The sequence below is a fragment of the Dama dama genome, chromosome 11 (genome assembly GCF_033118175.1).
Source record: "Dama dama isolate Ldn47 chromosome 11, ASM3311817v1, whole genome shotgun sequence".
NCBI lineage: Eukaryota > Metazoa > Chordata > Mammalia > Artiodactyla > Cervidae > Dama > Dama dama.
The window spans coordinates 77,373,069-77,490,549 of NC_083691.1; the positions used below are offsets into that span (position 1 = coordinate 77,373,069).

General features: G+C 36.6%; 1 protein-coding gene across 1 annotated transcript; it reads left to right on the top strand.

The window, feature by feature from the left end:
- The first annotated feature begins 12,542 nt into the window (after positions 1-12,542).
- LRPPRC (leucine rich pentatricopeptide repeat containing) lies at positions 12,543-112,122 on the top strand. The gene is made up of 38 exons (XM_061155503.1): positions 12,543-12,735; positions 23,813-24,012; positions 25,379-25,501; positions 29,352-29,473; positions 29,579-29,637; positions 30,324-30,410; positions 31,076-31,202; positions 31,731-31,875; positions 32,192-32,337; positions 32,613-32,718; positions 32,801-32,908; positions 39,067-39,185; positions 40,642-40,735; positions 43,886-43,952; positions 51,245-51,272; positions 53,773-53,830; positions 54,982-55,088; positions 55,306-55,383; positions 55,714-55,758; positions 56,109-56,213; positions 57,197-57,327; positions 58,034-58,119; positions 59,542-59,749; positions 66,930-67,054; positions 67,561-67,667; positions 78,516-78,584; positions 79,380-79,470; positions 85,473-85,615; positions 85,751-85,856; positions 90,527-90,653; positions 96,307-96,395; positions 100,036-100,240; positions 101,995-102,134; positions 102,269-102,384; positions 104,803-104,877; positions 106,026-106,110; positions 108,378-108,520; positions 111,964-112,122. Exons 1-38 carry the CDS (start codon positions 12,587-12,589, stop codon positions 112,018-112,020), a joined length of 4,176 nt encoding a protein of 1,391 aa, XP_061011486.1. The 5' UTR covers positions 12,543-12,586; the 3' UTR covers positions 112,021-112,122.
- The last annotated feature ends 5,359 nt before the right edge of the window (positions 112,123-117,481 follow it).

A 117,481-nucleotide genomic window follows, 5' to 3' on the forward strand; every position in this document is an offset into this window, starting at 1 on the left:
AGGAGCAACTGGAAAATGTCCTGGGACTGAAACACAGATAGATTAACATCACCCCAGTGGACACTAATGACTTGCACTTTGAAAGGCCAGAGGCTCATACTGCCAGTTAAGACAAGGGAAAAACACATTTCTGGTCTCCAAAGACCTTAGATCTTTCCAAACTCTGCAGGCAAATGCAGCCGTCATGAATTTCTGCAGCTGGGCAGCCCCATCGTGCCGCTAGGGGAATCATTGCCAGAGTTGCTATGGGCAGGGTAGTCAGCAAAGCTGAATAAAACAATCACTGAAAACCTCTCAGAGGTGAAGTTTAGTAATGATTCAATTTATAATTCAGTGCAATCAAGCCCGCAGCATTTCCAAATACCACGCTTATTTTAGTGGTCCCAGGTAAAACATGATTTCCTCTGAAGATTCAGAGGCTTGACAAAAGGGTTTCCAAACAAGTTTTATGATTTACCATCGGCAGATAATTAGAATGTCTTTTCAATCACTGGCATCTGGATAAAGTAATTTTGTCCCAGCATGGGCATTTCTAGGAAGCAAACAAAAGTCAAAAACGAAAGAGCTTGCTGGAAGCTTTCTTAAAAAGAAAATCTTTCAAGAACTGCTCTCAGCTGCAGGAAAGGAACGTTCCCACACCAATGTGATTAGCAAAATAAATGGGAGCTTTGAACAGTGTGGATCAACAAAAGAATATCTGGTGTGACTCAAGGAAGGAAATTTCTGGTTAAACATCTAAAACTGCAAATGGGTAGGGACCAATAAAATGAAATGTCAGTCTCATGAATTCAGTCCTAAGTGAGTCTAAAATTCACAGGTTTCTAAAGTTAATTTAGCATTTCCAAATCTGGCAACAAATAACTTTCTGATGCCCTATACTAGGTGCCACAAGCAAGGGGAGATGAAAAACTAGACCTGAGATCTAAATTTCTCATCCAGTTGAGAAGGCCAGACTAACAGAATGAAAGGGGCATGATTAAATGCCAAATTGTGCGATACTGATTTTAAGTTGAATATAAGTTCAGAAATGAGAGAAATCAGTGTTGGCTGGGGTGGAAGAGTTCCCGAGGGGCAGAGTAGCAAAAGACCCCAAAGGAACCCAGACATAGTCTTCTTCTGCCTGCCTGCCATTGTCGCGACTGCTGCTGTGTCTCTGCATTGTGATTATTGTTTTAAAACAGTGCAGGCTGTTGGTGGGAATGCAGACAAGTACAGCCACTATGGAGAACAGTGTGGAGACTCCTTAAAAAACTGGAAATAGAACTGCCATATGACCCAGCAATCCCACTTCTGGGCATACACACCGAGGAAACCAGATCTGAAAGAGACACGTGCACCCCAATGTTCATCGCAGCACTGTTTATAATAGCCAGGACATGGAAGCAACCTAGATGCCCATCAGTAGATGAATGGATAAGGAAGCTGTGGTACATATACACCATGGAATATTACTCAGCCGTTAAAAAGAATTCATTTGAACCAGTCCTAATGAGATGGATGAAACCGGAGCCCATTATACACAGTGAAGTAAGCCAGAAAGATAAACACTAATACAGTATACTAACGCATATATATGGAATTTAGAAAGATGGTAACGATAACCCTATATGCAAGACAGAAAAAGAGACACAGATGTACAGAACAGACTTTTGGACTCTATGGGAGAAGGTGAGGGTGGGATGATCTGAGAGAATAGCATTGAAACATGTATATTATCAAGTGTGAAACAGATCGCCAGTCCAAGTTGGATGCATGAGACAAGTGCTCGGGGCTGGTGCACTGGGAAGACCCAGAGGGATGGGATGGGGAGGGAGGTGGGAGGGGGGTTCAGGATGGGGAACACGTGTACATCCATGGCTGCTTCATGTCAATGTATGGCAAAAACCACTACAATATTGTAAAGTAATTAGCCTCCAACTAATAAAAAATAAAGGAAAAAGAAAATAAAAACCACTAAAGATTTTGTACCATAGGGGGGTAAAAAAAAAAAACAGTGTAGGGTAGTGGTTAGATACACACTGGCTTTGGAATCCAGTTGCCTGAATTTCAAATTGGACTCAGCCACTTACTATTAATAGCTCTGTGAGTGAGTGACAGATAGTCACTCAGTCGTGAGATAGTCACTCAGTCGTGTCCGACTCTTTGCAACCTCATGGACTGTAGCCTGTCAGGCTCCTCTGTCCATGGGATTCTCCAGGCAAGAATACTGGAGTGGGTGGCCATTTCCTTCTCTAAACAGCTGTGTGATCTTGGGCAAATTATCTTTTCTATGCCTCAGTTTCTCATTTATAAAATGGAGTTACTAATATTACAGAACCATTAAGAATGTCGAATGAGTTAAAGTATGTATTTCACACAATGAATTTAAAATTTGTGAGCATCAGAATTACCTGGGGAGTTTATGTAAAATATGGAGTCTGTAGAAGTTAAAGAAACTAAGCTCCCTAGTGCAGTTAACTATATTTGGGGAGATATGTAGTATGGAGAAGTGTAGTATGGAGATTTCTCTTCTTTGAGTGTCTTAGGTACAAGCCACTTGATCAGCAGACCATTTCACCTTTGTTCTAGGGTGTTTCTCATCAACTTCTTACACTGTTTTGCTGTGGAATATTTTTGGTGTGTTAGTTTTGATTTGGATTATATCCGATTTTTTTTTTAATTCATTTTTTGACTTCTTCCTTCTTGTTGAAACTTTGGAGTATAGCTTGGTTATGTTTTAATCTCAGGGCATTATCTTTAATTTCAGTGCATTATCTTTTTTTAAATGTAATGAAATTATAATCAACAAAATGAAAAATGAGAACACAGAGAATGAATTAAAACATTAAAAATAATTTAAAAAGTCAACTTATTGATGCTTAGAGGAAGCGTGCTATTAAAGAATTAAACCTAAAACTATGGGGGATAATGATCCCATCCAAACTCAGTATGTATTAAGTGGGCCTTTCTCCAGTGCAACAGCAAAAACCTCTTTGAAACCAGCTTAAGGACAAAGGTGATTTACTGGCTCATGTACCCGGGAAATACAGGGATAAATGTGGCTTCAAGCACAACTGGATACAGAAACACCAGTGAGGTCTTCAGATTTCTCTCCAGACCTTGGCTCTGCTTCTCCATGTTGTTCTCATTCTCTCCCACATACAGGTGGCTTTGTGGGGCGGGGAGAACGACCACCAGCAATTACTGCTTCCCAGTTTTATGGCTGATAACTCTAGGATAAGATGTCTTTCCTACCATTTGCACTTAGTAAATTCAATGAATTATGCCACCTGCCTTAGTTTGGGTCCCTGTTGCTATAGCCCAAAGGATGGGATTCTCTCATATTCTAGGCCTGGCTCATGTGCAGATCCGTTTACCACTAGCGGGGGTGATACTGGAAATCAGAAGTTTGAATGTAGGGGAAACACTGTGAAACAACAACTACAAAAAATGCTGACAATCACTTCCTTCTAAACAAGCAGTGATACGCAAGTATCTTTCTTCCCACATATAGTTTTAAAAAGTACTTTAATTTAATTTAACATCATTCAACTGTTCCACACTCAACTGAAAACACACCACTCACTCTCTAGTGGGAGACAACCCCAGGACACACATTATTTCTACATCTTGCTTGCTGTACCACATTCCCAGGCGATCTGCATTCTTCCTGGTCAGGCCTGGAAAGCAAAATGGGTAGCCAAGAACAACCACCATATCAATTTCTTTGCACCTTAATGCAATGAAGCATCCATAAATTCTCTACTAAGCACACGTTAACTCTAGTAGTTTCCCTCTCCAAATTAAGCTGAAGTTATTAGAAGGTTGGTTGCATAAAAGTGTCCAACTTGCAAAAGAAATTATTTTCCAACCTTTAGACACATGCTAAAACAAAATTTCTCAGTACCTCTTGGTCTTAGAAATTAAATATATTTTCTAGTTCCTTAAAAACAAACAAAAACAGTTATACAGGAAATTTAAGAGACCCATGTTACATTTTAGGAATTAACAATGACTGTTAATAAAGACTTCCTAAAGTTCATGTTCAGCTAATACAAGGATGACAACTATTTTCTGTCTTGAAGGGACTCAGTTGTAGAGTACATTGAAATGACAATTATGTTTGACCACTATGCTATATTGATTTATCCAGACACTATCCGCCCTATGGGAAACACATAAACTTTCAGCCATCACACATGGTAACACTGGGAAAATACCAGCAATAACCCCTTGTTGCCAGTGGTGGTTACTTTCTTACAGTAAATGATCCTGCATCTGTCTTCCTGGTTTATGTGCTTATGAAAGAACTATTGTTTGACAGAACTGTTGCTGAAGGGTGTAACAATGACAAATTGGACCTACACTTATAATGAGAATCTTGGGCTGTGCGCAAATAAAGGTCTGAGCAGAATATTTTTTGAATAATTGGGAATTACATAAATGAATAAATTTGGATATGAAGAATGTAGTCACAGATGGATTTAGCCCTTGATTCATCAGACAATTTGGCTTAAGAGAAAATACAATAACTAAACATTAAATCTGCTGCTTAAAATATGTCAAGGCTTTTAACCAAAACAGTCTTTTAAACTCAAGGCAATCACTTGTTTCTTTGCTCAGGCTAGTTTGGATGTATTTGTGTGAAAATTGAAGGAGTCTCCAAAAAGGCCAACAAACAATTATGAGTGATCAGTTCCATTTTTTGATTCTTTGTGATTCCTCATAAATTATATGAGGCCAAGTAAAGGTTAATTTGACCTAAGTGAAAGGAGATTAATGTCCACTGCCTTGTAAATTTTCCATTCAAGGAATTGAGTACCATACTTTCAGCTCAGAATTTTGAAGATACTTTTTTTTTTAAACTTTGGACTTAAATGAAAATCTTTGTCTTAGATTGTATCAGTGACAATCTCAGATATTTCATATTTTATGTAAAATGACTTAACAACAACAGGCAGTTTTGATGTGGGAGCAACTATTTGTTGGAGAAGTCAATCAACTGTTGTTCCTGTGAACAAATCTCCAGCTCAAGAGGTACGGCCTGATACATTTGTCTGTCTCCTGCTGTTTACCTTGCATTTATATTGACATGATTGAGTACAGTGTTTTTCAAACTCCAATTCATGATACAGGTGAATAATGAAATAAAAATATAACCAGAATTTAAGATCTTTTTCTTTATGAACACAATACCATCTACAAAGTAGAGAGAATAGTAAAATGAACTCTCATACACCCATCACCCAGATTTAACAATAGCGAGATGTTCACACCTGCTTCTTATGTCCTGTTGTTTCAACTTTTACTCCTTGGGAGGTATTTTCGAGAAAATTCCAAACAGAAGCCAGCATGTGGCTTCCCAGGTGGTGCTAGTGGTAAAGAAGCTGCCTGCCAGTGTAGGAGACGAAAGAGACATGGGTTCAGTCCTGGGTTGGGAAGATCCCCTGGAGGAGGGCATGGCAACCCACTCCAGTATCCTTGCCTGGAGAGTCCTGTGGATAGAGGAGCCTGTGGGCTACAGTCCATGGGGTGGCAAAGAGTCAGACACGACTGAAGCGACTTACCATGCACGCACGCCATGCCAGCATGTTATCTTTAAAAAATATATAAATATTTTCTTACATAAAAAGAGTCCATTACTACACTAAAAAAGCAACAATTCTTGAATTACACACTCTACCTCAAGTGTCTGAAAAATGTCTTCTTATAGCTAGTTTGAATTCGGATCAATCAGCTTAAAAAGATAAAATAGAGGGATTCCCTGGTGGTCCAGTGGTTGACTTTGCCTTCGAATGCAGGAGGGGTGGGCTGATCCCTCCTCGAGGAGCTAAGATTCCATATGCCTCATGGCCAAAAAACCAAACCATAAAACAGAAGCAACACAGAAACAGATTCAATAAAGACTTTAAATGTTTTTTGATGGCCCACATCAAAAAACAACAAAATTTTAAAAATGAAACACAAAAAAATAGATTAGTAGATATCTAACAGCATCACATGTAGCAAGGTTAGTTAATATTTTATGAAATTTTTTGGTCATGTATATATTCGGGTCATTTACAAAATGAATTTTCATATCATTGGTCACAGCCACAGAAGCATAAACACTGTTGGTTTAATGATCCTCTCCTTTATTCAGCAGGCTCTGGGCAGACCTCTGTGTCCAAAAACCTTCTCTGCAGTTTAAGGAGGGATGTATGTACAGAAAGGAGAGCTCTTTATTTTTGCTGTTTCCACTGCCTAGAAGTCCTCTTGCTACCAGGTCTAGTACTTCACATCCTCCCCAGGCTCCAAGGGCGGAAATGTCATTCCCACTACGAATCCTTCTTCTCTTCTCCTGCCTGGCTGGCATTTGGCTTGCCTCTTCTTCATTCTACTCACCACACTGCCTAATGTGGTGGTTATCTATATACAGTATGTGTTTTATCATCTCCTATAAATTAAGCTCATCAAGTGTAGGACAGATAATTTCTTTGCCCTGAGATGTAAATTGCCCGGTGATCTGCTTACACTAAGCATTTAACAACTGAATAAACTGAGATAGGAATTTGGGACAATGGCTATAGATTATTAGGCAGTAAAGATATTGGTGTCAAAAACTGGACCCCAAGGAGAGACTAGAGAAGAACCCAAATTCATGAGGTTTAGACTTGATTATGAAAAGCAACAATAATTTTTCACAGTTTTCTATGCAAGTTCTAATATTCCCAAAAAATCCTGGGAGGAATGTTTTACACTATTTTTTTTCTTTTCCACACACAAAAAACAAACAGTTAAGTAATTTTTCAAACTGTTAAGATTCTGTTCTGAGGCAATTCTATTAACTGGGGATGGGGACCCATAATTTTCTTTTTTCCTTACATTTTATTTTTAATTAGAGGATAATTACAATACTGCGATGATTTCTGCCATATGTCAACATGAATCGGCTGGTCATAGGTATACATATGTGCCCCCCCTTTGGGACCTCCCTCCCATCTCCCACCGCATCCCACCCCTCTAGGTTATCACAAAGCACTGGAGGCTTTGGGTCTGCTGCATCATACGGCAAATTTCCACTGGCCATCTATTTTCTATATGGTAATGTATATGTTTCAATGCTACTCTCTCAAATCATCTCCTCCTCTAACTAACAGTCCAATGCATTTCATGGTTCAGAATAAGCTAAGGGAGAAAACAAGGATGATTCACCTGGATTTCTCTTCCACAGCTTCTAGAGACTAAAGAAATCTGAGAACAACTTGGGAAGTCTGAACTGGTAAACAAGGAAAAATCACTCATTCTCATTTACACACACAACATGTGTGCACATATCTTAGATGCATTAACAACTATTCATGCTTCAGATCTCCACTTAAAGATCCTTTTTAAAGGAAACTTTTAAAACTCCTAAATGAGGCATATTCTCTCAAAGAAACAAGTCTCTTTCTTCAGAACCCGTTTAAGTGTGTAACTCCTTGAGTGTGATTATTTGATTACTACCTGTCTTGCCTCTTAGAATGTAACCTCCATAACTGTAGGGACCATGCCTGCTTTGGCCCATCCTCTATATTCTAGCACTTAACTTGCTGCCTCACAGAACTTAGGTATTTATTAAACAGTGGATACATTGATGATTGAATAAGTGAATGCCTAGACAAATTTCATCAGTATTGCCTCACACTTCAAGAGGATCACCCACACAAGAATAGAGAGAATGCTGGTTGGGGACTCAGGGTTTTAGAGCTAAAAGCAAGTAGAAGAGAATATCCATTCATTTTCACAACTACGTCTACCAGCCTCCCTGATTCTGCAGTCATATGCCTTGTCTTTCCTTCTGTGACAATGGCTGGAGTGTCTGGACTGTCTGGACTCTTACCTAAAGTCGATCCCTTCATTTTTGTATTGGATTCCATCTCATCTTATATATTCAATGTACTCTTTCTCCCTCTCATACATTATCAATTTTTCACACCTTACTGGAGCACTGTCCAGTAGAATTTTCTATGATGATGAAAATGATAGCTAATGTGTGACTATTGAGTACTTGAATGTGGTTAATTACTATGAAACTTAACTTTAAGATTTTTAATTTAAAATCTTTAAATTCTTAATTTAAAATTTAATTTAAATCTTCACTTCCTCATCCTTCATGTATCCTATCCTTCATGTATCCTTAAACTCACTTCATACAATCGTTTGACTCAACATGTTACAAAAACAGCTCTTCTAAACATTACTATGGACCTCTGAATTGAGAAATCCTATGGTCAATGATGAGTGCTCATTTTACCAGAACAGCCACATTTTACATGGCTGAAAATTCCCATGGTTGGAAGACTTCTCTCTGTTATTTGTGAACTCATCACTCAGTACTTGTACTTCTCGCTATTCTCTCTCAGTCTTCTGTGCTGGATTTTCATCTTTGCATTCTCTAAATACTGAAATGTCACAAGTCTCAGACCTTTGACTGCATCTTTCATCTATCCATATTTTCTTCCTAGGTGCTTTCATCCATTTCTATGGATGAAATAAATAGAATATTAGATACAGACTTTAGATATTAGATACAGACTTTAGACTCCAAGTGTATCTGTAGCTCTGAACTCCAGACTTGTATGTCAAACAGTCAAACCCCTACTCAAACTTGACATTTAGATGTCTAACAGGTACCTCAAGAAGATTACTTTTGATTTTAATATTAAAAAAATTAATTTTATTGGAGAATAATTCCTTTACAATATTGTGACGTTTTTGCCATACATCAACATGAATTGGCCACAGGTATACACATGTGTTCCCCCCCATCCTGAACGCCCCTCCCATCTCCCTCCCCACCCTATCCCTCTGGGTTGTCCCAGAGGATGGCTTTGGGTACCCTGCTTCATGCATCAAACTTGCACTGGTCACCTGTTTTACATATGGTAATGTACATGTTTCAGTGTTGTTCTCTCAAATCATCCCACCCCCACCTTCTCCCGCTGAGTTCAGAAGTCTGTTCTTTCCATATCTGTCTCCTTTGCGGCCCTGCAGGTAGGATCATTGGTAGTCTTTCCAAATTCCATATATATGTGTTAATATACAGTATTTGTCTTTCTCTTTCTGACTTACTTCAACTCTGATTTCAGCTTTTAAATCTGCTTTTCCCTCAGTCCTCTCTTTCTTAACCAGTGTCATCTCCATCTTTCTAATTACTCAGGCCAAAAATATTGGGGTCATTTTTGACTTACATCACAGTCAATCCATCAGTAAACCCTCTTGGTTTCATTATTTGAATAAAGTGAGAATTTGATTCTTATTATCTCACCTGCCAACCCCCTAGTCCAAGCCACTACCATCTCTACTCTGTATTATTGCAAGAGGCTCCTCACTGGCCTCCCTACTTTCATTTATCCTTATTGCCTTAAAATCACCTTGTCAAATGGCAATGTGTGTGATCCTTTAAAAATGCAAATGGATTCATATCACAACAACATACTAAAAACTTTCCAGTGGTTTCCCACCTCATTCTGAATAAAAACCAAAGTCCTTATAGCCACTTACAACAGTCTGCATGATCAGGGCCCCAGCTTGCCTCTCAGATCCTCAAGCCCACCATCCCCTCCACTACCTCTTCGCTCTTTCTTCTCACCATCCTCACTGTTCTCTGAGGGGGTTAAGCATACCACCCTCAATTCCTTTACCCATATTTATTTCACATCACAGTTTTCCTCTGGCTTCCAAAATTAAACTTTGGAGTGAATCAAATCAAAGTCCAAACATGGTCTCTTTTGTTCTCTGCTATATCCATATCTCAAATAGTGCCTGGCACTGAACATGTGTTCAATGAGTGAGTAAATAAATCATATGCTAATGCCTAGTAGTATCAGTTCAGTTCAGTAGCTCAGTCGTGTCTGACTCTTTGCGACCCCATGGACTGCAGCATGCCAGACCTCCCGGTCCATCACCAACATCTGGAGTTTACCCAAACTCATGTCCATTGAGTTGGTGATGCCATCCAACCATCTCATCCTCTGTTGGCCCCTTCTCCTCCTGCCCTCGATCTTTTCCAGCACGAGGGTCTTTTCAAATGTGTCAGCTCTTCGCATCAGGTGGCCAAATTATTGGAGTTTCAGCTTCAACATCAGTCCTACCAATGAACACCCAGGACTGATCTCCTCTTGGATGGACTGATTAGATCTCCTAGCAGTCCAAGGGACTCTCAAGAGTCTTCTCCAACACCACAGTTCAAAAGCATCAATTCTTTGGCGCTCAGCTTTCTTTACAGTCCAACTCTCACATCCATACATGACTACTGGAAAAGCCATAGCCTTGACTAGACGGACCTTTGTTGGCAAAGTAACGTCTCTGTTTTTTAATATGCTGTCTAGGTTGGTCATAACTTTCCTTCCAAGGAGTAAGCATCTTTTAATTTCATGGCTGCAGTCACCATCTGCAGTGATTTTGGAGCCCCCCAAAATTAAGTCAGCCACTGTTTCCCCATCTATTTGCCATGAAGTGATGGGACCGGATGCCATGATCTTAGTTTTCTGAATGCTGAGCTTTAAGCCAACTTTTTCACTCTCCTCTTTCACTTTCATCAGGAGGCTGTTTAGTTCCTCTTCACTTTCTGCCATAAGGGTGGTGTCATCTGCATATCTGAGGTTATTGATATTTCTCCCAGCAATCTTGATTCCAGCTTGTGCTTATTCCAGCCCAGCGTTTCTCATGATGTACTCTGCATATAAGTTAAATAAGCAAGGTGACAATATACAGCCTTGATGTACTCCTTTTCCTATTTGGAACCAGTCTGTTGTTCCATGTCCAGTTCTAACTGTTGCTTCCTGACCTGCGTACAGATTTCTCAAGAAGCAGGTCAGGTGGTCTGGTATTCCCATCTCTTTCAGAATTTTCCACAGTTTATTGTGGTCTACACAGTCAAAGGCTTTGGCATAGTCAATAAAGCAGAAATAGATGTTTTTCTGGAGCCCTCTTGCTTTTTCCATGATCCAGCAGATGTTGGCAATTTGATCTCTGGTTCCTCTGCCTTTTCTAAAACCGGCTTGAAAATCTGGAAGTTCACAGTTCACATATTGCTGAAGCCTGGCTTGGAGAATTTTGAGTATTACTTTGCTAGCGTGTGAGATGAGTGCAATCGTGCGGTAGTTTGAGCATTCTTTGGCATTGCCTTTCTTTGGGATTGAAAACTGACCTTGTCCAGTCCCATGGCCACTGTTGAGTTTTCCAGATTTGTTGGTATACGGAGTGCTGCACACCCACAGCATCATCTTTTAGGATCTGAAATAGCTCAACTGGTATTCCATCACCTCCACTAGCTTTGTTCCTAGTGACGCTTCCTAAGGCCCACTTGACTTCACATTTCAGGATGTAGGATAACCTGGAGTAAATCATTTAACTTTTTCTGTTTTGGCTCTTCTTGTTCTCACCTCTCAAAGGAGAAATGAGCTAGAAAACCTCCAAACACATTCATTCAGTGATTAATGCTTCACACTCGGTAGGCGCTTCCGCTAGTGAAAAAGGTCACACAGTTCCGTCTTTCAAGGAGCTCGTGCACTGATGGGAAACGACCCTGGAGGGCTTCCGCAGAAAATTTCTGAGGTTTCATTTGGGGATGCTTAGAATGCAGCTAGGTGAAGAGGGCGTTGAGAGCTTGGTTACACCTGAAGCTAGTTCTTGGTTTCCCAAATACTATTTCCCCAACAGATACTGAAAAGGGCAAAATTTGCTGAGAAAGTTATTCCGAATTGTGTTGGAAATACATGACTATCACCTAAGTGTTTTCGCAAACTGAGATGGCAGGATAGCATAGTACTGTTTTTTGGGTAACTTAGAAACTTGTAACCAAAATTTACATTATACAATACGCAAAATATCTTTCAGTTGATTTATGTGCGCAGGGTACCCTTCAAGGTCCTAAGGCTGGGGGACTCTTCTATCCCTAGATTTGGCCCAGGACTCTTTTTTTTTTTTTTTCCTTCCAAGACTCAATTATACTGTGACCTTACCTCCGATGCTAGTGCATTTACTGAAGGAAGGGGCGGGGTGGGTGTTGGGGAATATAATGCGTTCACTTTCAGCACAGTGCAAAGGTCCTTAACGTTTTCCTGTTCCACACTTTGGGAGTATAGAACGTTCCTTTCGGTAGGCGCGGCAACCTGTGCTTGGAGCCGTAACAGATGGCCGCAAAGTCCGCAGCGTGCGGAGAATTGTCCCACACTCCTGGATCTTCATAATCGGCCCTTCTGGAGAATTCCCGGGGTTTCTGGCTAGTTGGCCCAGCCGCAAGCCCTTGCGCTAACCTGGGAGGAGTCGACCTTTTCTGACTCTACCAACTGAAAAGTGTAGGGGTGGAAGGACTGAACACGCCGACATGAAGGAAAGAAGACCGAAAGATACGCCCATAAAATTATAAAATCAAGCTATTTTATTATGTAAATATCTCATGAGGATTCGTATGTCCTGGGAGAAGCACGGGTTTCCATCTCCTGATTTATAACAACAGATGACTCCCCCTACGTCTAGCGCGCCCAGTCGTTGGTCTCTTCCGCGCCGGGCCACCTAGCGGTCACGTGCCCCTCCTGTCCTTCTCGCTCAGCGTGCATCCTGCTTTGGGGACGACCGAGCCATGGCAGCTTTGCTGAGACCGGCCCGCTGGCTCCTCCGCGCCGCAGCGGCCCCGTACCTGCCGCTCTCCCTGCGCCTCTTCGCGGGCGGCCCGGGCCGGCCGCACGCCGCTCTCTGTCTACGTGCCGCTGGAGCCAGGCCTGTTGCCGGGTGAGTCCTCGGCCGCTTCCCCCAGCCTGCCTGCATGCAGCTCGGCCCCGGGGTCATGTACCGGGGCGAGGGCCGGGTCCTGCTTGTACTGTCTCCACACTTTTGTCCCCGGGCTCCCTACCAAACTCCCAGAGGGGCGGGGTTTGGGTGGCGGGCTTGGTCGCCTTCAGAAGGTCACGGGCATGGCATGCTTCCGGCATGGATCCTAACCTTCGCCGCCTCGGACTCGGTCCGTTTGCTCTCGGGCTACGGACAGCCTAGGAAGCTGAGGAGGGCTTTGAAGGCTGCTGCCGGGGGTCAGGTTCAGTTCAGCCGTGTCCGACTCTTTGTGACCCCATGAACCGCAGGACGCTAGGCCTCCTTGTCCATCACCAACTCCCGGAGTCCACCCAAACCCATGTCCATCGAGTCGGTGATGCCATCCAACCCTCTGTCGTCCCCGTCTTCTGCCCTCAATCTTTCCCAGCATCAGGGGGTCAGGTGTTACTACTTAATTATTGATTAGGTTGATTGCTGTCTCACTTGCAAGCCGTATTGATGTTCGCTCAGTAACCAGCTAGGATTTAGGTTACGAAAGCTTTGTTTTTGGGAGGGAGGCTAGGCTGGGAATTCTGGATGAGCTAGGGATAGCTTAAAGGTGGAGGTTTAATTATGACCCCTTAGGGGTTTTGCCTGCGTTTTGACTGGTGTTTACCTCAGTGTCTACGAGGATGTGAGGTGGGTTGGGAGTTTTCATGGTAGGCTCCGTGTTAGTGAATGAATGAGCGGACACGTTCTAGACACTCCGTGGAACTGGGAGTGCAAAGGCAAGTAGAGTTCTCAGTGGATGTCAAATTTGTGCATAAATACTCTCATGGATTGAGGTTTATCTGAAGGTTAGTTTGGTGTAGACTTTGCCAAGGAGAGGATATGGAAGCTTGATGGAAGTGTTCATATAAGTACTATTCTAATCACCTCAGAAGGGTAGATGGGCACTGAGGTGTTCTAATTGAAGCAAAACTGAATTTGAAAGACTAGTGTTCATATAAATAAAGGTACTTTGGGAGACAGCATACGAACTAAGAGCTAAGGATCTGGAATAGGCTAGGGCTGGACTGCAGGCTCCTCTGTTTATTTCTATTATTCCACTTTGACAAGTTAACATTTACAGGCCTCAGTTTCCTGTGATTGCATGGATCTTTGTTAATCAGGTTGGAAACCAAGTTTATGTGTAGAATTGTATGGAGGAAATGCTCTACGATTTCTTACACATCTTTGAAATATAGTCCACTTCTAACTTGGAGCCTACCTGGATTTTCTCATTAGGCCTGAACAGTTAACCTTTAAAAGTTGTGCCTGCATTCGCAGAATTGCATCTCTTGGCTTTCAACGAGGTACTTTTGAGAAAGTTATGACCATTATTTACATTTCTCTAGTCCTTAACATCCTCTTGAGACCAGAGGGTTGTGGATATTGCAGTTCTTGACTGTTGTAGTTGAGGAAAACAATACAGAGAACACAATCAGGTAGCAAGGGTGTTGGTCTGGGCCTTTGTCAGACCTGGGTTCCATTTCCTTGCTGCATTACCTTACCTTTAAAAAAAAAAAAAATCCAGAATCCAGACTCTGTCAGTGTAAGTGGGAGATCAACCACTGAACCATTAGGGAATTCCTTTACCAACCTTTTTTGATCCTCAGTTCATTGTTTGTAGAGGTAACAAGGCCTTTTCCCCCTTCTTTGTAAAACTTATTTCTTGCCATTCAGGACTCAACTTTAAGAGAAGACTCAACACTCAGTCTAAAAAATGACGCTAGTTTAGTTTATCACAGCGCGTCTCACTTGTCTGATCTCATCTGCTTGCTGTTTATTTCCTTAGTAGGAAGTGAGCTGCATAAGAGCAGAACTCGGTCTTGTTCACCGCTTTGTGCTCAGCTCATAGCAAGCCAGTAAAGAAGTGTTCTTGTTCTCTTGGACTTAGAATACTTCTATACAGTTTCCTACCCACAGCCTGTAAGCATGCCCACCTTTTTTCCTACCTGAAAAACAAAACCTTTCCCGAAACTAGACTTAACCTCGCGTGCTTCCCAGCTTCTCCTTCCTTTCTGTACTCCTGTCTCTTTCATTTGCTAACTTTGAATTCACTCTTGGACTCACTGTAGCCGCACCACTAGGAAAAGCTATCATTGCTTTATTTAACTTTATTATGTGTTTTTAAATTTTAGGATTTATGTGCCTTGAGGAACAGTTGCCAAATATAGGGTAGGGGGAGGCAGTAAATTAAATATTACCCTTAATTCTATCACCCACAAAGAGCCATTGAGATATGTGGGTGTATATATCTTTTGAAATTAGATATATGTGAGATGTAAGGTTATTTCATCTAATTTTTCAAAGGGACTTCTTAATAACCAAATCCTCTCTAAGGCCTCAACCTCTGGCATTAGTCTCCCATTTTCCCCTTAATGAAACCCCCCCCCCCTTTTTTTTTTCGATAAAACTCCATGACACCTCTCTCTCTTGATCGTTTTTTCTCTTTAAATTTTTTTTCACTTGCTTTGCTGCATCCTTTTTCCTCTGTTCATCTCTTAAATGCTGATGGCTTGTGGGGGGTGTGGGGGACTTTGGGGGATGGCGGGATTTGTCCTTAGTCCTTTGGTTTTCTCATTTTTTTTTTCATTCCCTTGGGTGACTTCTACTTTCAGGGCATCAGGCCAGACTTCCCTATCTGATGATGGTAACAATTCCTCTCCTGGGTATGGACTGCTACTAGGTACCTCTACCGGTTGAACTATAGGTACTTCAAACCCATACATCTCAAACTGGATTCATCACTTTACTGTACACCAGAAACTAATACACTCTTGTAAGTCAACTATACTTCAATTTAGAAAATTTAAAAAAAAAGAAAATCTAACTGGATTCATCTTTCCTATTGTATCTGTTTCTCTTGTTTCCTGTTTTAGTGAACTTTGCTATTTCTATCAGTTTTCTAGAAGATTTTTCATTTACATTTCCTTGACACCTCCCTGCCCCCACCTCTACCCCTGTGTATTGATTGCAGAAATGATGATCTGTTAGATCTGCTTCATTTGGAATAATTCCCCGCTTTCTGCCCACATTATTCTGTAGCACCCCTGATAACTGGATCATGTCATTGTCCTGCTTAGAATAGGACCTGGCGTTGGCTCCCAGGCTCCAGGGTGAGGTGCTTCGTGATCTGGAGATGCCTGTGGAGCTGCCCTTCTTGTGAGTTCATTCCCGTGGCCTCCGGACTCTGCTTCAGAGTCCTTGACAGCAGGGCTTCGGAAACTGTAATGAGCGCTGGAATTCTCTGGGGGTCTTGTGAAAATGTGGATTTGGGTTTTGTAGGTATAGATAGGCAAGAGACTGAGATTCCACATTTTTTAACAAGCCCCCGGATGATAAAGGTGCTGCTGGCCTGAGAACCAGCAAGGCTTTGATGGCCTTGTTGCACCTCTCCTTGTCTCAGGTGATGATTTCACTCTTGAAATATGTCTCCTCCTTTAAATCTCTGTTGCTGGCTTCTCGCTATTGACCACTCCCTTGTGCGGAATTACTAAAGCATCAGTTAACACTATTTGAGTTTGTACCCACCAGCATTGCAGACTTCATTGTAAGCTCCTTGAAGGCAGGGGCTGTGTCTTTTTTTTTGTCTTACTCTTTTTGTTTCCCTGGGTGTCTTTAACTTAGTAGCATATAGTAGATGTCAAATGATTGCTGAGCAAATGAATGAAAATCTTAGACATTGAGGAAGGAATATTTGTGAGAGGCAGAGGAGTTTGAAGGGGTACTCCTATTCATGTAATCCATTGGATTGCCACAAATTCACCCTGATCTTGATTTCCAGGAATGTCTGAGAAGGACAGATGAGTATTATTGAGTGAAATTATAGATTTTATTCATCAGTCCTTATGTGCTTATCAGAGGAAGCGTAAGCTTTGAGCTAAATTAGTTTGGGTGGCAGGTCTGGATTGAGCATTGTCTTAAAGGTGAAGAGCACATATTGCCTTATGACAGACTGTTGTGATTTCTAAAATCGAAAGGATGGAAAAGTTTTCCTTGTTTACCTCTCATTGAAAAAAACTTTTTCAGCAAATGTCAAAAGTCTGTCTCCGTCCCTTGGAGTTGTGATTCAGCCTCTACTCCTTTTATCAATTACAGAGGACAATGATAGGCATGTGTGTGGCTTATTATATTGATATATGTGCTCTCCATAAGAGAGGAATATAATAATGTGGCATTTCAGAGACAGGAGAGTCATGTTTGTTTGGCGATGGGGTATTGCTCGTGTTTAAGAGGACTACTTGGTAATGAGTAGTCAGTGTTAACAGGGGAAGAAATTGGGAGGTTGTACTTTTATCCTACGTGTCTCTGTGGTGTGGGATGTAGTGGAAGCTGAGACTGCAAAGGCCAGTCAGTTGATTAGAAAGTTGGTTGAAAGCCATTGGAGGGTTTTGAGAGGTACAGGTCTGGACAGTTTACATAGACTCTGGGAGAGAGAGGGACTGGGAATGGATAGACCAGTGAGGGACAACGTTTATGCTGCAGATCAGGGTTAATGGGGCCTCAACTAGGTGGTGCAGAACTAAAGAGAAGGTAGATTTCTTTTCTGAGAGAACAGGAGCTTGGCAAGGATGTTAAAGTTAGGAAGAATCGAGTTGGAGATGAGGGTAAAGCATAGTACCTTTGGTGTAGATCTTTACCATTGTCAGATTATGTGTGTGTGACTATATCACATATAGTCATCTTCTGTGCATTGTTTTATTACAAATTAGGAAACTGAGGCTTAGGGTGAAGTAATTTATCTAGGATCTCCACAGCTGGGATTCATCCCCAGATGCTGTGATTCTCAGTTCCCAAATGTTCTGAATATGTTGTGTTTTAGGTACTGAAGGGATTACTTATGGACGTAAAAAGATTTTTTAAGAGAATGCCTAATACATTATAAATTGAGGAATTAAAGGTGATCACAAGTAAGTAAGCACATGATAAGATCTCAGAATGTAAACTTTGGAGGAAATAGGGAGAATAATCTAATCTATCCCATTCTTTTATAGACTCTGCAGAGTATCTTGCTCCACATCACATCATAGGTCCGGCCTGCTTAATTGATTTATCACTTCCTATCAAAGCCGAGACAAAGGAGACCTCCCTCTGGACTGGAGGAGCCAGAGATGGAGGGGACCTCTGGGTAGGTGGATAGGAATGGCATTGACATTTCAGGCCTGGAGACTGTTATCAAGTGTAGAAGGGCTGCAAATGACTTTTTTATTCTAAAATTCTGTGACTTACCGTAAAACATAAAGCAGTGTTTGGGGGGGACAGCTTAACTGGGCAAGACTTTCTGGAGAAATGAGGTCTTGCAAAATTCAGGGAGACTCTCCAGGGAGAAAATAGTGCAGGGAGAAAGTTCATTGTGACAGCTTTACAAAAGATTTTTTAAAAGATCAATCAGAAAAATTGAGTTGTTGTTCAGTCACTAAATTGTGTCTGACTCTTTGACCCCATGAACTGCAGCACGCCAGGCTTCCCTGTCCTTCATTATCATCTGGAGTTTGCTCAAACTCATGTCCATTGAGTCAGATGCCATCAAACCATCTCCTCCTATGTTGTTCTCTTCTTCTCCTGCCCTCAATCTTTCCCAGCATCAACGTCTTTTCCAATAAGTCGACTCCTCACATCAGGTGGTCAAAGTATTGGAGCTTCACTTCAGCATCAGTCCTTCCAGTGACTATTCAGGGATGATTTCCTTTAGGATTGACTGGTTTGATCTCCTTGCTATAACTTAATTTTGTTTTCAGCAAGAATGTTAGAAAAATAAAGAGCTTGATGCAATAGTTATTTCAGAATATTCACTTCAGTAAATAAAGCTGCAGAAATAGGTCTTTGGCTACTTGGTATCCAAAAATATTTTCCTAAAAGAAGTGCAATATTTTGGAAAACATTGCGTTATCTCCGTCTTTTTACATCAATTTCTGTTTGGTAAATACTGTTATCTCTGAGATTTTACAGGCTTAGAGTTGCGATAACTTGGCCAAAGTTACACATCTTATAAATGGCAGAGCCTGAATTCAGGTCAGTCTGCAGGACTCAAGCCCATGCTCTTAAAGCTGGTGTTTCCACTATGCCATGAAGGCTTCTATTTTTGTCTCTAAAATTGATACATAATAGGCAGAGGGTAAATTAAGTCTCTCTGGGGTACTTTTATTAATACCTGAAGTTTTCTCTCTTACCTGGGAGTGAGAATTAACAAACTGTACTGGCTGCCTGGAATATGTAGTGAAATTAGGTGGGGGTATCAGTGGTATGTGCTTCTTTCCCATCTCCACTGCCCACCCTAAATTTCTGTCAGTCGCTCACCTGGGCTCCTGTAACAGCATCCTAAAATGGTATCTGTTTATTCTTACTGCCCTCTGATTTATTCTCCACCCTGCAGCTAGACTGATCTTTTCAAAACAGATGTAGATCATACCACAACCCCTGGGTTCTGATAGAGTTTTGTACTTGGGATGACATCTGAACCTAGAATAAAATCCAGGCTCCTTACTTTCACAATCCTCCATGTCTAGTCCAGCCTGCCTCTCCAGTATCATTCCGTCTGTTGTTCACTTGCTTGGTCTGCCGACTGTTCTTTGCTGAGAATACTCCTCTGCTGTCTGTATGGCTGCTGCTTTCATCCGTAGTTTAGAAGTTTGAGTGTCATCTTCTTGGTACGTTTAATCCAGAGTAGAAGTGTGCTGTTACTCTTTCATAAAAGTCCCTTGTTTATTTCCTTACTTAGCAGAACTTAACACGAATGGTGAGTTTCTTTCTTTCTTTTTTTTTAAGTTTAATTGATTATCAGGTTTATTAATACTTATTTGGCTTCCCTAGTGACTCAGAGGGTAAAGAATCCGTCTGCAATCAGGAGACCGGGGTTCGATCCCTGTCCACACAAAACCTGCACACAAATGTTTACAGTAGCTTTGTTTGTGAAAGTGAAAGTCATGCCCAACTCTGGGACCCCATGGACTATAGCTGGCCAGGGTTCTCTGTCCTTGGGATTTTCCAGGCAAGAATACTGGAGTTGGGTAGCCATTCCCTTCTCGAGGGGATCTTCCTGACCCAGGTCAGGAAGATCAAATCCTGGTCTCCTGCATTGCAGGCAGATTGTTTACTGTCTGAACCAGCAGGGAAGCCCAGTGTCGTGGCCCCATATTGAAAGCAACTTAATATGTCCTTCTGTAGGTGAACTGATAAACAAATGGTGGTATAGCTATACAAGGGAATGTTATTCAGCGCTAAAAAGAAATGAACTATCAAGCCATGAAAACACACAGAGGAACCTTAAATGTATATTGCTAGGTGAGAGAAGCCAATTTGAAAAAGACTATATACTGTATGACATTTCAGAAAAGGCAAAACAGGACAAATGAAAAGTGGTTGCTTGTTCAGGAGGAGAGGGAGAGAATGAACAGGTTAAACACAGGGCATTTTTAGTGCAGTGAAACTATTTTGTGGTTCTGTAATGCATATCATGTATTTGTCAAAACCCCTAGCATGGATATGTGCACACACAGAGTGAACCCTGTTGTAAACTATTGGTCATCGTTTGTAACAAGTGTATCACACTAATACAGAATGCTAATAGAGGAAATTGGGTCGAGGGGAAAGAGGATATAATATATGGTAACTGTACTTTCTGAACAGTTTTTCTGTAAACTTAAAAATGCTGTGAAAAAGTAAGATATTTTTAAAAGTGACAGGCCTAATAGAAGAGTCCAATGGAAGCCTATTTATAATAGTCTAATAGTAATCAGTCGAATAATAATGTAGCCCTTGTATGTTTTTGAAATATGGTTGCTCAACTATAAAACCATTATGTTCTTGCACTAAAGGGTCAAAAATCACTAGCAGCAATTATTAAAAAACAAAGGCAAAAAAAAAAAAAAACCTGAGAAAAATTACTTTCTAAGTGCCAGATTTTGTCAGAAAATTCAGGAGTAACCTGAATGTTAGTAGTGAGTGCTGGAATCTCTGGAGGGAACCTGAAAAGTTTAACTTAAGAAATATAAAGGAGCCGTATATGACATGAGTGAAGTGATGAAATACTCTTCCCTTATGTGTTTATGTCACTGGGTCATCAGGATTTGGGAGCAGTGCATTTCAGCTTGTGCAGGTCTGATGTGTAGGTTCCTGCCTTGCCGTGGATCCACCTTAACCCCTGCACGTGTTCTTTCCTTTTTATTACAACATACCTGTTGTTCTAGGCTGCATGCGTGCCCAGTTCACAGTCATGTATGACTCCTTGCGACCCCATAATGGACTGCCAGGCTTCTCTGTCCATGGGATTTTCCAGGCAAGAATACTGGAGTGGGTTGCCACTTCCTCCTCCAGGGGATCTTCCCAGCCCAGGGATCGAACCCTTGTCTCTTGCGTCTTCTGCATTGCATGCAGGTTCTTTACCACTGCACCACCTGGAAGCCCTAGCTACAAAATTCTTTTTCTTTCAGGGTGTGTTCAAGTGAATTTAAAAATAAATTGTGACTAGTGAAAAAAGGTAGAAAACACAGCCCTGTGAGGAAACACTGGAGAATCCTTTTGAAGAATGAAGAATCCTTCTGTTTAAATATGTAACCCTTCTCCCCAGTTTATTTTATAGTAGAGTCATATTTTGACTTAACTAAATAAAGCCAAACACACTTACATGTGAAAGAGATTTGACAGCATTAAACATTTGTGAGAAAAAAATTAGCTTTAGAATGTTCGGTCTGCTGTGCTGGTTTATTAGCATCTCTGTTTTCTGCCTGGATTTTGTTTGTTCGTTCGATGTCACATGTTAAAACTGCATTTTGAGTAGAGGTTTTATTTTTATGCTCCTCCATGGTTTATCAGATTTGGGTTGTGTAAAAAAACATCGACAAATACTACACTGCACTACAATTTTTAAAAACTATTTTTATTTATTTGACTGTTCCAGGTCTTAGTTGCAGTGGGATCTAGTTCCCTGACCAGGCATTGAACCCAGGCCCCCTGCATGGGGAGCGCAGAGTCTTAGCCACTGGACCACCAGGGAAATCCCCAATTTTTTAAATATTTATTTTTATTTATTTGTTTGCCTACTTAGGGCACACAGACCAGGGTCTTCGATCTTAGTTGCAGCATGTGGGATCTAGTTCCTGACCAGGGAATGAACCCCAGGTTCCCTGCTTTGGGAACACAGAGTCTTAGCCACTGAGCCACCAAGAAAGTCCCTTCACTATGATTTTGAAATCTCTTTTATTTAGCTTTCATTGGTGAGCAGTATTTTACACTCACCTGAACCTGACACATTGTTCTGGGTGATTTAAAATATTTTGTGTTTGCCTGACTAACGTGGGGATAGGTTATTAATAACTGATCTCGTAGATAAAACAGCCAGATAAAACTTTTGAAAGTAAGGGATAAATATATGTAGCAATATATAGCAGTGTATCTTCTGTGGTTCATAGGTAAAAATCTAGTATTTAATTAATTCAGTTCATTTAACTAACTTTAATTAGTTAGCCATCTACAAGTGCTGATCATTAGATTTCCTAATTGAACAAGATGACATTGTTTTTAGTTAGTATTCTGATTTTTTCCGTTGTTTTCCAGTCTGCTGTTTTACATTGGTGGAATCATTGATGGCCAGAGTGGTTGTATTTTGTCCCAGGTCCCGGTGGTAGAATTTCTACTCGGGTATCAATTACTGCCTCTGTGTTTTGCATAATCTTGTGAAACTACTGGTGTTACTTTCTTTAATGTAACATTATGTAAATAATCATTAAGTTTTGTGATTGGTTTTTCAGGTTACTAGCTTAAGAAGTCAGCAGTTTTATTTTTAAACTCATGAGTATGTATTTACTTTGGTAATTGACTGTTCAGTTCAGTTGCTCAGTTGTGTCTGACTCTTTGCAACCCCATGGACTGCAGCACGCTAGGCTTCCCTGTCCATCACCAACTCCCAGAGCTTGCTGAAACTCATGTCCATTGAGTTGGTGATGCCATCCAACCATCTCATCCTCTAATCGACTGTGGTTTAAAAAAAAAAAAAAAAAAGTGGCATGTTTAAAAAATGTGATTGTCATTGTAAGGGCTTTCTTGAATTAATAATAAGTAGTGTTTTTACATTATTACTTAGTTAATATATACTTAGTGTGTATTCTTTAGTTATACTTACTGGCTACTTCTGAAAAATCTAAGATATTTGGGGGTAAATGTGTAAATATCTGCAAATTAGATGATTTTATGTGAGGTTTGAATGTATAGAAAGTTAAAGATATATGACAGGGCTTCCTTCACACATAAGGATTATTTCTGTTTCATGTTTGTAAATCAGGTACAGCCTGTATTTCTACAGTGTGAAATACCTCTGATTTCGTGTTTTGGAGCATTTGGCCTGCATGTTAGACTTGCTTTATTAAAATGAATGGTTTAAGGGTTGTTTGCTTTTTGTAAACACATATGCTAGTCTGACCTTAATTTATTAAATTTTTTTTTTTACTTAAATGTTTCAGATTTATTTAGAAAGATGGGGAATGCTTTTGTCATTAATGATCCTTTAAAAAACTGCATACTTTTAACTTGGAAATGGGTCTTCTTAATAATTCATAATCTACACCTAGAAAGTGTTCGAAGAGTGCTTTAGAATTCTTCAGAATTTTAGGTATATTTTAGATCTCTTGTTCATTTGTAGAGGTTAAAAGAGCTTTGTACATAATCTTCATTTTTCTTCATTAACTTGGTTTTGTATAAGGGAGATTTAAAAGCACTTAAAACATACCATATTATTGTCTTAGTTTGAGATGATTCTGTGTGGGAGGTTATCAAGAGACATTGTCAGACAGTTATTCAAGAGGTTACTTTGTGTACAATTTATGTGCTTGTGATTTTATTTAAAGCAAAGGTCAAAACTTTCTTCCCTACCAATTTATACTTCCGGACATTTTTGCTATTATGCTATGAATTTAGGTATTTGGTAACTAATAAAAAAGCTTTGTATAAATTTTACTCACAAAGATGACCTATGTGGATAGTAGTTGACATAGTTTATTACTAATTGTGTTTCATTTTGTAGAGGTCTACTGAGCCAAGCCAGGCTACATTCCATTGCTGCTGAAAAAAAGAATTATCTTCAGGAGGAGCCCACCTCTTCTCATAGAAGGAATGCCAACCAATTTGATTGGGCTTTAATGAGGCTAGATAATTCTGTCCGAAGAACTGGCCGCATCCCTAAGACTCTTCTACAAAAAGTCTTTGATAACACCTGTCATTCAGGTATTTCAAGATTTTCTATTCAAAAAGTTGAACTTAAATTCTGGTTTGATGGTAAGCTCATTACAGAGCACATTATTTGGTCCTTTAAATTTTGTCATTTCTGTTTTTGATTTTATGTTATGGTTGTGATTTTTTTTGTTTTTTTCCAACTCAACAGAGCAAAGTTTTGAGCGAAACATTTTGTTTTGCATGTTTATTTCAAAATCAAATAAAAATTGTCTTTTCCCACAGTTTTCACTTTCAGTGGTAAATTTTCTTGGAAGATACTAGTTTTTATCTCCTCTTGCATAGTGTCTGCTTTCCCTAAGATGGTCACATATGAAAATTTCCAGAAAGACTGACAATCATTATTTCACTTTCATTTTCACTTAGCTGTTAACATTTGAGTCACTTCTGCAACTTTGATAATCTGATAGAAACTTACAGGCCTTCAAGTCCTATCCGACCCCCACCCCACCCCCACCCCCCACCCCCCCCGCCCCCCGCCAAAAAAAAAATATCCCTGACCACACAGGCTCACACAAAATCCCACATGCAAGCCACACATACAATTTTGTGTATAGTTTGAGACCGTTCACTAGCTTCCCAAAGCTCATCCATGATTTCAGTCTCATTAAGAAGCTGTAGAATCTAATGATGAGGAATACCAAAGAAGTATCAGTAATAACTGGCATTTAAAGACAGTTTTTATCATTTTCTGCCTTTGATTTATTGAGTTACATGGCTATCACAGCAGTCGATTTTAGAACATTTCTATCACCCCCAAAAGAAACCTCCACACCCCTAAACATCAGCCCTCAAACCTGCATCCCTTCCAGCCCTAGACAACCGCTAGTGTACTTTCTTAAAGGTTTGCTTAATCTGGATACTTTATATAAACAGAATCTTGGCAATAAGTGGTTTATTTTTGTTTTGAAATCAGCTTTCAGGGACATGTGGCTTAAGGGAGAAGGAAGTTAGTGTTTGTAACTGGATTGTAAACCTAAATTGAATATTCATGGATTTTAATTGGACTGCTTTGTACTATTTGCATAAGATACTGAGAACCATACCCTTTCGGTTGCAAGAAGTAGTGCATATAAGTTAGCTCCTTTGTATTTATGTACTGTGTAGTCTTGCAGATTGTATAGATCTCTAACCTTAGCTTCCCTAAGAAAGCAGACCAATTTTTAAAACTTTCACTAACATTTTCAATGATACCTGATAATTGGGATAGGATTTTTCTGATTTATTAGGACCCTTTTAGTATTATCTTTAGTGAGGCAGGAAATTTTTAAGTATTTACAGATTTCAGTTTAGGTTTTGATGTTTGTCTGTATGATATTGGGTACTAGGTTAAATACTAACCATTAACCTGTTTTCATAGGTAGCCCAGGTGGTAATCAGGCCTTGCTTCTACTGCGCAGCTGTGGGTCTCTCTTGCCTGAACTGAAGCTCTCTGAGAGAACAGAATTTGCTCATAAGATATGGGATGAACTTCAGAAATTGGGTATGATTGTTTGAATATATGATGTGTATGCTGCTAAGTCCGACTCTGTGCGACCCCATAGACGGCAGCCCACCAGGCTCCGCCTTCCCCGGGATTCTCCAGGCAGGAACACTGGACTGGGTTGCCACTTCCTTCTCCAATGCAGGAAAGGGAAAAGTGAAAGTGAAGTCGCTCAGTCGTGTCCAACTCTTAGCGACCCCATGGACTGCAGCCTACCAGGCTCCTCTGTCCATGGGATTTTCCAGGCGAGAGTACTAGAGTGGGGTGCCATTGCCTTCTCCGATGATGTGTATAAAGGGTGTGGATTTTTTTTTCTTGTAGTAAAAAAGAATTTCTTTGCATAAATGCTGTCGTTCAGTTTTATGGAGGGGTTTACTTGATTCATTTTTTTTGTGTGTGATACGACTTATTTGGTGAGTTATAGTGACATCTAGGGGCATTAAGAATAAAGTAATTTTTCATAACAAGTAATGCTTTACAGGTAAGTTAAAAAGAACAAAACAGAAAGACATTTGGTCTGTCCAAGTTACAAATGCACATACTGTTTGACCAAGTACTTCTGTTTGTTAAAATTTATTGACATATCAAGCATTTCAGTGTTTTAATATGTTTTATTTTTTAAAAATGTCTTTTGAGGTATACTTGATTTACAAATTATTTTAACTTCAGGTATACAACATAGACCATTTGTTAGAATTTAGATAGATATACTCACATGTGCAAAAGGATATTCTTCACTGTAGCTTGTTTGCAATGGTAAGAAACTGGAACCAACTCTAATGTCCCTCACTAGGGCCATTGGTTAAATAAATTAGAGTGTCCATAAAATGGAATATGGTGCAACCATTTAAAAAAAAATTGAGTTCTTCATATACTAATGTGGGGTGTTCTCCAAAATATAGTTAAAAATTAAGATGCAGAATAGGGTGTATAGTTGGCTACCATTCTGAAGAAAAATGTTTATATGTGTCTGTGCATATAATAAAATGTTTTTGGAAGGGTAATATGCACTAGCTCTAATTTTTACTCTACTTTTTTCTTTTAAAATTAAACTATAGTTGATTACTGTGGCTTCCCAGGTGGCTCAGTGGTAAAGAGTCCGCCTGCCAAGGTAGGAGACGTGGATTCGATCCCTGGGTGGGGATGATCCCCTGGAGGAGGAAATGGCAACCTACTCCAGTATTACCTTGCCTGGGAATCCCAATATATTTTTATACTTTTCAATTTGGGACTGTGAACATAGTACCTATTCAAAAAACAGTGTAAGAGATGATTTGATAAAATTCAGTGTTCATTCCTGATTTAAGAAAATCTTCACAAACTATATATGTATATATGTCAGTCACATAATTTAAAGACTCATGTTGAACTAGGAGAAGTATTTGTGAGAATGAGTTATATTCTAAAATGGAAAAGAGCCCTTACATAGTAGTCACAACATTTAATACCTCAATAGAAAGACATGTGGTATTTTCTAATTTAACTTTTCACAAATACCTTTCCTCTACACTATATATCCTTTGTGAGAGTAAAATTCATAGCATCTTTTTCTCTTTGCCAGTAGACCAGTGCTTTGAACTTAACTACACTTGTTAAATAGTTACTGAATTAATATTGTTAAAAGCCTGGTAGGTGCATCTGTGACTTGTTCGCAGACTTTTAAAGCTGTTAGGAGATTTTTTTTTTTGCCTTGTCACACAGCATGTGGCATCTTAGTTCCTCCACCAGGGACAGGGCCTATGCCTGTTGCCTTGAAGTGCGGCGTATTAATCACTACATCACCAGGGAAGTCCCAAGCTATAAGAGACTTTTTTAGCTTAGATGACATGTCCAAAGTTGCAAAATGAGCTGTGAAAGAGCTGAGACTGGAACTGAGTTTTCCAGACTAAAGGGGATTCTGGAGGAAACACTGAAAATGGTAGGCTCTCATTTCAGCGTGGCCACATGTTAAATTTTTTAAAACAGAATTACTTCTGGTGTATTCTTGGCCCCATTTTGTTAATATATGTCTCCTTAAGTTTTTTTTGTTCAAATTGTTTAGTCTCTTTTGGAGTGTTCTTTGTTTCTTACTCTTTTGAAAGCAGTCCATTTTTCAAGCTATAATTTAAATCCTTCCAATCTAGAGTTTTACTTGCAGTCCCAATTTGTGTCTCATCGGTTGCCTGCATTAGAGTTGTCAATTTGTCTTTTTAATATTAATAGATATTCTTCTCTTGGCGACTGATGACCTACTCATATTTGAATCTTTGTCGTGAACCTTCCAGTTTTTTGTATATGTTGGGTACTAAAGTAGTAATAATTGAAATTGTAGAAAATGTTTAAGCAAATTTAACTTCAAAAAAATTTAAATTCTACTTCATTAAATAGTGAGACTTTAACATGGTTCAATTTTGAAAGGCTCGGTAAAGTTTATAGTGAAAGGCTTGGACTGATGTTCCCCAGACACCCAGGTCCACTTTGTCAGTCAGTTAAATCTTAACTTAAAAAAAATTATCTAAGATAATAATCACATTTTGGAAAAGGACAGATGTAATATTTTTTAATAAAACTATTTTCTTACAAAGGCTACTAAATTAGTTTATTTGAAACTGCAAAAAATTTCAATTACTAGAGCTCTGATTTAGAGACAAAGGTAGAGATAAAAACCACCCTGCACAAAAAGGCACAAACATGTTTTTAAGTATTAGTATTCGGGCAGGTCCACATTTAATACAATTACATAGTCTTGATGAAGGGAACTATATAATGACATCTTCAAGTCTCTACGTTTTTCTTGGACAGTAGAATGCCAAGCTAATAAACATAACTGCACATAAAAGCCCTGTGAGATGACAGAAAAGTGTCAGACCTTTACTGTGGGCAAGCACAAGGTAATACATGGAGAAGAAAATAATTGCCCAGATTACACCAATGGATGAGTGAGTGCTAATCTAAGAAGAAACCTGGCTTCTCTCTAAAATAGTAATGTTTTAGAATATTCTTTTGAGTTTGAACAAAGTAAGTTGGTGATAATTTGTAAAATTATTACGTAATGAGATTGAACAAGAACTTGATATTGTAACATTAAAGGTAATGGACAGTACAGCCAGAGCCATGAGATATATTAAAGGTATACGGGTATATGGTAAGATATATAAGGACAAGCTGTTTTATAGCTTTTTATTATTAAAGTAGGATGCTTTACGATGATGTCCCTAAACTTTGAGTTTTTAATGTAAATTATAGATAGTTAAAGACTTTCTCAATTCACTCTATGAAAGATACAGTATTTATTTTTTTTAAAAATTCTCTTCGAGAAATGACCCATGAAATTAACTAGACATAATAGTAAATATCGGGATAAAATTTTTAATGAAATTCACAGAAATATTTTTGTCATCTGCAGTTATTGTGGCAGAAATAAAGAAATGAAACCTAATAAAGTTATGTTAACTTTTGACCATAAAATCTTCCTGAAAAACCACAGTAGATGTCACTTACCTGGATTTTGAGCAGTATTCTCAGCTTTTCCAACATACTAGAGGAAATATTTTTTCTAGAGGAATATTAGAGGAAAATGCACACTAGAGGAAGCAATTTCTGACCGGAAGGGAATACTATGCTTCATAAGTAAGAGACCTTTTAATACTTGAACAGATGGTTGCATGTAACTGTCCATTAATTCAGTAGTTACTCTTGTATACTTGGTTTGCTCTCTTCTGACAGGATTTCTACATGGATGGGTCTAAATATGGGGTAAAATTCTGAATTGATCATTTTACCCTTTTTGTTACATTTAACTGCACATATTTTAGTTGTGATAAAGGGTATGACTACTCTTCTAAAAATTTTATATAAATTTCACTTGTAGGTACTGTGTATGATGTAAGTCACTATAATGCTTTGCTTAAAGTCTACCTTCAAAATGAACATAAATTTTCACCAACTGACTTCTTGGCAAAAATGGAAAAAGCAAACATTCAACCAAATCGAGTAAGTAGTTGCTGTTACAGGTGTGTTTATTGGTCATGGCAACTTCTGTTTATAACCAAGAAAAAAAATTATTAAAAAGTATTTACTGGCCCATTTCTTTGACAGGTGACATACCAAAGGTTGATTGCTGCTTATTGTAATATGGGAGACATTGAAGGTGCCAGGTATGTAGTTTTATAAATGTATGTTTAAGCAAACAAATACATAAGTCTTATAGACCTAGAATATAGTCACTTTTTAAAAAAAAAATTTTTACTTAGTAAGAAAATTATTTCAGAAGGATTTTATCCCAGCGAATTTAGTCATATGACTTAGAGAAAATATTAAATTGTGTAAAAGGGGAAAGATAAGTGAAAGTTACCATTTAATTAAAAGTATAATTTACTGGAGCAGAAGTTTAAAATTACTGGGTTAAAAGTTGGTTTTACTTTTTTTGTACATTAAATAGCTGTTTCCAAAAACAAATGTTGGTAACCATTTACACTATATTCATTTATAAAACTGGTAATATTCTCTTTATTTCACAAATGTTTTATATAAAATTAGTTGTGACATTGTTCATGTGTAGTTTATTCCTACTTTTGGATGGAGGGTTTAGGAAGTAAGGAGTAATTTGAAATGTACAATCTCATTTTTAATGAAATGAATCTTGTTAAACTTTATGCTTTTTGAAGGTTAATTAGTAGTACAGAAGAAGCAATCAGATTTTTAAAATTTACCCTCTATCTTTAACAAGTGTACTTGAAAACTATTAATACAACTTCCGGGAGTGGGGTTTTTGTGTGCACATATTGTAAAAAGTGTTTTTAATGTATTTCCAAGAAGTATTTTTATTTCTCTTTTGTTGCAGCACGATTCTTGGATTTATGAAAACTAAGGATCTTCCAGTCACAGAGGCAGTATTCAGTGCTCTTGTCACAGGGCATGCAAGATCTGGGTAATGCTCAGCCTAGGGTTTTACTCTCAAGTGAGGTTTAATTTATAGGAAGCTATTGTAGAAAATTCTTAAAACTATGTTTAACACTCAAAAAACTCTTCAGAGTCTATGTGGTAGAATATGCACATCTTAATATAAATTATTCTTAAATTATCTGTTTCATTAAATTTTTATTTGAAAGTTTTCAGTTGTAAAAACTGAACTTGAACCAAAGTAACTGACTTTGTAAAGTGTATTAACTGCTTTGCTAGTGCCCTAGAAAATATTTGTATTTTTGAAGAATATTTTACTAAATGTTATTCTTTCCTAAAAAGATAAATTTGAGTCACAACATACCCAGTGGAAGAGGTCATATTATTTAATGTCTGTAATTATTGTATAATTTGGTTTCTCTTTTGGAAAAGTTACCTATAAAAGTTTGAGATGTTTAGGATCTTTATTATTTTGGAAACCTATTACTAGTTTAATGTGTATTTTTAATACATGTTAATACATACACATTTTTGATGTATATATCAATTAAGTATTTTTCCTTTTCTGATGTTATGATTGTAAATGTACTTAATAATTTTTAATAAGCAGAGGTAATATATTCTAGATTAAATGATAATGACGTTTGGCAGTATTATAGTAATCTGTTTTATTTTCCATGAATTAATGTACAGAGATATGGAGAATGCAGAAAATATTCTCACAGTAATGAAAGAGGCTGGAATTGAGCCTGGTCCAGACACATACCTGGCACTATTGAATGCATATGCCGAGAAGGGTGATATTGACCATGTTAAACAGGTATGACTTACATAAATAAACATACTTTTAAATCATTTGTATAAACTCTTAAATTTTGCATGACATGGAAAAGTGTAGTGTATATCTGTTTTTAATGATATCTCTTATGGACAGTCTTGAAGGAGAATTCTCATATAGTTCAGCACTTTGCTGCGGATGTAACAATTAGTGCTGAAACAGAATATTATCTGTTTTACAAAAGAAGTCTTAAACCTTTAGATGGGGTGTGTCCTCAGTCTCTCAGTCGTTTCTGACTCTTTGTAACCCCATGGACCATAGCCTCGTAGGCTCCTCTGTCCATGGGATTTTCCAGGTAAGAATGCTAGAGCGAGTTGCCATTTCCTACTCCAGGGGATCTTCCCGACCCAGGGATTGAACCCTTGTCTCTTTGAATCTCCTGCATTGGCAGGCAGGTTCTTTACCACTGCACCATATATATAAATTTTTTAAATCTTGGTATTTTATTTAGATTTAATTAAAAAAAATTTACCTCTCACTTGTTCTTTTAATTTCTGGACCTTTCTTTAGACCCTGGAGAAAGTGGAGAAGTCTGATCTTTATCTTATGGATCGTGATTTATTGCAAATTATCTTGAGCTTCAGTAAAGCTGGGTATCCTCAATATGTCCCAGAAATTTTGGAAAAAATTACATATGAAAGAAGATATATTCCAGGTAGTTTTAACATTTTTATTTTCATAATTTTTCTAAAAATAAGAATTACTATTTTTACATGATGGAATGGACATTCTCTAGCAATAGGGTATTGTGGTAGATGAACATAGGATTCTTTTAAAGCTTTAATAAACGGAAAAAATTGAGTTAATGAATACATGGGAATATTTTGATTTGGAAGTATTTATTATTTAGGCAGATAAATCCTTTTTGGTATTTGTAGTTCATAAGTTTGTCTTTCATGTTGATATCAGTAGGAAATCAGTAACAGATTTGTTTAAATCAGTAACAAAAGATGTCTTTGTTTTCTTTCCAGATACAATGAACCTCATTTTGCTTTTAGTCACTGAAAAATTGGAAGATACAGCATTGCAGATTTTATTAGCATGTCCTATATCAAGGGAAGGCAGTCTGAATGACTTTGGCAGTTTCTTTTTACGACACTGTGTGACTATGGATACGGTATTCAAATAGTCCATTTTTACTTTGTAGATAGTGTAATTGGCAGTGAAATAAGAATGTTTAAAATAGAAGAACATATTATGAGACTAGATCAACTATTAATATAAATATTAAGAAAGCTTTGTTTTTGTGTTGGAAGGGTATTGGGCAGAAAGAGGATGAGGGGTTCACTTTTTTTTTTTTTTTTTTGGTCTCAAAGCAGTAGAATATTTGCAGAAGGTCAAATGGTAGGATATTTGCAGATTCAGCTGATGTGTGGTGCCTTTCTTTTCTAGCCTGCAGAGAAGCTTAAAGACTACTGTAAGAAGTTAAAGGAAGCCCAGCTGCACACGTCGCCTTTGCAGTTCACACTCCAGTGTGCTTTAGTGGCTCAAAAATTAGGTACTATATTTTCATAATTAGAACTCACATAAGTAAGTTTTGCTGTGGTAACTTTGATATATTTTATGATATCTCTTTTCAGATTTGGCAAAAGTTCTGATGAAGGCTTTGAAGGAAGAAGGTTTTCCTATCAGAACTCATTATTTTTGGCCGTTGCTAGTGGGACATCAGAAGGAGAAAAATGTTCAAGGTTTGGTTTTACGTTTTATAGATACAGTGGTTCAGATATCCAGTTTAACAGTTTCTGTACACATCTAATTGAATTATTTGAGGAAACATACTTATTAAACCTTATGAGGAAATAGAATTGGTATAAGTCATGGTAAAGTATTAGGTAAAAGCTTAAAAGACAAACACAATGGATTTCTTTCATCTTAATTTCATTTCTTATTTCATCTCTGATCTTGGTATTCAAACTTGTGATTATGGCTTTAAATAGTTGATCATTTTTAAGTTCTTCAAAAAACTCTTTAGTCCTTGATTTTACATACATATAGTGTTTGAAATTAGTTTATCTAGCCTTATTAAAATCAAAGTTATATACCATACAACCAGACCATTTTCTTTCTGGACCAGTCTATTTGTCCTTTACTGAGCTGTTGGAATAATAGGATAGGCAGGAAAACTTTTATTGCAAAATAAGTGCTCATGGCCTGACAGCGTACTGATTGAAGGACAGAAATGTTCAGTCTTTCAGGTTCTTAAGTACGTTTAAGCATTTAGCATACTTTTCCCTGTACACATGGGATGTCTATAGGATATGAATAAGAATTGAACAAATATTAAATTTTAGAGTACAGTATCTAATTCCTTGGTTTGCATTATTGGTAATTCAGAAAGAGTAGTCTCGTAAAAAGATGCTTTTAACAGAAGTACTTCCCCCTTGGGGAAACAAAAAATGGTCTTTTTCATTTTATCTTGCTGTATAATGTGCTTTAGAATGAGATGCAGGGTTGTTAGTATGACACTGGGTGACAAACAGAATGCACAAACAACAAAAAAGTGCTTTTAGCAGACTTTCATATTGCAATTTTGTTTTAAATATGTAGCTGTCTTCTGGTTTAAAGGAAATAGTGAAACAAGTATTCCCTAATTGTTTCTGGCTCTAAAAGTATCTAAATCCTTTTTAGAAAAATCTTTGGGAAAACAGTATGCTGGTTGATTAACTCTTTGCATATCCTCCAGTTCTGAAAGCTCCACAAGGTAACCTTTAACCTAGTATTTTTGAACCACCGAAAATCTACATCATTCCATGAAAATCCTTGGGCATATTAGTATTGTCCACTGTACACAGTTATGAAAATACTTTGAGCACTCCTGCTGAAACCTTTGTTCATCAGGTCAATTTTCCTTTCCTCAACCTATCATAGTATCTAGACTTGAATTGTTTACTACATTTTACTACTTAGTAAACATGACAGAACTCAGATAATTTTTTTTCATAGTTGTATCTCAGACTAGCAGAAAAGTGGACTCTTCTCTCCAGGCCCTCTTTTCAGAGACTCTTAGGATCAAAGGTACCACATTATATTAATGACGGCACTGAGAGCCCAGAGAGATTCAGTGACTGGTCTTAGGTTCTATATGTAGTTGTCAGTAGTGCTTGGATTGGAACACAGTTTCTGTCCTCCTATTTTAAATACACATTGTTAATACCTTAACAACTCCATATTTAGACATTGGTAAATATATTGTATTTGTTTTCTAAAAATTCTTAGTTATTGGTTAAAAATTAGGTATTGACTTTTGAATTAAGGACATTTTTAAAAAGTGGTACCAAGTTACTTTAATCAATGAAGATTTTTAACTGGAAAAATAGGAAAACTGAGTAAGTTAGCCTGAGAGTACAAGAGATTGTCAGCTGGTTTATAGTTTTTAAAAACTCATTTCTCCCTTGCAGGTAGTCCTGTAACAGGGAAATAACTGTATGTATTTTATATAGTTTCGTTCAATTCAGTCGCTTAGTCTGGTCCAACTCTTTGCGACCCCATGGACTACAGCATGCCAGGCTTCCCTGTCTGTCACCAACTCCTGGATCTTGCTCAAACTCATGTCCATCGAGTCCTGATGCCATCCAACCATCTCATCCTCCGTTGTCCCCTTCTCCTCCTGCCCTCAATCTTTCCCAACATGGGGGTCTTTCCAGTGAGTCAGTTCTTTGCATCAGGTGGCCAAAGTATTGGAGCTTTAGTTCTTCCAATGAATATTTAGGACTGATTTCTTTTAGGATTGACTAGTTTGATCTTCTTGCGGTCCGAGGGACGCTGAAGAGCCTTCTCCAGCACCACAGTTGAAAAGCATCAATTCTCCAGCACCCTGTAAGATGAAGAAGTAACATTCTTACTAGTGCAGTGCCTTTGTCTTTTGGGGAATGTCATATATAAACTGGTAGAAATAAATAGAAGAAAGTAATGACTGCAGAGATGGAGGATGTAGGGGAGTATTTTTCATAAGGAAAAAATAAAACTATTCAGGAAATCAAAGGAATTCAGAGCTCAGATCAGACTGAACCAAGTTTTCAACTGTAGCATGATCAAACATTTATTGAATAGAATTTTCCTGACTGCAGATTTGGCTATCACCAAGCCCTAAAAAAGATTCTTATAAGGACTTCCTCATGGCTTATCTTGCTGGTGTTTCTCTGGCGCAAATGGAAAAATCCTCTCTCAGAATTTTAGTGGACTAGTCCCAGTGAGAGGAAATGATGCAGAATGATAAAGGATCTACATGCCTTGGTATATTTTTAGAAACCTGAAAATAAGAATATAAAAGAGGTAAAATATGAATGGTAAGGCTGGTATGAAAGCCTAAATATCAGTTGAGTAAAATGGTTGAGTAGGAGGTACTTTTTATTTTTCTTAGTAAAATGCTTTTTATTGAAAATCTAAACAAACAAATGGAAATACATCTATGTCTGGTTTCATTGGAAGCAGTTTACTTTTTTCCCCCAAATGGCTTACAATAAGTTTTTTTTTTTTAATTTGAACAAAATCTGAACTTTAGTTAATAGTACACATTAATTTCCTGTTTTTTTTTCTTTTTTTTTTAAACATAGTATTTTCTTTATATTCTCAGAATTGGATTAGAAGTTTCAAGCCTCATTCAGTTTTTTTGTTTTTAAAGATCACTAAGGTAATAAATTTTCTAGACTTTTAGGAGTAATACTAGATGCCAAAATACATGGAAAATACAGTTTTGAGTGAATATAAATTAGAAATCAAGCATTCTGTTTATACTAAATCAAACAAGTAGAATAAAAAAGATTCCTTATTTTAGGAGGTACTTTTTAAAAAATAAGAAATTCCCTGCTTGTAAAGTGAGTTTTCTGGGTAGAGTCTAAAATCATGTGGCATAAACAGCCCTAGTCGGTGGAATTTGTTCAGAAAACCCATGTATCTTTCCCAGTAGTTTGAAGTACTTTAATTCCTTTAAAACTTTTTGAATGGAGACTTTCCTTTCAATTCATAAACTTTATTGTGCTTACATTTTAAATGTTTTTTACTAGATCGTTTAGATTTTCTAAGTTCACAAAGGTTTGAGATCATGTTTATCTAAGTTAATATATGAATATTTTTTAAAATGTGGATTGTATTTTTGAGGAAGATATATGTAGGTATGTCAGATCAGTCACCTTTCTTTCTTCTTATTGAGAAGTGTTTGCATCTTCCTATCCGACTATAGTACTGAAGTGAATATCCTTGACTGAACTCACCTGAGCAATGATGGGAATCCAGGTTTTCATAACACTGCTTTAGTTTCAGTTGGAAAGATACATACATTAAAAATGCTACCAGTGCAGGTCATCTAATCAGGCAGAATGCACTCTTCCTGACCTGAAAAGCCTTATTAAAAGATTGAAGAAGTAAGAGGTTAAAAGGTATTTGAAGCACTGATGATGAGAAGTGTTTGTATAGGAATCTGTCTGTAGTCAGTTTGTTGGCCTGTTTGCAAGAAAACGAAATAGTTATTTTATGCTATTAGAGTATTAAGACAGCTAAAAAAATATCAGTTGTTACTATTAACGTTTGTTTAGTATTTTTAGGGTTTCACACAGATTTTAGTTTTAGTGACCACCCTGAGAAGTAAATACGGAGCTTTATCATCATTCCTGAGTCGAAAAGGACTTGATCCTAGGTTCTTCTGATTGGAGGGGAAAGTGTAGGTTTTTCCTTTTCTGTAGTGTTTCAAGCACCTGCCTGCAGTTAGGAAACAGTGTTTCTATTTTAGGACATGTCTTTGACCTTGAAGAAATGCTTACTTTAACACTTTTGTTAAAATAAAGATTATTGGACTTCTAGAAGCATTTCCAACTTTATTTAAGTGGAGAAATATATACTCTTCCCCGAGTAGGCTGAGATGAAAGCCTTCTTAATATATAGCTTTATATACTGATCAATTTAAACTGAGTTGCAATACTGGGATTCTTTTTGTTCAGTATGTTGTTTTTTCAGTTGTCCTCCATCTTCCCGTAGGCCTAGACCATAAGAATTTCTTCCATACCTGTGGGTAATATTTGCAGTTTTGATACTTTGCTTCCATCCATTTAATAGGCATGGACTCTTATAGCTCAGAAAATTGTTCTGTTTATTGAATGCCTTGATGTATTGCCTTTCTTATTACATGGATGGTGGGTAGAGGGATCAAGTCAAATGTTGCGTGTTAAATTGTTGTTATGTGTTAAAATGTCTAGAAGGCACAATTTGGGCATATTGCCATCTCTAGTGTGTAAGCTAAGAAAATTAATGGCCCTACTAGTAAAGTGGAGTTACAGTTACTCTGCCACTAAGTGCCAGAACCAGAGTTGCAAGCGAAGTCTCTTTAAACTGCAAACCTTGCTTTTGTTTTGTCACTTCACTGTAATGTTTTACCTGAAATTTAGAAATTTACTTTAAACCGTGGTCATGAAAGCAGTCTTTACTGGCCAGAAGATACATTGAGGACATGAGGTTAGCCCAGGTCTATTACTAGTGATTGAAAAGCGGTATGTACTGTGCTAAGTGCTTAGTAATTTTTGCATATGAAGAAGAGCCCAGTGTGACTTGCCATTTTTATGGTAGATATAAAGGTTATTAGTACTCATTTCCAGGTTTGATGGAGGAATAGCTTCAGATTTTTCTTGCAATTATTATTTAGGCTTGTGTGTGCTGTATGGACCAACTCAACATACATTTCCCTTTATATGTAAGCACATGCTTTGTCTTGGGGTTTTTTCCCTGTGTTTTCACATCTTGAAAAATACATCTAATTAACTAAGGTTTTGAAAATATTGGGTACTTTTAAATATAATGAACTGTTTAAATTTAAACAAAACCTTTTAAGGTTTTGATTCATAATCTGAATTTTATCTAAAAAATGTGCAATATTCATAATGTAGTCACAGTTGTCTGTATATGAAATTCTGTATTCAGTGAGAATTTATAGTCAAGTTTTTGTACTAGAATGTATTACATAAGAAACCGAAAGAAAGTTTTTATGTAGATAATACCATAGATCAAAAACAGGGATTTTTTTTTTTTAGTGGACGTTTTAATAATGTGAAAGTAATAAAGCTAAAGAAGTAAGTTCTAAAGGGAAAAACAAATGAGGTCTTTCTTAAACAGTTGGGTTCTGTCAAAGTAGGTAGTACCTGAGTAGTTTGACAATATTCTAGAATTAATTGGTCTAATTTAAAGAAATTAGTTTGTACTATTTGAAGCTAACCATAGCTTTGGAAAACATGAACTGTCCTTGTTGAGAAGTTAATAAAAGATGTTTTTATGAATGGGGGAAATGAAAGAATGAACAATTTACTAGACTTTTACAGTGTAAAATACAATGAGACTAGCTGATTAGAATCAGTTATTTTTTCTTGTGTTATTAAATAAGAATTCACAAGGTAGTTGTTAATACAGTAAGGGAATTCTTTACATAAGTGATTAACTTAAAAACTTTTGTCTTGAACAGATCTCCTCTCACCCCACTCTAATCCCTTGTCTCTGTGGTATTTATTCATGTCAAGTTTTATTTTGTAGATCCATCAATGCTGTGTGATAGCAATGATGTTTCATGATCTCTGTTCAGTTGGGGTACTGGAAATTATTAAGCATCTGGCTTAATTGTTTTCATTTTTCTTATAAATTCTGGCGTATTTCCTTACTGTTTACTCCTGAATTAATAGGGAGAGATGAAGGAAGGAGTAGTTTAGTTTTTTTCATTTAGCATCTTAACACCCAGTTTTGTTCTTTCTCTTTCAGACAAACAAAATGCCGAGTACTTTTCCTACATTACAATTCAAATAAATGAACTTTTGATCTTTTGTTAATGTATTCTAAGTTCTTCATCTCTGTGCTCTTAAATTTGATCTTACAGGTATAGTGGAAGTCCTCAAAGGAATGCATGAAATAGGAGTAACTCCTGATCAGGAGACATACATTAATTACGTGTTTCCGTGCTTTGATAGTATAAAGTCAGTTCGTGCTGTTTTGCAGGTGAGCACAGTGTGGCTTTAATTTCATAATTGAGGAGAGAGCATCTTCCCTCCCTAGTGTTTTGTGGTGACCAAGGAAAAAAGCCACTGAGCTGAGGACTAAAATGGTTATGTTGGTATATAACTTTCTAAAGCTTTGTAAAAATATTGGTGAGTGTAACACCTGTAAAGTTGTTAAACTTTAGAAAAACTTTAAAAGGTAAAGTAACGTTTGTCTTGTGTTGAGAACATGCCAATATCACAAAATTTAAATGAAACATTTTCACTCTAACCCCACTCTACAATGCAACTGTACCTATGTTTTGAGTAGTACTTTTCACTTCTTTTGAATTTTCAGAATAAACTCTTAATAAATTTACTATTCTGGTTTTTTTTTTTTTAATAATTTTTTGTTTGACCCCAAAGCTTTATTTTCCTACCAGATAGTTCCTGTCCCCACCAGAATAAGCAAGACATTTATAAAGGGAGCTATGAAAAATTGACTTGGATAGGGCACTGGCTCAGCAAATGGCTGCACTTTGATTTTCAGAATAAAGTGCTAGGCAGTTAGGAGCAACTCTGTAGAGTACCACATACAAAGAAATATTTTGTTCAGAAGACCTGTTTCTTAGGTGGTTATTCACATAATGCCTTTATTTTTCTATATTGTTAGAGTGTCTTTTCTTTAAATAATTTCATAATTACATTCATCTTAAAGATATAATTTATGTCTTGAGTGTCTTTACTTTTCTTCCCTGAGTCCTTAACAGTGTATTTTGAGACTATGCTATCCATATTTAACTGTTAAAAAATGCATTTAAAAAAGTAATTTCCCCACATATTCTTATTTCCCCAAAGCCTACTCTTCTCACTTGGCACCTTTACATTATAGTATGTAATTCCACAAATTATTTTTTATGATTGAATATCTTATTGTATAGATGTACCATAATTTATCTTTATTTATTATTGATTAGTTTATTTTTAATATTGTGCTGTTATTATAAAGTGGGTCAGTAAATACATTCAGCTGAATTTCAGCTCATTTACTTAAATTATTAAATATGATTTTGAGACAAGTAATTACCCATTTGGAGTTAAATAAAAATAAATTTGACCTGTACCTCATTATATACCTTAAAATATCATTTTGGATCAATACATTCTTCATTTTGGATCAGTACATTGTTGTAAATGAGAGAGTAGTTCTAATGTCTTTAGTAGTAAACTCTCCCTAGAAGGAAGGCATTCTAATAGTAATAGATTATATGAATTTGAAGATAAACATTTAATTTAGGATGTTGAAACTCCATCTCATAGCTTTTGCTAAAGTTTGTTATTCAGTTTATTTGTATATTAGAAAATGATCTTTTAAAATGAAAGATGATTAGAGTTTCTGATATAAGGAAATGGGAAAATAGGAAGTTTGAATATTTTTAACTGAGGTATATTATCATTGAAATATGCTTTATCCCTAGGAAAATGGATGTCCACATGATGATAATGTATTTTCTCAAGCTGAATTGAGAAGTGAAGCAGTAAATGGAAACTTAGATTATATTTTATCATTTTGTAAGTATGCAACATAAGTAGTAAACTTGGCTGGTGTTAATTTCTGTGACTTTTGAGAACATACAGGGTATTCCATGCCCTCACTCCCTGCCTCAGGTAGTTGAGAGTAATTTCCGTGAAAGGAAGTTTTTAAAAAAATTATCCTGATAAGACAGTTTATGAATTGAAATTTATAAATAATTTGGAAGTAGTTTTAAAATTTAAAGAACCTTGGAAGTAACATGGTGTTTAGGTTGGAATGGGGACCTGGAAGGCTTGGATCTTATTTATGATAAACTGCTGATTATGGGATCAGAAACAAATCTGTCTACCATTCTTTTGTTTCAATTTCAGGAAATGGGATTGTATTGCTTCTCTCTCTACCTTGTGGGAGTTGTGAAAATCCTATGAGATGTGGTTTCTGAAAGTGTTTTCTAAACTGATGCCTATTATGGCCCTAAGTTACGTGAAGCCAGCTCCCAGTCCTCATTAATGAAACACAGCAGATGTTTACTAAACAGTTATAAATGATAGGGTGCTTTACAGTGTTCATCACATATTAATAAAATTCACCCACTGATAGATGAAGAGAGGCTTAGAGAGGTTAAATGATTTGGCCAAAGTTGGTGACTGAGTCAGACCAAGATCATCTAACTTTAACCTTATTTTATTTTTTTTTACTATCAGACATTTTAATTTTAATAAATTAGACATTTTTTAATTAAAAAATTTTAACATTATCTATGGCATTAACTTGACAGTGTTTCAGGTCTTGTGAAAAAGACACCATTTAAAAACAAACATACAAACATCAATATCTAGCCCACTAAAATGTTAAAAGCTAAGCTTTGATTAACATGTATTCAGATTGTTTAAATGGAAGCTTTGTAAAAACCAGATTGTTGGTACATATTACCTCTGTCTACATTATTTAAAAGAGAGCCTTTAATTCAAAATATGCATTAATTGGGTTTATTTTATTGTATTATGGTAAAGGGAATGGTGAAATGTCAGTAGGAAAAATGGTGATTGTTAGAGGGGTAGTTATTTGAGTATAAGGTTGGGTATTAATGCAGGCTGCTATCTTGAGTGTATTGATTTTGCCTTCCACTCTGTATAATATATAGATTTTTCATACTGACAAGTTGAAAACAGAGAAGCATTAACAGGAATCTGGGCACATAAGGTGAATACAAGAGAGATGCCTTTCCCTTTATCATACCATCCATTCCACTTCATTGTCAACCTCTTGATTTTTTTCAGACTTGTTTGTTGCTACGGAAACTAGATGCTTTCTGTCAGCAGCCTTCCAGCTGGCTGAAATGTTTCTGGTGACCTTTTTAATGAATAAAAGCTTGATAATATTCTGTAAAATACTAATTTGAATAGTTTAGAAATAAGTTCCCAAGAGGTTGTTTATTAAATGTGAAAAAGAAAAATGCCATGAACTTAAAGACTACAGAAGATTTCAGCTCACTCACATCAGTGCCCTCCCTTTCCCTTGAATTACAAGTCTTTGAAGAGCAGTTAGTTCTGTAATTGCTGGTATTCGCTGTAGGCTGCTTAGAGAGAGGCACTTTTGGTTACTACAAGAAATGGCAAGTAGTAGTGAAAAGTCAATGGATTGTCTTTTTTTTTTTAATTGAGGTGTAATTGACATAAAATATTAGTTTCAGATATAAAATACAGTAAATCAGTATTTGTATGTATTGGAAAGGGATCACCAGAGTGAGTCTAGTTAACGTCCATCCCCATACATGGTTACAAATTTTCTTTTTTCTTGTGATGAGGACTTAAGATCTACTCTTAGCAACTTTCACATATGAAATATAGTATTACCAACTTTAGTCACCATGCTGTATATTCCAACCCCCTGACTTATGAAATAGCTAATCTTGATCAAGTTTGTGGAATAATAAGAACCATTTCTCCATTTGAGTTTGTAGGCATGGAAATTAATGTGATCAAGCAAAATTCAAGGTTACCAAAAAGCATGTGGTGCATCCACTTTAAAATTCCTACAGTGACTAAATTCAGGTTATTTCAGAGACAGTTTTTAGAGTTAATGTCACATGAAACCACTGAGAAACTTAGGCTTCTTGTTCAAGGGATCTGACAGTTGGTCTTAAGTAATTCTCCTTATGTCTGTAGGTTAAATTTTTTTTCATATTTAGGGAGATGAACAAATTATATTAAAATGGTGACTTTTCCCATGAATTTTTAAAAAAACTTAACCAGGTATCTAAACTGTATTTATTAATTCTGTCTTCAGAATTTGCCTCCACAGTGGGTTCCTACCTACTATAATTCTGTCCCTCTTGAATCTTTTAGTAGCCACTTTACATATGTACTGAAAAGAAGAAAACAATTACTTATAACATGGCACCATTTTATATATTTATTTTCTATAAAATAAATTCAAGAGATGCTCACCATGATTCTGTCCCATGCTTGTTATGACAGGGGTTATGTGGGGCGTCAGGTCTTATGTGTTAAAGCCTGATTGTTACACCAAGGCAAATCAGGCTTAGACTGTCAGCATTGAAACATGACTGTTAAATGCCAAAATGAATAGTAGAGGAAATAAAATCATCAGAAAAGTGAAAGATCAATATAAATCAGTTATTTAACAGAGATCGAGGTTATTATGACTTTAGGTTGTCACTCTTGCGTGAAAGCAGATTATAGATGATAGTGAAAAGTAGGATGAAGACTTGTGAATTGTTCAACGTAATCCGACACAACTCTCAGGAAAGAGCTTACCCCCCCCCCCCCCCCCCCCCCCCCGCATCTTCTGTTTTTAAAAGGTAGTTTCATTCTCTCCCTTCGTAGTGCCATGTTGTCCAGTAACATGCAGCCTTGGTATATGTACCAGGCTGACTTTGAGTATGCTCTTAGATTAGTTAATGTATTTATACAGAAGAATATTTATAAATTCATTAGTTGTATAGATTTATGTAAATGAAGTAAAATGTTTTAAAAGGATAGTTTATATTGCCAATATGTATTATTGCAATTTCTAATTAACTTTGTATCAAAATTTTTCCATTTTTAAAATAATACTTCCCAAATGAAAACTGAAGGATATTGGTATAATTGTGTTTCCAAATACGTTGTTATGCAAGTTTTGGTTTTGGTCTGGAATTTTATGGTGATAATTTTCTTTTTCAGTGGAATCAAATACATTGCCTTTCTCATTTGCTTCATTGAGAGGCAGCCTCATTCTAGGCTTTAGGAGGTAAGATGATCACCTTATATGATCTTTGTCTAAATATGGACTGATTTCTTCTGTCTTTTTGACCTACTATTAGAGGAAAGAAGCAGATACTCTTATCTTGCAATACATTAGTTACCTGAAATAACCTTATCTGTTGTTTGTTTGTTTGTTTGTATCTGTTTTATTCTTACTAAGTAGTTGAATTGAGTTTAGGCTGCCTTTTATATCAAACATTTCCAAGAAATGCATACTGATTTGGTAAAGGTCTAGTTTCAAAAAAGAAAGCCTTCTGAAAATGGCGAGTAGACGGTATCGACAGATTTGCATGTATATTTGATTTATGCTTTGAGCATTTAAATACAGGATGACTTTTTTTCTTTTACTCTGTAGGTCTTTGTTGGTTATCTATTTTAAATATAGCGGTTTGTACATATCATTCTCAAACTCCCAATCTATCTCTCCCTCCCCTCTCCCCTGCTGGTAACCAACCATAAATTCATCCTCTAAGTCTGTGAGTCTGTTTCTGTTTTGTAAAGAAGTTCATTTGTATCTTTTTTTTTTATATTTCACATATAAGCAAGATCATATGATACTTATTTTTCTCTCTCTGACTTACTTCACTTAGTATGATAATCTCCAGGTCCATCCATGTTGCCACAAATGGCAATGTTTCATTCTGTTTAGTGGCTAAGTAATATTTCAGTGTGTGTATGTGTGTGTATAGATGCGTACCACATCTTTATCCATTCATTTGTTGATGGACATGTAGGTTGCTTCTGGTTTATGGTGGGCTGGGAAGTTAGATAATCAAAGTCATTGTAGTTTGGAAAAATAAAAGCCTCTAAATAAGGGCATGCCATATCTTTTAAATTTTTCTTTTGCTCTTATTTTCTGACAAAGATTTTGTGATAGCTGTTTTGATTATTAGAACATAAGCTCCATGTTTGGTTTATTGCCCTATGTTCAGCACATAGATATTAATACCTGGCATATAATCAACACTGTTGAATTAATTACTGAGGCCTTATTTATTCTGTGTTTCTGCCTCTGTTTTTGAGCATTCCCTTTTATTCAACAAGTATTTATTGTTGAGATTGGAGACATTGATTAGGATCAGATTGTAAAATATTTTAGAAAACAAGAAGGAACTTGTCTTTTATTCTGAAGAAAGTAGACTAACTTGTACCGTGCAGAGGTTTGGCTAAGGCAGAGATACATCTAGAATGTATTTGAATCTCAGACATTATATTTTTCATTTTGGGTTTTTTATTTTTTAAATATATGCCTTGTCTCCTTAATATGTTCATGCTTCTTTCTTCCTTCTTCTCTGTATGGAGATATTAATGACAGATGTTCTGATGTCCTTGCCTACTAACTTTGTTAAATAATTTTTTTTCTTACTATGCATCATACATTTGTGCTTGTTTGCAATTTCTGACTGGATGCCAGTTGTGTACTGGGGAATGTGGATTTTTTTTTTTGTTTGTTTTTAATTCCTCTAAATATTTTTGAGCTTTTGTTCTCAGATGATCTTTGTGAAGTTTGCTCAGCATTCAATTGTTCTTTTGATGAATTTGTAGGGGAGAAAGTGGTCTCCCCGTCCTACTCCTCTGCCATCTTGGTTCCTCCTCCTAAGACGATCTTGAATTAAGTTACTGGGAACAGTTTTCTTACTGCATGCTTCTATGCTTTGTGTGTGTGTGTCCTCAGTCATGTCATACTCTTGTCAACCCCACAGATTGTAGCCTGTTAGGCTGCTCTGTTCATGGCATTTTCCAGGCAAAAATACTGGAGTGGGTTGCTATTTCTTCCTCCTGAGGATCTTCCTAACCCAAGGATCCAACCCACGTCTCCTGCATTCTGTGCTTCGTAGGTAGGACTTGAGCAGCTTTTAGTCTAGGATTACTCCCACTAGATTATTTGAGTCCTGCTCTTATGGTAGTATCTCCCTCCCTGATCCTGATACTTTATCTGCTAGCCCATGTATTTTGAGATTATTGGAAATGTGAACTATTCCAGTCCATGTGTGAGTTCTAAGAATCTAGCAACTTTAGAATTGACTAAGTGACTGAAAGCTGTTCTGAAAACAGAACTGATGGATATGGCCAGTAGAGCCCTGCAGCTCCTATAAGGATAAGCATGTAAGAGATTCACTTAAAGTTACTTAAGAGTTACTCTTTACTGGAAATAATTATTCATACTTAACAGAAATGTAGTACATTACAGAACATTAAGTGAGACATCCTAGTCATTTTAGCTAGTCCTAAGGGAAACTTGGATGTGCATTTCCATATTGGAATGCAGTTTTTTAAACAGTTATCTACCTTTAATATTACCTGCCCTGATAGTGGTAAATCCCATGGTCCAAGAGGCAGTAGTTCCTTCCATGTGTTCTGTAACTTGTTTGGGTGCAGATTGATTTTTTGATGCCATCCCACAGTATTTCTGGAAGACCAACACTTTTCTACATATATTCTTAGAGTGGTGTTTAAGTGGCAAGCTAGTATTTCTGTAAGTTGATAAGCTCAGGAGATGGTCATTGAATACCAGTGAAGTGTAATGCATTCCCAAAGTTTCCCAATAGATAAACTAAATTGTCTGTTAACTTACGAAGGTGAAGTCACCTATATAAAAATGTTTAAAATTCAATATTGCTTATTAGTTAGGGATTATTCAAGGTTATTAGGGAATTTTTACTATTAAGTTGTTTTCTTTTTAACTATTTTTAAAGTATTTTAAAGGGTATTTACTTCTGACTGATAAAGTTAGTGAATTCTTCTGTCAAATCCAAGGCAAGAGGATGTTTAGTATAAGACTTTGTTTCCTCTTAATGGTACCCCTAACTGAACAAAGTTCAAATGAGAAACATGGCTGTGTACATTATATTACTGAAAACTCTACCACCAAAAATATTGAATTACTTCTGAGAGACAAAATGTCATTGAAGATAGTTCAAACTTTGGTTGACGATGCAACATACTGAAAACAAATGTTTCAGAGCATTGAAATGTGTGTATTACCATATGTAAAATAGATGACCAGTGCAAGTTCAATGCATGAAGCTGGGCACTCAAAGCTAGTGCTCTGGGACAACCCAGAGGGATGGGGTGGGGAGGGAGGAGAGTGAGGGGGTTCAGGATGGGGGGGACACATGTGCACCCATGGCTGAAAAACCACCAGAATATTATAATTACCCTCCAATTAAAATAAATTAATTTTTTTAAAAAAGAATTGCCTTGGAGGCATTTAAGGCTTTGTAGTCCGTAGATAAAGAGTTCTGTGATATAAGGAGAGATTTTCTGACCCAGTGGCAACAGTTTGAGCTTGAGAAGTGGGAATCTGCACCACTGAACGGTGAGGCCTTTCACATGTTGAAAAAAATCAAGTCTCTGACACTAGCCCTGTTGAAATCAACCAAGTTAAGTGCCAGATGTTAAGTTCCTCTTTTCAGTCAGCCAGTGAGGCTTCCCCTCATGGTGTTTTTACAAGGAGAAGGAAAATACTCCATGAACTACAGTTTGTGAGTACTCAGGAAATATAACTCTTTAGTGTGCACTTAGGCCTAGACTGCAAGATAACAGGTAATTCAAGGATGAACAGAAATCTTCTTGCCTTCAACTTGTTAATTAGTTAGAGACCAGAAATTAAGAAAGCAACTGCAAACAAGTCTTGATAATTATGAATGTGTAGAGGAGAAGATGCAATCTCTGAATGGATAAAGAAGATGTAGTGTGTACACACACATACACACACACACATGAATGCTACTCAGCCATAAAAAAGAATGAAACTGTGTCATTTGCAGCAACATGGATAGACCTAGAGATTATCATGCTACGTGAAGTAAGTTAGACAATATTACTTATATGTGGAATCCAAAATATGTTACAAATGAACTTATTTACAAAACAGAAACAGACTTAAAGACACAGAAAACAGAATTTATCATTCAGTTCAGTTCAGTCACTCAGTCGTGTCCGACTCTTTGCGACCCCCATGGACTGCAGCACACCAGGCCTCCCTGTCCATCACCAACTCCTGGAGTTTACTCAAACTAATGTCCATTGAGTTGGTGATGCCATCCAACCATCTCATCCTCTGTCGTCCCCTTCTCCCACCTTCAATCTTTCCCAGCATCAGGGTCTTTTCAAATGAGTCAGTTTTTCGCCTCAAGTGGCCAAAGTATCGGAGTTTCAGCTTCAGCATCAGGCCTTCCATTGAATATCCAGGACTGATTTCCTTTAGGATGGACTGGTTGGATCTCCTTGCAGTCCAGTGGACCCTCCAATGGCACAATTCAAAAGCATCAGTTCTTTGGGGCTCAGCTTTCTTTATAGTCCAACTCTCACATCCGTATATGACTACTGGAAAAATCATAGCCTTGACTAGATGGACCTTTGTTGCAAAGTATTGTCTCTGCTTTTTAATATGCTGTCTAGGTTGGTCATAACTTTTCTCCCAAGGAGAATTTCATGGCTACAGTCACCATCTGCAGTGATTTTGGAGCCCCCAAAAATAAAGTCAGCCTATCTTTCCACTGTTTCCCCATCTATTTGTGTGAAGTGATGGGACTGGATGCCACAGTCTTAGTTTTCTGAATGTTGAGCTTTAAGCCAACTTTTTCACTCTTCTCTTTCACTTTCATCAAGAGGTTCTTTAGTTCTTCGCTTTCTACCATAAGGGTGATTTATGATTTACCAAAGGGGAAAAGGAGGGGAGGAATAAATTAGGAGTTTGAGAGTAGCAGATTTTAACTACTAGATATAAACAGTAAGGTCCTACTATATAGCACAGGGAACTGTATTCAGTATCTTGTGATAAACTATAATGAAAAAGAACATGTGTACAATGCAGAGCTTTGTAAACATTTTTCTCCACTTATAAATATAGTTTTGTCTTTTAAAAAATTTTTCTCAATGTGTTTTAGTAGGAGGAATGATGTTATCATAGGGCAGAGGATTCTATCAGGGCATGGAACATGTTTTATTTTTTTGTTTTGAAATAATTTTAGAGTCACAGAAAGTTGCAAGGATAAGACACAAAGGGCCTATATACACTCTACACATTTTCCCCCAGTGGTTGCATATTATATAACTACAGTGCATTACCAAAACTGGGAATTTTACATTCATACAATGTATGTGGGTAGTTCTGACAGTTTATCACATACATAGACTTGAGTAACCATTACTGCAGTGAAGATACAGAACTGTGCCATCACTACAAATTCCCCACCTTCCTGCCACTACCTCTTTAGCTTCCATTCACCATCCTTAATCTGTGACAACCACGGATTTGTTCTCAGTTTTTATAATTTTAGTTTGCGAAACTTACATAAATGGAATTATAGAGTATATCATATATTATTGAGATTGACTTTTTTCCACTCAGCGTAATGCCCCCAAATCCATCCTAGTTGTCGTGTGTGTCAGTAGTTCATTTTGAATGTTTTTAAAGTAAACAAGTGTGTTATTAACTCACTATACCAAAACAGTTCACTGTAAACTGCTCAATCTCAAGTTTAAAGAGGCCTATGAATTTTTGTGGGTGCAGATTTTAAGAGGTCTGTAAGTTTTGTGGGTTATTTTTGCAATGTAAGTATAATATACATAATTATAATAAATATATACATTATATTTGCATTGTAATATTATCATTAAAACACATAACTAATCTTCTGAAAGTAGATTCCATATTTGAATTAAATATACAAAGCTTATAGACATTAAGTTTACAAAGCTTATAAATAGCCTAAGACCTAGTGTTCATTGGTTACCCAGTTTTGTAAATAGTTTTTCCTTTAAACAGTCACAATTTGAGTGAGCTGTTTTTTTTGCTTTCCTGAAATAATTGCAGATTTATAGAAAATTACAAGAGTAGTACAGAGATCTCTTATATACCCCCTTTATTAACTTTTAGCATTTTGTGAAGTTATCATTATACTTTCCGTTTATTTACACACACACACACACATATAAATTTTAATTTTTTGGAGCTATTTGGGCTTAGGTTGCATATGTCGTGATGCCTTATCTTTAAATATGTCAGTATATAATTCCACAGAACAAGGATATTGCCTTACACAACCAGGTAGTTCAGTGGCGAAGAATCCACCTGCCAGTGCAGGAGATGGAAGAGACATGGGTTCAGTCTCTGGGTCGGGAAGCTCCCCTGGAGAAGGCAGTGGCAGCCCACTCCAGTATTCCTGCCTGGAGAATCCCGTTTCAGAGGAGCCTGGCGGGCTGCCGGTCATGGGGTCACAAAGAGTTGGACACGTGTATAAGCACATACACATACACACAATTCCACAGACCAAGGATTTTCCCTAATTCAACCACGTCACAGTTGGCAAATTCAGGATATTTAACGTTGATGGAGTATTTTTATCTAATATAGCTCATATACCAGTTCCGTCAAATATTTTCACTCTTTTTTTGGAGGGGCCCATATTTTCCTCCCTCCTATATAGAACCCCTGGTGACTTAGATGGTAAAACATCTGCCTGCAGTGCGGAGACCCGGGTTCGATCCCTGGGTTGGGAAGATTCCCCTGGAGGAGGAAATGGCAACCCACTCCAGTACTCTTGCCTGGAAAATCCATGGATGGAGGAGTATGGTAAGCTACAGTCCATGGGGTTGCAAAGAGTCAGATATGACAGTGACTTCACTCACTATTCAGAATCCAGTCAAGGAATAGATGTTAGTCATCTTTTCTCTTTAATTTTCTCTAATCTGGAACAGTTCTTCAGCCTTTGTCTTTTATGACATTAATACATTTGGAGAATATAGGCCAGTTATTTTCTAGAATGTTCCTCATGATGCATCCTCATGTTTAACTTCATGTTACATTTCTGACTGGAATACCACAGGAATGCTGTTCTGTTTTTCTCAGGAAATTAAGTCTAAAATGTATCTATCAGCACCTCATTAGTGATGTTAATTTTGACCTCTCAGTGAAGATATTGGTTCGTTTTTTCCACTGTGTAGTTAACTGTCTTTACCATTACAAGTAATGAGCAGTCTCAGGCCGATCCTTTGAGACCATGCAGATACCCTGCTCCATCAAAACTGGGACCCCAGGGTTTAGAGATGGTTCTTAGTGATTCGTGTCCAAACCACTCTTTACTTTGAGGGTTCAAAATAAGTGAATCAATCTTTCTAAATTATCTTGCCCTGAAAATTAACTTTGATTTTGGAAACTTTTTTTTTTTTTTAAGGCTTTGATCTGTATGTATTGCATATAATGATTGCTAGTACATTTTAATGTTTTTTAAACCTCTGGGTTTATTTTTAATCCTTTGCTGCCCCCTGCAGGTCTATGAATATAAATCTTTGGAGCAAGGTAAGTATTCCTAATATTTGCAAATCATAGTGTGATAGATAAAAAGCAAGCTATAATAGCTTCATAAATTTATCATGCATCACTGTAAGTTAATGAATTTAGAATCTTGAATTGGTAGTTTTAGTTTTAAAACTACCTTCCTGGATCAGGAAATTTATTGTTGAAGTGACCTTGAGTTAGTCCTAAATTCTTAAGTTTTCAACTTTTCCAAAAAACAACTGTTAATGTTATGGCAGTGACCGTACGTATTTAATATTTATTTTAAAAAATGTGTGCATGTTATATATGTTATACATATTTGTGTAAGTGTATCTATATGTGCTAAGTTGCTTCAGTCGTGTCCGACTCTTTGCGACCCCATGGACTGTAGCCTGCCAGGCTCCTCTGTCCAGGGGATTCTCCAGGCACGAATACTGGAGTGGGTTGCCATGCCCTCTTCCAAGGAATCTTCCTGGCCGAGGAATCAAACCCATGTCTCTTATGTCTCCTACATTGGCAGGTGTGTTCTTTACCACTAGCGCCACATAGGAAGCGTCAAGTGTATCTATGTGTATATCTATATATGAATGATAAACAGATCAACTTTAAACTGCTATCTTTTTAAGAAGTTAACTGCTTTTATGCAGGAAGTACAACAGTCCTTATGTTGAATTACAAGATACCGCCTGTAATTCAATCCCTGGGTTGGGAAAATCCCCTGGAGAAGGAAATGGCAACCCACTCCAGTTTTCTTCCCTGGAAAATCCCATGGACACAGGATTCTGGTTGGGCTAAGGTCCATGGGGTTGCAAAAGAGTCGGAGATGACTTGGGGAATAAACAACAACACAGTCAGAATGCATGTTATTGATGGGAATTCCCATTTTAAATATTTCTTAAAATCTTACTTTCAGTTCTGATTTTAGTATTACTTAAACTGCCATTCATACTATATGTCAGTTATAATAGGTGGTTAAGATATTTATAAGATTTTTTTTTGGCTATAAAGACTTTTTCATTGGCTTATTAAATGTGTCTTTGTTCAAAATTAGGTTTTAATGTGGCTGTTGTCTGTCTAATGTATGGCTACAACTTATGGTAGAATTTATTGTCTATCTTCTACACGTCTGGATTGGTTAAAAAAAATTTGTAGATAGGATTGTTTTGCTTTGCTTTTTAATAGTTTCTACCTTAACTATCCTTTGGATTGCTATTACCACATCATGCTTTCATTGTTGAGTGAAGTGGGATATGATCAGGTTTACCTAATTTTCCATATTAGAAAATACATAGTTAAAGAAGTAACTGTAGTTTGAGTTGTTAATACTTAATGCTATGGCCAGACACTATCTTGAAGAAGGAAATGGCAACCCACTCCAGTATTCTTGCCTAGAGAATCTCCTGGACAGAGGAGTTTGGTGGCTACAGTCCATGGGGTCACAAAGAGTCGGACACGACTTAGCAACTGAGCAGATACTATCTAAAGAGCAAATAAGTTCAGTCATAGTATACACATGAAGTAATTGAGAATCTGAAGCTCATATCACTTCAGAAACTATGCTTCCTTTCTTACTCTCTTCAGCCTGTTGATATACAGTCAGAATACTGTGTTCAGAAGTTACATGTCAGTGTCAGAGGTTTTGTAATCTTTTCATCATCAAATACGTTCGGATTTTTTTAATTGAAATTTTGTGGGTAGAGTTAATGTTGAAGAGTAAGTCTTTTGGTTTCTTTGTATTCAGTGGATAAGAATCAATGAGAAGAAACATATTACAACTTTCGACCCCCTTTTGTTTTAAGTAAGTAAGTAAGCGTTAGTTGCTCACTCCTGTCCGACTCTTTGAGTCCCTGTGGACTGCAGCCTGCCAGCCGCCTCTGTCCATGGAATTCCCTAGGAAAGAAGCCTGGAGTGAGTTGCCATTCCCTTTTCTCCAGGGAATCTTCCCGACCCAGGGATCGAACCCAGGTCTCCTGCATAGCAGGTGGATTCTTTATCATCTGAGCCGCCAGGAAAGCCCCCATTTTGTTTTAATGCCATTAAAATGATTGGAGAAATGTTGAAAAACTTTAAAAAAATGTATTTAGTGTTTCAGGATATTTTGCTTTCTTACTCCTGTAGAACTTCATTTAAAAGGAGGAAACTGGTTGAATTTCAGCAAGACCAAAAACAATAAATGACAAATAACATTGGTTGATAATTCCTATAAGCTGTTTTCTACAGTAACAATTTATTTAAAACAATATATAACCAGAACAGTTTATAGAGGTTTTCTTAGTGATGTATCATGAAATACTGCAGTTTTCCTTCAACATGGGTTTGTTGTTTTGTTGTTTTTAAAAAAGTAACCTGTTATTTAAAAACGAAACAATCTCCTTGGCAAGTGGGGGTGATGTTGAATTACTGTGATATAGAGTAATACCTTACTGGGGAGAGGCTTTATTATTTCAAGAATTCAATTTCAGATTGTGTTTGTTCTAGTTTGCTTCTGTTGCTGCAATGCACGCATTTTCTGTCTTACCAGATAACAGAACTGTTGTACAAGGATGGACGTTATTGCCAGGAGCCTCCAGGACCAACGGGTAGCGTTTCAATTTCGATGATTGTAACTTATCCACAAATCCATTCTTCTGTGTAATGATGGGCTAGAAGGATTACAGCAGTAAACATTTTGTTTTTGAAAGTGAAATTTGAAAACATTTGTTTATAAATCTTTACATTGATAACCGCATCATTTTGAGATCTGTGAGGTGTTTGGTATTACCATAATTGTTTTTCTAAGGACAGGATTGGGAGGGTTTTTCTTTTCAGATATTGAGGAAATGCTACTTATAGCATCAATCAAAATAGCCTTAAAAATCAGTAATCCTTAGTGTTTATGTGATTTTAATGTTTTGCAGGTATAATTTATTATTATTATTATTTTCTTTTTTATTAGTTGGAGGCTAATTACTTCACAAGGTATAATTTAAACATATAGAATAATAAAGAGGTCTTGTAGATTTTTCCACTATTTATTACCCAAAATACATTATTTTGACATTTAGTGATTTTTGTTTTCATGTAATAAAGCCTAACATATGTGGTTTTCTGTTAAACACACACACACACAAAACCACATGGTATCTTTCTTGAAAGTTCGTATTTTTCTATCCTATGTATTAACACATGGCCCTATACATTTTATGCTTGGATGCATAGGAAAATTACTGTTGTTACGAAACATCTTTGTTAATCTTGGTTTTTCATTGGCTAATAGGCAGCTCTCCACAAGAATATTACATCTGCTTATTAAAATTATTTAACTTTCTATACTCAACATTTGCGAATCCTCTAATTTTATGTTTCCCTAAATATTGCCCACCAAAAATTAATATAGAAATATATACAAGGCATTTATTTATTCTTACTATTTGTGATTTGGACAGGAGAGGGGTAAGGCCTTGGGCAGGACCACTTCTGTCACAGAGTGGTAGAAAAAAATAGATTGAAGTAAGATTCAGTGCTGAAAAGCTGTCACTCGGTCTGAAAATAATTAATATTCCTTTCACTCACCAGTTAGATATGTGCTCCCAAACCACATAATCTCTATGCCTCAGTGATCATTGTTGCCATTTCAGAGCCTCTCATCAGGGTGACATCTCACACCAAAATGATTTCTTATAAATTAATCTTGATAACATGACAGTCTCAGTAATTTTAGTGGAATGCTTTCTCTTGTTTTTTTCCACAGAAGCTGTTGGCTATTTTCTTTATAACTTGATTGACAGCATGAGTGACTCAGAGGTACAGGCCAAGGAGGAGCGTTTGAGACAATACTTCCATCAGCTGAAGGAGATGGTACCATTTCATTTTTTGCTATATAATGCCTGTCCTGTCTGACATGTATCTATTAGATTTGAAATTGCTGCTTTTAAGTACAACCAGACCACTTCTCAATGACATATACGAGTTGGAGACTTAAATTATGTCCGAGATAATTTCTGTTAGACAAATTTCAGTTTAGTTGTCTAAAACTTGTTTTTTTTTTTTTCCCTCCTCCCTCCCCTTTGCACAGAATGTAAAAATTCCTGAAAATATCTACAGAGGCATTCGTAATCTGCTGGATAGCTACCATGTTCCTGAATTGATTAAGGTGTGTGTGAAATAATAATCAACTTCTTAAAATGCTTAATTTATATGTAGAGGCATGTCAAAGTTTTATTTAAATATATTGCTTTTGGCCAAAAGTTTATTTAAATGATAGCCTTTAAAACAAGGCTTTTTATTGATTATTGGTGAATGCTGTTTATATATTGAAGAATGTATTTAAAAGTGTTTTTTACAATGGTTATAAAGTCTGAAGAGAATTTCAGGAAAATTTTGGAAAATGGAAAAATGAAATGAGACTTCCAAAATTTGCTTTTGACATTTGCTAGTATATTTTCCATATGTTTTCTAATCCTAATTTAAATCCTGATTTTAGGATGTTAATATGTTGGTTGAAAGAGAGAAGACAGACTCTAGAAAAGTAAGTATGTTTTTTGAGTAGATTCTACATGCTGTAATAACCTCATTTAATGAGAGTTCTAGACTATGTCCTTTTAAAATCAGTGGTTCCTAACATTTTTGCCTCTAGCGTAGTTCTAAGAAGTTGGTAAAAGCCGTTTACCATCTCAGAAAAATTATATCTAAGAAATCTGCATATAATATCAGAAGCTTTATAAATCCCTCAAGTCCATCCCGGATCCCCACATTAATATCCTTGATAGCATTTATGACATTTAGGAAAGGGCAGTTTAAAGAGAAGAGTGACAGAGGGTGCGTTTTCTTTGTAGTAAATTTCTTTCCTTCTTTTTTCTTCCCATTTCTGCTTCGCAGCCTTCATCATCTGATTTGGAGTCTAAACTTGAAAAGCTAAAAGCTGAAAATCAACCTATAGGAGATATCCTAAAGCAGCTCATATTAATGCTATGTTCAGAAGAGGTAACGTTTGTTTAAATATTTTAAATGTGCTATTAAGATAAAAAAATTCTTTACAGATAAAAGTAAGCAAAGCCTGATATAAAATTTATTATTTTTACAATTGATTATTATACATCATGTCTGTGAAGAATGCAATTAAATGAGAGGTTAACTAACTTCAGCTACACCTTGAATGGCATGTTTTCGGGTTGCCGTAGTTTGTTTACGATAATCTGCAAAGTGAATGATAGTAACAGCCGTGATAGGTTTATCATACATGCCAAATGTCCTTTCAAGCCATGGCTCCGGTCTCTCATATCTAGATTGTCAAGCAACTGATACATGCAGTAGTCATTTGCAAGTCAAATATTACTAGGTTGTTAATGCAGGGATTGAAATTCCATTTTCCTGCTGGAAAAAAGCTCTTTCTGAGATAAAGGGTCTTTTGCCTTTTTTCAGCAGGCGTCCAGCTGTACTTTTGTTCATTTTAGTGTGTGTCTGCAGTTGGGGTATATCACTAGACTTTTTCAGTTTCTAGTTCAGTATCATTTGGTCATATGCCTGTGTTTTTAGGGGAAAAAATACAGCTGACTTTAAGGTTATAATATGGCACTATTTATTAAATTCTAAAATATTTCCTGCACATTACAGACTGTGGGGAACTTGGCAGTGATATATATTTCTGTGCATGGAAATTGGACTCACTTGGTACATATTTAATCTGGAAGTCTTTTTTCATAATACAGTACCCAAACCTAAAACATCAAATTTGGCATAGTGATCAGTTTTGCATTGCAGATAACAAATCTTTTGAATTCTTCATATATATCTTTCCTGCTTTTTAAAAGGTAGATTAAAAATACCAGGGAGCAAGGTAAAGTTAATAATGTGTATTCATTTATTTTAAAAGTAGTGTTAACTTTTTTTATACTCTGAACATGGAAACTAGAAATTTTACACTTTTATATTAATTTCTTCTTTTTCATTTCCTTCCTTTATTTTAGAACATGGAAAAAGCTCTTGAATTGAAAGCAAAATATGAATCAGATATGGTTGTCGGTGGCTATGCAGCTTTAATAAATTTGTGCTGTCGACATGATAATGCAGAAGATGCATTGAACCTGAAACGAGAATTGTGAGTACCCTGGCACTGAAACAAATCATCAGCGTTTATGCTGCTCTACAGCCCTTGATGGCTCATGTAGAGTGAATACCACTCTCATATAATGTAAATTTTAAAAATTCTCTTTTGTGAGTGCTTTTGAAATTTCATACTGTAATACTCTTTGATTAGTTATGGCTTGTTTTCAGCAAGGAGTCTTTGTTTAAGTATGATAAGACATTCTATTCCTTGAAGCCAAGATTTTTTTCCTCTTGATTATACAACTGCATATCACAACAGTGATGTTGTAACTATTATATAAGGCTTGTTAAATATTCCCCTTCCTGTACTGTAGTGTAAACAGAATTCTGTCCGTTTCTCAGGTATCCTTGACTTCCCACTGATAGATTTACCAAATAAAAATGTCTCTTGGGGGTATTTCAGTATTTGCAACAAAGTGAGAATCACCTTAAGTACCATGAAATAGAAGCATTCCTTATTCGTATCATTTGCAGATGGAAAGATAATATACATGTGGTATTACATTTTTACTTCTTTGAATATAATTGCATGTAGATTTGTATATGGCCTCAAAAATAAACCTGAACTAAAAGGTAGAAGCCAGTGTTAATAAAAATTCAGATTCTGAGATTTTTGGAAAAGTGATCAAGTAGATACTGCACTGCTATTAACAGTTAAACAACTTCTAACATAATATAAATATGGCTTTAATTTTTAGTGACCGTTTAGATTCTTCTGCTGTCCTTGACACCGGCAAGTATGTAAGACTCGTTAAAGTATTGGGAAAACATGGCAAGCTCCAAGGTAAGCATTGGCACATAAAGAAAATGTGTGATGCAAGTATCTTCCCACTGGAATAACATGTGAATTGATATTAATGGTGTATCATGTCCATCCTGCAAAGTGCTTCAACACTTTGCATACAAATTTGCATGTGAATCCAACCAGAGCTTCACGGACAGTGTCGGCCATTAGTTTTAATGGATTGGCAAGCTTGTCATTTACATTTGCACAGCTCAGTGCTTTTTGCATTTCTGCAGCTAGTTTTTATTAGCATTGCTGTTTGGGTTGAGTTTGAAGATCATGACTTATGGCACAATTTGCCTATATGCCTGCACTAATGGCTTTGTTTTTGCTTAAGAACATTGGAAGGCTGAACATAAAACCTGTAAATATAACCTTTATTCAAGAATACGAATTTTGCAGGCGTCTTTGTCTTCACTTCTGATAACATTAACAAAATATATACTTCAGTAAGGTTTCACACAGAAGTTTGCAGAGAGCCTAGCTGTTTATATAGTTGATGTGTATCCTCTAACTTTCTTATAGTTGGGATAATGCTAAGCCTAATGTAATTATACCTAATAATTTATTCTTAACTATTTGATTATTTATTAACTTTCTCATTAGACTTTATTTTGAAACTTTTAAAAAAACCTCCCTGTCTTCCTTTTATTCCTAGAGAAGATTTTTTGTTTTTAAATCATTATAGTGAAAAATGTATGGAGAAAGTATTTGACTTGATCGTTGAATTTTTCCCTAGGAAATTTTTCTAACACAGACATTCCTTTATGAAGATTAGCCTGCTTTTTAAAATCAATTTCTATAAAGCGGTCAAAACATTTTGTCTGTGCAATAATTAATAACAACATTATAAAAATGCACTTATTCCATATCCTAAAATGTTTGTTTCTGCCTTCCTAATGAAGCTTAATGAATCTAATGTATTAACATGCAGTCTTTTGGAAAGCTTTCATTGGCTCTGCTTGGCTAATTAGTATCGACATAGCAAACAGGCCCTATCGGTATCAGACCATTAGTCTGGCTGTATATACAGTGTAAACACATCTTTATTATCTGGCCTCCTGACAAGCCATCTGCTGAAGAAACAATGGTGTGATTTAGCAGATGTTAGCTCTGAACGATAAAAGCATCCATTTAGGAGGATCTCACAGCTATAGGGCAGACCGTTCAGGGTTATGTGGTGCAGAGTGGGCACACAGTCCCTATCTATAATTTGTAGTCAAAGTTGCAGGGAAATGATAAAACCATGCTATTGTGGATTTATAATTGTAGTCTCGTTTAGAAATGCAAGTAGTAATTAACTTGAAATCGGCATTATACACTAGAATTTACATTCCTGCTGGGCTTGAAATGCTGTTTTAATAGCAGTTTGTTTTCCCTACATGAAATTACCTAAGGGTCTTTTGTGCTACTTCATTGTAGATGCTATTAACATTCTAAAGGAGATGAAAGAGAAGGATGTTCTTATCAAAGATGCAACAGTCTTGTCCTTTTTCCACATCCTAAATGGTGCAGCTTTACGAGGTGAAACTGAAACAGTAAAACAGTTGCATGAAGCCATCGTGACCCTAGGGTTAGCGAAACCATCTACCACCTTAAGTTCCCCGTTGGTCACTCTGTATCTGGAAAAGTAAGTTAATTGAATTTTCAGTTTTGAGTGTTGGCATTCAAAGAATGAATCTAATCATACAGGGATTCTGTTTTGTAAATTCTCTGTGATGCTGCGGAAGCCTTATTTGCCACCAAATAAGAGAATGTCTGTGGTGTAGGTGACCTTTAAAATTGCCAACAACCCTGTGGTCCTATGGATTACTTTTCAGTGGAATGACCTATGGCGGTTTTGGGGGGGGGGGGGCAGTTTGGTGGGGCATGTGATGATAGTACATGAAACCAAATCTAGTTTTCCCCAGTTTTGAGCCTTATAAGTGTTAATTATTGATAAATATAAGAAAGGATTCTCTGGGACTTTTGGTTAGGCTTCATCACTATTGTTCATGTTATGATGTGGCAGTGTCTCTTGACGGATCCTTTTTTCTGTGTAGTGTTTTAATTGTGTGTACCAACACAGGAATTACTGTAGCTTCGCTAAGTTATTCTATAAGGTGTCTCTGTGTCTTGTGGCAAGAAGATGAATTTTGTTAATAGGGTAAGGTTTACTGAGTTTGAAAATGTCTGTATTTGGAATGTTCATGTTGGTGCCCAATTTAAGGTATTTTTTTCAAGTGTAAATCATAAAGTCAACCTACATTCTTGTACAGAGTGAATCATTTTAGTAAGATAAAAAAGCATCCTTTATTATCTTCTTTTCCTCTAGCATTGTTTTTCTTTTCTGTTTCTAAAAATTTCTCAGATCTTTCCCCTTTGCCACTTTCTTCCATGACTTAGCACAGTTTTCTAATCTGCTTATTTTGTGATTGAGGTTTTCTCATTTAGTTTGGATGTTGCTGTATCAATGCCAGGAGAAAGGTAAATGATAAATCTTAGTGTACTCATATTCTTCCCAAATTTCTGGTAGTTTTTCTTTATTTACTAAGAGCATAATTAATTGAATATAATGAATGATTTAATATTGAAAGTGTGGAATAAAAAACATCTAACTATGTTATGTTTATATATATGTGCACACACGTTCATACATACAAATGATTTGTGAAATAATTTCTTTGACATCCAATCAAAAAGCAGTTTATCAACTTAACTGATTTGGCTAAGTCTTTAACCTCTACAATCTCAGCATTACATCTTTTTAAAGAATAGTGATTCAAACAATTACTGTGTTACTGAGTTCTCGTGTTCACAGCCAACTTTATATAGAAATCCTGTAATTAATATGCTTTCTCCAAGAATTTTTTTGATGATCTCAAAAGACCCATCTCTGTAGATTGCATGTGGAGCTCTGCATAGGGGTTTGAAAGAAATGGGCCCAGTGCCCAGAAGAATTAGGCCCTCCTCCATCAGTGGGCAAAAATAAAATAATTAACAATGAAAACGAGGCCATGGTAAAGAAGTATCTTACAAACAGAAATACCGTGAGACAGAAGATGGAAAGTTTTCCAAGAAAGGTCTGCAGATGGGGCTCATGAACCAAGGAGAACTTCCCCCAGACGAAAAGGAAAAAGCATGGGATTCAGATGTTAACATGGCGCATACTCTGTGCTTCTGATTTAATAGTACGGGGATTTGTTTGTCTCAGTTAAATTTGACTGTCCCTGTTAATTGGGCTAGAGAAATGTAAATTAGTACCTTTTATGATTTTTTTTTTTTTTTACTGCTTTCAGATATAAAGAGAAATTGTTACCTTCCATTTTTATTTGCCTAACTTTGTTTTTGTTTTTTGCTGTCTCTGCTTTGCAGAGGCTTTTTCCCTGACAAGATCTTTCAGTTTCATCTGTCATGATAAAAACTTTCTGTCGACTCTTTTAGAGTCAGAAAGAAGAAATTAAGGGGATAAAGGAAATTTCATGTTTTGCAGAGTACAGTAGTAGCACTCCTAATCGGGGTTAAGTTGGAGGAAAACATTGATTTTGAAACTTGTTTTCAATTGTGTTTTTCCAAATGATGGAAGATAGCTGATTATTCAGAATTATGACAAGTGCAGTACTAGGATTAACTACACTGGCCTCCCCAAAAGTCTACATGTATTTGACTTGATTAAATATGTTTGATCTTCAATAATATCATGTAACTGGCCTCAGCAGGTATAAGCTCATCTGGAGAATGAGCCTTTTATTCAAACTTGAGGTCAAATTAAGAGAAACATTTCAGAGCATGATACAAAATCGTCATCCTTTCCTTTTTGGAAAATCATTGCCAGACTGTGAAGAAAGCTGTCACTTACATACTGTAATTCTGGAACAAATCTGTGAGGTTGAGTTCCTTAGAAAGGTGATCTTTAAGATTCAGTAGATTTTAATTTTGAACTGAATTTTCCAGCATCGGATAAAACACAGGAGAAATTTAATTGTATCTGTTTGTTACCGGATAGTGTATAAAGTCCTTATTGTTATGAAAAATAATACATTTTGTTTTATTCATTTGCTCAAGGAAATCCAAAATAATGACAGGTTTGCAAAATTTTGAAGTTGTTTAATCTGATTTGTATTATCAAAATAATTCTTGTATCTAACAGAAAAGAAACATGCTGAATTGAACAAAATTTTCATGTGTTTCGTTTACATTGGGATTCTATAAGCCACATGTCTGCATGTAGTCCACATGAACATTAAACATTTTCCTTTGTAACTACTTAAAAAATATTTTTTTAATTGAAATCATGCTTGATTCAGAAAGATGACCTGGATACTCCATACTAAGAAAGAAAGAAAAATGTTTTAAAATAGGTTAAAAGAGCTTTTGATTAGTCTTTGTGCTATGGTAAAGGAAATAAAATTAATGAAATCTGGCCATTAGTTTTAAAAGCCTAAGAATTTGTATGATGCAGTTTCAGGTTCACTTCTTGTATAGCTGATTCATTTTGGTTTCATTGCATATGAAAAATATTTGAAGCTGTTTAACTGGATTATTTAGTGCAAATGATCAAAGAAACTTTAATTTCTGCTTTCCATTAAGGATTTTTCTGTGCTGATTTGTGCTATAAGCTGTATATACCCACATGCATTTCATTTAAGTGAATCATGGACTTTGTGCATATAATCCTCCCAGAATTCTTACTATGTTAATCTTGAGTTCACAATTTCCGTTAAGATGAACCTATGCCAGTACATTTTAAAACTCACACACTGTAACACTTCAGTGTGTTGCAGAAGTGGGAAATCTACTTTTTTAGGATGGTGGTTATTCTGTCATATACACTTCCCTTTAATTTTGGCATCTTCATTTGTACTGGATACTTTTATTATTTATGGGAATGCTTGCCTTCTAGAGTAAAACTCTTTATGTGCTGAAAGGAAATTAAGGAGGTTTGGCTCTTTTACTCCATTATTGCAATTAAGAATTTAGCATCATCCGTGCCAAAGGACAAAAGTGGTTCATTTGCCCTAGGGGAACAGGACAGTGATAAGATGATTTTTCGTCAAGGATCATTGGGTCGTAATTAAGTTACATTCATGGCTGTTGCTTTTTGAAGGATGATTGGGAAATGACAGGCTTCATGTGCTTAGTACGGACAGTGTTCAGTAGGGTTTTTTCTCCCTCTGTCAGAAAATCCTGTTGAGCCTGATAATGTAAATGTGGCATTTTATTCTGAACAAAAGAGCAGGGAAATGAGCTATCTTGTCTAATCATTCAGTTGTTTAACACCGACTTCCAGTTTAGACTCAATTGGCTGGAAAGCACTTGACATGTGAAGTTAGTGCTGTTCCGAACGCATGTTTGAGTAAATTTTAAAGTAAGTGACAGCTAAATTGTACCTAGGGAAATTACAAAGCCTTCAACACAGTTAATTTTTTGGGGAGGATTAGTTGTAATTGCAACACCAGTCTCCTTGAAGATTCCTCATTTATAGATGATGAACAGAAAAAAAAAAAAACAACATTTAGCTCTTTCAGGGACTGGTTCTCTTAACAGAATAATTTTTGCAAAGTCTGTGATTTCTCCTGGAATGATTTCTTTCCACACTGAACATCTGCTTAAGATTTATAGAATAGTCGGAGTTTAAGAGTGTTAAGGTGTTTCCCCCCCTCCCTTGTTTTGAACTTTTTTCCCCCCAACGACCTTCTTTTCTCTAGTGATTTCAGATTTTGAGAGCTTTGCAGTCGGTAAGCTCTTTAGGTAAATTGCCACTTCACCAGCACTTGATGCATAATGTCAAAGCACTTTATTCCAATTAAAAAAATCAATATTTGTCATTTAAAATTTTGATTAAATTAAGTATACTCTCTGAATTGGAAGTTATGGGTAAGCAGACTAAGTTTAAAGCTATCGATAGGTAAATAGATAGTTATCACTGATTGTTCCTGTTCTAACAGTTCAAGTTTGTATGAAACCCATTTGTGATTTTTAGTTTATTTATAAAGAAATTTGAGTTAGGAGGGCTTTGTTTTCTGGTATCGTTATAAGATCTTTGTTCCATTCTACTTTTATTTCATCAGCTTGTAGAATTTTGTTTAAAGTCATATTGAGTTAATTTGTATCAATCACAAATACTTTTAAATGATTGCTTACTTTTTATTAGCATATATTTTATTTATGACGATTACTTTATGTATATCACTGAAATACTTTGAGGGGTGTCTAGTCATTGAAAATATCATAGTGGATTTTCTGAGAGATAATATGTTAGAGTTGGTTTTCACTTAGTATTGTTTGAGGTTTCTGAAAGCAGTGGCTAAGTTTTTATTTCTATTTTAGAGTAGAGTTTTAAATCAGTTCTAGTGTTTTAAAGCATACAGAAGAAAGCAAAGTCATTTTAGGATATAGAATTACACTGATTAATTAAATCTTCCCCCACGTGTGGGTGTAAAGCAGTGTCAACCTTTTTCCGTTTGATATTTTGCTGCACTTACTGATGTAATCCTGCCTAATACAAGTAGTAGTCATGTGATGGTTTTCTCTGCTAGTGTGAAACATTTGAGATGATGAACCTACTAAGCTCAAATTCATAGAACCTCACATTAGAGTATTAGAACTGAGAGGAGACCCAAAGATCCTTGAGTTCAACTGTTGTGATAATCTACTTTTTATCACCACTTCTTGAAATATGTCACATTGTTATAGCCAAGCTGCATGTAGTACTTCTCAATTAGGATTGAAATTCAAAAGTCCTATGAGTATACAACTATTTTAGCAATGTCAATTTTAGATACTTTCTCATATTTTTAATTTCCATAACCAGAATTTTCAGGCTTAAATAGGAAAGATTAATGATGACATCAAATTATATGAGGAATGGATATTTTTGTCTCTTTCTTAAGGTTACATGATCCAGCCAAACGTAAGTCAGAATGTAAATAGGAATGGAAAAGAAATGACTAGTCATAAGTTATTTCTATCATCAATAGGTATGAAATGTTTCATTACAGATTTTTAATTCATTTTGTTGGCAACCTAGGATCAGTGACATTGTTATTTAAAATTACTAACAAATATATATGAATTGTTTCCATTTTGCTATCCTTGTCTTTTCTGTTGTTCTGAGCATGTGTAATCTTCAGAAGCATATATTTGGAGACCAAAGACTATTAGTGTGTCTCTTTGATTGACCGAACAGTTATTCATTCATTTATTGATAGCTTTGACCTAATGTAGGGAAAATACAATTGAGATACAGTACTATTCTAGTTTGGAAATTGACCTGAAAAAGCAAATCATCCTGCCTTTTAAAAAGCCGTTATGTGTTAGTTTTTCTTTTGAAAATATTTTGGTAGTTTTTCCCTTAAATGGGATTGTGGAAAGGTAATAACTGAACTTGTATCCGAAGCAAAGGAAAATACTGATTATATAAAGCTTTATATCCTATGTGGTAGCTTCTGTAGCATTTCCCTTGTATGACAGTAATCTAGCCTGCAGCATCTACTTGCAGTTTTGAAATTAACCTGTAATTTAGTCTTCACCCCAAATGACAAAAATTCAAATGACTCTGTGGGGTACCAGAAGATGCACTGTAAACAGGCTCAGTAAGGGGATGAGGTGGAGTTCCATTCCGATCAGCTCATTTTCACTGTGTCAGTATTATTGCAGTAAAATTAACGCTTCTTCATGGTATTGTACTTTTTAGTACAGTTTAAAATCTTAATCTGGATAAAATAGTAATTCAATCTAGGGCAACATAACATTTGTATAATGAACCAAAATGTTAGGGCTTCAGCGGAAAATTTTAAAAGGCTTTTCTTCCTTTCAAAAACTGTTGCACGTGTGAGAGAAATGTGTTTTCTCCACAAAGATTATCACTAGCTATACTTTTTGATCCATACCTGTAACCATGTTTGTTTGTTTTCTAAGTACATTTCATACTTTCTTTTAAAAAATCTTTTAAATTTATTATTCCAAATTATATCAGCTTATTAGGTTAAACATTGCTTTTTAATAGAGCATAATGTATAATTAGATGTACTCTGAAAGGGGGAATCCAGTGACCTGATGGCAGTACCTTCCTAGTGGCCTGAGGCTAATCAGTCAATCTCTAGATGCCTTAGTTTCCTCATCTATTTAAAAATAAAGGAAAGTGGCAGGTAGACATGGATCACATTATCTAAACAGCTTTCCCAAGGTCTTAATAACTTCTTATACTGATGTTTCCCAAAGGATAAAATAGGTTTTGAGGACCCACAAGAATGTATTTCCTTACTCTTTATTTAATAAATAACTTAATGAAAATATCTTTTTAATTAACTACACACCTAGTATGAGTCCTGAAGTTATTTCCTCTTTATCTGGAGAGGCAGCAGTTTGGACATTATGGTGAGAAAGGTGAAAGTGCTTGAGAAGTTCTTGATGACCAATGATGCACATTTAGTAAAGTTTCCCAAATCTGATTATTGAGAACCATAAACATAAGTGGTTGGAAAAAATATTTGATAGTAGTCCTTGTTTTTAGAAATAATGCATTCTTACAGCAACTTCTATATAATATGAGAAAATGCCTTCATCTTTTGGACTCTTAATTAAAAAGTGCCATTTAGCAAGTGAAATAATAAAAGATGAAGCAGAGGAAACAAGGAGCCCCTGATGACGTCTGTACTCTGAACACTGATTTTTATATAAGGATTATTATTTTTTTTTTTTTTTCCATTTTGGCTTTGTGGTAGTCTACTTAAGTAAAAGCTGCCTGTGTACTATTTGACTTGTCATTGTGTATCTCTCAGATTAATTAGATATATTTTTTTCATTGTTAATATTTTGTTGTTTCCAAGGGATGACTTACCTGCTGCTCTTGAAAGCACCATTGACTGCTATAAAAAGTATAAAATCCTGCCAAGGATTCATGATGTCTTGTGTAAGCTGATAGAGAAAGGCGAGACTGAGCTAATTCAGAAAGGTTAGTTATCTTCTAATATCTTACGGTTATTAGTCTTTTTTTTTTCTCCTCTTTCTTGCTTGTGTAATCTTAATGTGTTGCTATGAGGAGAAAATTTAACAGGAAGACAAGCACATCCAGAGAAACTTTTGTTGCGCTTCTGAGTTGAAGAGAAAAATATCAGGTAAATTTTTTTTAATGTTACAGATGTCCTTGTTTTTAGTAACTGTTCATTTTGAAAAGTTGCCCTTGGTTATTTTTTTTGCTCCACTTTTTGATGATCTGCCTTTGTGGGGATTTTTATCCAATCTCACCATTTCTCTTTGAAGCTAGTCATAAGTGCTTAATGTCATAAATATATGCTGTTAGGTAAAGAATGTGACAAAAAATTGTTTCATATAGCTATAAGCTTTAAGTTATTCTGAATATTTATTATAAAGTTTTCTGATATTTGTTCAGAATTCTTCAAGTGATACTGTGTTACTCTGTATTTTTTCTTCTAATATGTTTTCTTCCTTCCTCTCTAGCAATGGACTTTGTGAGCCAAGAACAGGGTGAAATGACTATGCTCTATGATCTCTTCTTTGCCTTCCTACAAACAGGAAATTACAAAGAAGCCAAGAAGATCATTGAGGTATGATGTTAACTACAGTATTCTAATTGTACAGCTATTTAGACTCTTAATTAGAATATGTTTACAAATTTTAGCCTTTAATTACACTTTTTTTTGATTCACGTTAATATAATTCAGTCCCAATAATGTGGGGTGAAGGGGGGAGACTCGGCCAGCTTCTTTATTGTATGTAATTACAGTTCAGAAAAGGCAGCCTGGTTGTATATTGAATTTGTTTCTTCACTTTGTTAAATTCACTGTTATATATCAAAATGACATTTGCATATTAAATCTTGGATTGTGGAACAATTAAATTAAACTGGCATTCCTGGGTGTAAAGTTGCTAATCCTCTTTGCCAAGGAATTCTTTGTTCTTAAAAGCAGTGGAATTTAATTTGCTGCAGACCATGCTCAGATTTATTTGTAATGCTTGTCTACAAGTTAATCAGCCAAACAAGTGCTGTCTGCAACTGTTTGGCATTTAATTTAAAATTTCTTCTTTTTTTTTTCACTATGGTAAGCAGCTTATGGGAAATGGTAGGTGACAAACCTGGGCTATTTAGGATTAGTATATTTTATCTAGGCTTGATTGAAATTTTGCTTACTGAAATTGATAAGTCAAAGGGCAACTATGAAGTCTGTCCAAATTGTGATTAATTTCGGTTTTAAAACAGTCTGTCCCCTAAAAAATCATTTCATAGAAGATGGACACATCATCTTAGATACTGCTTAATGTGTGTAAAATAAACTTATAAATATATCAGTCATCATGTTTCTCTCAGATATACCTTATTGCTAGCAAGCCGTCTTTTCCCAAAAGTGCCCATGATGGATGTCCCATGATGGATGAGACACAGAGGTAGTATTTGGCCTCCTTGCTTTTATGATGATGACTGCATATAATGGATTTGAAAATATAGGCACACAACCCAGAAAATTATTAGTTTCTCTTGACATTTTTCAAAGAAGAGAAATCTCTAGTATGAAAAAGGACTGTGAAATTAATTCAGAACTTTCTTCTTTTTTTCTCTTTAAACCAGTCTGTCCTTCTAGCAGAGGGAAGTAGGGGGTACTGTCTCGGACAGGTGCCTTTGTAGCTCAAGTAGTTCATTTGTATTTTCTAGGAAAGGGTATAAATTCTCTCACTTGAAAGTGCACAGTGTAGGTGTCTGAAAATGAGGGGAGCTCTCTGCCTGTTGAGTTCTGCAACTCTGTATGCATGTTATCAACATAGTAAGGCACTGATCAGAGCAGAAATAAAATTCAGGCATTCAGACAATAGCGATTAGAGGTTCTACAGCAGGAAAGCAGATGCCTCTCTCTGTGTAATAAGCAAGACATAATAGGAAGAGCAAAAGGCTTAAGAGTGGGTTCTCCTTTTGTCATCTACTTCCTATTGTGATAAAGAATAAGTTACTAAACCTTATTAAGCTTCCTCATCTGTGAAAGGGAATATAGTATCTTTAAGATTCAATCACATAATTTAGTATGTAAAGCAGCTTGCATGTTTCTTGGATTATGGTAATAATAATACTTATTTTCTTTGCCCCTTAAAGGTAGAGACTCTGTTGTCTTCTTCACTCCACGTAATTCACAAAATTATGCTTAGTGTAAGGTACATGCTTGTCACATGAATAGGCAAGAGACGCTGCCTCTTAATTACTTAAGGTTTTGCCAGTGTACAACAGTTCGTTGAGTGTAATCATTTAGGAATGGCTGTATACTGATGGCAGAACTTTTATAGTGAAAGTGTATAGAACTGCTTAAAGGATAAAGAATAGCTTTACAGAATCCTTCTGCAATACCCTAGGGTAGGACAGCAAGGCATGCAATATATGGAAATATTTGAGGCACATTTTTAGTTTTTTTTTCTTAATGGTTAGTTGGAGTTGAATTAAAGTAGGAACTTGAATTTTTTTTTTTAACTTTTTATTTTGTATTAGAGTATAGCCAAACAAAGTGTTATCAGAGTTTCAGATGAACAGCAACGGGACTCAGCTATATATATATACACACATCCATTCTCCCTCAAATTCCCCCTCCCATCCAGGCTGCCACTTAACAGAGTGGCAGAGTTCCATGTGGTATTCAGTAGGTACTTGCTAGTTATCCATTTTAAATATAGTCGTGTGTACATGTCCATCCCAAATTCCCTAACTATCCCTTTTCCCCATTCTTCCCCCCCCACCACCCTCAACAGCAACCATAAACTTGTTCTTGAAGTCTGTGAGTCTGTTTCTGTTTTTTGAGTTCATTTATATCATTTCTTTTTAGATTCCACATATAAGGGATGTCATACGATGTTTCTCCTTCTCTGTCTTACTTACTTCACTTAATACAGCACGCTCTAGGTCTGTCCCATGTTGCTGCAGGTGGCATTTTTCATTCTTTTTAATCACAGAGTAATATTCCATTGTATATATGTTCCACATCTTCTTTATCTGTTCCTCTGTCGATGGACATTTAGGTTGCTTCCATGTCTTAGCTATTGTAACAGTGCTGCAATGAACACTGGGGTGCATGTATCCATTTGGGCCATGTTTTTCTTCAGATACATGCCCAGGAGTGGGATTGCAGGGTCATTTGGTAACTCAATTTTTATCTTTCTAAGGAACCTTCATACTGTTCTTCATAGTTACTGTACCAATTTACATTCTCACCAGCTGTGTAGGAGGGGGAACTCGATTTTTTGACTGTTAAAATTCAAGGCCTGGAGTTCTCCTTTGTGATTTTCTAAGGATTATTGAAAATCTTAAAAGTAATGAATAGTAATAAACTAGGACGGTACCAGCACATGAAAGAACATAATGAATACTGAACAACATTTTTATCATTCCTCAAAATGCAACAGTGTGTTATCCATGGGTAGATTCGCTAGGGTTGAATTTCCAAAGCAAAATATACAATAAAGCTTCTTTGTATCCTCAGCACTGTGGGAGATAAGATAAGCCAGTCAACCAGTCATAAAAATGCTCTCATTAAATGAAGACCAAGACAAGATTTGGTGTATTATATGACCTGTGTTTTTAAAATGAATTGGTTTACATATATCATAAATGTATTATGTTTTAACATAGTTTTATATTTCTAACCATTGTTTATTGCAGGAGAGTGGAATTACACCTGGTATTTTGCTATATACTTTTCTGTATATTCTTGAGTTTTCAGTAGTGAGGATATATATATATTCTTATTCTATATATATTCAGAAGGAGTGTTGTTTTCCTCTAAAAGAAAGGGTAAGGGAGAGAAAAGTAAATCAGACCTAGATTGATCCTCAAGGAATTAATGTGAAGCTTCTTGAACACAAGATTAATACATGAAGATAACATCTGTATTAGACTGACAACTATTAACTGCTATAAGAAAAATATAAATGGTTTTGAGAGTTCAAGAGAGAAACTTATTCTTAATGTAGGAAATTAGGTGACTTTACTGATAACTGGATTTAGGGTGTGGATTGATTTGGGAGTCTGATGGGGTTGGAAGTGTGTTAAAGGTATTAGAGGTAGAGCAAAGAAGTAGAAAAGGGAAATCTCTAAATAGTTCCTTTTTTCCTCCAACTTCATTGAGATATTAGTAACACTTAACATTGTATAACTTTACAGTGTACACCCTGTTGGTTTGATATGCTTATATATTACAAAATGATTACCATAGTAGTGTTATTTAACAGCTCTGTTACCTCATGTAATAATTACCCTTTCTGTGGTGAGAACATTTAAGATCTGTTTTTAGCAACATTCAAATATGAGAGTGTGTTTGTACACAAGCTGTATTATTAGGTATAATTGTGATGTTGTGCATTAGATCTCCAGAACCTATTCATTTTAGAATTGGAAGTTTGTACTGTTTGACCAGCATCTCCCTGTTCCCCCCCACCCCCAAGACCCTGGCAGCCACCATTTTATGCCCTGGTTTTAGGAGTTTGGCTTTCTAAGATTTCACATATAAGTGATAATCATAAAGTCTTCCCCTTTTTCTGACTTATTTTCCTTAGCATGATGCCTTCATGGTCCATCTGTGTTGACACAAATGGCAGGACTTCTATGTGCGTGAGTGTATGTGTGTGTTGTGTGTCTGACTTAAGTCTTATAATTTTCAATGTACAGATCTTTCATAGCCTTGGTTAAATTTATTCCTAGGGTTTGTTTTTTTTTTAATCATTTTGATAATCTTGTGAATTAGGATTGTTTCAATTTTTTTTTTCAGGTATTTTGTTCCTAGTGGATAGTAGTCAAACTGACTTCTTTATGTTTATTCTGCATCCTACCACTTTACTGAATCCATTGATCAGTTCTAATAGTTTTTTGGTGGAGTCTTTAGTATTTTCGACATGTAAGATCTTGTCAACTGCAAACAAAGCCAGTTTTATTTTTTTCCTGATTTCCTAAATAAATCTTCCATCCTGGGGTATAGGATTTATAAGAAATATCTTGTAAGGGTAGGTTGTTCCCAGAGACCCTTCAGTATCTGAATAAGCAGCTGGAGTTCATTCAGAAGACAATGAATTCTCAGCAATGTTAGAAAGAAGTTTATACTAGCAGAAGGATGTGTGATAGGTGAAAGGAGGTTTGGGACAGTAAGATTAATAGGATCTGAATTAGGATAGTGGTTGTAGGGATTTTCAGGACACTTTACTCAGTCATTTTAAATGATATGTAATAGTAGATATCTCAGTGCTAGTGACCTTAGTTAGCAGAAAGTATGGTGGAGACTGGTAAAGATTGAAGGCAGGCGAAGGGGACGACAGAGGATGAGATGGTTGGATGGCATCACCGACTTGATGGACATGAGTTTGAGCAAGCTTTGGGAGTTGGTGAGGGACAGGGAAGCCCGGCGTGCTGCAGTCCATGGGGTTGCAAAGAGTCAGACACATCTGAGCTATCGAACTGACTGGTGATGAATTAAGGGCTTCTCAGGTGGCTCAGTGGTAAAGAATCTGCCTGCCAAGCAGGAGACATGGGAAGATCCACCGGAGAATGAAATGACAATCCACTCTTGCCTGGGAAATCCAGTGGACAGAGGAGCCTGGCAGGCTATGGTCCATAGGATCGCAGAGAGTTGGACATGACTGAGCAACTAAACAACAATGATGAATTAACAGAGGCATAAGATCATCTAAGCTCTGACTTAAGATGCATTGAGCTCTAACTTAGATCTGACAGCAGCACCTCCCATTATGAACCCTTATAAAGTTGGCATTGGCAGATTTCGTCACTTCAAACTGGGTAAAGTTGAAGGAAAAAAAAAGAAACTGGGTAATGTCCTTTAACTAAGGTGGTTGATAAAATTTGCCTGGTTTCTAAAATTTGCATGGCTTCCCAGCATGATCAATTTCCCGTCCATTTCTCTCTCCCTTCCTTCCTTCAATAAAGGGTTAGGGATCACATCTTACAGTCTGTCCTAAAGATAGACTTTAGAAAGATGAAAGTGCAATAATTGTTTTATTGTAACAGAACGTGCTATAAAAGTATCTATTTCAGACTAGATCTTTTTGAGGAAGTTATGTTTGGGATGAGACCTAAAGGATGAACTAGGAGCAAGGCATGTAATAAGTGGAAGCAAAAACATCTCACTTAGAGGACACTACCTGTGCAAAGGCCCCAGAGCAGGACAGGAAGGACTTTTCTTCTCTATCCCTGTTCTTTCTCTTAAGGCTCCGTCAGACAGCACTGCTAAGACCACATCTAGAGTGTCTGGGACAGTGTTAAACACTGAATGTTAGCTTTGTGCTCTGCTTTCTCTGTGATGTTCTTTCTTGTGTTGAAGTCAAACCCTTTTCTCTCTTCTTCAGTCTCATCCTCTGTAGGCTAACTGTCCCTCGTTCCTTCCATTATTCTTCTGGCACATTCTGGAATGAAATGTGCAACTGGGGAAATGTTCACAAATTATTTTTATACACTTGTAATATCAGATAAATACATTTGGTGTGTTGTATTTTGTCTTCCCAGTGATGATGGTCAACCTGATTGTTCCCCTGTGTATGCTGTGTTGTGCTTCGTCATTTCAGTCGTGTCCAGTTCTTTGCAGCCCCCATGGACTGTAGCCCACGAGGCTCCTCTGTCCATGGGGATTCTCCAGGCAAGAATACTGGAGTGGGTTGCCATTCCCTTCTCCAGGGGATCCTCTGGGATCGAACCCAGGTCTCCCACATTGCAGGTGGATTCTTTACTGTCTTGAACCACCAGGGAAGCCCATGAAAACTGGACTGGGTAGCCTATCCCTTCTCTAGGGGATCTTTCTAACCCAGGAATCAAACTGGGGTCTCCTGCATTGCAGGCGGATTCTTTACCAGCTGAGCTACCAGGAAAACCCTCCCCCTGTGTATAGAGTCAAGTAAAGCTTAACATGTGTTAATGTTTAAAATATACCAAGTTTAAAGACTCACTATCAGTGCCACTACTCATCTAGTCATCTTTGTAGGTTTTCTGTCCTTTATTCAATGCATATTCTTTTGTATATACTTGAAATTGAATCATATAGCTTACATAATACTTTCCTCACCCTACATCATTGTCTCTGCATTCTCTGAATGTCGATAAGAACTATTCTGAAGCATTTTTAATGACTACATCATTCTTTTGTAAAGGTGATTTGCCCATTCCTCTTTTGAGAAAATTTTTCACTATTGTAAGTAGTCCTCATAATTCACTTCTTTACCTCCTAGTATATTTGTTTTTCAGATTATTTACTTAGGATCATTTCTCGGAAGTGGATCATATGTTATTACCATTTTTAAGGCCCCTGATGCATAAAGACAAAAATTTTGTTGTGTGTTTATAGACACCTCTTTTATGGTTCATAGTAGCAAAGATTGGACTAAAACCCAGGCCTCCTGAGTTCTAGTATTCTAGTCCCATACTTCTTTTGCTACATATTATGGTAAAATAGGGTGGTATTTCTTTGTTTAGAGAAAATGACTTCATTCGTTTAGTCAAGTTCATTCACCTCCCAGGAAAGAAGTGTTGTGGGCCATTTAAATAAATTAACACTGTTTAGATAATTCATTTTATGTTTTTAAGATTGCAGCTTACGTCCAGGGAGAGATGGTACAGACAAGTACAGAAAGTTAAATGATGACATGAAATGTTAAATAACCATATTAAAAGTTTCTGTATAGAATTGTATCAGTTTTATTCTTAACCCTTTGAGCAGCTCAGTAATTATAGCCATGTTCTCAGGATACAAACACCAAGATGAGTAAGTCTACTTTAAACTTACTTAGCATTTTTTTCTCTAACCTTGTCTCTTGAGGTTCAAACCTAGATTACAAGCTTAGCAGTATAACCGATATTAGTAACATTTTAATACTTCTCAGATGATTTTCATGTACATCTTCATGTGAGCTTCACAGAACAACTCTGAGGAGTAATTTGGGTGGTGAAACTTCTGTTCAGGCTATGAGTGTGGAGGTTCTTTAGTTAGTAGTTGTCATGGATTTGGAGATTGCATCCTGATTTCAGATTTTCTGTTAGTTCCCTTACACCATTTCTGCCTCTGCTTCCATGATCTCTCTTTTTAAAAAATTGAGATAAGATATAATGTTTCATTAAGTTTAAGGTGTTGGACCTGTTGATTTGATATATTTATATATTCAATATGGGGCTTCCCTGATGGCTCAGATGGTACAGAATCTGATGCAGGAGACTTGGGTACGATCCCGGGGTCAGGAAAATCCCTTGAACTAGGGAATGGCAACCCACTCCAGTATTCTTTCCTGGGGAAATCTATGGACAGAGAAGCCTAGTGGGCTACAGTCCATGGGGTCTCAAAGAATCAGACACGAGTGAGCAACTGACACTTCACTTTCTTTTTCATGTATTCAGTTCAGCCTCCATGATCTCTCAACCTTTAATATCTGAACCACCAAAACAACTTAAAATTTCTCCAGAATTTCTCTTTCTTGAATTTTCCCTCCCTCTTTCTCTGCCATAACATTTCAGCCAGAGTAAATTTGCTGTCTTGGGGACAGTAAATTTGTCAGGGGACAAATCCCTTCTTTTTATGACTTTGCCTTTAGGACCAAAATTTTGGATTATAGCAGTCTCCCAACCTTTGTTCCTCCTTCCTTTGTTTTTTAACAGATCAGATTCAGGGCTTTATTCTCATTTGCCTGCCTTAATAAGCCAAAATGGATCTCATACATAAAGAAGGGATTTTAGAGCTAGTTCCCCCACTGTGTGCATGTGTGTGCTCAGTCGTGTTCGACTTTGGCAACCCCATGGATTGCAGCCCGCCAGGCTCCTCTGTCCATGGCATTTCCCAGGCAAGAATACTGGAGTAGGTTGCCGTTTCCTTCTCCAGTTCCCCCGCTTCTGTCCCCCAGATGTCAGGAGATGTCAGTTCTCATGCCAGTTTATACTCCCTCTCTCCCACGAGTTACTTAGTATCTTCTGTAACACCAGGATCATATTTAGTTAAGGATAATTAGACTGTTGGTTTGACTTGCTCAGCCATATTTTCCTCCTTACTAGACATGGTCTTTAAGTCTGTCTCTGGAGAGTGTAGAGAAAGGACAATTGTTGAAAGTTTTAATAATTACCATGATACCCTTTTACTCCTTGCTGTTTTGGCTCTGGGGATTGATACTTGGGTTTTTTAACTGTCAAAAAACTGTTTTTGTTTGTCCCATCCTCCTTGTGCATTTGATTTTGCTCCTACTACTTCAGCTAGAGGATGTGAAGCCAGAGTAGTGGTTTTCCATTTCTAGCAGTAATGGTAACAAAACTTAGAACAGGTAAAAATCACTATTTTAGTTAAATTTAAAATGATTTCCTTTGAGGTAGAGTTTGAAGTAGAAGAATCTTTGTCTGTTTTCACTTCAAAATGATAATTATCAATATTAAACTTGATATCTGTTTCTACTAATATACATAGAAACCTGTTATGATAACAGCAAATTTATATCAGTGATATAAAAAAATTAATGAAAATTATTTTTTAAATTGGGATTACTTTTTTCTAATACAAGTGAACCTAGTTCTGAATTGCAGCTGCACAAAAGTGTGTTTTGAAGCACAGTAACCCAGGTGGAAACAAACATGCTGTTTGTTTGTTTAATTACAATAATTACTTTATCCTCACCGTCTATTAAATAGATTGTACATAGGAAAAACAGGAAAAATTAGAGTTGAGTTCATTGTTTTAATTAAGCTTTAACTGGTTTGGGATAAGTTATATTTAGCATCCCAATTAGAATTCTATTCTCCATGTCTTTATTACATTTTCTTTTCTTTTTTTTGTCTTTTGCTTTCAACTTACAGTGTTTAAAATTCAATAAGATGTTAAGAGATAAGCCAGAAATGTAGACTGTTATAGAAGCCTAGGAGATTTAGTTAATCTGACCTAGATGTTCTTTTGATGATTGAGATTCATTTGGGAAAACAGTCCTTAATTTCATAGTGAAGCATAGAAATATCTTCCATATAAGTCAGTTGTTCTGCCAGTGACAGGCAGATTAATCGGCCACAAAAAGGAAGAGTTTGTCATGATGGTTGTGCTATTTAGATCATTGCCATTTGGATGAGCAATAATATTGAAAGTTGTAAGTGAATGTAGCCCTTACATTTTGCCATGTTCTAAGGAGGATTATCTAGTATTTTTTTCAAGGGCTTTTTGTGTACATTTGATGTTGGCTTCGTTTTCAGTGTAACGCATGTGAAACAGAACAGATAATGTGAGAACATCCTTGAGTAGAAATTGTAGTGATGTTTGAGAATCTATATATATGTCAACAGTTAATTTATTCCACATTTATTTCTTGTAACCCAAAATGTGGGTACTTGCACAGTTAGAATGAGAACACTTAATTTACAAACTTCTATACCAATTTTTCTGCTGTTCTACCAAAGCCCTGAGATGTTGGTTCTTGCGTCAGCTTTTAATTTAACATTGTACGATATTATTTTAAGAAATAAAACATAATGAGGACTTAGAAATAAGAGATCAGATTTGAGTGTAGTCCACAACACTGAGTAGAGAAAGCAGTAAAGATATGTCCTCTGGACTGGAGCTGCCAGGGTAGTGAGTACGTTGTTTTCTTATCATAATACTGTGATCATGTATTAAATAATGTAGTGTTTTCTTAGGGAAGCCCTCATAGATGATGAAGATGCTGTAGGTAGAGTGACAGATCCTTAAAATTACATGTGAAGTGGTTTGTCTTTTATTTCAGTATCCAAAATTGTAAAGTAGTTGTTTTGAAACCAGAGTTATTGACTAATTATTAGTTATTTCTAACTGAGGCTATAACATACATCTCAATTATTGAAATAAACTAAGACTATGAACTAACTGAGGACTTGGATTGTTTTTAGTACTTACCTCTTGAAACATTTAGTTTTTGATACTAAGCAAGCATGTGTGGTAATCACAATACTTTCATCACTAAGTTTTACAAGGCATGTTTCTTTAAAAGCCATTGGTTTATCATTGTGATAATTATTAAGTCTATGTAACGTATTAATAATTTTTGCTTTCTGAATCTATTGGGATCTCTATAAAGTGTGTGTGTGTGTGTCTAATTTGATATATTTTGGAGTTGATTTAGTCCATCATTTCAAGGTTTCTTTCTTTTTCAACTACAGAACACATAGCCATTTTTAATAATTATAGATTTATGGAATTCAAATTGACCTACAGAGTAGCATTTTGAAATAACCCGAATCTTCTAGACCTTGGTTAAGTATAGGTTGTTCTAATCCTAAAGGTCCTTGATAACTGTGGGATTAAGTTATAGATATCTTTTAGCATATACATTTGGGAAGGAGGCAGCCAGGGTCATTAGAAGGAAAACTATCATTGAGGGAAAATTAACATTTGGCTAAAGCCTTACCTTGTGTGCTGTATGATTATTTTATTTTACAGACTCCAGGCATTAGAGCTCGGCCTACAAGACTTCAATGGTTTTGTGATAGATGTATTGCAAATAATCAGGTTTGTGTTTAATTTCTGGTCTCCCTCACCTAAAACTGTGTAGAAAGCAAGTGTCCTCCGTGTCCTGTGAGCATTTGGGGATTTCATGAGAAACAGCTTTGGTTACCGTGGTTGTTTTCCAAATAAGCAATCGCTTAATTCTAGTTCCTGCAGTCTACAGAATCCCTAAAAATAATAACATGGGCTCTGAAGATTTTAGCTGGCTTCATTCCACTTGTTGGTTTGAGCAGGGCTGACGTTGTTTCCTTGGCAGTTGAAATCTGCTTCAGTCGTTAGTGACCAGAGGAAATGCTTGATGGGAGCCCAGTGGCGTGTCTACTTCACTCCAGCCCAGATGCCTCTCACATCGTGCCAAGAAAAAACCACAGGGAAAGAGGAGTATAAAGTTGGGGTAGAAGAGTATTCCTGTTAACAGATAAAGATATACTCACTGAGTCCTCCACCCTCAATATCTTTGAATTTTCCAAAATGCTTCTCCATGGAGGTTTTCACAACTAGAGAATTATTCATATGTATTCTTGTCTCCAAAGAATCCTTTAGCTCTTTAGTTTAAAATTGTTTTTAATTGTGATAAAATACATACAGCATCACATTTATCATTTTAATCATTCTTAACATGTATAGTTAGTGGCATTAAGTACAGTTGAATTCTTGTGATCAGTCCTTTAACTTTTGAAGTAAAGTTAGCCTGCCCTTTGGGTAAAGCTGATTTGAAGAATTTTTCAACTATGACTTGTCAACTATAAAATATATCCTTTATACAATCTAGATCTCTCTGTTAATCTTATTTTTAAGGTTGAAACTCTAGAAAAATTAGTGGAGCTGACACAGAAGCTATTTGAATGTGATAGAGACCAGCTATACTACAGTCTGCTAAAACTATATAGTAAGTAATATGACTCTTCCTCGTGTTTTTATTTTGAGGCGTTTATTCTGTGGAAGGCAGTGCCCTGAAAGGAACATCAGGCCCCGAGGAAGCTCCTGGGGTTGTCACTTGTGGAGTCTCCCCAGAGGCTCAGGTAGAGGCCAGGCTGACTTTATATCACAGACTGTTGTGTTGTTTCACTAGACATCCTACAGTCTTCCCTGACATTCTTACTGCAATAATGAGAAAGTGAGAAAACTCTTCATCAGAGCCACAGAATTTAATGGGAGTTTTTGAGGAGAAACTGTTCTTTTTTTCTTTTAATTTAAATTCTTTAGTAAATTTATAAGTAATTTAGTAAATTTAGTAAGTTTATAAGTAATCATTGACATATTCATGTGTCTAGATATTTTTCCAGAAAAATGCATATTTATATAGACTCATTGTAAACAATTACTTTTCAAAATGTGATTGTATTGTAAGATAGTTTTGACTCATTTCTATATTACAAACCTTTTTCTGCACTTTATCACCCACCAATGGCTATATTGAACAGACCTGTTAGAGTTTACTCAGCTAGTCTCCTACTGCTAGACGTGTGAATAGACTTTAGTTTTCCATCCTATAAAACACTACATTAGTTGTCTTTATACCTTAATCTTTGTTCACAACCTTAATTGTTTCCCTAAGCTGAGTTTGTATTTGCACGAAGGGAAAAAGTGATGGTCATTTTTGAAACTTGTGGTCTCTGTTGTTAAACAGTTCTCTAGTATGTTTATGCAAGTTTACACATCTGGAACTGTTCAGTCTCTTAAGGTATTTTGTAGAGAGGAACGACAGAATAGTTGGTGACCTTTCTTCCTTCCTTTCCTACATAATATATTTGATCTCAATTTATTCTTCTTTTTCCTTCACCAAACATAGCAGTGAATAAGCTGATTCATTTGTCTTTTGAACTTGTATTTATTATCATTGGAGGTTTTGTCTTACTTCTTGATGGTGTATATTAAATATGCTGTAAATTTTACATTTCATCCATTGGTTACATTGACATACAGTTCATATGTAATTCTTACAACTTTTTACTTGAATGATGATCAAATTCTGGCACCCAGTGCTGAGGTTGTTGAATGTATAGAATTTTAAAACTTGGGTTTTAAGCATTTAGTCCTTAATTAGTATATTATAACCTGTATTCCAGTGCTAATTCTCCCCACTCCCCCTGCTTTTTCTTATTTTGAAAGAATTCTTTCTTTTTTTTCCTTCTTTTTTTTTTCTTTCTTTCTTAAGTTCTAATTTTTTGCAAACTAAAAATACCAAAGTGATACATCTAAATGAGTTTCAACCTTTGAAGTCATCCCCGTAGAAGACTTTAATTCAGAAATACCTCTGAAGCCCACAGTGCTAGCGTTGAGGTAGGCACTGCAGATAGAAAACTGGTGTTCTTCAGAAGAGTTAGACCTGGACCAGGACTGACAATACCTTGGGGTGAAAAGACAGCTGCAAGGATACATAAGGTACATCCAGGAAGGGATGAGAGGCAGCCAGCTTTACAGACTTCTTTTTCCTTCTGGAGCTGACCTTTTGCTGTTGTTTTTCTAAAAAGGGAGAAAAGAAAAAACAAGTTTTATGTTCATCTTAAAATTTCCTTTAGGGATAAGCAGGAACTCTTACAAATAAACTCTGAGGTTTATTTCCATTTTCTTTAATCCCCTCTATTTGTTCTGATGGACACCCCCCCCCCCCCCCCCCCAGCTCTGTATTTGAGCCAACAGTCTGAGAAGCTCTCCTCTGCTCAGCCGAGGAGCCTCTGAGGGTGAGATGGCATGACAGCAGCCTCTCATGGGACTGGAAGCCAGAGGAATCATCATAGGGAAGTACATACTTTTTAACCCAGCTTCTGTCATGTTATGAATCAATAATGTGGTTGTGGTAACCCTAAACCTTCCCTTTCTGAAGAAAAAGCAAGCTGTCTCCTCCTGCGTGTGCCCCCCCCCCCCACTTTTGCCCTCTGACTTGGACCACTACTTAAATATGTTGAATAATTTATAAAGCACAATTTATTTGAAAAGGAACATTTAGTATGGAATGCTATATGAAATGTGGCCGTGTAACACATGAAAAGTCCAAACTGGATTTCTGAGAGAACAATTTGTTCGATGTATTGGAATTTTTTATGAACTCATTCTTTTTCATAATATAATTTTAGCCCTTGAAAGGAGTTCATTTAATTATTTCGGGGTATTTGTTAAAGAGCAGTTTTGCTTGTTTATTTTAAAACAGTACCTTTCACACACACATACACACTTACTTTGTTGTGAATTACAGCATACTATAGAAACATGCACACGACAAAGATACATTGCTCCATGGTTTTGTAACACCCAGCCTCCATATAACTATAAAGTAGGTTAAGAAATAAAAAGTGTAAATCTTTTCATTCCTTTAAATACTAGCTCTACTAAACCAGCTTTCCTTTTCTACTTAATAATATGATGTTCATAGGCGATCTGTTACAGGAATCTGCCATAATTCAAACTTTAGTTCTCTCCTTTCTAATATATTTTGACTTTCCACTGTGATCGTCTTGTGAAATTAGCTCCTAAGCCCTGCAACAAACATTACATGAATGAAACAACTCCCTCACCTGCATATATATTATTATTTTAACATTTCTATAAGGAATATTCTGTTACTTCTAAAGGACAGTTTTTTCTCCTTCTTACAGTTTTATTATATTCAAAACACTTCAGTTTCTTTACATATACAAAGAAGAGAATTTATTCTTTGTACATATAAAGTACTCTCGCCAAAACTTGAGCTGCCTTACATTCATAATTTTGCAATAAAAATTCTTTGAATCTATTTTTTAAACCCCAGCATTTAAAACATGAACATTTATGGGACTTCCCTAGTGGACCAGTGGCTATGACTCCATGCTTCCAATGCAGGGATCTGGGTTCAATCCCTATTCAGGGAACTAAGATCCCATGTGCTGCATGGCGCAACTGGGGGGAAAAAGAAAACAGGAAAACCACCCTGAGTATTTATCCTAAGACATTATTTACATGCTATTTTCTTTACTTATGACCATTGACATTTCCTTTTCATGCTGTATGGTCTTCCCTCCTCCATTATTACACACATACAACATGAATGTATTCTAAATTACTGAAGGGTCAAGCTGATATGGTAGTATACAAAGCAAAATGTCAGATGTTGTGTCCACACCATACCTGAGTTAACTTGTCCATGGCCATCCTTCCAAATCACTCTCTACATTTGTATCCATGTATTTTTTTGCATATACACCTATTATTATTTTGATTGTTTAATGCTCTACATGTTTTGTGTGCTGTGTTCTGTGGCTTATTTTATTAATATGAAATAAATTCATAGGAAAAGATACATACTTGCTTTTTCTCCCTTTAGTTAACCAGTTTTAAGTGCTGGTATCCCTGGAACCTCCTAAGTTGATCATTAAACATTTTTTTAATGAATTTATGGTATATTTGTGTTTCATTTCCTTGCAGTCATTATTCTTTTTGGTGCCCAAATTGTTCCGTCTTTGGCCACTGGGAACCTGTTTATATCAGCTCCCTGTGTCATTTGACATACCCCATTAGTCTTTGATAGGTCTTTATTTTTAGGCCAAACAAGACCATCCCGGTTTATGTGGCGTAATTCCTGTCCAAACCTCATTTTAGAGAGGAATGATATTTAAGAGACCATAATCGGGTGATTGACACATGGAGAATTTAGAAATTACCCCCTTCTATCAGTAATACGTAAAAACTTGCCAACTTTATAATTAAAACTCTGAACTCTAGAAATCTTTGTCTCTTTGTTTAACACTACAGGAACCGTGTGTGAAGTGCCAACTGTTACATGCTAGTCAGATGGCCCCATGGTGAAGTCCCACAGCTATGTTCCTGTAAAATTCACTGATAGTGTCAAAAATTCCTTGGTTTTTGTAGCTTAAGAGTTCTCAGATCATTTAGTAAATCAGTGCTCTTGTTCTTTAAAGAAGGAACCATGAGTTCCAGGAAAGTGATGAAATTACTGAGTCAGTGTCCATTCCCTGGTTACAGCCAAGTCTGTGGGCTGTTTGATTTTTCAGATAACAAATATGATTGTTGTTTTGGTTAAAGGAATTTAAAGCCCCCTAGGTATATTATGAAAGGCTTATTAGCCTTTCTGTGTCTTGGTGAGAGCATGGCTACAGATTTTGGCACTGACTAGTTTGATTGCCTCAAATTTTTGTTCTATATTCTGTGATCCAGGTACATTTCCAAGATAGAAAGTGCGTACATCTCAGTCGTTTCATGCTGTATACACTGTGTAGTCCTCACCTGTGTTTTGAAATATTTTCTTGTTGGAAGCTGCTAGTCCATTTGAACAGGTGCCTCTCTGTTGTATCCTGTTCTACCGAAGTGAATTATCTTCCCATGCTCCTTCCAGTCTGAAAGCATTGTACCTCCTCCATCCATGTCTTCACTATCTGAAATAATAATTATTAGCTTAAAAAAAGTACCTTAGCTGTTCTGTTCCCAGTGTGTGGAAACTGTATCCTCCACAGTCCATAGTACCCTTTGGCGTGAAACAGGAGTGGTCAACCTTTCCCTTTCTACAGAATTAAAGATTTGGGGGCTTGGGTTTTTTTTCTTATTTAATTAAATAAACTAAAGTGTATTTGATAACCTTTATATAAAGTTTTATATGTTAACTTACTTGAAAAATTACTGTTGAATTTTACATTACATGACAACGTTTTAATGAAGGAAAAGCATAATTAGCTTATGAGAATCTTGCTTTGAAAATTGATTGTAAATTTAGTAAGGATTTTATGTTAGGCTGATTTTATTATCAAAGTATATATAAAATCACTCTGAACTTTAGCTTAATTTCTACCATTTGATTCACCTTTTAGTATATTCCGTATGAAAACTTGGGCTGACACCTTTGTGTGACTCCTGGGAAATTTTCTCCTTGTTTTCTTTTTCTTTCTTGCATGTTTCTGATGGAGTGTGAATGTGTTTTGTTTTTTTCTTTGAGTTTTTTTACTTTGAAGAGTCAGTTATCGAAAAGCTTATTAGCTTTTCAATGTTAGAGTGGGAGGAAATCTAGGAAAATTTCATGTGTTTTAGTATTTTGATATTTTTGAGAAACATTGTTATGTTTTCTGGAACATTCGTGTCCTGAAACAGACCCTCTTCCTGGAACTGACCATACACCATTGAAATATTTCTTATTCATATTTTCAAATTTTTTAAAAGGCCACTTTTAAAACAATATTTCTTTGTGTGTAACAGGTGTATTAAACTTAGTGTCATAAGTTTTTTCATATTTTGCTCTAATTTTTCACAGGCAGAAACTTAAATGACTTGCTCTTTTTTCAAAACTCATAGAATGTTTAAAAATGAAGTCTTGATTCTTAAGTTTTGGCTGTTTGTGAAGACTAGGTTATCACACAGAAGGAACTAGATATTTCATTATGAAGGAAATCTGCCGGATTTTTTTTCCAATAACCTTCCTCTCCCCCTGTAATCTTACTTAAGTCTGTTGACATTATGAGAAATCTATCACACACTGACATAGAAGTTCTTAAGGTCGACAAAAGAGACAGAATTCTCCCTATTTAACTAAGCAAAAAAGTTTGTTGATCTGTCACTTTTGACAAAGATCATACATCTGTACGTTTTCAATCATTGTAGCCGTGTACTAGACTGTGTATGTGCATCCTATCATTTTTCCAGAGTCTACTGCTCATAGTTGAGAAGTTTTTAATGAAGTGTGGTTTTTCTTTTCTTGTGTTTCAATAGGTAAGGACTTTCTATGGTTTAAACTTCAAAAGGTACAAAAAGGTATACAGAACGAAGTCTTTTCACTTTTGGTCCACATTTACCCTGGTCCTTTCCCTGAAGGCAGTGTTTGGAAAACTTGCTTTAGCAGCAAATAAAAAGTTTTAAATATTTTCATGAATTCTGTTTAGTATGTTCATTACTTTCTACTTACTTTTACAGAAGTAAATGGTGACTGGCAAAGAGCTGATGCTGTCTGGAATAAAATGCAAGAAGAAAATATTATTCCTCGTGAGAAGACATTAAGGTTATTAGCAGAAATCCTTAGGAACAATAATCAAGAGGTTCCATTTGATGTACCCGAGGTAATTAGTTTTTAACTATAAGCATAACAGATTTTGTTGTCGGTATAAATTTAGGTTATAGATTAACCCAGCTTTACATTGAAAAGGTTGCTGTATTTACCACTTTTTCTTTAACTGAATAATTTTATTTTTAAGTTGTGGTATGAGGAAGAAAAAGATTCCCCAACTTCATTACCCTCACCTGTAGAAGCTAATCTCCAGAAAGAGCTATTGAATGCCTGCCGCAGGAGGAGAAACAAAGGTAAACATGTACACTGGGGTCTTCTTTTTGATAGCAACATGGGATCTAAGCCTAGCAAATTAGTAGTGATTTAGGAAGAGATGGAACTTAAATTATATATATTAATTATTTTCTTTCATTTAAGGTAACAAAGACATTTTGGTACAATTGGGAAAATTTAAATGTCGACTCAGTAGTAGGTAATTAAGGATCACTGTCATGTTTATATTAGATGGAATAACAGCTTATGATTTATAGATGTCCTTGAATTTTGAGATCAGTAATGAATTATTGAGAAATGAAAAAACTCAAGATTTCTATAATCCAGTTTAAAATACTTAAGCCATAAAATATTTAAGTCAAGAGTCATTTGTTTAAAGGTTAAACAGATCAGGAAATGTTGTTTATTTGATGCATATACTACATATACATGTAGTATATGGTGGGGGTCATTATACTATTCCTTAAATTTTTCTGTACACTTGAAATTTTTCATAATGAAAACTAAAGTAGATGTCATTTTATCAAAAATTGCACTTTGAAAATAACATGATCATGAATTTTTTGGGCAAATATATTTGTTACATATTTTGATTTTATGTGAAAGCAAAAAATGATTAGGACTTTAACCTTCATACAGTGTCTATGCTTAACATCTCAAGGTTGTAGGCTGGATATGAGACCCATTTCTTGCTCTTCTTCCCTTTTTATAGTGGTACTATTTCCAGAAGGTGTGCCTACCTCTATTGTGACTACTTTAAAATTTCTATGACTATCTTGAACCCTCTGATGCAAGCTTAACTTTCACATTCTAGTTGTTTTCATTTAGACTTCATTGTACTCTTCCCAGATCGTACACTACTTCCATTTTCTTCACTTAAGTTTTTGCCATAGAATGTTTCTCTTATCACTGATTTCTCCAGTTTTTGTGTACATTTCCAAGTATGCTTTATGATAATTTAACCATTATGCAGCAGATTTGTTTTCATTCTAGTATTGACAGTTTTGAGTTCTCTTCGGTAGAAAGCCATCAGTTTAGAAGTTTATAGAACCTCTTAACTTTTTTTTTTTTCAAAAATATTAAATTTTTTATTGATTACACGTGATAATAGATGATTCACAAGCTTCATTCCCATCTATAGCTTTATCGGTACCATAATTCAATTTAGATATATTGCATAGGATATGCCAACAATCATTAATAACCAAAAAAGAACTCCATGACTTTGCACAGGTGACCCTTTTAATGGTGAACTCCAGGTCACAACACAGTAATTATCAGTTCAGCTACACCAAGGTTCTGAAGACAATAGCTTCTCCACCAAAGCAGGTTGTAAATAAATTTCAAATGGAACCTGACATCACCCTGAAGGAATTCTAACTTCACACTATTGGAGTAGTTTTACCAAAATGGCTTCAGAGTAGACTAACGTCACACAGCACCTAAAAAAAAAAAAGACATTTATTCAGCATCATGAACAGACTATTGGATTTAGCAATCAGCAGCATGGGTGCAAAAAAAAAAAATCTACATTAAAAACCCTTTGTTAGAATGCTTTACAGTTTCCACAGAACAGAAACTAAAATAATCTGTTATGCAATTAGTCACAAGTACAGTTCTCAAGTTTTTTTGCCCATACACGTGAGTATTGTCTAAAACATGTCTTCTGCAGCTAGGCCCTGCCACCACTGTGCTTGGCTGAGTTCACAAATCTGTTGTAACCTGTGGCTTCCCTGTCACTTCCCTGGCTCTCCTCTCCTGCTAAGCTTTGTTTCCTGGCAGTAATTAAAACCTTCTCCCTCTGCCATAGCTACCGCTGCTGCTGGAACCGCCATAGCCACCTTGATTTCGTGGTTTGGCAAAGTATTGGCCTCCACCCCCATACGGGCCAGAACTTCTGCCTCCAAAGTTTCCTCCTTTCATGGGTCCAAACTTTAAAGATTGATTGTTGTAATTGCCAAAATCACTGTAGCTTCCGTCACCTCCAAAATTGCTTCCATCATTATCAAATCCATTATAACCATCCCCACGGCCACCGTATCTGCCGCCATGATGGCTGCACCAGAGCCACCTTGACCACTGAAGTTTCCTCCACGAACGCCACCAGAGTTTCAGAACCAGTCTGACCTCTCTGGCTGGATGAAGCTCTAGCCATCTCTTGGTTAGATAGGGCTTTTCTCACTTCACAGTAGTGGCCATTCACAGTGTGGTATTTCTGAATGACCAATCTTATCTACGCGAGTCATGGTCATCAAAGGTTACAACAGCAAAGCCTCTCTTTTTGCCACTGCCTCGGTCAGTCGTGATTTCAGTCATTTCAGTTTTCCCATACCATTCAAAATAATCTCTCAGGTGATGTTCTTCAGTGTCTTCTTTAATGCCACCAACAAAAATCTTTTTCACAGTTGAGTGGGCACCAGGTCTTTGAGAATCTTCTCTTGAGACGGCCCTCTGGTCCCACAACTCCCGTCCACCTTGTGTGGCCTTGCATTCATGGCCACATCCACCTCCTCCACCGTGGCGTATGTGACAAACCCGGAGCCTCTGGAGCGCTTGGTGTTTGGATCCCTCATTACCACAGTTTGTGAGCGTTCCCCATTGCTCACAATGGCTCCTCAGACTCGCATCGGTTGTTTCAAAGCTCAGTCCTCCGATGAAGAGCTTCCGCAGCTGTTCGGGCTCTTTGGGAAACTCTGACTTAGACACGATGACAGTGGAGAGGGGGAGACTTCAACGATGCTTTCATGGCGGCGTCCATGGCAGAAAGGAGTAACCTAACGAACGCATCTCCCTCTTAACTTCTTTTTTTTTTTCCTCTTAATTTCTTAACTAGAAATTTTGTCACAGATTTTGTGACACTGATACACAGTGTCTGAAGTAGGAATTAAGCTAAACTTTTAAGTTTTCTCAATCCTCAGAATAACTTTATTCTTTCTGAGTTACTTTCTTTTGCTGCATATTCAGTCTAATATATCCTTGAGTCTTTCACCATGGATCTCTTAAACCTAAAGTTCATTATTATTGATACTGTTTAAATATTCTAATGGAATTTTGATTTAACTGAAATGAGTGTACAGTTAGTGTATACTTATTTTAAGATTCCAAAACTCCATATATTGCCTTTTTTTAGTTGTTTTTATTTAAGTAAAAACATCTAACCAGTTAGCTAAATATAATGCAGTATAAATATAAAGATATACCCCTGCTGTAGTTTTAATATACCATATGCATTTATCTAGTTGGTTTCATTCTGTTAATTCAAAAGGTTTTAGTTACTTTTGTGTAGAAATGCTTGGCAAAATGTGAATACTTTGAAAACTGAATTCAAGACTACAATTTTAGAAAACAACTAGTAAGCTTTTCTATATTACGTTGTTGATCTTAAATACTCAGATTGTACTTTCTGTAAATTTTCACTTAGCAGAGTAGTCAACCTATTGTATATGCTTGTTGGGATGTAGCCAGTAATTACAATACATCATAATTTCTAAGCTTCCTTTAAAGAAAAATATATGCATTATATACTGAATGATAGAGTCTGTCTTTTCTTAGTTAAGATACAAATATTAGTGTCATATCTTTTTTTCTTGTTTTCTCAGAATTTAACTTGAAAGGTTAAGTTTTTGGTATTGTCTCTTCAGTTTAATTGAAGGGCTAGTTCATGCTCCCATAACTTCTAAACACAAGCATAATTTCTTCTTGGGTTTTCTTTCTTTTTTTTTTTTCTGATTGTTTAGAAACCTCTAAAGTAGCACAGAATATTCTGAGCTTTAATATCATGTTCATTCCTAGTTATGTGTTCTGTATTTCTTTACATGAAGCTTTATATACATAAAAGGTCTTGAGTGATAGTTCAGTTATGCCCCACCTTTTTTGTGACTTGTTTATACACAACAGAGTGTGGATTATAGTTTCAGTTGGATGTTTATAGCCAGGCAGTTTTATTTCAGAAAAGTAAGTGACTGAAAAGTGTAGTTACTTCTCTTTGGGTAACATCTTTTCATTCACTGACAGTTATTGTGAACAAGTGAAATAAAACTGTTAATCAGTCAAACAAATGTTGCTTAGTTTACTTGTTAGATATCTGTATATTTGAAAATTGTATGTTTTTGTATAAGTCCTGTCGTAGCCAAATAATTTGATCTCCTAATTTTAGAATTATAGGCTATATTCACTTTAATGCTATTGTGTTGAAATGTTAACCATAGTAACCACCCACTTATAGATTAAAGATTGCTTTAAAATGAATCTTTTGCTCCCCTCAATCTAAATTATACCCCTGGTTTATTTGGACTTTAACGCACATTTTACAGTTTATTTTGCAACTGGGATCTTTTGACAAACAAATTCAGAAGAGCTGTGTTCTGTTTTTATTGGCATGAAAATAATTTATTGACTTTAGAGAGCTAGTATGAAAAAATCATTGTAAAAGGAAGCCCTTTCTTTTACCATCCACTGGAATTAAGTAGTAGTTTCCAAAACTGTCCCTTATTTTTTTAAAGATTAGAAGAGTGATACCATCTGCTTACTTGGTCAGTATGTATCTCTGTAGAGTGGTATACTGGGTGAATATTAAAAGAAGCAGAAATATGGGGGGGTTGGGGCTTTGCTTCAGGGCTTCCCCCCCCCCCCCCCCCGCCTTTTTGCCATTTCAGAATAATGTCATCTCATTTTTTGTTTTCCTTCATAGATGCATTTAATATTTTCCTGACGGCAAAAAAGCAAAACATTGTGTTTGACAATGAAGCTTATGCCAGGCTTATAAACTTACTTTTGATGAAGGATAATTCTATGCAAGCAATGCAAGTGAAAGATTTGTAAGTATCAGTTCATTTATTAAACTTCACACTCAAAAAAGAAAAACCTATCATTAGGATTTTTCTATTGATGTATTATAGTAGCAGCTGCTTAATTTTCAACTACCCATAAAAATTATATGAAATGCTTTTCTAATTTTAAGGGGGTTTTTAAACTACAAAAAATAGAACTTTTATTTGTCCTGCACACTGCAGTATATTTTATTTTACCTTATAGAACCTCACAACTCATGTATGCTATTCATATACAGAAAAGTAGTTTGGTTTTTTTAGGGGGAGGGTTCTATTTTGTTTTATAGGTATCTCTTTTGTTTCTTGTTCAGCAGCTCGATCTGTGTACGTTTTATGGTGGAAGCAGCCTAATATATGAAGGCATCAAGGATTTTGAAATTAGGCAAGGCTTTGAATCGTACTTGAAAGCCCTTTGGAAAATTTCTTCCTATCTCTGAACCTCAGTTTTTCTTCTCTGTAATGAAATGATAATAAATCTTATATTAATTGTTTCTTCTAGGCATTGAAAGACATAGGGTGAAGTAGGAAAAAATATGTGGTACTCAGCACATTTTAAATACCCTTTCTCTGTCCCTTGTTGTTATGTAACCTGTTTTGTGATGGTGTAAGTGGTAATGGTTTTGTCTCTCTGGCTAGTTCCCTAGAGTAAAATACTTTTAAAATCAGAACAAGAGTAAAGCTTTCTTCCTTGATGTGTTAGTTAACTGACTCAGTTGTCTTATTCCCAAGGAATTAACTTCAGAAGTTAAGTAAATAATCAGACAGGGCTGAGAAAGGAGTGGATCAAGGTTACCTGCTCTGGAATGTAGACCTGTCCTGTTAATGAGTCAGTAGCTTTATTTTTCAATGGCAAAAGTCAGTGTTTTCCTTATATATTGTAAGTTTTGAAATGATGTTTCCTGGCTAATTTTTGGCCTTCAAAATTTTTAAGTTGCAGTACTTTTGGAATATTAGGATCCTGAATAGAAGACGGATATTTGCCATTCTTGGAGTTCACTGGAAAACCTGATGTTAACATTAGTGTTATGTTAAAGTTATGCACCATAGGGCCATATTTACTGTTTATGTTTCGATACATTTTGAAAAATATGTTGTGTGTGATTGTACTTGTCTATGGAAATGTATCTATTTCTCTGTATATACACACATGCTTTGTGTGTGTGTGTGTATATATTCATAATATATACATATAAGTGCTACATATATGGATATACCCATACATCATATATATCTATGATCTTGAATCATTTGTATATCTTGATATTGAACAGTCACACTAAGTTTAGATTCTTAATGCGTTATGTCTCATTTGTGTGTTTACTCAGTTGCTGTTAATAATTAAATTATCTAAGGAATACTCAGTTAATATCCTCAATTAGTGACTTGAAAAATTTGACATTGAACAGCTTCCTGTCATCTACAACCATTGAAGTCATCCAGGAAGTGCAGATTTTTTCCTAAAGTTACTTTTCTCAAAGAAGTGTTGTCTAAACACTATCCTCAATTATCAGAGGTATTTTTTTTTTTTTTTTTTTTTAATCAGAGGTATTTTTGAGGCAGCAGGGATTTGGGAGGAAGCGGCAGCAGGAAAAAAGGGGGACATTTTGTGTTGAGAATTGGGTATTGAGAATTTTGTGTTGAGATTATCTGAGGAGATGGAAACAAAGAAAGCAAACTTTTTCAAAAGTCTCTTAAGCGTGAAGTTGGCCACAAAGGCCTCTGAAATACTTCCAGAAGCACAGATTATAATTCTTTCATTTTAACTTGGCTACTTCTTGAATGGTGAACCTCACATTCTGGTAGCACAGATTCCTGTCCACCCACCCCAGAAGTTCTGACTCACCTGATCTAGGGTAGGGCCCAAGAATCTGCATTTTACTAGACATCCAGGTGATTCAAGAATCTTGTGTCTTAAACATTTTGATCATGTGCCATTCTTAGTGAGCTGCACCACTGTATGATATGTGAGTATATTATAAAACATATTCCAAAAATAGAAATTTTTCAGAGGATAAGATTTAAAAATAGAAACAAACGTTTTCTTGCCTCACCCTAGAGCATTCTCACAGTGTGCATACCTCTTACTAAAGTCCCCTGGTCTAGAATAGTTTTTCAAATTGCATTTGTAACCAGTTAGTAGATGATGAATTCTATTCAATGGGGCAGAATCAACATCTTTTTTAATGAATAGAAAACATCAAAGCACTCCATGTAGTAAAGATATTTTGTGAATATTTGCTCTCTGTTGCGTGTGCGTATGTATATTAGTGTGCTGGTTTGTAGTGTAGCACATCATTTTTTACCATGTCTGACTGAGAATCTTAATCAAACAAGTGTAAAAGCTGTTGACCCAGAAGGTACAACCCATCTATTTCTACTTATGTCCACAGCCTGTAAAATGCAGGTTTATCTTCTTTCCTCCCGTCCCTCTCTAGATCTTCACGAATCCTTGCTGTACTCCTGAGGTCACTTTCATCTTCGCTGTATTACTGTTTTGGGAGTGTTTTGTAGATGCCTTCCCCATGTAGTTGTGTGAGCCAAAGAGAATCCTAGGTGCAAAGCTTTCGAATGCCCAGAGGCACTTAATCTGGGAATCTGTGCACATCCTTTTCCTTGAACCAACAAAATGTTGTATCTAATTATGAAGAATTGTATCTTGGGTTAGATTTGCATTGGGTAGTTTTGAAAATACCTCTGGACTGGGAATTCAGAAGTGGAAGTTAGAGTTCCAGTTCTCTCTTACCAAAGGAACGTCCTGTAACCTCCCTCGATCTGTTTCCTGGTTTATTACCAACATTCCACTAGGTCATCTTTTCCACTTGCAGCTCTGCATCAGTGATCAGAATGAAAAAGAATTGTTGCTTTTTTTTTTTTTAAGAGCCATCATTATTTTAATACGGTATGACCAAAGGAGCCACTGTAGCAGTGGCTGTCCCCCTAGGATTATTTTGGCAGTATTACTCTCACATAACGCCATAAATAGCAGTCTGTTATAGTTACCTACATGGGGCCACTTGTTCGTTCTTGAGAGCAGTTGTTTCCCCTTTGAACTAATGTAGTCATTGTTTTTGCTGTACTTTTGCTGTCTCTAATGTGTTACAGATTCACTTGACTACTTACTAATGAGATTTCTTCAGTTTGGTTAAGAATAGGTTATTTAACCTTCCCGACAAGTAATGGAACCTCAAAAGTAACAAATGCCTTTAAAATTTTTGAAAGAATGATGCTCTTTCATTTTTAGTTAGAAATACATTTCTACATGTTTCAAAATAAAAATTTAGGTATAGTGAATTGTTTCAGAGGAGGGGAACTACTTATTCATAAAACAGGAAGGGTTATATAAATTGTTCTTGTAGATCTTTGTTAACACTGAACTGTATAGTTAGGAAATTTGAGAATCATGTGGTGATAGCTCTGCTTTATCTTTGGAGAATAGCACTTTATTTTCTTTTGTTCCTACTAGCTTTTTTATTCTGTCTAAAAATAATGTTAAATCAATCACTGATGCTTTTTACTGGATTGGCCAGTTTTTGTTATCCAAAGTAAGATAAATTCTGATCACTGCCTAATGCCCCATGTGCGTGTTATGTAAGTACAATCCATAAACCAGTCATTGCTCTGAAATCTCTAAGATGAAACTTTCCCTGTAATATTATCTTCTTTGGTTAAGACAGATTAACTTCTGCAGTTGATTGTAAGTTAAAAGATTGATACCCCTTTCTCTCTGTGATTTTTTTCCCCCCTTTATTTTGGCAGCTCTAAAAATGAAAATGTCTAGAATTCTGTGCTGTCCAATTCAGTAGCCACTAGCTATAACTGCCCACTTAAATTTAAATTACTAAAATTAAATATAATTAAAGTTTCCATTCCTCCACCACAGTAGCCAGGTAGCCACATGTAGCTTGTGGCTACCCTATTGGGTGACATGGATAAAAAATATTCTCATCATCACAGTAAGTTTGATTTGACATCTCTGTACTAGATTTTTGTCCAAAAGGAAAGATCAGAATTAAGAATCAGAGGTAAACTTCTCTTATTTTATTGTATTAGTGAATCCATCGCAAAGTTACCAGTACCCCTTGTAGTTTTTCTCCCTTTGTCAGTTTGAAACATTTTGGTTGTGGTTGGTCAGTTTCCATATGTAAAACATGTATGTATTCAGCGTATAATAGACCTGGGGAGAGTTTTCTTCCTATTTATCCCCAATTTCAAATTTGTATTGAATACATACCTTCTTGAGATAGGAAGAAATTATTAAAAGAAAAATATTCTGTGTTTTGAGATTTTTCAAAAGGTTTGACATCAAGTGTGGTGTTAGAAGTTTTGTTACCTTGTGGTTTTAATGAATTTTAGTTAATATTTTCAAGTAAGTATCGTATAATACATGTAATAATGTTGGCATAAGAAGTGAGCTTAATTTTAATAGTGTCTCCTTGTTTATTTAATCATGCTAGAGATTGAGAACGTAAATCCTTTATTTTCTGCAGTTTATAGTCTCATGCACGAGTTGTTGACTTAAGCGCTTTGACAGATGGGACAAAGGAAACAAGTCGAACTGAGCAGTGGGTGCTTTGGTGGGATTAAGAGGATCGTCGGAATAAGAAAATCCTGCACCCGGGAACTGCGGGGGGGAACCCCAGAGGCTGGAAGTGACTGAGAGGATGGGCACATCACGGTGTTTTGGAGGATTTTCTTGGGATTGATGAGAATAATTTAGCAGTGACCCTGCTTTTCTCGCAATCTGCTCAGCTTAGATGTTCATGTCGGCAGGCCAAGGTTGTTAGCAGCCAGACCATCACTGTGCTTGAGAAGGCAAATGGCAATTGCTTTTGCTCCTTCTGACCTTTGGAGATTTCCTAATCGGGAGATGAACCCCAGGGCATTAAGGATGCTGAAATTTCAACACAGGAGATAGACACACAGTGTAGCAAACAGATCATCTCTGGCTAGGGCTTTTTTTCTTCTTTTTAATAAATCATGTAGGTTTTAGTCAAAAGCAAGTTTTTGCTCTTGAGTTTTAAAAAGTTGGGGGATTTCAAATTTAAGGCTGGGACAAGATTGTGTGAAATTTTACATTTTACTGTAACCATGGTTTTAGTTCTGCAGTAAGTTCACCTTTAAAAACTATGTATCTAGATGACAGAAAATTGAAAATTAATCAACTGAATGAGATGGTGTTAGTAATACGCCTTAGTTTATATTTAAAATATAAAGTGCTGAAAATAAATGCTCATTTTTGTTGCCGAAAGACTAGTTTTACATTTTATAAATTATGGTGAGTGTAGGGAAAAAAGGGAAAAGTGTCCCGCTTGGGATACAGCAGAACAATGCAGGGCATGCAGTTATTTTAGTCATCTAATATGTCAGCATTCAAGAATCCGAACCGATTGTTTAAAAAAACCTTGTACTTTGTTTCTTTTGTTGCTCATTTCCAACTTTGTCATCTGTCAGAATGCAAAAAAAAATTATCCTTCTATAACCATTGACAGGATAACACAAAAGCTGTCTCCAGGTCGATATTTTGCAGCAATATTTTTAACATACGAACAGTAGTTTTTATAATTTCACCTTGGTGCTCAACCATTTATTATCGTATCAGAAGCATGTCAGTAATTCCTTTCTAAATGTCTGCTTCTTTTAGCGCTGAGACCCACATCAAGGGCTTCACACTGAACGATGCTGCCAACAGCCTCCTCATCATAACGCAAGTTAGGCGGGATTATTTGAAAGGTATGTCACAATGCTTGACCTTTACGTCACATTAATGCCTCTGCAGATTTTTCTTGTAACGCCCTTCGAATACTTGGATAAAGGAGTCCATTTAGCAAATTACCTGCTTATCAAGAGCCTTTTGTGGTAGCTGAGAGACGTAAATTACTGTACATGCATTTATAATACAGCTTGAATATGAATGTACTTGTCATTTGACCACTTAGTCCAGTTTCCATTCCATTTAACACAAGATGGGTTTTCTTAAGATGAATCACAGCTCTTCAGACATGCAAAATTTGTGTTCCAGAACGAGAGAAAGTACAGGCTTTCAAGTGCGTTAAAATTCACAGCACAAGTCATTTTTTTGCTTTGGAAATTAACATACTTTAGAGCATCTGAAACAATTCCCAGCGGTTGTTTCTTGCATATTGTGTTGGTTGTGTGTGAGATAGCAAATGAGTTAAATTGAGTGTTAAATGTGTGGGATTGTGCACCAAATGATTATAATATTGATTTTTAAAACTTAATCTAATACTTTTTTAATAGTTCATAATACCAACAGCAGTAAGATACCATATTTATTTGGAGTTTGGAGTTTTTAAATGAATATTAAGAGGATAACACCAAAGAAATTGGAGATGACTTTTAGGGAGGATTGGGACATGGGGCTGTTTGCTTGGCAGAGGCTTTTTATGGGTTTGCAGAGGGATGGATATGGATGGGATGGGCTTATGAATGAGCTCCCAAGGGGGAAAAATGGTGAAGCTCTTCAATTTAGATAAGCATCTGTTCACATTTAATTTTACATTTGAGTCTTAGTCAATACAATAACACCACAGTTTTTGCCGATATAGCAAAACCTTCTTAGGAACTCTTTAAGGAAGGTTGAAACAACTTTCTAACTGTTAAATATGTGTATTACCTAGTTTTTTCCTCAGTCTTTGAGAATGGTGTTATTCCTCACTTGCATGCTTATAATAGAATTTCACATCTCTGAAAGTTGCTGTCTAATTGTGCAACTTTAATGTTACCTGTAATGCCTAGAGGTACTGGACTATAGATGTCTTCCTAATTAGTGAGGACTGAATATGTAAGGGATGATTTCTGCCTTCGCAGAATTGCTGCTTCAGTGTTACATAGGCGGGACCAGCACATTAAACAGCCCAGCCTTTAGTCATAACGGAGTGTTGTAAGGTTTGCTGTTAAAACTCTAAAAGCTTTCTTTTTCAGTAGCAAAGGCTTTTGGGCAAGTTGCATTTTAAATGCAGAAATGATAAACAAGTTTTTTCTACTTTTTGTATTTTTCTTTTATTTTTTGGCCATTACACACAACTAAGAGTTGTGGACTCTTAGTTCCCCAACCAGGGATCGAACCCCATGCCTGCTGCAGTGAGAGTGTGGAGTCTTAACCACTGGACCACCAGGGAAGTCCCTGATAAACAATTTTAAAACATCAAAAAATTAAATTTGCTCCCCATATCAATAAGCTAATTTTTATAAAAAGTTTATATTTCTGTAGACATGGAGATCAGGATAAAATACTTTTTTTAATTTCAAGGGGTTGCTTTTTGAGCTGACTCAAAAAAGCTGCTTTTTAATTGACTGCTACCGTACTTGTATGTTAGGTTATCCTGTGAAAACAACAAGACACTGATATAATTTCACATCTGTTTTCATCGATTCAGTTGGAGACTGACTGAGTGCAGAAGCCATGAGCCCACTTTCTGTGCCTCTCAGCGACTGATAACCTCTGGTGGTCGTTGTCGAGGGCGGAACGGTGTTGGCGCTATCCATATTACCTTATTTTTGCTCCATGGCTGACTAGAGCTCCCAATTAAAAAAAAAATTTTTTTCAGGTTTCTTTTTCTCAGTTCCATCTAAAGCAGGAAGAAAAATAAAGCCAATTCAGTCTTAATCTAATTTAACTAGCTTATGCTGTTGTGGAATATTAATAGCTGATACATCACAACTTGGCAATATAACGAGTATTACTCAGGGCGGAGGGTGTGGGTGGGAACCACTTTTGATGTCTCATAAGTCATGAACTGTACAGAAGGCAAATTCTGTATGGGAATATGATTTCAGTCCCAAGGTCCCCTGCTTCCTTTGGGTAGACATAAGGTGATCTGTTCTCTCAATCCTCCACTCTTTGACACACACGTGTACCCATAGATGCAGGCTCCAGTGTGGTTAAGTTCTTGGGTTGGTGTCTAACAGTATGACCTTAAAAAAATTAAGGAAATTGTTTAAATTATCTGTACCTTAGTTTCCCACATATAAATTTGGTACCTCAGAAGGTTAGTTGTGAGTGTGACTGCTTAATCGGTGTCTGGAGTGTAGTAAGTGCTCAACATACGTAATAAAAGCTGATAAATGCTAGTTACTATCATCAACATCATTATCTTACCTGTTATTTGATCTACTTGTAGGAAAATCCTTCTTAGCTGACAGTATTGCCGGCTAATATGAATATTCCAAAGTTGACTATCTGTGTATGACCACCAGTTAAGATTTTATCAAACTTATTTTCTATAGATAAAATTTTTTATTTCCTGTATGTTCATATGTATCTGTAAAATTTTATTGAATATACCTTTTAACCTTTTTTTCCCTTTTCCCCATTTGAGAATCACTGATTAAAGTATAGATTTGGAGTAATAATAAATTTTTTACTCAGTAATAAGTACTAAATTCATGATGTCTTTTATCGTATCACTTTTAATAGCATGTTTAATTATTACCCTTTCCCTATTCTTCTGTTAATGATGGACTGTTCTTATTTGGAAAGCTGCTTTGAGAGTCTTAATTTTGTGTGGGTTGCGTTGCCTTAATTGCTAGAAAGCCATGAAGTTTTCTTTGGTAGCAGTGATTGTTATGTTAAGTATTACATGTTCCCTCCAGTCCATCACTGTATTTAGTATAATGATTTTGCTACTCTGGCACTTAAGTCGGTAACTCAGAAGGATATTCCATATTTATCCATAATCAAATACTTGTAAGTTTGATATTAAAAGAAAGAAACTCGCGTGGAGAATCTCCCTGGGAACGTGATGAGCTTTCTTTTCTCTGAAAAATCAGTGCAAGAAAATATCTGCATGGTATTTTATCATGTAAAATAAATTTGTCGCTGTGTGAGCTGAATGTTCCAGGTTGGCTGTTCATCTTGTATGATCAAACCTTTTTGGATTAGAAAGAGATACTATTTTCAAGAAAGAATCTTTGGGCTATTAGAAGATTATGATAGTCATGAATCTTTTGAGTGTAATAAAATCTGGGGAAGTGTGAATGCCGGTAAAAGTTACATAGTTTTGGAAAGTCTTTAATTTTTTAAATTCTTCCTTATTTATATTTCTCTGAACTTGTCAACTTCCTTGAAATTAGTCCCTAAATGTTGTCCCTGAATAGAACCTGCTTTCTATCAGTAACATTTGCATTCTCTGTGTGACTTAAAGAAGAAATTTCTCTGTCTCTGATGTAGTCAAATAATTTTTTTTCAGGTTTCACATAAAATATTAATATTTTCTATAATATAGAATAAAAGTATTCATAGCTTTTTGTGTATAGTCATTTGGTGCTCATATTTAAAAGCTAGTTCTCAAAATGCATTGTCAGTACATTTCATATAAGAAAAACTCTGTCGCCTGCTTTTCTATTGTAGACGCTCTGACAACTCTAAAAACAGCCTTAGATCTGGACCAGATACCTTCTAGATTAGCAGTGACCCGCCTTATTCAGGCATGTGCCTTGAAGGGTGATACAGAAAGCATACATGACATTCAGAAGTTGGTAAATGGACTCGAGGATTCAATTGGACTTTCCCGTATGGTTTTCATCAATAACATTGCTTTAGCACAAATAAAGAAGTGAGTATCTTCAAACATTTCCTCCACTGTACACACTGGAAGAAACATTATCTCAAATGCCACCTTTTAAAAACTAGGCAGGCTATTAGAAATCACATCAACTGTAGAGAAAATAATGGTGCTAGTTGCTGCCTATTTTATAATTGTCAGGGAATAATTTTGTGTTACAAAATATGTTTTAGCTGTAAATTGGATCGTAAACAACATTGATCAAAATTTTCAAATTCTTAAAATTTGCCCCATGGTTGGTAACTTTTCTCATTCATACATGCCAGGCACTTGTTGAAACACTTTTTTACGAAAGTGAAAAATAAGTTCATTTGAATGTCAGCAACATTTGAAGGTGACACTCTGCCAGAACATCATGAAATGGGGGGCCCAACAAACTTGTTAAAAATATGCATTTCTGTTTTGTCCATCCTCCTATTCATCCACCCCTGTCAATACACACCCACACAAAGGGAGGTATTTACAGGTGATTCTCTTACCACCATTTCTAGATTCCTTATTGAGAATCACTATTCTAGAAATAAATTGAAATAACTTGATTTTTATTAGCCTCACTGGTGAAGTTAAAGATTCATGGGGGTAATTATGGAATTGACATTCTTCATGCTTTTAGGGGAAAAAATGTTATTTAGCAATTAATCTTACGTACATGTAATGGGTTGTTACTAAAATGTCTTATTGGCTTTTACAGGGTTTTTTGTTTTTTCCTCTTTGTTTGGACAGAAGTTGTTTTGTTTTTCCCCCTTTTAAAACTGTTTCCCCATATAGAACTTTTAACTTTCCCTTTGGTAAGAAAATTTGATTATTATTTTAAGTTAGAAGATTCCAGAAAATTATTCAAGAAAGATCTGGATGAATTTTTAAATGTTACCATATAGTCAGAGTTTTATATGATGTGGAGATGTTTTTATTCGCTATCAAATATAATTATTAAATCTCTAAAACCCTTAAAAAAAACTTATTGTAATGGGGTTCATTTTTAGAGAATTCTTGTTTGAGGTGATAATTCCAACATAAAATGGATTATTTGGATTTGGAGTACCATAGCATAACTGTGAAGTGTCAGTTAAAGAGCACCTTAACCAAAAAGTCGTAAAGATAATTTTCGTCATAAGTTGTTTAACAAGGCCATGTAACTGACTTTTTAAGAATGAAGTATGAAGATACTTTGTTCAGAGAACTTTGATATAAATTGAATATTTTTCAAATGTTGTATGTTACCTGACAAGAACAAATTGTTGTGACTGTGGGTTGAGAGACATGAAAATGTACCTTTTGCAGACATCATCAGCATTTTTAAGAATCCTGAGATTAACATTATCTTTACTTCATGCAGTCGTGACCAGTTGTAGATTATAATGCCAAAGTTATAAAGTATAAAAGATATCATTTTATATCCAAACAGCTGCAAAAACAAAACTTTGGAATACAATAATTTTTTAAGTTACTGTCTTTAATTCTTCTCTGTGTAGTTGTTTGTTCTTTTCTCTAGAGCAGTGTTTTAAAATAAGCAGCTACTTCAGTTACTTGTTGCAGCATAAAGCACCCAGTGATTGCCTTTGCCAAGTAAATATAATTTGGTTCAGCTTGTATAATGTTTTTTATCTGGTTAATTGTAAATATATTGTCTTTTTTCCCCTAAAGTGCTTGCATGTGTAAATACTAAATTACCTGTACGGAAACTGCCTGCAATATTAATATAAAAGCAAATATTTCTTTATAATTTATTTTACTTTCTTTTATAGTAATAACATAGATATTGCAATAGAAAGCATTGAAAATATGCTTACTTCAGAGAACCAAACTGTGGACCCTCAGTACTTTGGCTTGGCATACTTATTCCGAAAAGTCATAGAGGGACAGTTGGAACCAGCACTTGAAAAGAGTAAGTTAGCTCTTCTGGTCGAAGAGCAAAGAAGCACTTTCCCTAGCCTGTCTGGACTGACTGTCTTTGGTGAGTGAGTTAGTTATACCATTGTTTAAATGAAAGATTTTTCTTACTTGTCATTTTTTTTTCAGTAAGCATCATGGCGGAGAGATTGGCCAATCAGTTTGCAGTTTACAAACCTGTAACTGATCTTTTCCTTCAGCTTGTGGATTCAGGCAAGGTGGATGATGCCAGAGCTCTCCTACAGGTAATGACCCACCACATGTGGAGCAGTGAGGCTTTGTGAAGTGTGTGAAGTCAGCTGAGAAATTACTAGGGTCAGGTATGTGGTGGAAGACCGGAAGTGAAGTGCAACACCGCTAGCACATTTAAATTCAACGAGAATCAAGGTTGCATGACAAGGACTGGATTGTATGTTATAGGTTCCTGGTTTTCTAGATGCCAGATTGGACTAGAAATGTCTTTAGAGTTAAATGGGGGTAGAAGGAGACATGTTTTGCCAAAATGATTTAAAGATAAATGTTTCTGTGCAGATAGGTATCACAAAACAATTCCTTTGATTTCCTAGTTTAATTTTGCTTGCGCTCTAAATGCCATGCATCACCATGGCAACACAGTTTGCAAACAAAAAGTAGGAAATGTTTGCTTTTCAAGTACCACTCCTCTTGAATACTCAAACAGTCTTGGTGCCTTATTCAGGATTTATTAAGAGTCAGATTTGCTTTCTATTCACTTGTGTGTTACAGACACATTAAATGACAAATGCAGGTCTCTGTGGCCCGCACTCTCAGTTAAATTAGCAATCTTCAGGGAAGGAGACAACTGCATTCATGCCATTTTAACAGCACTAAATATAAAGCCGCGCCAAGTGCCGACAGAACAGTGGGTGATCGGAGCTGCCACTGGTAATGTACACAAACAGGCACCGCCAGGGAGCCCCTTCCCAGCAGGTGGCAGTCAGACAGTCACCGTGATCCCGCCAGCGGCTGTGTTTGTGTAGACTCCCTGTGTCAGATTGAGGCTGGGACCAATTTCTGATAGTAAATAGTATTACATTCACTTAAATTTTTGCTAGCTGTGACACATCTTAGGTAGCAGATAGGGAAGGGGAAAGTGAACTCACCTGCTTGTGATCCTGAAAAGTCATCCAGTTTGAGAGTGGAATCCAAGCCATTTGTAAAAGAAATTCCTGAGAAATTTCTCTGTGTTACCAGTTTGGTGAAAAGTGTAAATTGGCACTGCCTCTAAAGCTTTTTTTACTTTTGTTCCTGGAGAGAGAGAAATGCCAATTATTTGGGAATTTTCTTGTTTACCTTTTTTTTTCCTTTAAAAATTTTTTTTGAAACCGAAATGGCAATTTATAATGGGGATTCAAGAATCTTTTCATTGTTCTATCTTCTTGCCTTCTGTGTTAAAAGCTTTGTCTTGAAAAGAATAAATTCTCATGTTTTATCTTTGTACGGTACATACCTAAGTGTACCTACTCAGGTATATGCATGTCTAGCTGAGTATTCATTCAACTGTGACACATTATTACAATAGCTCTTTAGAAAGATGCACTTGGTATTTCATTTACAAACTTTTTCTGAGCCATGGTCATCAAGGCTCTTCTTAGTAGCCCAGGGTGGGAGACACTGGGGATGTGATGACCGCCCTCAGAGCTGCATATACCCACAGCATTCTGTCCAGAGCTCTTTATGACAGCCAAGTGTTGCTGCAACATCATTGTCTTTTCATTTTTATTCCTTCAGTAGACTGGTTTCAGATGGTAAACCCTTTACCCATTCTTTACCTGCCTGTCAAACAGTTAAAGATTATTCTTACTGTAGTGAAGAATACATTATTGACAGATGTCGAAAGCATCCGTTTATAGTGTAAATGTTCTGTGTGTCCCCCAAAGTTCTTTTTATGCTAGTCGTTTTAGTATTGACAATGTTTTAAAGCTTTGAAAGAGCAGTGTGCATTTAGAAACTTAAGAGAATGACATCTGCGATGAATGTAAACTAAAATATTGTCTTGCCATATTTGATTTTACTATAGCATCTAAGATGGGATAGACACTTGATTTATCTGGTCTGTCATATAAACTTTTTTTTTTTGAGTTTAACTTTTGTCTCTTTCTCAAGCACTGGCTGTCTGTTGCAATGAAAGCCTTTTATAAAATAGAGAGATTGAAATCAGTCCTTTTGTATGCATAAGTGTAGGTAATTATACTTTAAAGAGAACTTGCTTTGTACATTTTAATTTTTATAAAGAAACGAGCAGTTATCTCCCTGACACCTTATTAAATGTATAATTAACCTTATGATCCCTAGCTCACTTGTGAATGCTTGGCAGTATAATTGGAGAGGCATAGTGTTTCTTTTTTCCCTCTTTCTTAGCAGTCCTAAACCTTATTCTGTGGTTGTTGAAGCATTAGTTTAATTTTTCCCTTTTCATTTTAAACAAACTTTATACTTGCAGTGCCAAGGACAACATTCACAAAAGCTTGGCAGAGCTTGCACTTGTTTTCTTTTTTTGCTTTGAAAAAGTGGTTGACTATTAGGCCTTCCTGTTAGTAATGATATATTACTATATTATTGTGAACTTTCTTAATTGGAAATATTCACCTTGGTCCCCTTGTTTATCAAAACCGTCACTTACTGAATAATGTTTCGATTTTTAGAGGTGTGGTGCAATTGCTGAACAAATCCCGATTTTCTTGGTGTTCTGTATTAGGAATTCTCAGAGATCAGGAAAGGTAAGGTTCTGTACTTGCTTCCAAGGCAATAATGCTATGAGATAGTCTTGATCAAAGGTATTGAGTATCATAGAAGAGCTTTTTGATTCAGGACCTTTTCTAAAAATGCTATAGATTTATAGATTGAACACTTGCTGGCCTGAACTTGTTTACTTTTTTAGATATTGATGCAAAGTCAATTCTGGCTCCTTGGTTGTATTGGAAATGCAAAACAGGTTCATGCAGTGCATTGAGCCCTAAGAAAGGACCCTTGGGAATGTAAGATACAAATCCCATTGTTTGGGTCACTGGGTGAGTTTCAGAGTGCAGAACCTGAGGGAGATGCCTGCTACAGAGCGCCTCCTGTCGGGTGACCAGGGAGAAAGCATGAGGTTCTTTAGCTTATTTATACTCAAAGTATGTGTGTTTGTCTTATTGATGTTTATTTTTTAAAAAAGAAAAAGAATAAAAGCATATTTCAAAAATGTCCTTTTAGATTTGATTTTACCTCTGAGTGGGCCCCAGAAACTCTGTTCTTAGGTTATTTGGGCACATTATGAAGTTTTAAACTGAGCGCCAATTATAATGTTTGTTTTATGTGAAACATTTAGGTTGTTTCCAACTCCGGAAACTAATTTTCCTTAATTTTCACATAAACACACTTAAAATATTTACCTAATTGCACTTTTCTCTCTGATTCATGTATTTAGTTACAGCAGGCATCATTTAGGAAATACTAAGTTGCCCTTTTTTTCTTTCTTATGAGATAATATAAAATGATGTATATTTACATATAACCTACCACTCATTACCTGTAAATGTTAAATTATCCCTAGATTACTTACAATACTTGATACAGTGTAAATGCTATGTAAATATTTGCTGGCACCCAGCGAATTCAACATTTGCATTTTGGGACTTTGAAGAATTTTTTTTTCTTCTGAATATTTTTGGTCCTGGCGGGGTTGGTTAAATCCACAGACTTGGAATCCACAGGCTACAGAGGGGCTGACCAGACTTAGAGATACAAAAGGGAAATAGTCCATTGAATTGAGAAGGCAGTTCTACTGTACTGTTGTTAAGTTTTTATGATATAGTGTCCATATGTCAGTGTCACATTTCACTGTTCTTTTGAGTTGTGGTGATGTTACCTATATTTAATTTCCTAGGCACCAGCTATGAAGTCTTTGTTAGAATTGATTCCTGAATTAATTGACAAGGAAGAAGCATACACTTGCCTCATGAAAAGTTATGGTAATAAGTCTCGTGTAACTGCATTATTTGATTTAAATATTTGTAGTATAGTCAACAAGTCTTCAGCTCAAAAGCAGTAATCCTAAATATCAGATAATTGCTTATGGTATAAATTATTTATTTAGCCTTAGGATATGTTTTAAAACTATATTTAAGGGGGTTCTCTGATGGCTCAGTGGTAAAGGATTTGCCAGCCAATGCAGAAGACATGGGTTTGATCCCAGATCTGGGAAGATCCCCACATGCCATGGGCGTTAACCCTCTGTGCCACAGCTATTGAGCCTGTACTCTAGAGCCCAGGAGCTGCAGCTGCTGAAGCCCATGTGCCCTAGAGCCTGTGCTCTGCAACACGAGAAGCCACTGCAATGAGAAGCTTATGCACCACCACTGGAGAGTAGCCTCTGCTCGCCACAACTAGAGAAAAGCCCGTGTATCAACAAAGACCCAGCACAGCCAAAAAAGAAGAAAAGAAACCCTGTGTTAAAAAAAAAAAAATCAGAAATTATTCTTAGAGGTTAATGTAAACCATCTCTGAGCATCTTCTGAGGGGGCCCTGATTTGTTGAGTTACAATCCAGGTTCCTGGAAAGACTTAGAAGTCCACTTGGGTGTACATTCTGGGAACCAGTCCTACCCCTCCAAAGGCCTGCCTGCCACCTGAAGTACAGTGTAAAATGGCTATATGTTTAAGACTTCACTTGCCTGTTTGCTCCTTCAGTGGCCCACCTACCTACTCTTGGAAATAGCAAACACCTTAATTAAAAAGTGGGCCCCAAGGTTTCACCTAAAGTCACAGCTCTGAAATTGTAGCCTTTTAAGCAGTTTTCTTCCCTGGTTGCCAGGCGACCACATGTGGAAGGGAACCAGTCTAAAGTTTCCTCAGTAATTAAGATGAATGTCAGCATTTGTAAGTTATGATCAGCTGTCCATCTGACACCGCTGATTTTGTGCACTTGAGCCAAAGGGTAAATAAAGAGTTGCTTTGTGGATTTGATTGTTGGCAGGACACCAGACTTAGCAATCAGAATTCTCCATTTTTATGCCCTTATGAGCAGAACATGATAATATTTCGAAATAGAGCTATAATCATAAACTTTCTTAAGGTTACATTTGCATAATTGGCAGGTATTAGTAATATGTAAGATGAAGTAGTGTAAAACAGCATGAAGTTACTACTAAATTGTGTGACAGTTGGGAGGGAGGAGAGCAGGGAGATCAGGAAGTAAGGAAAGAGAAGATAGGAGAGTTTTGGGAGCAGCTCCCTAGAAGATGGTAGAGCTTGGGTTGAGCCCTTGACAGTGGCAGGAGAAGGCTTTGGTCTCTTAGGGACAGGAGCAAAGGATTTACGGAGGAAACTGACTTCACCCAAACTAAAGATCTGTTCAGCTTCAGTGAGAGGTGTAGAGTCATCCTCAGTCCCTTTAGGGAGATCCTTGATTCCCTAAATCAAGGATCAAGGATCTCACATCTCACATCATCCTGGAGGCTCACCTTGGTGCTGGTAGAGTTGGGATTAATTATTCAGCATCAGTGTAGGGTAGATGTTAACAATCTAATGCAAGATTGAAGAGTCAGATCACCAACAATTCTTAGCAGAGCCTGTATAATTTCAATAGTGAACTTAAAAATATTTGGATATCAGCCACAAGTAGAGAGCCAGCTAAACTTAGCTCCTAGGCTGCTGCATCATCCAATTACATGAAATATTAGTGTAGCTTGTTACACAGAGGTATGTAGTTTTTTAATGTATGTTAATAATGTATATAAATTTGGGGGGATCAGTAGCTAACTGTATGCGTCATTTGCATATTTTAGAATAGGAGAATATATTGAAAGTCTTTTGGTGTTGTTTAGCACCTGATCTTGATGTAGATACAGACTTCCACATTAGTTATTTTACCTGCCCCTCGTCACAAAAGTCGCTGAATTAGCCTGATTTCAAAGTGTGGTTTTAAACAGAAGAAGATTGAATGGTATGTGCTTACTCTGTGATTGAAGTCTTCTGTTTCTGGTCAGTTGAACTAGCATGGGTCTTTTAAAATAGCTGTGTTGTCATTTTCCTTCTCTTTCATAGTGGATAATGCTGAATGAGAGGTGTGGGGAAGGAAGACTGGATTGTAGATCCTGGATATGTTTCTTTTGTTGAAGGTAGTTGAGTATTGGTTTCGTTTAGGATAAAGGAATCCAGGAGTCCATGAATGGCTAAGTGTTTGGCAAAAACAAGAAGATAGGTTGACTTTATCTATGATTAATATCTTTTTTTTCTAGTCTTGGACAATGATGTTGCATCTGCTAAAGCACTATATGAAAGTTTGACTGCAAAGAATGTAAAATTCAATGATCTGTTCCTAAAGCGTTACGCAGTTTTGCTGAAGAATGCTGGAGAGTCGGTCCCTTTCGCTGAACCTCCTGTGAGTATTTCTTAATTAAGGGGGGGGGGGGGGAATACCTCTACAGATTTGTGTATGCTTCATAATAATGTGTGAAAAATAAGGTGAATACTTAATTACATGAGGATTAGATCTCTGTGAAGGACCCTCCAGGGAGGGCTTCAGGAACTAAAGTTATGCTACGGGTCTGGCTGCCGCAGAACACAGCCCTCTGGGACCGAGGTTTAAAATACAAGGTCAATCTCAGACCTTCAGCTGTAGGTATGAATTTATCAAATGTCCTTGGGGCAGTTCTCTCTTCATTTCAACTTGAAATAGGATTTAATGGCCTGTATTTCAATAGCTAAGCATATTATGTCACTGTTAATTACTTGTTCATTTCCATTTTTAAATAAGTTGATTTTTATTTCTTTAGGATTTTTAATTGAAGTATAGCTGACATAGCTAGCATTATATTAATTTCAAGTGTACAAAATAATAATTTGATATTTGTAGATATTACAGAATAATCACCACAGTAAGTCCAGTTAACATTGGCCACCATACATAGTCAAAAATTTTTTTTCATGTGAAAACTTTGAAGATCTGCTCTCTTAGCTGCTATCAAATGTGCAGTACAGTATTATTAACTATATATATATGTATATTATCTCCCCATTGCTTACCCATCTTCCTCCTCCCCAACTCCCACCCCTACCTGCCTCAGGCAACCTTTAGGCAACCACTAATCTAGTCTCTGTATCCATGAGCTTTGTGTTTTTCAGATTCTAGATATAAATGAGATCACACAGTGTTTATCTTTTTCTGTCTGGATTATTTCACTTAGCACAATACTCATCCTTGCTTGTTGCAAATGGCAAGATTGAATTCTTTTTATGGCAGAATAATATTCCTGTGTCTTCCTGTGTCTGTCTGTGTGACATTTTCTTTATCCATTCATCCATCAATGAACATTTGTTTCCTTGTCTTGGCTCCTGTTAACTCTGCAGTGACTATGTGGGGAGCATATATCTTTTTGAATTAATGTTTTCTATTTTTTTGGATAAATACCCAGAAGTGGAATTGCTAGATCATATGTTAGTTTTATTTTGAATTTCTTGAGGAGCCGCCATACAGTTTTACTTAGTGGCTACACCATTAGCAGAAGCAGAAGATATTAAGAAGAGGTGGCAAGAATACACAGAACTGTACAAAAAAGATCTTCACAACCCAGATAATCACGATGGTGTGATCACTCACCTAAAGCCAGACATTCTGGAATGTGAAGTCAAGTGGGCCTTAGGAAGCATCACTATGAACAAAGCTAGTGGAGGTGATGGAATTCCAGTTGAGCTATTTCAAATCCTGAAAGATGATGCTGTGAAAGTGCTGCACTCAATATGCCAACAAATCTGGGAAACTCAGCAGTGGCCACAGGACTGGAAAAGGTCGGTTTTCATTCCAGTCCCAAAGAAAGGCAATCCCAAAGAATGCTCAAACTACCGCACGATTGCACTCATGTCACACGCTAGCAAAGTAATGCTCAAAATTCTCCAAACCAGGCTTCAACAATACGAGATGTTCAAGCTGATTTTAGAAAAGGCAGAGGAACCAGAGATCAAATTGCCAACATCTGCTGGATCATCGAAAAAGCAAGAGCATTCCAGAAAAACATCCATTTCTGCTTTATTGATTATGCCAAAGCCTTTGACTGTGTGGATCACAATAAACTGTGGACAATTGTGAAAGAGATGGGAATACCAGACCGCCTGACCTGCCTCTTGAGAAACCTGTATGCAGGTCAGGAAGCAACAGAACTGGCCATGGAACAACAGACTGGTTCCAAATAGGAAAAGGAGTACGTCGAGGCTGTACTTTGTATTTGACAGTAGTCACCCTGTTTGCTTAACTTATATGCAGAGTACATCATAAGAAACACTGGGCTGGAAGAAGCACAAGCTGGAATCAGGATTGCTGGGAGAAATATCAATAACCTCAGATATGCAGATGACACCACCCTTATGGCAGAAAGTGAAGAGGAACTAAAAAGCCTCTTGATCAAAGTGAAAGAGGAGGGTGAAAAAGTTGGCTTAAAGCGCAACATTCAGAAAACTAAGATCATGGCATCTGGTCCCATCACTTCATGGGAAATAGATGTGGAAACAGTGTCAGACTTTATTTTGGGGGGCTCCAGAATCACTGCAGATGGTGACTGCAGCCATGAAATTAAAAGACGCTTACTCCTTGGAAGGAAAGTTATGACCAACCTAGATAGCATATTAAAAAGCAGAGACATTACTTTGCCAGCAAAGGTCCATCTAGTCAAGGCTATTGATTTTCAGTGGTCATGTGTGGATGTGAGGGTTGGACTGTGAAGAAAGCTGAGTGCCAAAGAATTGATGCTTTTGAACTGTGGTGTTGGAGAAGACTCTTGAGAGTCCCTTGGGTTCAAGGAGATCCAACCAGTCCATCCTAAAGGAGATCAGTCCTGGGTGTTCATTGGAAGGACTGATGCTGAAGCTGAAACTCCAATACTTTGGCCACCTCATTCGAAGAGTAAACTCATTGGAAAAGACCCTGATGCTGGGAGGAGTTGGGAGCAGGAGGGGAAGGGGACGACAGAGGATGAGATGGCTGGATGGCATCACCGACTTGATGAACTTGAGTTTGAGTAAACTCCGGGAGTTGGCGATGGACAGGGAGGCCTGGCATGCTGCAATTCATGGGGTTGCAAAGAGTCGGACACGACTGAGTGACTGAACTGAACTGAACACCATTTATGTTCCCACCAACAGTGCACACGGGCTCCTTTTTCTCCATATCTTCACCAACGCTTGTTATTTCTAGTCAGATTTTTACAATAGCCATTCTAACAGATAGGAAGGGAGATCCATCTCAGGGTGTTTTTTGTTTGCATTTCCCTGATTGGTGATGTTGAACAGCTTTTCATGTACCTCTTGGCCATCTGTAGTTCATTTTTGGAAACATGTCTGTTCAGTTCCATTGTTGCTATTGAGTTATATAAATTCTTTGTATGACAGTTAACCCCCATCAGATATATACATTTGCAAATATTTTCTCCCATTCAGTTGTTGCCTGGGAAATTTTGTTTTACTAGGCTTTGTTTAATAAGAGAAATCATATGTGCAGAATTCCTTCTAACTATTTCACTGAACTGGAAGTCGCTAAAACATGTTTATTTCAAACCTCTTAACCTTCCCAAGGGAGGTTGCAGAGTCTCCCAAGTGTCAACACCTGCATACACGGAGCAGGGGCTCTTGGTGCTTTGATTCTGACTTGGGGGCTGTGGGATAGGTGATTTCATGAAGCAAAGCAGTGCTGAAGCCTTGAGGGAACGGCAGCTGTCATGGGCCCAGCAGTCTGTCCTGCCAGTTTGCAGTACTTTATGATTTCCAAGTTTTGTGCCATCATCTCTTGCTGGTAACTCTTATCTGTAACTTCCCTCCCTTTTTTCTTGTCTACAGGAGAGCTTTGAATTTTATGCAAAGCAGCTAAAGGAGTCAAAGGAAACGCATTTGTGAAGCAAGCCAGCACTATTTTATTTTGTGTGTATTTGTGATTCTGTGTCTAAATGTTATTTTTAAAATGTGTTTTAGAGGACAAAATAAACAAATAAAAAGTGACTTTGTTTATGTACTTTTATTTATTCACAATGTTGATAATGTTCACCATCTTACTGACAATAGCTGTGTATATTAAGTCACTAGACATTTTTGGGTTTTGCCTACACTGTAAATCTGTTATCTTCTTTGAGGCTCCTAGTATATGAGGCCATAGTTTTTCAGGGTTCTTCTCCCCATTGACTTTTCATATCCTCTGCTCTTTTGTTCCTTTAATTGACTTGTCAATATTGTTTATCTGAAAAATTTTGGAGCCAGACGAAATGATGCTCAGTGGGCTTTCTGATGCTTAATATTCTATGAAATAACAATTCTTTACTTACACACCCTGCATACTTCCCAGTTTGTAAAATGTTGGCGCCAGAAGGCATCTGATGTGTCATCAAATCCGTCGCTTGTCATTTCCAGTGAGACACTAAGACTCAAAGAGACTTGCTGGGTTAGGGTGCTCCCTCCATGCCTTCCCTTCTACCACAGTGGCTCCCGCAGACCTCTTTCACTGAAGTCTCCAGATCTGCATCTGAGTCATGAGTTTGATCATGAAGTAGAGCAATGCATTCCGTTCATCAGGGTTTCAGGTGTTCATCAGCATAAGCTCTACCCTACACTGGACTTGTTACTTCATACGCACACCCAATGAATATGTGAATAAGTATATGAAGGAGTGAAATCTTGGTTTGTATTCAGTTTTATCAAAGTTGTCCTCAAAATGGCCTTCATGCCTGTTAATATCTACACTATAAGTCATTACTGTAAAAGAATTGAAGGTGAGTAGTCAAGATAGCCTGTCATCTTACTATGTAATGTCGACCTATTGGGGATTATGGTATTATTTAAAAGTTGAAAATGCTTTAATTGAGACATCCCCATTTGGTGTATTCCTTGTTCATTTGAAATCAGTGATTAGCTACTGTTTTGGTTTCCATGAGGTTGCTTGGTTCCCACCATGTACAAGAAGGGGGACCTTGCCTTGGGAAATAAGCCAGCCTCACGCTGTTTATGCTGCTAACTTGTGTGTTGTTGGGACCAACCGTCCTGCATCTAGGGCCTGCAGATGTCATGAGAAGGGAGGGCTGATGGAGGGAAGCCAAGGAAGGATGTTATGGTGGCACCAACCATACTTTCCTTCATCTGCGTTCTGTAGAACTAGACCTAAGGAATGGGGCTCGGTCAGCGCTGAGTCCCAGCCTCCAGAACTCAGCCCTAAGCTTCCCTTTGTGCACTTTGCAGGTGCAGGACCTATGTGTGTTTTGATGATACCAGATTTGCCATGAGCCTCACTCCATTAGGGAGTCCACTGAAACAGGCTCTGTATTTTGTAGTTATGCCAATCATAGGTTAGTTGAGCTAAATTTTATTAATAGTCATTGAAATAGATCTCTAAGATGAGGACCAACTTTGGGGCAAAATCTGAACTTCCCAGTCATTTTTACAGGAACTTAGAGTACAATCTCATTTACATGAAGTGACTCCAAGCCAGCCTTATATATGGACTCTGGTAGAATGTGGGTCTAGTGCGGAGGAGGTAGATACAGACACCTTGATGAGCTTTTCCTGCTGAATAACATTTCTAGCAAGCTGAACCATTAAATATATTTCATATATTAAAGAACTATCTAGTCACGGATCTGTAGTACTGTATTGGCTTCCCCTTTTAAATGTAAACATTTAGCATATAACCATGTATATTCTAGATAAGCTTATGAATACTTTATGAAAACTTTTAAAATATCTATTAGCAAAGTTGAAATAAATGAGAATATAAATACAGTTATAGCAACACTCAATGGTATCTTTTAGACTCAAATTAGAAGCATATAGGTGATTCTAAAAAGTAAATGTCATAAACCTTGGCAAAGTATAGTGTTTTATAATACAATTGTATGTGTATTTAAGCCTAATATTTTAATGTGAATTGCTTTGAATAAATTGTATTTCAGCGACCTATGGGCTTGTTCATTTTTATCTTATCAAATTTTTATATAACCACTTTAAGCCATTTCAAGGACTTGAGTCTTAAAATTTTTAATTAAAAATTGTGTGGTGTCCTCTGTTGTGGCCAGAATTTCCTTGTCAAATGGTGCACAGGTTGTGCATATGAAGTCACTGCTTATCCGTCTTAAGGATGAGCAGATATTTAAGATCTCCGAGGTCTGTGGTTGGTGAGAATTAGAGTTGGATGTGTGGCAAATGACAAGACAAGGGGGACTTTAAGTGTCAGACGAAGCCTTCTAAAGCTGTATAGAGGCGTGGGCTCCACTCCACCAGGGCTGTGCACACTCCTGTCTTCCTACCTTCCCTCTCCTGCTCCTTGCTTGTGAATCCTCTCAGGATGCGTCAGTGTCCCTGCTCCCAGTAGAAATAATTGTTCGCTCTCCAGGGCCCCCGCAGCTGCTTGAAAGCAGAGCAGATACCAGTCACACAGGGTGTGAACTCCTGAGGGCCGGTGCTTTGTCTCCTGGCCGTGCATCCCCAGCCTAGCACACTCCCCAGATGTCAGTGGTCAGTTTTGTGGGTTCTAGCATGTGTCACACGCCCCTCTTGCCTGATACCCACAGTGAGGTGCTTACAGAAGTTAATTTGCCTGGAATCAGCGATACATGGCAAGGACTCGACACACATGTACTTATTACTAAGAATACAAAAAAAAAAAAAAAGATGCAGTTCAGCTTAGACTCAGTTAAAAATAGAATCTCTAAACTTTAAGAATATATTTTTAAAACATTAATACAAATGTTCCCAGACTGGACAGCTTGCACTATAAAGGTATTTTCTTCCATTTAATCTAATCCCCAGTGTCTGGCATAATCAGCAAATTTTCAAGTTGCAATAAATTATTAAGCTTTATATTGCAAAGTATTCTTCCTGGAACATTTTATTTCTTCAGTCTGTCTGCAATGTGTGTGCTCTGCACACTTTTTCTCACGTCTTCAAGCAAACAATTTTCATTTAATATTTGTATTTTTGACAAACCAACCTTTGTAGAGTTTCTGTAAGTGAAAGCAACATTCCTGAAGTATGGTCAGAGTAACAGCAGCAGGGAGTTACAAAATCATGGTCATTTATCACTTTGCTATTGTGCAATCATATATGTGAGTGTTTCCATCAGAAGCACACCCTGTTTTCAGGCCTGCAGACTTTTACATAACCCACATTATGCAGCTTTAGTATTAATAAGGAAAATGGCTGTATTAGCAAATTGAAAACAGGCACTTACCGGGGGTTTTTTTTTTTTGCATGAAGACAAGCAACATCATCACGTCCAAGTAGAGCAAAAACACTTAACCAGCTTCAGATCTACCACCTTGCACATGCGTTTAGACAGTGGTTGGCACTTGGGATCTTCAAGAGATCAATAACAGATAGATCTCACCAACCCTGCCACTGCCCTGCACTTGCTGAGATTCTCTTAATCATTTACTTGTTCTTGTGGTTTTCCGCCCCAAGAACTTGAGCTCTCCCAGTGCTCTGTGGCCCCGCCATTCTGGCAGTGGTATGTGCCCAGTAAGCATCATTGAATGAAATCAGTGGGTAGGTACCTCACTTGTCCCCCTTTCCAAGGCAGGTTGTTTTTGAGGTTTATGGTTTCTGTGCACTGGGGTGGGAGTTCTTCCTCACACACCTTTTCATAGCAGATAGAGGCACCACCTTTTAGCTCAGAGCTAGGATATTGGGATGGACGCCCGAGGAGTTCTCTCAAACCCTGTGTGCCCGCAGGTAAGCATTTTGAGCTTTGCTGCCAGGAGGAAGACAGCTCTCAAATGTGTGATGAAATCAGACAACCTCAAGCTGAGCACAAGCACAGTGCAAGAGTGGAATCAAAAACAAAGAGCTTTGTTTTTAACATGGGACCATGGAGCTTCTTTAGCAGTTTGGTGAAACACAAAACATAACTGTGAGCACTATCACCTAGAAAGTTGAGAAGTATTATCCAGTCTTTGAGTTGGTAAGTATTTAAAAATCTCAATCCAGTGCTTAAAACACGATTGTTTTAATTAGCTGCTAGCACCACATGCACGGCTATTTCCAGGCTGCCACCAGAAAATGGGCTGTGCTCCATCTACCTGCCTCATGCCCTACCCAGGCAGACTATGGGATAAAGACAGGCTCCATACCCTGGCCACTTTAGAAGAGCCAGTCATTTTATCAAAACAGATGACATGATTTGGAGATTTGAATTACCTAGTTTAGACTATTTGCAAATCAGGATGCTTTCAGGCATGAGAATTGGATGTAAATAAGCAGAGATCAGCTAGCAAGATGCTTCCTTACTCCTGCATGCCAGCATCCCAGGCCCTTGCTCTCTCCTTCAGAGCCTGCTTGGTGCTCCAGCTCCCTGACTGGGCCTAAAGGAGAGGGGCCCAGGGCAGCTGTGCTAAACTCTGCCTGGTGACTAATTTACATCTCAGTAGAACCCCCTAGCCCCAGGTTTGTAGTTCACACTTGGATTTGGTACAGATTTAAATATCACTGCTGCTAGCTGTTTAATCTGGGATCAAAACAAGAAGAAAGTGGAAGGAAAGAAACAAATGCAAGATCTACTTCTATGAGCCTGACCGAGGAGATCAGCCTGACCAAGGGAGTGACTGCGTCTTAAATAATCTTTCTTTATAGGAACGAAAGCAGTTTAAAAAAATCTCATCAGGAAACATTTGAGTCAATATAAAGGTAATTATTTTCTGCTTAATTAAAATTTCCTTGTCAATAGCACAAGTTGAAATCAGAGGGCTTAAAAATGCAAATTTCAAACCCTTTACCTTTTGATCAAAGGTCTGCAAACTACAGCCTCAGGTCAAATCTGCACGCTGCCTGTTTTCGTAAATAATGTTTCACTGGAACACAGCCACACCACCCAGACTTCAGAGATGTGTGTGGCGCCTTCATACTGTGACAGCCAGTTTAAGTAGTTGCGACAGACTATATGGCCCACAAAGACAACTATTTGCCATCTGACCCTTAAAGGGGAAAGATTGCAAACCCTGCTTTTTTTTTTTTTAATTGAATTATAGTTGATTTACAATATTATGTTAGTTTCAGGTGTAGAGCAAAGTGATTCAGTTACATGTATACATTTTAAGTGTATTTTCCATTGTAAGTTATTATAAGATATCAAATATAGTTCCCTGGGCTGTATAGAAAATTCTTGCTGCGTCTCTATTTTATGTGTACTAGTTTGTATCTGCTAATCCCATCAGTTCAGTTCAGTCACATCCGACTCTTTGAGACCCCACGGACCACAGCACACCAGGCCTCCCTGTCCATCACCAACTCTGGGAGTTTACTCAAACTCATGTCCATTGAGTCAGTGATGCCGTCCAACCATCTCATCCTGTCGTCCCCTTCTCCCACCTTCAATCTTTCC

What these genes read in the sequence shown, in the direction of transcription:
- LRPPRC (XM_061155503.1), top strand. Translation starts at nt 12,587, where the DNA reads ATGGCAGCTTTGCTGAGACCGGCCCGCTGGCTCCTCCGCGCCGCAGCG. An exon ending in TGATAACACCTGTCATTCAG is followed by an intron (nt 24,013 to 25,378) that starts GTATTTCAAGAT and finishes CTGTTTTCATAG; the next exon opens with GTAGCCCAGGTGGTAATCAG. An exon ending in ACAGGGCATGCAAGATCTGG is followed by an intron (nt 30,411 to 31,075) that starts GTAATGCTCAGC and finishes ATTAATGTACAG; the next exon opens with AGATATGGAGAATGCAGAAA.